The sequence below is a fragment of the Mus musculus genome, chromosome 13, assembly GCF_000001635.26.
Source record: "Mus musculus strain C57BL/6J chromosome 13, GRCm38.p6 C57BL/6J".
NCBI lineage: Eukaryota > Metazoa > Chordata > Mammalia > Rodentia > Muridae > Mus > Mus musculus.
Window position 1 is genome coordinate 111,576,443 of NC_000079.6, and position 144,179 is coordinate 111,720,621.

Below are 144,179 nucleotides of genomic sequence, written 5' to 3' on the forward strand. Positions count from 1 at the left end.
AGGCTCCACCTTTGCGGGGCCCGCGTGTGCATTTTAGTGTCCTTGTCTCTAACGTGGAGAATACAACCATTCTCTACCTTGTAAAATTGCTGTGAGAATTGAGCCAAGCAATATGAAAAATTCTTGGCTCAGTATTTGAGGTTCTGATATAACGGGGAGTGATCAACAAGGGAAATCTTTTGTTCCTCTCCATCTCTCCACAAAGAAATCTTCTGACCCAGAAACAATCCAACCAAGGAGGACTGGGAAAAGTCCAGCTGCAGTTTTTATCACCCCCAAGTGCTGTGTTTTGTTCTTTTGTTGAAATAAAGAATCTTTTTGTCTTTAGGAGAGACAAACTGATGACTTGGTTTTGTTTTTTCTGAAATCCTTGATCAGGCGATGTGGCAGAGAGCTTTTGAGGCAGTGTGAGGAGCTTTTGAACTTAGGAGTTTTGAGAGCAGCTGGAGAGACATAGGGAGACCCCATTCAGACCTCCTTGCCCCCCAACCATAACAAATCCTCAGGGGGTCAAACCAGCCACTTTCTGGTTCCATCAACCAGACACCAGCCCTAGCAGACCCCCTCATGCTCCTTCGGGACGATTTCCCGATGCAGAGTCTGTTTCTTGGGACCTGTTCCCCTTGTTCCCTATGGCCCACATTTGTCCAGGGAAGCCTCACCTCACATGTCACCGTGGCCTCTCACTTCCCTCTTTCCTGTGTCTCACTTTGTCCTCAATACCATTTTCTCCAGTGACTTTCAGAGCAAAGGCGTCCCAGACCTTCCACCTACCTTGCTTCTCAGGTCAGCTGACCTTTTGCCACAAAAAAACAGGTCATTTTAGCAGCTAATGAGGGCCCAAGTCAAACTGTAGTTTGGGAAGAAAACAGAAAGTATATCGAATGAATGTAGATAAGAGTTAGGAAGATCGGCTGGCAAGAGAGGACAGAGATAAAAGAAATTTTCCGTACTGACGAGCAATTACCGTTCCTTGAGATAAACACAAGGCCGGCTCAGGCACTCGGAAGGTAGAGAGCAGACAGGTGTGCAGGACTGCAGCGGTGAACGATTTAAGCTTTTAGGCATCATCATAAAATATTTGGGATCAATGGATGAATTATAGTCCGTATTGATAAACCAACATTATTTAGGTAATAGGTTATGTAACACTAGGGAAAATAAATAGTAATAATAAAAGTCAAAAATAATCCTGCTCCAGCCGCCTGAGTTCTGAGTTTATAGGCATGGGCTACCACATCTGGGTACAAAATGAGAATTAAAAGAATTCAGTGTGGTTAAGCATGGTGGCTCATGCCCATAATCCCAACACTGGAGAGGTGGAGGCAGGAGGATCAGGAGTCATCTTCATAGACAGAGAGACTCTGAGAGAAGTTGTGTTACGCGAGATCTTATCTTAAAAACAAAACAAAACAACTTCCCCCTTCAAACAAAACAAAACAACAAACAACAACCACAAAGAGAGCAGTACTAGAGAGATGGCTCAGTGGTTAAAAATCACTTGCTGCTCTTGCAGAGACTCAAGTTGGTTCCAGAACCCACTTTGGGCACTTACAACTCCCTGTATCTCCAGCGCTACAGGATCCAATGCCCTCTTCTGGCATCCTAGAGTACCAGTATATACTTGCATACACGCGTGCGCGCTCACACACACACACACACACACACACACACACACACACACACACGATTGTGCCCCATGAACAAGCAGTCACAGCTACTTTGGAAGCTGAAGCTGGAGGTCAAGGCCATCCCGGATAATACGGTAAAACCCTGTTCCTCAAAAATAAGACTATATAAAATAAAAATTACATTAGCAGTTCATTTTAGTTGACTTGCAACTTTCATGCCCCAAACGAACATTAAGGCGTTGTTTCCCTCTAACAGCAAGGCGGTGGTGTCACTCACTGACAGAATACAGTGGCAGCAGCCGACTTCAGGCTCCCACCTCGCACAGAGAAGAACAAACTCTCACTTAGAGCATTGGCTCTTCTGCTCCATGACCACAGAGCCCTTGTCTCCTTAACTTGTAACAGACGCAGAGCTGACCGCTGCCTCAAAAAGAGAAAGGCAGGCCAAGAGGGGAGGAATGCAGTTGGGTTTTGTTTCCTATTGGGTTCATCTAGGAACTCCTGAGACTGAGTCCTTTTTTTTTTTTTTTAATTAGATATGTCCTTTATTTACATTTCAAATATTATCCCCTTTCCTGGTTTCCCCTCCGAAAATCCCCTATTCCCTCCCACTTCCCCCTGCTACCCAACCCACCCACTCCCACTTCCTGTCCCTGGCATTCCCCTATACTGGGGCATAGAGCCTTCACAGGCCCAAGGGCCTCTCCTCCCATTGATGACCAACTAGGCCATCCTCTGCTACATATGCAGCTGGAGGCATGAGTCCCACCATGTGTACTATTTGGTTGGTGGTTTAGTCCCTTGGAGCTCTGGGGGTACCGGTTAGTTCATATTGTTGTCCTGAGCCCAAATTCTAGCTCAATGTTTCTCTCCTGGGGACACCACTGCACCGTGGATTTGGGTGTCTGTCGGTGCTAGGCTTGATTTGCCAACAGTCTTTGCTCTACCTAATTGTCCAGGTTTATCACACTTGCCATCAGCTGGTTAACTGGAGATTGTCCACCTGCATAATGACCTTGCCAGTAATTAAAAAAACAAAACAAATAATTGTATAATTATTATGAGAGAGGGGATTGGGCAGGGAGAGGTATTTGTGCACATGGAGTTTGTGAGGCTAGGTCTCCCCTTCCTACCTACCCGGGACTGGGGATGGGACTCAGGTCCTTAGGCCTGCATGGCAAGTGCCTTTATCCACTAAGCCACGTGGCCAGCCTCCTTCCAGGGGTTTAAAGATTTGCATTTCACGCCGGGCATGGTGGCACACGCCTTTAATCCCAGCACTCGGGAGGCAGAGGCAGGCGGATTTCTGAGTTCGAGGCCAGCCTGGTCTACAAAGTGAGTTCCAGGACAGCCAGGACTATAAAGAGAAACCCTGTCTGGAAAAACAAAACAAAACAAAGATTTGTATTTCACACAACTGTTTCCGACTGGATGTGGTGGTACAAGCCTCTAATACCAGCACTTGGGGACGGAGGCAGGAGGACCGTGAATCCAAAGCTATACTTAGCGACATACAAAGTTTGAGGCTGCTAAGTTCTAGCGGAGAAACTCTCTCAGAAGACCAACAACGAAAAAGATGTAGGACCTATGGCAAGGTAATTAAAGAGTGAGCTTTTATAAAAAGATCAGGCCGGGCGTGGTGGTGCACGCCTTTAATCCCAGCACTCGGGAGGCAGAGGCAGGCGGATTTCTGAGTTCGAGGCCAGCCTGGTCTACAAAGTGAGTTCCAGGACAGCCAGAGAAACTCTGTTTTGAAAAAAACCCAACCCCCCCCCCAAAAAAAAAAAAAAAACAAAACAAAAAAAGATCAGGCCTGGCCTTGAATTCATCTGGCTTCATGTCTAACCATTCGGTCATGGTCACTCCCTTTCTCAGATTCTGATGCAGCAAAGAGGCTGTCACCAGAAGCCTGTGGGATCCAAGATCTTGCATGTGGTACTTCTTCTTCCACAAAGCTACTGCTTGGCATGTTTTGTTTTGTTTTGTTTTGTTTTGTTTTGTTTTGTTTTTAGAGTTTCCCTGTATAGTCTCAAAATCACCAAGTAGCCTAAGATGTTGTGGTTGTTTGCCTATGCTTGGCCCAGGGAGTGGCAGGATTAGGAGGTGTGGCCTTCTTGAGGTGGGTGCGGCTTGTTGAAGGAAGTATGTCACTGTGGAGGCAGGGATTTCAGGCTCGTACGCTCAGGCTCCGCCCAGTGCAGAAAGCAATCCTGCTTTTGGCTGCTTTGGTATCGGGATGTAGTAGAACTTTCGGTATTTCCAACGCATGTCTGCCTGCACACTGCCATGCTCCCCGTCATGATGATAATGGACTGGACTTCTGAAACGGTAAGCCAACCCCAGTTAAATGTTTACTTTTATACGAGTTGCCTTGGTCATGGTGTGTTTCCACAGTAATAAAACCATCACTAAGACAGATGCTAAGATGGTCTTCAACTCACAATCCTCGTGCCCTGGCCTTCCTTGGGATGTACTTCAGGCCTGTACCGGAACATGGTTCATTTTTATATAAGATCACTATCAACACACTGACGTTCTCGCCCAAGTCCACCCAGATGGCCAGCTATAGGTGGCAGTTATCCTTGGTCATGTATGTCAACTGAAAAAGAAACCATTGGGAATTCCGAAGGCTTTTAACAAATGATTGACTAAAAAAAAGTATTTTTCGCTGGGCGGTGGTGGCGCATGCTTTTAATCCTAGCACTTGGGAGGCAGAGGCAGGCAGATTTCTGAGTTTGAGGCCAGCCTGGTCTACAAAGTGAGTTCCAGGACAGCCAGGGCTATACAGAGAAACCCTGTCTTGAAAAATAAAAAAGTATTTTTCTTTTTTCTTTCCCCTTCAGTACTGTGGAACTGTGGATTGAACCTAGAGCTTTGCACACGTTACCAAACTAACCACTCAGGTAAATGTAACCATTTTATTGCTTACACCCAGGTATGTGTTCCGGTGTATGTATGATTCTGTGAATGCAGGGCAAGAGGTAAATATAAGGTGTCTTCCTCAACCACCCTGTGCCTTAATTTTTTTTAAGAAATGGTTTCTCCTTAAACCTTAAACCTGGAGGCCCTTTGCCATTTTAAAAGATGATTTTATTGTGTGTGTGTGTGTGTGTATGAAGGTATCCAAAGAGTTCAGAAGAGGGCATCAGATCTGGGGCTGGAGTTACAGATGATTGTGGGCTGTTGTACTGGCTGGTTTTGTGTCAACTTGACACTGCTGGAGTTATCACAGAGAAAGGAGCTTCAGTTGAGGAAATGCCTCCTTGAGATCCAGCTGTGGGGCATTTTATCAATTAGTGATCAAGGGTGGAGAGCCCATTGTGGGTGGGACCATTCCTGGGCTGGTAGTCCTGGTTTCTATAAGAAAGCAAGCAGAGCAAGCCAGGAGAAGCAAGCCAGTAAAGAACATCCCTCCATGGCCTCTGCATCAGCTCCTGCTTCCTGACCTGCTTGAGTACAGTCCTGACTTCCTTTGGTGATGAACAGCAATGTGGAAGTGTAAGCTGAATAAACCCTTTCCTCCCCAACTTGCTTCTTGGTCATAATGTTTGTGCAGGAATAGAGACCCTGACTAAGACAGCTGTTCAAGGCTGGTACTAGGAACCCCACTCTGATTCTTTGCAAAAACAGTGTGCACTCTCAAGTCCACTACCATGCCTAATTTTTATTGCTTTTGTTTTTGTTTTGTTTTTGTTTTTGTATGCATGTAGAGGAGCGGGTCGGGTCCTCAAGCTTGCGTGTCCTCAGCTGACTTCTTCTGAGTCTCCCCATTTTAAATGTTTTGTCATTCTGAATAATATCTTGATGAGTTGCCCAGAATGGCTTTGAGCGTGTGCTGTAGTTCAGGCCAGCCTTGAACTTTTGCTCTTCCTGCCTTAGCCTTCAAGTTGCTCCGATTATAGACCTGTGTCACCAGGCCCAGCTTTCTAGTAAGCATTTTCTGCCCTCATTTTAGGTACATGTGTGGTTTATACACTGTGGGAATGGCAAGTTATCAAAACACAATCAATACTCTTTAGCCTTCCTCTTCTCTTTAAGTTTCTATTTCTAGTTCTTTTATGTGTTAGGAATATACGTCTTCTGATTTCAATAGAAGTTTTTCTTTCTTTAGGGAAAAAAAAGCTCTGTATCATTTGCTTGAAAGTCATTATTACAATGAAATTCAAACCCATTCAAATGGTAATTTCATCATTGAAATTTATGGTTGTAATCGAGAATTTTACATTATGTGATCTAAGGGTAATCAAAATGAATGGCGCTACGGATAGATCAAAGTGAGTTTTCAAAACACATAACACAGAAACTAAATGAGATAATTTAATACTGTCTAATATAGTGTTCAATATTCATGGAGTACTTCCTTCAGTTTCTTTAGACATAGTTATTATTCTCTGCAAAGGACACACCTGAATAAAGAACTTATCATGGATGTTATTGCAAACCAATTTTAACACCTGGAGATTCTTACTACGTGCACATTTTCAAAGACCTTCATTCATCTGCTCGTTCTATAATCAGTTATCAAGTGCCTATTAGGTACCTAGTTCAGCACTGAAAAGCAAAACAAATCAAAACAAAGAAGGAAATAAAGTGACTGGCTTCTTACTCTTTGGGTGACAAAGCATTCACTAAAAAGCCATAGAAAAGAAATGGGGGTGAGGTGGGGTGGGGTGGTGATGTACACCTGAAATCCCTGCACTAGGAGGGTGGAAACGGGGATCAGGAGTTCAAGACCAGCCTTAGCTATATAGCAAACCCTGTTTCAAAAAGAGAGCTAGGACAGTGAAAGGGGGGAGGGAGAGAGGGATAGAGAGAGGTACAGAGAGGGGCAGTGGTGGCGCATGCCTTTAATCCCAGCACTCGGGAGGCAGAGGCAGGCAGATTTCTGAGTTTGGGGCTAGCCTAGTCTACAAAGTGAGTTCTAGGACAGCCAGGGATACACTGAGAAACCCTGTCTCGAAAAACCAAAAGAGAGAGAGAGAAAGAGAGAGAGAGAGAGAGAGAGAGAGAGAGAGAGAGATTGAAGATTTGAAGTTAGTAGATGTAGGATCTATGTTGTGGTTGAGGTAAATCTAGGGTATAATGTCTGAGATGGAGAGATAAGATATGGCAATATGTGAGAAAGCCTCCTGGGCAGATGAATTTAAAACAGTGACAAGTTGTCAAAAAGAGACAGCAAGAGCATTTCAAACAGAGTAGGAGAGTAGGCCAGAAAAAACAAAGGTGCAGATGCAAGGAACAGCCTTTTACAGTAGCAGAATTGTTCATAGTTTATATATATATATATATGCATATATATTAATAATTGCAAGTTGCTAATAATTGTTACATATTATATGTATAAAATATAATGTATTATTATATACGTATATTAAATGTATATTATTGCATGTATATATGTGTCTTATGATTTTACTGCTGTGAACAGACACCATGACTAAGGCAACTCTTATATGGACAACATTTAATTGGGGCTGGCTTATAGGTTCAGAGGTTCAGTCCATTATCATCAAGGCGGGAGCATGGCAGCATCCAGGCAGGCATGGTGCAAGCAGAACTGAGGTTCTACATCTTCATCTGAAGGCTGCTAGCAGAATACTGGCTTCCAGGCAGCTAGGATGGTGGCCTTAAAGCCCACACCAACAATGGCACACCTACTCCAACAAGGCCACAAACCATCACAATATGTATTATATGTATGTATATATGTGTTATATGCATATATGTGTATATATGTATTATTATATATATATAATACTTACATATAATATATGTAATAAATGTATAGTGCATTAAATATTATAGACTATGTATAATATAATCATAATTGTTAATAACTCAAATGCTTGGATGAGATGTGAAGAGTAAGAAACAATGTCACTACAGAAGTGAATTGCTCTCATCCCAGAAAAAGTCTAATGGTCATTGTCATGAATAGTTGCCCCCTCACCGCCATAACTTATGTCCACTCTTGACATCAGCATATGACTTTTGGGGGGGTGTAGAGTTCTTAAAGATATAATTAGGAATCTCAAGTGAAACCACACTAAGCTGAGTAAGGTCTAAATCCAGGGACATTGGCCTTAAGACAACTTTTATACAGGACAACATTTAATTAGGGCTGGCTTACAGGTTCTGAAGTTCAGTCCATTATCATCATTTGCGAGAAGCATGGCAGTATCTAGGCAGGCATGGCGCTGGAGGAGCTGAAGAGTTCTATATATTGTTCCAAAGGCAACCAGACAACTGTCTCCAGGCAGCTAGGAGGAGGGTCTCAAAGCCCACCCACACAGTGACACACTTCCTCCAACAGGGCCACACCTCCTAACTGTGCCACTTCCTGGGCCAAGCATATTCAAATAAATGAATCTATGGGGGCCAATCCTATTCAAGCCACCACAGAGGGTATGATCTGTCAGGATAACTGAGTTTGACTCCCAGTACCAATGTGAGGCAGCTCTCAGCTGCCTGTAAGTTCAGTTCCATGGGGGTGCAATCCACGGCCTCCATGGGCACCTACCTTCACATTCACACACATACACAGATACATAGAGCTAATTTACAATTAAATAGCTTATTTTTTAATGAGAGAAAAGGAAGAGTAAAAGAGAGGAGAGAAATGGGGCCACTGTGGCGCACACCTTTAATCCTAGCACTTTGGAGGCAGAGGCAGGCAGATCTCTGTGTTCAAGGCCAGCCTGGTCTACAGAGTGAGTCAGGGCTGCACAGAGAAACCCCGTCTCGAAAAACAAACAAAAGACTAAACAAAAGAACAAAAACAGAGAGAGAGAGAGAGAGAGAGAGAGAGAGAGAGAGAGAGAGGAAGAGAAGAGAGAATAAAAGAGGGACAACCCAGACTTAAGAAAAAGGACGATTGGGTGCTTGCAACTCCAAGCCAAAGATCCCCCTCCCCTGAAAAAGAAAAGAATTCTTTAGAACCACAAGAACCTTGGAAATGGTCAAGACAGAAGCTTTTATTTCTTGTATTCAGAATTCTTATAAGTATACATTTCTGCTGTTTTAAGCCCCAAGTCAAGTTTATGGTAAGTTGTCATGGTAACCTAGAAAACCAATATACCCATATTTGGGGATATGAACTGCCCTGTAGATTTCTCCATGTCCCGTCATGGAGATGCCCTCTGACGGGTTGGATCAGAGTGACAACGTCTAATGAGTACCTTTAACATTTCCCTGGCTGTCCTGTTGGTGAAGAAAGGCTGTGTGCCGATGGTGACCTTGCTGGGACGGGAAGAAGAATAAAAGTGAGAAACGGGGTGAGCTCAAATGGTTGAAGCTCATTACTGGCTTTAAATGTGGGCATTTGTAGAGTAAAATGTCAAAGGTCAACATTGGCAGGCAGGCTCCTTACCCACAATCCTTTAAAGAGCTTCTAGTCTCATCCAAGCACCCAGCAGAAAAAAAGAGGATGTGGCCGGATGTGATTGTGTGAGCTGAGCTAGCAAAGTCAAATCAATCTAGTTTACATGTTTTAAACATTTTTAATTTCTGTTTAAATTGCTGTATAAAGTGTGTATCAGGTTGGGGTATCACGTGATGCTTTGACACGTGTGTGTGTGTGTGTGTGTGTGTGTGTGTGTGTGTGTGTGTGCTGTCCAATGCTTACACAATATCAAACCTGGGATTTGCTTCTAAGTGGAAGTGCAAAGCCTGACAAGATAAGAATGTAGATAGAATATGGATGCTAGGTAGAAGGTCCACTATGCTGGTCCACACTTTGTATATGTCTGAAAAATTTCACAATAAAATTGTTTTAAAAATGTGAATAAGCAACAGGTTCAGATTAGGCAATAAGAAAACTGAGTTATCTTGAATCTTCAAATGGCATGCTTCTGTTTTCTAGCTTAAACTATTTGAGAATATAGAACAATATACACAGACACACATGTGGTAAGAGACCTGCATATGGTGCACAGAGATGTGTTGGGGATTGGTTCTAATGCTTTGTCTTAATTCGGCTTCCAAAATCACATGAGAATCTACGTGTCCAGATGCTGAGGTCTCAGTCCCCAATTGTTTTTTGATTGATCAATAAAGAGTCAATGATCAATGGCTGGACAGGGTGAAAGAGGTGGGACTTTTAGAATCCCTAGGCAAGAAATGCAGAGGAGGGGGCTGGTGAGATGGCTCAGTGGGTAAGAGCACCCGACTGCTCTTCCGAAGGTCTGGAGTTCAAATCCCAGCAACCACATGGTGGCTCACAACCATCTGTAACAAGATCTGATGCCCTCTTCTGGTGTGTCTGAAGTCAGCTACAGTGTACTTACATATAATAAATTAAAAAAAAAAAAAGAAATGCAGAGGAGAGAAGGACCAGAATTATCATGATGGGGAAGCAGAAAGATCAGATTTAAAGGCCCCCTGACATGTATAAATCTGGGAAAGTGGCCCCAGGGGCCATTCCCCCATTGGCTCTGGGATAGCAGAGATAAAAACATAGATTTAGCAGGATTAATTTAAGAATACCAGAGGGGAGTGTGTGCTAGCCATGGAGAGGTTTGGAAGGGTCCAACCATTGAGCTACTTAGGGCATATCAAAATATAAGGTGTGTGTGTGTGTGTCTCTGTGTGTGTGTGTGTGTCTGTGTGTCTTTCATTAATCCAGAGCTTTTAGGTGGGTAGAGAGCTCACACAAGCTGCTGAGAGCTCAGAGTGGATTCACTGTTGGAGTAGTTGTGTCACTGTGGGTGTGGCTTTAAGACTCTCCTCCTAGCTGCCTGGAAGTCAGTATTCTTCTGTCTGCCTTCAGATGAAGATGTAGAACTCTCAGCTTTGCTTGCACCAAGCCTGCCTGGAAGCTGCCCTGCTCCCACCTTGATGATAATGGACTGAACCTGTAAGCCAGCCTCAATTAAGTGTTGTCCTTATAAAAACTGCCTTGGTCATGATGTCTCTTCACAGCAGTAGAACCCTAAGACAGAAGTTGGTACCAGGAGTGGAGTATTCTGTGATAGGCCTGCCCATACTTTTGTTCGGAAGAATGTGGATTTTGAAAGCAGTAGTGGGTCTTAATGGCCATCCTAGTAGGAATATGGAAGACTTGGTTGCTGGGGGGTGGTGTGAACTATGGAAACCTGGCTCTAGAGGTTTCAGAGGAAAAGAATTTAATATGCAACCAAGAGACTGTTCTTGTGGTCTTTTGGTGAAGAATGTGGCTGATTTTTTGTCCTTGTCTAAAGAGTCTAGCTGAGGCTAAGGTAAAGAGATTTATATTAATTGCACTAACAAAGGAAGGCTCAAAAAAGCCCAACAGAGACTTTGTTCTCTGGTTAAGTCTCATGAAGAGCATTTTAAACAAGCATAGCAAGTTTAGAAAGGAAAAATATAAAAATATGTGTTTCGAGTATTAAAGTGGCACTAAGAAGTGTAGTGGCGTTGAATCCTGAGTTCAAGGGTATTAAATTGAATTAAGGGAGTGGGGACCTTGGGGCATGATCCCACCCAGCTAAGTTTAGGTTCAGCCTAAAGACCAAATATTTATTCCCAGAACCCACATGGTGGAAGAGATTGGATGATCTCTGGCTTTCACACTTGTGCCAGATTAAAAAAAAAAAAAAGTACATAAATAAAAGACAAAACACTTGAGCCCAGCCACCCAGCTCCCTACCATACCTTCCTCTCTCAGATAGCTTCTACCCTGAGACTGTGAGCAAGTCCCTCCCTCTCTCACTGTGCTGGTTAGTTCCTGTCAACCTGACACATCGGAAGAGAGGGAACCTCAAACGAGAAATTGTCTCCTTGAGACTGGAGTGTGGGTATGACTGTGAGAACGTTTTCTTCATTAATGATTGATGTGGAAGGACCCAGCCCTCTGTAGGAAGTACCACCCTATGAGAAAGCCGGTAAGCAGCATCCTCTATGGCTTTTGCCTCCGAATCGACTTCCAGGTTCCTGCCTCCAGTTTCTGTTCTGATGTCCTTCCGTTTACATTTCTTTCCATGTGGTTAGTGTTAGATTAATAGAATATGCTGACACATATAACAAGGTCTTTTTTCTATTTAGCTGAAGCTCAATATTATGTTAGGTATTATATACAAGGTCTCTTTCCTATTTAACTGAAGCCTAATAATACTTTAGGTATACTTAGATAACTTCTTGGATTTTTTTTCTATTCTGGACTTTTCTTTTTGATTTTTGTTTTTTGTTTTTGTTTTGTTTTGTTTTGTTTTGTTTTGTTTTGTTTTGTTTTGTTTTTCAAGACAGGGTTTCTCAGTATAGCCCTGGCTGTCCTGGAACTCACTTTGTAGACCAGGCTGGCCTTGAACTCAGAAATCCGCCTGCCTCTGCCTCCCAGAGTGCTGGGATTAAAGGCGTGCGCCACCACGCCCGGCAACTTCTTGGATTTTTATTTTGGTTGTGGTGGTAAGTGCACCTGCTTGTGCATGGACCTATGGAGGCCAGAGGTTGACTTGAGGTGTCAAGTGATTCCCCCGTCCCTCCTCCCCCCACAAGAAAAGGTTTCTCTGTAGATCTGGCTGTCTTGGAATTCACCCTGTAGAGCAGGTTGGCCTTGAACTCAGAGACCCATCTGTCTCTGCGCCCCAACCCCCAACCCTCTACCCCCATAGTCCCCCACCCCACACCCAACTTGGGTGTGGCTTTGATCACTTGCTCCTTGATTTGAAAAACAGGGTCTTGTCACTGAGTGTAGTAACATGTTCAGTGAGGCTGGCTAGACAGTGAGTTCCCAGGAGCCTCCCCATCTGCCACCTACCCCCGAGCTGTGTGCAAGGCATGCTTTTTATATGGCTGACGGGGATCTGAACTCAACTTTAAGACTAACTGTCGCTCATTAGTGAGATTCTGTCACAAAGTGAACAAAGAAACAAACCATTTTCGCTTTAGCTAGGCACGGTCGCACACTCCTGTGATCCAAGGACTGGGAGGTAAAGACAGAACAAGTTTGAGGTCAGCCGGAGCGACGTGATGAGACCTTTCCTGGCCTTCGGTCTTGGCCAAGGTCATGGTGACAGCTATATTTTATCCTTCGATCCAGTGAACTGTTTGTTAGTTACTTTATTGTTTGGAACCATGTCTTTGACCTAATTCAAACTTATTTTTAACATTATAAGGTATAAGACTCAGAGGCTAGAAAGATTGCTGAATGGTTAAAAGCACTCATTCTTGTAGAGGACCCAGGTCTCCCAGCCAACCGTGATCCCAGCTCCTTCCAATCCAATACTCTCTTCTGACCTATACAGGAACCAAACCCACATGTGGTGTCCAGACTTTCACACAGCAAAACACCCTCACATAAATTACAATGAATAAATCTAATTAAATAAAAAGAAAGGTTTATGGATATATAAAATATAGGACTCAATTTCATTTTTCTGTAGTTGAATCAATACTATACAACAGCCTTTTCTCATCAAATTAAATGATGCATTTACCACATGGTGTTTTGCTCTGTAGTATGTGGTTGAGTAACCCCCCAAACACTCTCTCTTCACTCTCTCTCTCCTTCTCCCTCTCTTCTTCTTTCTCCCCCTCCCTCCCTCCCTCCCTCCCTCCCTCTTCTTCTCTCTCTCCCTCTCTCATTCTTTTATCTTCATTTATTTTACATAAGTTCTTCCTATGTTGCCTAAGCTGATATCAATCTCAGGGATGCAAGTAATCCTCCTGCCTCAGTCTCCCAAGTAGCTGTGGCCACGGGAGTCAAAGCTGTCCCAGGCTTCCTATGTTTTCCTTTATATCTTACTTATTCTCCCATACAAATTTAGGATATCATTAAAGGAAAATAAAGCATATGTTAGTAATATATTAAGTTTTAAGATTCTTTTTACTTAGGGTATCTTAGGGCTTTACTGCTGTGAACAGACACCATGGCCAAGGCAACTCTTTTTTTCTTTTTCTTTTCTTTTTGGCTTTTCGAGACAGGGCTTCTCTGTGCAGCCCCGGCTGTCCTGGAACTCACTCTGTAGACCAGGCTGGCCTCAAACTCAGAAATCTGACTGCCTCTGCCTCCCAAGTGCCAAGGCAACTCTTATAAAAACAATATTTAATTGGGGCTGGCTTACAAGTTCATAGGTTCAGTCCATTATCATCAAGGTGGGAGCATGGCAGCTTCCAGGCAGCCATGGGGCAGGAGGAGCTGAGAGTTCTACAGCTTCATCTGGAAGCAGACAGGAGAAACTAAAAGATTATGTGTAGATCCCGGACATTTGAACAAAAAGCTGTGAAGTTGAAGTTGACTTGGAGACCCCAAGATGTTAGGGATGCCAGAGCCATGGGATATCTGCCAAGGAAAGCTACTAACAGGGAGTGGAACCATGATGAGGATCTCAAAGCCCATGACCACAGTGACACACCTATTCCAACAAGGCCACACCCTCTCTAACAGGACCTCCTATTAGTGCCACTCTCTGGGCCAAGCATATAGAAACCATCACATCCCACTCCTTGGCCCCAATAGACTTGTTCAAACACAGGAGTCTATGGGGCCATACCTAGCCATAACATAATAAAAGAATACATTTAGTCCAACTTCCAAAGTCCCCATAGACCAGCAGCCTCAAAAATGTTTTTTAAAAAAGTCCAGAGTGTCTTCTGAGATTCATCCAATTATTTAACTGTAATCCCCCCAAAGCAAGACAGGAAACTCCAAACTCTGCTGGGCAAACTCCAAATTCTGCAATTCCATGTCTGGTGTCAAAGTGACATTCAGATCTCCAACTCCTTTTTCATCTTTGTTGACTGCAACAAACTACTTTCTCCTGGGCTGGTTCCACTCCCTGTTAGTATCTTTCCTTGGCAGATATCCCATGGCTCTGGCATCCCTAACATCTTGGGGTCCCCAAGTCAACTTCAACTTCACAGCTTTTTGTTCAAGTGTCTGGGATCTACACATAATCTTCTAGGCTCCTCCAAAGGACTTGGATCACTTCTCCAGCTCTGCCCTCTGTAGCACTCTAGGCTCTGGTTGGCTTCACTCCACTGCTGGCTGCTGTTCTTGGTGATCATTCCACGATACTGGCATCTCCAATATACAAGGGTCTTCTGATGCAACTAGGCTTCACCTCTAACCTCTCATAGGCTCTCTTCATGGTGCCAAGCCTTAGCTGCTTTGCATGATCCCTTCATTCCTGAGCCATCAACTGCAACTGAGGCTACACCTTCACCAATAGCCTTCCCTGACGTCTCACAGTGCTGAGCCTCAGCTGCTCTTCATGACCCCTTCATGCCTTCAAAACCAGTACCACCTGGGTTACTCTTACACATTACCAAGTGTAGCTGCAGCATGAGGTACAACCTTAGCGATCTCTGGAACACAGTTTCTTTGAGCTCTCAGAAAACACTTCCCAGAAGATTGCACCTCAGTGGTGCTGGTCTCTTTTTAATCTTTTTTTCCTAATTTCCTAGCTCCAGCTAACCAGCATCAATTGTTCTGGTAGTTCCTTCTGTTCTTGACTCTAAAGCCAGAGCCACATGGTGAAGCTGCCTTCTTATGCTACTTGCTGGGGCTGGAACACGGTCCCCCTTGTCCTATTACATTATCACCTTTCTGTTTTCCAACTCCTTCACGGCCTAAGCTTGGCTGTCCTGGAACTTGTTCTGTAGATTGACGTTGAACTCAGAGATCTGCATGGCTCCATCTCCTGAGTGCTGGGATTAAAGGCACGTACCACCACACCTGGACTTAAACTTTTCTTCACCTAGAACTTGTTCTGTCCCAGACTGGCTATGAACTCAAGGATCTACTTGCCTTTGTTTCTGGATATTAAAAGCTTGTATACAACTGTAATTCCAGCACTTAAGAGGCAAGACAGATGAATCTTTGTGAGTTCAAGGCCAGCCTGGTCTACATAGAGTTCCAGGCCCCAGCTATGGTAGAAAAATAAAAAATATTATATATATTTCTGAAAAGATATCCATGCAGATTGATGGGAATGAGTGATGTTATAGCATTTGTTGTAAATGCATGCATGTATACACAAGGAGAAGAAAAAAGTCCAACATGTGCATATATCTGTGTTGGTCACTTTCAGAGAAGAGAAATCTGTGACTTGAATAGAGACAATGGGGTATTTTTGAGACTTTCTGCTTTGCAGACCTGGGAGGAAGCGGGACACACAGATGGCTATGCTGAAACCCAGGACTTGGACAATCTGGGTCCGCGAAGGGAAAACTGTTCTGCTGGCTCACACACTGCGGGGCCAGGAGCTACAGCTGCAGGATGGGAGCGCTCCAGCGATCCTCGCGGGATCCGTTAGCCAACCGGAAGCCATCAAAGATCCCAACAGGAAGCTGGAGAGCAAAGGAGACATGGCCTGCCCAGTCACAGTCCAGACATTAAAACATGGCTAAGATTTGAGAGGAGAGACAAAGGCTTAGTAATAGACACAAAAGTTTGTATGGAATCGGGAGACATGCAGAAAAGCCTTTAGTGACTCAAACTGATCTGTTACTGTTGGTGCTCTTACCTGAAAACTTAGACATAGAGGTTTGTGCTGGTTTCTTTTTTTAGGATAAAAAAAATTGACTTAGTTATTACAAAGAGACAAGCAGACATATCATTAATTGAAGACTGGAGAATTTATGGAAAAAAAAAACTGGTCAGGTAGTGGTGGCTCATGCCTTCAATCCCAGCACTTGGGAGGCAGAGACAGGTGGATCTCTATGAGTTTGAGGCCAGCCTGGTCTACAGAGTGAGATCCAGGTCAGCCAGGGTTATACAGAGAAACCTTATCTCAAAAAAGAAAAAGAGGAGGAGGAGGAAAAGGAGGAGGAAAAAAGAGAGGAAAGAAGAAGAGAAGAGAGAGAAGAGGAGAGGAGAGGAGAGGAGAGGAGAGGAGAGGAGAGGAGAGGAGAGGAGAGGAGAGGAGAGAAGAGAAGAGAAGAGAAGAGAAGAGAAGAGAAGAGAAGAGAAGAGAAGAGAAGAGAAGAGAAGAGAAGGAAAGAAAACCTAGGCTGGGGGCACAGCTTATCTGGTAGACGCTTGCCTAGCTAGCACTTTTGAGGCCCTAGATTTGAACCCCAGCACCACATTAATAAAGATGCTGACATGGTAGCTCATGCTTGCAATTCCAACAGCTGGAAGGTGCAGGCTAGAGTCAGAAATTCTGGGTCATTCTCAATACATATTTCAGGAACAGCCTGGGCTACCTGAGACTCTGCCTCAAAAAATCAAACCAAACGCACACCTCCAAAACAAATCTAGGAACTCTTTTTTTTTTTCTTCAGCTGACTGCAAGAGGGTTTATTGTACACGAGCTACACTTGGCCACAAGAGAACAGAGCTAGTCCAGAGTGCCGGGGGTCCAGGGCAGAGGGACTGTTTGGTTGTAAGAAAGGCGGTCATTTCTCCAGGCGATCGCGGCGAGGTGACGTTCCAGGTCTACTAAGACTCATTACTGATGACAGCACACAGTCAGATAGCTTGTCCCGGCCCTCAGCATCCCTCACTTCTGCTCCTGCAGGCGTCGTAGGTGCACGGGCTGGCTTACTTGGACCTCTGCCTCATCTTTCTTCTCTTGCGCTTCAGCCTGCGCATTCTCTTCTTCCGCCACTTCGCTCTCATGGCGCAGGAGTCTCAAGGAAGATGGCGCTAAGACCAAGAGCTCTAGGAACTCTTTTATAGTGTTTGATGGATTGCATGTATGTATTCAAGTCATGTAAATAATTATCTGTTTGTTTGTTTGTTTGTTTCGAGACAAGGTTTCTCTGTGTAGCCCCTGGCTGTCCTCGAACTCAGAAATCCGCTTGCCTCTGCCTCCAAAGTGCTGGGATTAAAGGTGTGTGCCACCACTGCCTGGCTAATAATCATCTTTAAAGAGAGAAGCAAAGGAAAATCAAGGCAATAAAGTACTTACTCACTCTAAAGACTCAGTCAGGGGTTGAAACAGGTTATGCATAGTAAACTGCATAGCTGAGTGCTGGTACTGTTTTTAGAATGTTTCTGCAACACAACACATGGCAACTTCTCTGTAAAGCTGGAGGACAGCTACAGGAAACCCCACTATACCTTAATCTACTTTTACGTAAGAGTGTGTGTGTGTGTGTGTGTGTGTGTGTGTGAGAGAGAGAGAGAGAGAGAGAGAGAGAGAGAGAGAGAGAGGATCTTATGTAACCCAGGCTGGCTTCCAACTTAACTATATAGCTGAAATTACCCTTGAATTCGTGATCCTTCTGCCTCTTCCTTCCAAGTACTGATATTACAGATGTACACCACCACATCTGGCTCGTGTGTGTGTGTGTGTGTGTATGTGTGTGTGTGTGTGTGTGTGTGTGTATGTATCACAAAGAAGATTTTAACACAACCATCATTTGTTTATAATCACAACCCATAAAAGGAAAAAAATAATCCCAATCCCAAGAGAGCCCCACAACTACTGTGCACTTATTGAGTTAATTACAATAAGAGCAGTTACACTTTAAGAAAATTAAAGTTGAACCTCCAATAACAATGAAAAAATAAAGTTTCTCAAGACATCAAGAAAGCAAGATTTAACTACCATCTTAAGATAAGGAGTGATACAGTGATAGATCATTGTAGTTACAAGTCAACACACTGCAGGGAACTTTAAAAGCACACTAGCAAGGGTCCATCTCACCATGATAAGGCACACAAATCTGTCAGGAATGGACCTTCACCCCAGCCTGAAGGAATGGCTTCACTTCAGTGTGTTCAAGATAGCTGCATGATCAAGAGCATCCATCTTTAATCCAGAAGTCTATGGCAATACACAATGGCCAGCTTACTGTTCTGTAAACTTAAAATGTCATTCAGACACAGAAAACTCCCAGCATTCCTGCTGCTGAACACGTGACCCTTCAGACACAACTGCAATTGGATCTGAGGCTAGGTTTTCAAAGACACCTGAGGCGTGTATTCTTTTGTTGGTGTTTAGATATTAAGTTCTCTATAACTTTCCAAGCCCCCAAATAGGCTAAGCTTGGAGGAGACTGGGGACTGGGTGGCAGGGGGTTGGGGGGGGTGTTCTCTGTTTGAGACTAGGATAGCCCTGCAGCATCCTTGAAGGAGCTGGTGGGCCAGATGGGTAATCCCAGCATCAGTGAAGGAGACTCAAATGTTGTTGAATTATATAGATAACATACATGTCAGCCAGAAGTCACAGTAGTGAGCTCTCATGAGATGCCAGGGCTTGTCTACTTAGTTGAGAGGAAAAGTCTGGCCATTCTTTGGTCATGAAAACTGTTAAGGCTTTGGGGCCACTCATAAGCAATATAGTGCCTTCAAAAAGAAGATGCTGAAGTGTTAGCTGGTGTTAAGGTCAGAGTCTGCCCTGGTACCACAAGCTGCCATCAGCCACACCCATCCTCAAAAGGCCAATTAAAGAGACAAGAAACAGGAAAACAGAAAAAGAAGTTTGGGGCTGGTGAGATGGCTCAGAGGGTAAGAGCACCTGACTGCTCTTCCAAAGGTCCAGAGTTCAAATCCCAGCAACCACATGGTGGCTCACAACCATCCCTTACGAGATCTGACTCCCTCTTCTGGAGTGTCTGAAGACAGCTACAGTGTACTTACATATAATCAATAAATAAATCTTTAAAAAAAAAAAAAAGAAAAAGAAGTTTGTTTCATTGTAGCCACATCAGCAGAAGAACAGATGGAGGAGTCCAGCCAACCCCAAGAAGTTCAGGGAACCCCGTCTCATCTTCTTGAGTTTCAGTTTCAATAGAAGATGAGAGTTACACATCACTAAACAATTCTAGACAAGCTGTGGGCCCACCATGGTGGACCCCACATTGTCTCAGCTTCCAGTCTCTCTGATAAGTTATCAGAACTGTGGAAATCTTTTCCTGAGAACAGTTCCGCTTGGGACCAGCGCCAGGCTCCAGCCTTTACCTTCTCCTAGTATGAGATTCCTAGGGAAATCCCAGTTTCTTAGGCTTCAATTGTCTGGTAGCCAAAGGAAGAGACACAAGTGTCTTTCTTCAGGCCAATTATAGAATGTTCTGCTCCATGGGCATGCAAATCGAAGGCTTCCATTCCCTGATGTCTCAACACTGCAAGTGTTCCTTTCTGGCTGCTTATTTATTTAACTAATAACTAATTTCTGAGATAGTCTTTTTTTTTTTTTTTTTAATAGTTTTTGGGTTTTTGAGACAGGGTTTCTCTGTGTAGCCCTGGCTGTCCTGGAACTCACTTTGTTGACCAGGCTGGCCTCAAACTCAGAGAAACACCTGCCTGTGCTTCCCAAGTGTGCCACAATGCTTGGCCATGGTTGGCCACTGTTCTTTGGTGGTTTCTTTCTGCAGTTTCCTGTCTGCACTGCAGGGAATGGTGCATATGAAGCCAGCATTCCATAGTCCTGCCTGTCTACACCTGTGGTGCCACCAGCATCCTTTCCCGAGTTGGGAGGGGTCACCAGAGTAGGGCGTTGGCAATGGAAGCTTCCACGAGGAAGAAGGAACAATCCAGCAAGACATTTACCAAAAGACTATGGAACTTTGAGGAATAAAAATGGAAGGCAGAGACAGTGTGTGTGTGTGTTTGTGCATGAGTACAATCATGTATGTTTATGTGTGCATGTTTGTATGCAGGTACTTATGCACGTGTATGTTGGTGTGTATGTGTATGAGTACAATCATGTATGTTTATGTGTGTGCGTTTGTGTGCAGGTACTTGTACACATGTATGTTGTGCGTGTGTGTGTATACGTGTGAGTACAATCATGTATGTTTATGTGTGTGCGTTTGTGTGCAGGTACTTGTACACATGTATGTTGTGTGTGTGTATGTGTGAGTACAATCATGTATGTTTATATGTGTGCATTTGTGTGCAGGTACTTGTACACATGTATGTTGTGTGTGTGTGTGAGTACAATCATGTATGTTTATGTGTGTGTGTTTGTGTGCAGGTACTTGTACACATGTATGTTGTGTGTGTGTATGTGTGAGTACAATCATGTATGTTTATTTGTGTGCATTTGTGTGCAGGTACTTGTACACATGTATGTTGTGTGTGTGTATGTGTGAGTACAATCATGTATGTTTATGTGTGTGCGTTTGTGTGCAGGTACTTGTACACATGTATGTTGTGTGTGTGTATGTGTGAGTACAATCATGTATGTTTATGTGTGTGTGTTTGTGTGCAGGTACTTGTACACATGTATGTTGTGTGTGTATGTGTGAGTACAATCATGTATGTTTATATGTGTGCGTTTGTGTGCAGGTACTTGTACACATGTATGTTGTGTGTGTGTATGTGTGAGTACAATCATATATGTTTATGTGTGTGCGTTTGTGTGCAGGTACTTGTACACATGTATGTTGTGTGTGTGTATGTGTGAGTACAATCATGTATGTTTATGTGTGTGCGTTTGTGTGCAGGTACTTATACACATGTATGGTGTGTGTGTGTGTGTAGAGCAGAGCTGATGCTGAGTATCTTCCTTTCATTCTCTACCATCTTTTTGTGAGTCAGGTTCTTTCTTCCACTGAACGAGAACGTCCCTCTTCAGCCCGACTGACTGGTCAGCAAATCCTAGGAATCCCCTTGTTTCTGCTTCTCCAGTCCTGGCATTATAGGCACAACCCACTAGGCTTCCTTTCTAATATGGATGCTAGGAATCTGAACTCAGCTCCTCATGTTTGAGCAACAAACATGTTCCAACTGAACCATCTCCCCAGCACCCACTTTTATTTTTGGGACAGTATCTCATGTAGTCCAGGCTAGCCTATAACTCACTTTATAGCCAAGAATGACTTTGAATTTCTCATCTTTCTGTACCCACCTCTCAGGAGCTGGGCTTATAAGCAGATATCACAACTCACAGTCTATATGATACTCGGGGTTAAAACTGGGGCTTTGTACACGGTAGGTAAACGCCATCCCAACCAATCTACAGTTACATGATTTCTCAGTAATCTTCAAGCAGTGGGAGAGCAGGGACAGAAAATAAATGGAGGGATGGAGCTGGGGTGAGATGGGAGCCAGAGGGGCCAAGACTCAAGTCAGTGGCAAGACAGTCCGGGTTACAGCAGTAGGATCAGGAGCTATAGGCCATCGCAGGCTACATAAGAGCCTGCCAGAGCAAAAGCACAGGCAAACCTGTGGTGGCACTGAGACGGGTTCACAATAGAGACAGAAACGGGGTAGTTAGAGGAGACCTCGGGCAGTTGCCCAGTGGGTGGTGAACTCTGGTGGCTCAAAGGCCAAGTGGAGGACTCATGTTTGGGAGTTGTGGAAGGCTGTTGTCAGGGAGCAACTTTCTGGAATTCAGTATCAGAGGTGGAGTCTGGACGGAACAAAGGTCCCAGGTGTGCCGCGGGGAGGACAAAGTTGATCTGGAGTAAAGGTCACTGCCTATCAAGCCAACCCAGACCAAGGATGCTGGAGACTTAACCTATGCAGGCTCAAAGCACTTGGGCCACTGACAAATATCACAGAGAAAGAACCAGGGCGGATTGCCCTGGGTTCAAGGCCAGCCTGAGCCACTGAGTGAGACCCAAATACCAACAATTAAACAATAACAACATCAAAACAAGTATAGCAAAAGCTGGCCATGGTGGTGCATAACTGAATCACACATTGGAAGGCAGGGCAGAGGCAAGAGGGCTGTGCCAACTGGGGCTTCAGAGTGAGGAAGAGAGAAGGAGGAGGGAGGGAGGAAAGGAGGAAGGGGGAGGGAGGGAAAGAAGGGAGGGGAGGGAAGGAAGAAAGGAAGGAGGGACTGAGAGAGGGAAGGAAGGAGGAGAAAGAGGGAGGAAAGGATGGAGAAAAGAGAAGGGGAAGGAGGGAGGGAAGGCAAGGAGGGAGGGACCCTCCTACTGGGATCTATAAAATATTTTTTATTATTATTTAATCTTTGTTTATAGTCCAATTGTTATCCCTCCTCCTGATCTACCCTCTGACTGTTCCTTATTCCATTTCTTCCCCCAGACCTCCCTACTCCCTCGGCCCCAAGTCTCTTGAGGATTGATTATTTCTTCTCTCACTGAAGCCACTCAGACCCAGCAGCCTCTGCTGTATGTGTGTCTGCAGCCTTATATCAGCTGGTGTATGCTGCCTTGTTGGTGGCTCAGTGTCTGAGAGATCTCAGGGGTCCAGGTTAGTTGAGACTGCTGGTCTTCCCATGCGGGCACCCTCCTACTTAGATTCTTCCAGCTTTTCCCCAATTCAACCACAGGGGTCCCCTGTTTCTGTCCATTGTATGGATGTAAGTATCTGCATTTGACTCTTTCAGCTGCTTGTTGGGCCTCTCGGAGGGCAGCCATGCGAGGCTCCTGTCTAGATAGCATCAGTAATAGTGTCAGGCCTTGGAGCCTCCCCTCGAGATGGATCCCAATTTGGGCCGGTCACTGAACCTCCTTTCCCTCATCTTTTCTCCATTTTTTTTTGTCCCTGTAGGTCTTCAAAATCTTAAATTCACCAGGTCCTACAGTTGCCCTACCAGTGGTTTCTGCCAGCTGACTTAGGGAGCAAGAGTACCTCACATTACCCCTACTCCTCCTTAGTTTGCAGTCCCTTTTTTTGAAGCTAACTCAAAAAGATCTCCAAAATCTAACATTTTGATTTGAATGTTGAGGACAAGGACTAAGGGACAACTAGGAGTGATCACCCCAGCTCCCCTGAAATAGCACTTCTAGGGGCAGGAAGGCTGTCCACCTTGGGCCTCTCAAAAACACAGTCTCATTTTTAAACCAGGGCAGGTTTAAAGTCCAGGAAGCGTGATTTGGAAAATGACACAATAATCTGGATTTGATTCTTCGGCAATTTAACCACAGTAGTCAATAATCTCAGATTAATCAGTGTGTGCTGGCTTGAGGGGTTGTCTACTGGCCTCTGGGTAGCAGTTATTCCTTTCCCCAGTGAAAGGAGAATAGCTGATTCAAGTTCGCCAAAGGGTCTTTCTGCTTCTTTTTGTGTGAGATGATATTTCTGCCGTGTAGGCGAGGGTTGCCTCAAATGTTAGATCCTTCCTGCCTCTGCCTCTCTGCCTCTCTGCCTCTCTGCCTCTCTGCCTCTCTGCCTCTCTGCCTCTCTGCCTCTCTGCCTCTGCCTCAGTAGCATTGGGATTTCAGGAGCAGGATGATGTGTTCAGCTTCTAGACTGCTTTATCCAACCTGAGCCTTCCCCTTGCTTGTGGCTATAAATTGTCAGTATTTATTTATATTTACATTTTGCACATGCAGGTGTGGAGAGAGAGAGAGAGCCCAAAAGTGGAGATTAGAAGACAACTTTCAGGAATTGGTTCTCTCCTTTCACCATGGACCAGGGATTTGAACTCTGGTCTCTAGGCTTGTGCAGCAAGCAGTTTTAGCTGATGAGCCCTCTTGCCCTCCCAGTGGCCAGTTTTTTATTTTGATATTCATCGTTATTGTCTAGCTGAAGTATTTCTCTTGGGAGGTAAAAAAATAATATCAAAGCCTGGTAGCTGGGAATCATCTTGTGACAAATGCAGTTTCACTCGCAAAGTCCTCAGCAGGACAGCCAGGGTCTTGTTACATAGCCTACGTTGGCTTTGAACTCACTATGTAACCCTGGCTGACTTCAAGGTTGCAATCCTTGGCAAAGTTTTTGTTCTCTTTTTATGAGAAAAAGTTATCAAATATAATTAGTTTGTCTTCTATGTCCTTGCAAAAATCCCAGGTAGCAAGGACAGAACCCAGTGTATCCTGTGGGTTTTAGGAACTTATTAGAATTTAAATATTAAATTTGAAATTTCAATTAAAATAATCCTTTCAATGTACAAGCATGTGTTAACAGAATTATAAACTCCGTGTAAACAGAGAATTAGGAGCCAAGGAACAAAGATGAAATCCACTGGATATGTTTTTCAGACACTACTCTGACCCAAATGGAGCCTATACATTAACATTTTGAATTTTGAATTCTTTTTTGAAACAGGGTCTTACTTTGTGACCCTGGCTAGCCTAGAACTCACTACATAGGCCAATCTGGCCTCAAACTCATAGAGATCCTCCTGCCTCTGCATCCTGAGAGCTGGGATTAAAGGCATGTGCCTCCAGTACTAGCAAATAGTTTTAATTAAAAAAAACAAAACCCACAAAACAAATGGATTTAGACGTTGTCACCTAGTAGATGGCAGAGCCTAAACATAAGTGTGTATTGGATACAATCCTCCCAAGTAATTTCTGACAGAGAGAAATGAGCCAGCAGCAGCAGCAGCAGCAGCAGCAGCAGCAGCAGCAGCAGCAGCAACAGCAACAGCAACAGCAACAAACCAGCGTCCGTGGCAGAATAAGCTGGGTTTTGGGAACATACTTAGAAGTGAAAGTTGTACAAATGGAAACGGCAGTTTTCTGACATGATCCGGTGATTGGAGGGTGATTAGAAGGTGCACCTTGGGGTGCCCCTTCAGGTTACAGCACCCTCTTTATTGGCTGTGTGTAAGGGGAAACAAGTTGCCATTGAGGGAAGTCTAGGGGCTGAAAATGTTGCCTGGGTCCACTTTGCATGCTTGCTGTTAGGTTGTGGCAAGCAACAAAGAGGAGGAGCAGCCTCTCTCCTGCAAATGAGTCACCAGGTCGTTATATTTCCAGGAAGCTCACACCTTCCCTCCAGTGTGGGGAGAGCAGGAGGCACGCATCCCAGAAGCAGTAGACATTGCTAAACAAACCAGAATCCTTTTATTTGGCAGTAGGCGCCAGCTTGGGTTTGCTGGGAGGAAGGCACACCCAGGTGAACTCATATTCAAGTAAACAGGGGGTTTGGTTTTATTTTCTCAGTATCCTCGATTAGCCTGGAACTCTAGAGCTGAGGATGACCTTGAATGTCCAATCCTCCTGCCTCCACCTCCCAAATGATAGTTTGTGAACTACCAAGATTGATGTGTGTGTGTCTGTCTGTGTATGTGCGTGTGTGTCTCTGTGTGTGTGTGTATGTATGTATGTGTGTGTGTATGTGTGTGTCTGTGTGTGTCTGTGTGTGTGTGTATCTCTGTGTGTATGTGTGTATGTGTGTGTCTGTGTGTGTCTGTGTGTGTGTTTCTGTGTGTGTATCTCTGTGTGTGTGTATGTATGTATGTGTGTGTGTATGTGTGTGTATGTGTATATGTGTGTGTATGTGTATATGTGTGTGTATGTGTGTTTGTGTATATGTGTATGTATGTGTGTATGTGTGTGTGTATGTGTGTGTGTATGTGTGTGTATGTATATGTGTGTGTATGTGTGTGTGTATGTGTGTGTGTATGTGTGTGTGTATGTGTGTGTGTATGTGTGTGTATGTGTATGTGTGTGTGAAGGGGTTCAAGCTAGCCTTTAACTGCTGATATTCTGCCTCCACTTTTCTTTACTTTTTAAAAAATTATTTATTTATATTATGTATATGAATTTACTGTAACTGTCTTTAAACACACCAGAAGAGGGCATCAGATCTCATTATGGATAGTTGTGAGCCACCATGTGGTTGCTGGGACTTGAACTCAGAACCTCTGGAAGAGCAGTCAGTGCTCTTAACCACTGAGCCATCTCTCCAGCTCTTTTAGTGTGTTTTAAGTTAAATTATTTTTCATTCTTTACGAATCTCTCTAGATATAGGACCTTAGTGTATTTTAAGTAGTTTTTCTTTTAAAGATTTATTTATTATTATATGTAAGTACACTGTAGCTGTCTTCAGACACTCCAGAGGAGGGCATCAAATCTCATCATGGGTGATTGTGAGCCACCATGTGGTTGCTGGGATTAGAACTCAAGACCTTCGGAAGAGCAGTCAGTGCTCTTAACCACTGAGCCATCTCTCCCTGCCTCCACTTTTCACGAACCAGATATAGAGACATGCATTACTGTATCTTGTCCAGGATTGCTACAGATTGTTCTTTTGGGGAGGGGTATTGAAACTACTGATAAAAATGATCATGATATTCCTGTGAATGGGTCAAGAAAAATCATACCATTGCCTGGATTAGCTTAACAGTCACTTTAGTTCAGTGGTCACAAGTCTCTACTTAATCAACTTGTTTTGGCCTATGTGGATATTGTAGTTTTGTATAGGAAATAGAGTGTTGACTTTTTAAAACAATTTATTATTTATTATTTACTATTTGCAAGTGTAAGTGTGTGTGTGTATGTGTGTGTGTGCATGCCTTGGTATATGGTTAGGGAACAACTTTGTACAATTGATTTTTTGCTTCCATCTTCACATGAGTCACAAGGATTGAACATATTCAAGTTTTGAGGGCAAGTGCTTTTATCCATTGAGCTATCTTGCCAGCTCCACATTTTATTTTATTTGGTTTTTTTGAGACAGGGTTTCTCTGTATAGCCCTGGCTGTCCTGGAACTCACTTTGTAGACCAGGCTGGCCTCGAACTCAGAAATTCGCCTGCCTCTGTCTCCCGAGTGTTGGGATTGAAGGCATGCGCCACCACACCCAGCCTTGATAGTTTTGTTTGTTTGTTTTTTGTTTTGTTTTGTTTTGTTTTTTGGTGTCAGCTGCACATTTTAATAGATGCTGTAATAAAGACATAGAAGAGATGCTTTTCAAACAGACAGATAGCTGCATGCCAGAAGGACATACTATATAGGTTGGATGATTGTGGGAAGCAACTTTCCAGTACCATAGAGAAATGCCCAAGACAATCAACTTATAAATAATAAAGGATTCCGAGATCATCAATTGATCCTATTGTCTTGAGTCTTTGGTGAGGTAGCATCATGATGGTAGGATATAACAGAGTAAACCTGCCTATGTCACAAGCCAATGACTGAAGAGGAAGGATTTGGAGGTCCTACAGTAACCTATGGAGCATGCTTCCAGTGACTTAAGGGCCAGCCACTAGACTCACCTCCAAAGTCCCACCATCTCCCAATACTGCCATCCTGAGAACCAAGATCATTTCCCATGAAGTCATGGGAACATACACACACACACACACACACTTACACTTGCAAATAGTAAATAATAAATAAGAAATTGTTTTAAAAAATCAACACTCTATTTCCTATACAAAACTACAATATCCATATGTCTTTGGGACACATGAACACCATAGTTTGGGAGAGTTAAGGCCTCAGGAGACTGAGTCTACATAGTAATTTCTTAGAAGATAAAATACGGCATGAATTTGTAGGTCTGTCTACATTTAAGTTGCAAAAAGGAAAAAATGCAATTTGAAGCAGATCCAGAATACAAAGACTGCCCTAAAAAGCAACGATCAAGCTGGGTGTGGTGCTATGAACCTGTAATCCTCACACTTGAGGGACTGGGGGAGAAGGGTCGGTCAGAAAGTCAAGACTGGATTGTGTATAGTGACAAGGCTAGCTGGAGCTCTCCAACAAGATTGTGAAAACAATACAAAATTAAAGCAAGCAGCCAAAAAGTGATTGGCTCCTGTTGCTGCTCCAGAAGTTCTAGGAGTCCAAAGCTGAGACAGCTTGAGCTGGACGAGGAAACCCTTGCGTGTCATGCAGCCTAGGTTGTTCCCTAACTCGTTAGGAGGACCTTGACCTCCTAAACCTCCTGTCTGTCCTTCCCAAGTGCTGGGATTACAGGAGCACCCCACTTTGAGATAATTCTGTACTGGGGTAACCAAAGCAGGGGTTGTGCTCTGATCGACATATATCCATCATGGCACACACACACACACACACACACACACACACACACACCATGTACACGTGCATACAATAACGATAAAAATAATAACTATTATTACTTGTATAAAGTACTCAGTCAATCTCATGTTGTGTGTGGATCAAGTAGCGTACCAATGTTTATGGCTAGCAGGTATTTGGTATAAAGGACCATCTTAAGTGCCAGAGGCAATGTGTACAGAACTGGAAATCTCAAGTTCAGAAATTATATGGGAAATGGTTACACTTGAGTGAGTTTGTCAATGGAAATAGTTTGGAATAAGATGGGAAAGACAGATTGGAGCAGAAAAAAACCAACCTGCTTTATTAGAATCATTGGGAAGTGACTTCCTCAGACCCCACCCTTTACCCTCTGTCATTACTCTCCAGCTCACTCCACTGCAGGCTTGTTATCTGCAGATGCACACACCAACAACAGAGCCTGATATTGTTCACGTCTGCCCTTACACATCATCTATGCCCCCCCCAGCCCGATCCCCATCCATTTCTCGACACGGTGTAACAGCTCTACCTTGCATGCTAACTGGAGCTGTTTGCGGTTTCTGAAATACTGTATGCATAGAATTAGGATAATTATGGGAGTTACTCAAATATTTACCACCATGAGTGATAGCTAGGGTTGGGACAGGGAAGAACAGAGGACAGTGTTCTGGGGCTTTCAAAATCCAAATGTTCTCATAGGTTGCTAGCCAGTGCTTTTTGACATGTTTAAGATTGGGCAGAGTAGGGGATCCCACAGTAGAGAATTTGCATTCTCCCTTCCTCTTGGGGATTGTCATAGCCTGTGCTCCGTTGCTGGGGAGAGACATCATGACTGTGGCACACCTGGTAAACAGTTCAGAGGTTTAGTCTATTATCATCAAGGCAGGAAGCATGGCAGCATCCAGGCAGACATGGTGCTGGCAGAGGAGCTGAGGGCTCTACATCCAGATGTAAAGAAAGGGAGAGACACTGCGACTAGCTTGGGTTTTGACACCCCAAAGCCCACCCTCTGTGACGAACTTCCTCCAACAAGACCACACCTCCTGACCCCTGTCAAGTAGTGCCACTCCTTGCTGACCACTTATGCAAATCTATGAGCCTCTGGGGGCCATTCTCATCAGACCACGTTGTGTCCAACCTTAACAGACTGCCTGCGTGTAAGCAACTGACCTCAACCATTGGACATCCAAGTTCAAAAAATTTGATTTATTACTTGAGATGCTAAGGTATGACGAGACTACAGAAGCTAATGACTCCTCCAGAGACCAAGAGTGTAACAGGCTGTGGTGCCAGCCATTTCGCACACAAAGAGATCAGGCTGCGGAACCCCAACTCTTTCTGGCAGCCTAGAATCTATGTGATGGTGTAGATTTTCACTGTGTTGTTTAAGCCAGTCTTCTCCCATGAACCACACATACGAAGGTGCACTGGAAGCCTTAATGAGCTTTGACTTTCCACAGAGGCTGCTCATTCACTTCTTTTCCTAATTGAGCAACTTCACTTCAGGAATTTTAGTGCCCCATGCACTGTGTGGGTAATGTACCTTGTCTACAGAGTCGATCCCCTAGGAAGTCATGGTATTTTCCCTCTTCATTAAGAATTGAGAACCTGAGAACATTTCTTTTGTACGACTGTAGAGCGTGTCATTCGTAAAGTCACACTCTGCTCGTCTCTGAATTTCTGTAAGACACAACCCAGAGAGATGTAATGAGGGCCAGAGTTAGGATTGTACCTACAGGTGTATCAAAGAGGAAACAGTTCTTAAAAATAGGCATGGCCACTTCAAAAGTCACCTTAGCTACTGGGGAAATATGAGAGCCCACATCAGGAAGGAGGCAAGAGTCGTTGCTGCACCTATAGCTTAGCCGTCTAGCCGATTAATCCTGCACAATTGCTCAGTGGAAGACAGAAAGGTAAATGGGAGAGGGGGGAGGGGGATCAAGACATCTCAATAGGCAAAGGAAGTTGCCCCATAATCATGGCTTTTATAGCAGGATTGGTGAGAAGAAAGCATACAAATTCATTAAGTTCTTAGAGGGGTGTGTGTGTGTGTGTGTGTGTGTGTGTGTGTGTGTGTGTGTATAAGCCAGAGGTCAACATCAGGTGCCTTCCACTATCACTCTCCCTAATATTTTATTTACTTGGTGTTTGAGACTACTCTATATAGTCTTGGAACTTGTTATGTACATACAAGGCTGGTCCTAAACTCACAGAGATCCTCCTGCCTCTGTCTCTTTGGTTCTGGAATTAACGGCATGTGCCACCATACCTGGCCATTTGTTGTTTTTTTTTTTTAATTGTATTTAATTTATTATTATTGTGCATGGGTATGGTGTGTGGAAGTGCATCTGTAATATGACACACATGTAGAGGACGAATTTGTAGTGCTGGTTCTCCTCTTGTGAGGTTTGTAGAACAAGTACTTTTACTTGCTGAGCTTGGAAAACCCTGACCCTCAGTCAGTGGTACTTACTTCAAAATGCAACCCCCCGACCCCCCAGTGAGACACCGAGATGCAGATCGATACAAAAGCAAGAGGTTTATTTTCTGGCGCATCAGAGTCGACCTTCAGTTAGTCCCAATTCGTCTAAGAAGGCGACCCTGAATGGCTTTTTTTTTTTCTTCTTTTGTTTTTTTGAGACAGGGTTTCTCTGTATAGCCCTGGCTGTCCTGGAACTCACTCTGTAGACCATGCTGGCCTCGAACTCAGAAATCTGCCTGCCTCTGCCTCCCAAGTGCTGGGGTTAAAGGCATGCGCCACCACTGCCCAGCTTGAATGACTATTACAAGCAGTTTTTATACTTTTTAGGGGCACATTGACTAAGCATGTTGGCCTTTAAATCTATCAGCTGGCATGACATGCATTTGAATTCTACCTGGGACTTTCCAGAGGGTAAGGTGACTATTAGTACATTCTGAGAAGTTTTTACTCAAGAATGTTCCTAAAACCGGGGGGGGGGGGGGGGGGAGGCAAACAAACAACGAAAACAAAACAAAACAAAACAAAACAAAAAAGAATGTTCCTGTGGATGGAGAATGGAACTTGGCCTAGTCTTAACCCAAGGTGGAGGGTGTGGGACTGGAAAACCCCTTAGGGTCCCTCAAGCTATCTTGCTGGCCTTCTATTTTATAGTTTAGGACTTGGTCTCTTGCTGAACCTGGTACTCACTGATTGGACTAGACTGATTATCCATGGGGCCCCAGGAATACTCCTGTCTTCATCTCCCGAGCACTAAGACTTTAGGTGTATAAAACCTCTGATTTTTTGTGGGTCCTAGGTATCTTTAACTTATTAGAGTCAATCTTGATCCTATTAGATTATTATGCTTGATCAGAAAATGCTTTATCAAGTGAGCTATTCCTATTTGATATAAACTTCATATTGGAGAAATGGTTTTTCTCCAATACTCCAATACTCACTGCACAATTCCAAGTTACAACTTGACCCAGCCAGCTCTGTCAGTCAACCGATTCTCCAGGGCAGGAGCGAGGATCAAAAAGAAAAAAGACAATTTGACATCACTGCAGCATGGCCCAAGCCAGTTCTGAGGTGGTGGCAGGGTTATCTTTTCCCAGTCTGCCTTTATATTGCTTTTATAATTTTAATTACATGCAAGTAATAAGGTCAGTTCTAGGAACAAGCAAGACAATAAACACAAAAGTCCTGTGATCAATGTTTCTAAGGCTTTATCAGGATGACCAAGATATCTGAGCCTACTCCCTTACCCTAGTTTAAGGTCAAACTCTTGCCTAAAGCCTACTTCCTTGTCAAATTCCTGTCCATGGGCCCCAATGGCTCTCCATGACAGCCCTTTATGTTGTTGACTTCATAGACTCAGAAGCTCAAGATAATGGGTCACAGCACATTCACTGTTAAGAGCAGAAAGCAATGGATTCATGAATGCGTGCTAGTGCTCAACTGACATTCTCCACTCCTATGCAATCCAGGATCTCCTGCCTAGGGACTGGAACCACCCACAGTGGGCAGGTCTCACCACAATTAATGTAATCAAGATATTCCTAATAGCAATTCCCACAGGCCACATAATCTAGACCATCTCTTTTGAGACTTTCATCCCTGTTAGTCTCAGATTATGACAAGGTGACCACAGGCCTGTTGTAGAGTGAACAGTTAGGCAGAAGTATTGGACAAAATTATGATATCCTAGAGGAAATTAGTGGTGGGAATCAGTCAGACCAGTGTCTTCCCTGTGACTCTCTGTCTTCAGAAATGGGGCATCTAAGAAATGAAGGCCTAATGAAAGTCTGATGTGTAGAGGAAGAGTAGTGAGGCTTGATTTTTTTTCCCCTCAAGGCAGTAATAAGTGACCTCAGATTCTAAGATGTGCTGAACCTCATCAGTACATCTACAGAGCAATACCAAGTACAATTTTACTGGTAAACCATATTTCTGTATTTCTTCCTAAAGTTGGAAACAGAACAAGAAAATCTTTTGTATGTTTGTTTTGAAGCAGGGCCTCTTGCAGCTCAGGCTGACTTCAGACACCTCCTGAGCGCTAAGACTACAAGAGTGCACCACCGCACCTGGTTAGGAAAGTCTGGGTTTGCCAGTTCTCTTCAACCTTGTACTGGAGTTTCTAGGGCAACAAAGCAAAACAGCCAATCAAAGACTCACAGATGGAAAGGAAGAAGTAAAATTCTCCCTGATCCTCAGATGTGAGAATATACTTGTAAAATCCAAAGTATATACAGTGTCCAGAATCAACAGAAAAAAAATTAATTGAATTATTCTGTATTAGCAATAGTCAATTAGAAAATAAAATAAAAATCCCAGCACTCGGGAGGCAGAGGCAGGTGGATTTCTGAGTTTGAGGCCAGCCTGGTCTACAAAGTGAGTTCCAGGACAGCCAGGGCTATACAGAGAAACCCTGTCTCGAAAAACCAAAAAAAAAAAAAAATAAAAAAAAATAAAAAAATAAAATAAAATAAAAACAGCTTAAAAGTGCTGTGTGTAACAGCACACTACAGTAAAACCTGCCTATCTAGGAATGAGCTTCCTGGTAGACCTTGAAGATGTATATAATAAAAACTATAGAATCCTGTAGGCTTAGATTTAAAAAAAAAAACTACTTTAATAATGGTTCTTAAATGCTTTAACCTCCCTTCTAGCCCACCACCCACCAGAGGTAGTGGATGGGAAAGGTTAGTCAAGCAAAGGAGAAATAGTTCTTTGGGGCAATTTCAATCTTCCTTGTCAAGATATCAGCAGTTCTGTTCACACGAATCAGCGGCTGTAGCTCTGCCTGTTTGCAAACGCCATTCAGGAATCAACCAAGGCAATTTGATCCAGAAAAAAAACTTTGAGGCTCTGACAATCGGCCTGAGTCAGCCCAGAAGCCGCAAGATGCTAGAATATCGCAAGAAGTTCTTTGGTGCATTTTTCTCTATGAAGTCACATCTGATGATCAGCGAAGAAGGCAAGGCGAACCAATGCCACAGCTCTGCCAGTGAAGACCAGTGTCAGCAGAGAGCGGCCAGGCAACGCCACCGTGTCATCTGCTGTCTGTTTGGCTAAACTTATATCAGGCTTTCCAAACATCACATGTCCCCTCCAGCATCTGCTCCTAGTGAAATATCACATGACCTTTTCCCAGGCAGCTTCCAGAAAACACCACATGTCTGCTTCAGCGAAACATCTTCTCATAAGACAGTATCCAGAAAAAAAAATCACATGACACAATTGAGTCTCCAAAGAAACCAGAAATTTCCACTTCAGAATCCTGCCAAGAGACACACTGAAGAAGACCCAAGTACAGAAATCCATTATTTTGGATATTCAAAGACAACATTATTATTGTACCAGTTTTCTTCAAATTGATATACAGATTTGATACAATTTTTAAAATTATTTTTCTTTTTAAAAACAGAACTATTTATTTATTTTATGTATGTGAGTACACTGAAGCTGTCTTCATACACTCCAAAAGAGGGCATTTGGACTCCATTACAGATGGTTGTGAGCCACCATATGGTTACTGGGAATTGAACTCAGGACTTCTGGAAGGGCAGTCAGTACTTTCCATGAGCTATCTCTCCAGCCCTTGATATGATTGCATAAAAATTTTATCAAGCTTTTTTTTTTTAGTAGAAATTTCTTAGGTTAATTATAGATGTCTTTGTTAAAAGCAAAAGATTCATAATAAATAGTTATACAGCCTGGGAGAATTGATTTTGCAACACTAGCCTACCAGATGTCAAGAATTAATATAGCCAGACATGTGGTGCAGGACCATCATTCTAGCACTTGGGTGTCTGAGGCTGGCTCAGGCTACACAGGGTTGGAGATGAGTTAGTTCCAATGCTTTGAATTAATCTATATCCAGACACTGAAGGTCCTTGTCCCCATTTGGTTTTTGATCGATCAATAAAGAGCCAGAGGCCAATGGTTGGGCAAGTAGACTAAGGCGGGACCTTAGGATTTGTGCAGGCTAAAAATTGGAAGGAAGGAGAGGAGAATTGCCATGACTGGAGGGAGACGGATCAGATTTAGAGTTGCAGAAAAAAAAAAAATTACTTGAAATGTAAGTGAAAAGGAATGCCAGCCCTCAGAAGGGCTGCCCAGAAGCAACTTAGGCAGGGAAGACTAGGGAGCCAGGGCAACAAAGATAAAATATAGAATTACAGGGTGTTAAGCCAGGATTACAGGAGGGAAATGTGTGCTAGCTGCGGGGAGGATTAGAACTACCTAGCTTTTGAGATAGTCAAGGCGTTTAAAATTAACTGGTGTGTGTGTGTGTGTGTCCTTCATTTTCAAATCCAGAGGGGCTGGGAGTGTGACTGGCCAGGAACATAAAGCATACATTAGTATAGCGAATTCACCACTATAACAAGGTGACTTCTAGACTAGCCTGTACCATATAGTAAAACCTTATTAAACCAAAATACATAAGAGTGCATATGCATCAAAGCATATTTCCACATTTACATGTATACTTGTCATGTTTTTATGTGTTATTTAAGTTTTTAATAAAAAAATAAGAATATATTTATGGGATTGAAATAAGCAAAATTATGTGTAACTAGGACACAAACTAATCAACTATAAAAAGTTACATTGACAAATCAGTTTAATAAAGTTTAAACCCTCTGTCCTTCAAGGGGAATATTGAGAACATGAAATAAAATCATGAGCAGAGAGATTTAAACCAAAACGTTCAGAGCAGTACCAAGGTGGAAATGACCCTGCTTCCATCAAAAGGATGCACACACACACACACACACACACACACACACACACACACACACACACACACACGGAGCAAGCATCCCCAGTCACCCTGAACCTTGGTTGGTTTTTGTTGTTTGAGATTTTTTTTCTATAAGTTTTGGTGGGTAAGGGGGCTGGAGAGATGGCTTAGCAGCTAAGAGTCCTTGTTGCTCTCTCTAGAGGATCCAGTTTGGTTCCTAAGCAATTACGTTTGTGGCTTACAACCATTTGTAACTCCAGTTCAAGGAGATCCAACATGACCTCTGGAGGTACAGAGCACATACGTGCTGCACATACATACATGCAGCAAACACTCATACACATAAAATAATAAATAAATAAATAAATAAATAAATAAAAATAACTCGACTTGGAGGTTAAAAATACAGGAAAAAAGACATACAAAGGTTCACTAAGTATGTTTCTTAGTTATCTATGGGTACACAGTGGACATAGGAGCTGGCAAGCTTGCATATAACATATGTAAAGTAACTTCTATTTTACATCTCATATAGCATATGTGGATATTTTAGCATTTATTAGACATATGCATATTTTAAAAGGTTATAAATTTTACTTTGTCACGTGCCATGGCACTGTGAAAGAAGCAACATGTATATAGTGGTGATGTGGGATATGGAAGTCCTAGTTTTCATGATTACTCCTTAAGTGTATTGCCAAATAAGTTACATTTGTTTGTTTGTTTGTTGGTTTGTTTAGTTTGTCCGTTTATATTTTGAGGCAGCCCAGGCTGGCCTAGAACTCACTATGCAGTTCTGGCTCTCCTTACATTCACAGCAATCCTGTCTCCTTATATTGACTGCAGTCAAGCTCCTGAGTATTGGGTTTGAAGAGCTGTGAGTCACAATTTTCACTGAGTTCCTTTAAAGACATGAAAAAGGGAGGGAGGGAGGGAGGGAGGGAGGGAGGGAGGGAGGGAGGGAGGGAGGGAGGGAGGGGGGGGGGAGCTGGAAAGCTGGCTCAGCCAGCAGGAAGAGCACTGGATGCTGGATGCTTGGGCAGAGAACCCGATGGGTTTCCAGAACCCAGCTGCCTGCAACTGCAGCTCCAGAGGATCCCATGCCCTCTGGCCTCTTTTAGCACCTGCACTCACACACAGAGATACACACATAAAAATGAAAATAATCCTCTTTTAAAAGTGTGAAAGATGCAGAAATAACTGAAGTGCCGTTGAGGGTTTTTTTTGTTTTTTTTTTTTTTTTTTTTTTTTTTTGAGACGAGATCTCTCGGCGTGGCTGGGATTATGTACCATCATGGCTAGCTTACTTCTGGGAAAATGTTATCCACACTGCAAGTGGTGGATCTGCAGAAGTAAATGTACAGTGATTGGAAAGACAACAAAGGAAGCTAATGTACGGCTTTCCATCACAAAGTGTATGTAGTGAAATGTTTTATTTAGGGCAAGGTCTCATGTAGCCCAGGCTGGCCTTGAACGCCTCAATTTTTCTGCTTTCTCCCTGAGAGTGCTGGGATTCTAGCACACACCACCAGGTCCAGTTGCAGATAGAACTGTTTATTTATTAATTTATTTTGAGACAGGGTCTCACTGTGTAGCTCTGGCTGTCCTGGAACTTAGTATGTAAACCAGGTTGGTCTTGAACTCAAAGAGATCCACCTGACTCTGCCTTCACAAGCTGGGATCAAAGGCATGTGCCACCATGCCCAGCTGCAGACAGAAATTTAAAGTAGAATTACAGCGGGCACAGTCCTCCGTAGCATCATGCTTCATGCCCTTGTGTAAGCCTGGATACAGCATGGGCTCCAGGCTTCTGTGAAAGACTCCTTTCCAGGCATCTCCCAGGGCAGAGCAAGATCAGCTGCTCTTCTTTCTAGTGGTTGATCAGATTCGAGGAGTTAAGAGTCTAGCTATTCTCTTCTACATTTGGTGGTTCGTGCCTCGGGGACTGTAGTGATGTTCTGGGGCAATGAGATTCTCGAGGAGAGTTTGGGAATCTTTCAAGAGACAGTAGAGTAGTGGATGAATTTGAGTAGTAGAGGTAGACCAATATGCAGGTGATACGAGGTAGGTAGAAGCCTTTTGTCAGCTGTAGCTGTCTCTGGACAGAAGTCTGGAGCACAAGGAAAGGAGAGCAGAAGTAGCTGGTTAGCAGGGGCAGGAAGAAGGGAAACCCATATGAGCTACACTGACCAGGCTCCCCCAGTGCTGGCTGCTGCCCTCCAGATATCCTGAGTATTTATGCACAGGGCTTATTTGATCTTTAAGACAAGTGTGGTGGTTTGAATATGCTAGGCCTAGGGAGTGGCACTATTTGGAAGTGTGCTCTTGTTGGAGGAAGTGTGTCACTGTGGGCGTAAGCTAGCTGCCTTTAGAAAAAGAGATGAAAATTTCAACTCCTCCAGCCCCATGTCTGCCTGGACACTGCCATGATCCCACCTTGATGATAATGGACTGAACCTCTGAACCTATAAGCTAGCCCCAATTAAATGTTGTTTTTTTTTTTTTTTTATAAGACTTGCCTTAGTCATGGTGTCTGTTCACAGCAGTAAAACCCTAACTGTGACAGCAAGCAAGTCCCTTAATTGAGATGAAGCGACACTAAGCATCTTGGCTGACTAGTTTGAACGTTCACCCACTCTCCTGCTCCACCATGGTCACAATGTCACAGCCAGGTCAGGTCCTCTGCACAGCTGTTCCCATTTCCCCACAGATTCTATTCATCTGAATGGCCCTGGATTTTTGTCAACAAGTCTGGCTCTCTGCCTGATAACTTTAGCTTCTAGTACACAAGGACAGAGAAGACAGAATGGCCACCAGAATGGAAAGAATCATGGCGAGGGTTGGGAATAGAAAAGTAAGTGGAAAGCCTTGTGGGCTGTGCTTTGAGAAGGTGTTTCAACTTTACCTACAAGTGCCTGGGTGGAAATGCGCTATACTCAGAGCAAGGGGGTCCTGGAGAGGGAAGGACTATGTGATTGGCATTTAGACTCCATCCCCTGTCTTTCCAGGGAGCCATATGGAAGGTAGAGGGGTGGGTGTCCACACAATCTTCTGAGTGATAAGTGATGACAGCTTATGCTAGGGAGACTGACAAAGATATGGGGTTGCAGACAAGTTGGAGAGCATGGAGTAGAGAGTCTGGGAAGCATTTGGGGTGAGCGTCAAGGGAGAAGAAAAGAATGTGAACCAGACAAGCTGGGTGCCTGCTCCCTTGAATCCTTAGCCAAACCAAGGCTGGAGAGATTACACTGGGGAAACCCGGTTCTATGGGCTTCTGGCCTGTGCTTGCAGGACCCAGAGCTGGCTTCACACTCAACGTTCCTGCCTTGGGATTCTTAATATATAGAAACAGGAATACCATAGGACATTCAAATTATGTGGCTCACCCTGTAACCCAGACATGGATATTCAGGATGGAAGAGAAATAGAGGAAGTGTCTTTTCAGGGTGGAGTTTGTATATCTAGGAGGAGGTAAGAACCATAAAATGGGGTTCCTGGGTCATGTGAAGGAGAAGTTAACTAGGGTAAGCAAAGTAAGCCAGGTTTAAAAAACAATAGCTCAGGGGCTGGTGAAATGGCTCACCAGCTAAGAGCACTGACTGCTCTTCTGAAGGTCCTGAGTTCAAATCCCAGCAACCATATGGTGGCTCACAACCACCTGTAATGAGATCTGATGCCCTCTTCTGGTGTGTCTGAAGACAGCTACATTGTACTTAGGTATAAATAAATAAATAAATCTTTAAAAAATTAGCTCAGAATATTAATATGATGATGAGCTATAGAATAAGAAGGAACATGATTTTGGTGCTCATTTCTGTCATAGAATTTCAAAAACCTTTGGAGTTTCCTGAGGTATAGGAATAAATGTCTTGGTTGTGTTGATGAAGTGACCCCTATCTTTGGAGAGGAACATCATGATTCCTCCCTAAATTATTAGCTGAGGCGGGAGGTGGGAGGTGGGAGTTCTGGTAGGGAGAGAAGAACTCTGGAATAGAGTCAGGTGCAGAGGAGATCCACTCCAAACTCCGAAGAGACAGACACATGGAACTGAGGAGAGAGGCAACCAGCCACGTGGCACTCAGAATAGAATAAATGGGTTAAGTTATAAGCTAGTCAGGGAGCAAGACCTAGCTTATGGCCTAGGCAGTTTTTCATAAATAATAGGTCTCGGAGTAATTATTTCAGGAACGAAGGCATGGGGGGAAAAGCCCACAATTACACCACAGTGAACCCAAAGTGTCTCTCAAAGTGCTTCCCTGTGTGACGCCACACCCACCGTCTCGCCCCTGGGCAGGTTATTCAGTCTGCCAGCTGAAGGATGGACATTTGGTTCTGCGACAGTTCATTAAAACTCTCCCCGTGTCTGAAGGCTGCCCTGGCAGGATGGAGTGGAACTGCCCACGCTTCCTCCTCTCTCTCTTGGCTCAGTGCAGGGCCACGCTGAAGGTCTATTCCAGCTCCAGAGCCTTTTGCGGGATCAGCTGGAGACTTGTTGGCAAGAGTGTTGACCTCCAGGTTCTCCTGCTCGGCACTGCTCCCCAGCTTAAAGTACAGCTCCCACAGTGCTTCTCCCATCAACACTTCTCAGAGGTGTGTCAAAGGGTGCGGCCCAGCATCCCAGCTGCACATACGCCTCCATCCCAGGCTGTTTCCTAGGAAATGGACCCAAGTCAGAGGCATAGTGAACCTCCAAGAAGGCGATAAAATAGCAACTACTTCCTGAACTTATTTGACAATGGAGTCTGTCCTCTTTAACCTTGTATGGAAGGAGTGTTTTCCCAAGCGGCTGGATTTCAGAAGTGAGGAGCTGGCTCTGACTGGTTTGCAGAAGTGTGTTCTCTGAGGCAAGCCTTCCTTGGTGGATTAAGTGAGTTGAAATATGATAATGGTGACTCTTTCTTTCCATGACTTCAGACCAATCCATTTATCTCTAGGATGTGAGAATATATTCTTCTTTTTATGTAACTCTAACTATGTATTCTTTATATCATTGTTGAACAGAATAAGAAAACTGAAATTGAGAAAATTAAGTATCTCCAAGATTAAACGTGGCAGATACACAGCTTGGATGTGGTAATACATCCCATGGGAGCCAGAGGCAATAGAAGCGTGAGTTGAAAGTCAGCCAGGGCTACAGAGCAACACCAGGCCTCAGAATAATGTGAGCAGACACAGGGCTGGAATTTATAGATATTAAAACTTACTACGAAGCTGTAAGTAACCAGTACCGAACAGGACTGGCTCCATGACTGACATGTAGATAAATGGGACGAAATGACTAAAATCCCCAAAATATGTTAAGCTTGTAGCCAACTGAATTTCAAAGGAGGCCAAGACAACTCAATGTAAAAGAAACATTTAAACAAATAGCGAAGCAACTGTGTAACCATGTTTTTAAAAATAGAGATACTTTTGCACTGTACATAAAATTTATTCACAATGGGCCATAGACCCAAATGTAGGAGCTAAGCCTCTTGTGATGGCTTAGAGAAATGGCTCAGTGTTTATAAGCCCTGACTGCTCTTCGGGGGACCTTACTTTAGTTCCCACCCCCCACCCCCCCACCCCCGCGGCAGCGTATAACCATCTGCACCTCCAGTTCCAGGGCCTTCTCTGGCCTCTGCAGGTATCACATGCACACGGTTCCTTACACACATACAGGCAGAACACCTATCTCATGAAATAAAAATAATAGTAAAAATAAACTTATGAGAAGACACAGAAATGGTTCTTCAGGACAATTGACTTGACAACTGCCTAGAAGTGACACAAAGGACACACACACAACAAGAGACAAGAAACAGGATGAATTGCAATAAACTGCATTTCATCCAAATAAAAAACCCTTGTGCTGCACCTATCACCAGTAAAATGTAAAGAATATCCCACAATCATATGTGTGATAAGGAATATATCAATCATGTGTGTGATAAGGAATATATGAAGAATTATTTTTTAAAGATTTATTTACTTATTTTATATATGTGAGTACATTGTAGCTGTACAGATGGTTGTGAGTCTTCGTGTGGTTGTTGGGAATTGAATTTTTAGGACCTCTGCTCGCTCCGGTCAACTCCACTCCCTCAGTCCCTGCTTGCTCCAGCCCAAAGATTTATTTATTATTATACATAGCTTCAGATGCGCCAGAAGAGAACATCAGATCTCATTATGGGTGGTTGTGAGCCACCCGGTGGTTGCTGGGTTTTGAACTCAGGACTTTCATAACAGCAGTCAGTGCTCTTACCCACCAAGCCATCTCGAGAGCCCTGAAGAATTCTTAAAGTTACAGCTCTCTCAGGTAACAGTGGGCACAATGGGGCTGGAGGGAAGGCCCAGTTGTTAAGAACACTAACTGCTCTTGCAGAAGACCTGGGTTCAGTTCCCAGCACCCACATGGTAATTCAAAAATGATCTGCAGCTGCAGCTCCAGGGGTCTGGTTCTCTCTTCTGACCTTGAGAGCTGCAGGCGTGCACATAGCGCACATGCATGCACACAGGCAAAATACTCACACGCATAATTGTTTTCCGGAATGGCTGAAGAGCTGGAAGAGTTATCCTTTCAAAGAATATCTCCAAGTGTTCAGTAAACACTCCGAAGGCTGGTCAGCGTGGTCAGCTGTCAGGAGGGATCCAGCGGAAGGAGACACAGGAGCCCAGAGAGAGGCCGTGGTAAATGGGCTTTGTTCATGGAGAAAGAGGGCAAAGAGGGGCCACAGTGGGAAACTTCATGTTTTCACATCTCAAGGTATTTCATTAGGACAATGAGAATGGACAATCCAACATGGAATCTGGAGATGATAACAGAAAACGCGATGGAGCTTAATTCAGACAGCCTCAGCCTCCGTGCTAAATACAAAATAAAGACATCCAAAGAGAGAAGTCCAACATTTCAGTTAGTTCTAAACAATACAGAATTTATTGTGAACTCCAAAGTCTCCCAGGAATATAGAATTCTACAAAACAAAACAAAACAAAACAAACAAAACCTCTCATTCCAATGAAAACATTACACAATGCTTTTATGGGCAAATTTATTGGGTAATTAAAGAGAAAAATACCCAGGATCCCGTGAGTCGACTACCGCCACTGTCAAAGGGCAACAATGCAACAATTCGAAGATTTTAATTGGCTTTGTTTTCTATTCTGGAAGCAGGAAACTCTTTATCCTATAAAACAGAGTAGATGTTTGCAATTCAGGAATGGAAAATAAAGCCCATGTTGGTCTTTAAGCGTTTGTCCTTTGACATTACAGGACACTCAGAGGCCGTTCCTTCCACCCTTCCTTGTGCGTTCTTTTCAATTGCTAATGTGTTTAAAGTGCATTAATTAATATCCTGACTTTTAGTTTTTCTACTTAGCAGCTCCGCTGCTCTGCTCCTTTCTCCTATATTGCCTCATTGCGTATATCTTTAGGGTTTATAAACAAGTTCATTATAATTAAGTCTTCAAAAAGAAACACTATGATTTTTCTAAATAATTAATCACTTTAGAAAAATATTTTTTTAAACCTACAATGATCCATTCCCCTAGAATGAAAAGAAATAGAATCACTTGATCAGGAATTAAAGGTAAGCATATTCCTAGTGGTTGATTTTATTAATTCAAGTATGCACTTAGGAGATGTTCCATTTACCAATAATTAATGCTAAACCATTGTATCATCTTGGCTGACCGTCAATGTGGCCTAGGAAAGCTAATCAAAAATTATTGACCCTTCGTATGTTGTTATGAATTCTTATAAAGTAATTTGACAGAATATGTCAAAGGCCATAAACATTTTTATGCCCTGAGTGCAATATACTTAAATGGCATTGCTAAATTAGATTATGACCAGCAAAGAGATAGCCCTGCTTAAAACTTCCAAACCTCCAGCATGGTTGGCAGGAAGCTACAGTGGGTAAAGGAGCTTGCTACATGAGTCTCACCACCCAACTTTATGTCAAGGAGGAAGGAGAGAGCCAACTCCACAAAGTTGCCTTCTGAACACTACAGTCATGCTGTGGAACGTCCACGCCCCCACAAACAGTAGTTAGAAACATTTTTAATTGAACAACCTGCAAACAACAAAAGTAAGCAACCAGTAAAGTGACCGGGTAGCTTTTAACAAATATTTTATGTATGTGAGTTGGTTGGTTTTATGCATCCGTTTGGTTGGGTATCACTATCCAGTTACTCTGTCAAACCCTCTGTCTGTGGCTGTCTGGTGTCTGCAGATGCAGTTGATATAGACAGCAAGTTGACCTTAACCAGGTTCCTTTCTCTTATTGATGTGTTAGGGCGAATGAGCCTTGTCTGATATGGCCAAAGGCAATCAGAGCAAAAACTGAGGACTTGCATACAAAGAAGAATGTCCTCGAGACTGGGGCTGTATTCCTACAGACTCGGGCCTGCTAGTCCCGACAGTTTGCTTGAAATATGTCTCTGTGTCTCTGTAAAACCATTATCCAAGTCTTTGTTTCTTCCTTTTTTCCCCCACCTTACAAGAATCTCTTATGTCTCGGGCTAGCCTCTAACTTGCCGTGTAGTGGACAGTCTTGGCAAGCAGGAGCTGTGGTGATTCCTGCCCTCCAGGACAACACACAACAGATGGGCAATCCTTCCCAATGCTCAGAATGGAGCATCATTTTAAATGGATGAATTGTTTATTTCTGGGATTTTCCATTTATTACTTCTTGACCTTGGTTGGTTAAACACACACACACACCTCACCTGGAAAAGTGGGAAGTGACACGAGGGGGAGGGGCGGGCTTACTATGCCTGAATAGGCATGGTACCTGGGAGCAGAGTCCTCTCCAGTCATTGTAGGTTTTTCAAGGTGGAAGTCATGACACTGCTCTGGCAATGTGACACAAAGGTGGGACTCTGGCAAACAATAGGAGTGGCAAATCCCTGTTCCACAGCCTACCAATGTCCCTCTAGATTCTCCCCCGCCCCACTGGTAGAGAATGGAATGACCTTCTGAGTTCTGCTTTGCTTCTGTTTGTCAGTGTTGTGAAGGCAACTGAGTTCTCCCAGATCCACGATCTATCTCTCTCTCTCCCTCCTTCTCTCTCTCTCTCTCTCTCTCTCTCTCTCTCTCTCTCTCTCACACACACACACACACACACACACAGAGAGAGAGAGAGAGAGAGAGAGAGAGAGAGAGAGGAATGACACTTGGTTAGGAAATGCTTCTTTATGGAAGAATCTATTCCCTAAAGGCTCCCTGAGGAAGACGTGATGAGTTATCAAATCTGTCTCCGTCTCTTTTCTTACCTTGGTATTTTAACTGCTCAAATCTACCCAGGAATCCAAAAAAGTCTTTGCTTTCAATGAGAGAGGAGCAATCCACACATATTTTCTGGACTTTCACCATTGTTTAAAGGCTGGAGGCCTACCATTTGGGAAGTATTCCTCTGGGTTTGACCCACAGTGTGTTACTTGCTGGGGCAGATGATATAAAGATTAGAGATTGAACTGTGAGCATGTGGATGGTGTGATCCCACAGATAAACGTGTGTGTGTGTGTGTGTGTGTGCTTGTCTGTCTGTCTGTCTCTGTGTATCTGAATGGGTGTGTGTGTCTGTATAGGTGTGTGTGTGTGTCTGTCTCTATGTGTGTGTGTCTGTGTGTGTCTATGTTTGTGTGTATTTATCTGTCTCTGTGTGTGTCTGTGTATGTTTGTGTGTATCTGTGTGTGTGTGTGTGTGTGTGTGTGTGTGTGTGTGTGTGTGTTGAAATGTACAGGACAAGTCTAAAACATGACTCCAAGGTCAGGTCTATGAGTTCAGCCACAGCATAATGCGACAGTATGGGAAGTTCATGGATCAGACGGAGAAACTTTGTTCAGTGAACGATGGAAGCCAATAGCTAAATCCTCACTTCTTTCCTCATCCTTCCCCAAGATGCTGAGGTACCAGCTTTGTGATTTTCCATGACACAGTCTATGGTTTGGGAAATTCACTGTATTTGGTGGTGGCCAATTCCATAGGTCACATGGCATTGGTCACCTCTCCCCTGAGCTTTGCTGTCCTGGAGCTGTAGTTGGTCCTTGGGATTGAATTTTCTAGTGAGACACCCACACATAAACCTTTTGAATCAAACTTAGCCTATGGTCCTGGAGAGTGTTTTTATTTTAAGAAGGGTAAAACTTGGTCTCTAAGACAGGATTGGGACTAAGGTAAGGCAGGGCGGCCCTAGGACAGGATTAAGGGAAACTTTCAGTCCTGGAATTATGCAAGTGTAAGACTGGCTTTCTAAAGGAGCAACCCTAGGCAGACAGTCCTGCTACCCGCCAGAATCCTTCAAGTCTTTTGATCTTATCTGCTCCCCCTACCTTCTTCCAAATTCCTCCAGAGACCTCCTACCCAAACCCCTCCCAACTGCATGCCCTATTTGTTGTTATTATTATTATTAATATCCTTGAGTCCATTTAGTGCTGACCATATATGAATAGATGTAAGGCCACCCACTAGGGTGTAGACAGCCTCCCAGTAGCTGGGATCCCCACAGAAAAGTGATTTTCTCTCCTTGAGTGGTCATCAACTTCTAACAGTGCCTCAGCTAGGGCCGGGCCCTCCAGAGCCCCTCTTCCTGTTTTCTGTTTTGTTTGTTTTTTTAGGTCCCTCACCCCTGATTATTGGAGAAAATCTGGTCAGAAGCCTTGAATGAGTCTGATATTATATCCCATATTGTTGGACTGTCCCCACGGCCTTCTTATTATTATTTGCCTGGCCTGTGTTGACTGTTTGTCCACTGAGTCTGGTTAGATATGCTTGGTCTTTAGAGTTCCTGTCTTTCCTGCTGGGTTCAGGGAGGGCCCATGAGTCAGAGCTACAGTGAATGGCCACTACGCACGCACCACTCCAAGGTCCCACTCAGGTGGACTTTAACCAGATGCCTGATGGAATCTTCTACACCTATTTGCTTCTCTACCTATATGCTTCATAAATGCAGTTCATGATAAATCACAGGCCCCAGCTTACTCTTGTCAAGGGCTCTTTGTCCCTTTGTATTACCCCAGGACTCCACTTAAGGGACAGCCACATCTCAATACAATTGAGTGCTTTGTGTCTAATAATGGTCTATTAACAAGAGCAACCTGTCATATGCCTGAAATAATAAAACACAAGAACGGCATAGTTTTAGCCTCCTGCAAAAGGGCCTCAGGTTCAGGTGCCCCCTGGGACTTGGTATCTCCTTTATATTTACTCTCTAGCATCTTTCAGTGCCAAACTACCTGAAAGAGTTATCTGTGTACAGCTTCACTGACAAGAGTTAAATGCTCTTGTCCCTAAATGTCCCAGGCACAAGTCACAAGGTGAGTGCCCAGTCGGTGGGCCCTTGTCAGTTCCTTACTTCCTGTCCCATGCTTCTCTCCCTGTGAAGCCATGCCACCAGTCTGCCTGTGCCCTAAGGAGAGTTGGGCTGGGGTAGAGGAAGACTTGGATGAGTGACTCAGACCTTGGAATGGAGTGTTGCTGCATCTCAGGGAGTGCCTTTAACTCGGCTGCTTGAGTGTTTGAGGTGTGGTGCTGAGTGAAACCGAGTGCCACGCACCCTGTCCTGAAAGCCCTGGGTCACGTGTTTACTGCTCACACTACGGACAGAGTCTTAATCCACTACACCCTCAAAACCAGCTTAGCCAGCATGAAGTGCTTCTAACAGCAGCAGCAGCAGATGGGCATAACACCTGCCATCCTGCGGGTGCCTTAGAGGGGCTATGTTGTTGGGTCTGTCTGGCTGTGCATTTTGCCACACATCTGGAACCAGATGCTCATGGTGAGGAAGATGGAGATGTTTGGCTGTCAGCAAGTCATGAGGCCATACCTGAGGAGTTTGTTAGGCAGCATGAGTAGGTCCCGCTCATGCGCATCTCCAGGGGAATGGTCCTAGCATTTTCTAAGTCTCAAGAGTCTCTTGCTTTCTGTGGACTGTGGGACTATGATGGTACAGCGGGTGTGGAGGAGAAGCAGCTGTGGGTAGGTTAAGAGGTCAGGGAGCCTCAGGGCTCATAATAGAAACTTAAAGCATGGATATTTGTTGGACTTAAAGAAATGAAGGAAGGAGAAACTGAGAAAGTGGGAATATTATTCTAAACACATACAGCACACCGACACCCATGACCACTCTGGGAAAGAGAACCCTGGTTCTCCTGTATCGTTCAAGGGCTGAATCCACCTTGTCTTTGAATTTGATAAGTAAAATTTCATCCTGGAATGTAGTCTATTTGGAAACCTTCCCCTTCCTTTTATGACGCCGTGGTCTTGAGGACTCTGAGGAAGGTGTTCTCTGCAGAAATCCCTCATTTAGATGTGCACACCGGCAATGCAGTTGACACTTAGCCATAGAAAGAGGGAGTCATTCACAGCCACGGGCTTAGAGAGAGGTAGGGATCTATAGAAGCTATTGTTAACTGTTAGTTGCCATAGTGCCTTTGGAGGGGAGATCTCCTCGTCAGGATCCTCCTCATCAGAATCGTGTGAGGGGGGCAGGTGCAGGTTTCAGTACCTCCTTCAGCCATGATTTTCGAGGACCGACTGTTGTACTGAGCAGTTAATACAGGAACCACACAATACGATGAGTCATGCTCTCTCTCTCTCTCTCTCTCTCTCTCTCTGCCTTGGAGATGTTTTCAGGGGTTTCCAGGGTGACTGGAAAGATCCCTGTGGATTTGAAATGCCTAAAGTCTCTCTCTCTCTCTCTCTCTCTCTCCCCCCCTTCCCCACTCTACTCTCCAGGATCTCATCTCATTGTTTAGCCCTGGCTGACTTGGAATTTAATATGTAGATCAGGATAGCCTCTGCCTGCCATTGCCTCCCAGTTTTAGGCTTAAAGGTGGGAACCATCACACTCAACTTCTTCTTCATTCAAAAAAAAAAAAATGTGTGTGTGCGCGCGCACGCACTATACTTTGTAGCCAATGTTTGCCTTGGACCTCCTGATCTTCCTGCCTCCTCTTCCCACGTGCTGGATCACAAGCATGACCACCCTGCCCATCTCTCTCTACTTCATCAATCCTGGGGACCAATCCCAGGTCTCCCAAATGAAGCAAGCAACCCTGTCCTTCTTCAGGTGCCACTCCAATTGTTACGGACATTTCCAAACATCCAAAACAGTTGAAGGACGGTCAAGTGAGTACCCACAGAAATTCTTAGCACCAGCAATGATTTATCCTGTTGGTTTTCCTTCTCTCCAGAAATTATTTTTATTTAAGTCAATTGTAAATATCAACTATGTACTTCATCAAGCTTGACAGTCAAGGTATGGCAGTGTGGGGTCAGGCCTTAAGGAAAGTGAAGTCCTCTTAGAGACATGGTAGGCAGGGTGAACTATCGCCGTGGCTCCTGGAGATGGAGGTTCCCAGCACTTAGCTGATTCTCAAGTAAGTGGCGCCACTTGCGGCACATGTGCACAGCACTCTTGTTTTAGCAACTTGTGCTTTAATGGTTTAAAGGAGACAGAGCTAATTCGCCTTAACTCCCCCCACTCTTGTGCACGCCCATTGCCTTCTGTTAATCTCAAGAGCAAATCTTCACTGTAGTGTCCCACAGCAAATGCATATTCAAAGTAGAACTGGTATTTTGCCTCCCAGCATATTAAGTACTGTCATTATTTTATAATGTGTATTGGGGAATAATAAGGAAGTGGTTACAATATTTCAATATGTTGCTTGTGACTTGAAGCATAATAAAATGCTCCCTTTCCAAGGTGAAGGCTGTTAACTATCACAGTGATACTTGCTAGTGATTGTAAGGTATCACACACATACACATTATAATAATTGTTATTTGCTCCAGAAAAAAAAAATAATTATATTCCTTTAAGGTTCTTATAAAATCTACTCAATTTTCATGCTGTGGTGCTCCGATCCTATCTCATACACAAATGCAGAATTCACGCCACTTAATCAGCGGCTAGATGATAGAAGAGAGAAACCATTCATTAGGAAGCTACAGGTGTCTTATCTTTGTTTCAGAACACACTAGAGAATTTAATTCAAAGTTCTAGAAAAAATATTGACAGACAGATGGGATACGAACTTAATGAACCAGCAATGAACCAGCACTCTCTAATCTATCAAGGCCCTCTCTGGCACTTTCCTTTTTTTTTTTTATAACTAACTCTCCGTTGTACAGTCAACACATGACAAATCCTCAACAATAATGTCTGATGTTGGACAAAAGCCACTGTAACCAAACAATGAAGCCCAAAACAGTAAGAGCCAGCTGTTTTAGGTAAAAGTAGCTTGGCTGTACCATAAAACCCTGCAGTGGCCTTGTTCTTTAAAAAAAAAAAAAAAAAAAGATTTATTTTTTATTTATGTGTGGCATGTGGGTGCCCACCGAGCCCAGATGAGGTCATCAGAACCCTTGAGCTGCCTGTTGTGTGAGCTAGGACCCATCAGGATCATGTCCTCTGGAAAAGCAGTTAGCACTTAGAACCATTGAGCCCTATCCCCACCTCGCTTGCTCTGATTGCATGACCTGTGTTTTTGCTGTATTTCAGGTGGGCTGGCGTTCACTGGTTTCACTGAGTCTCTAATCCCTTGCCTCTATCCTCCATGTTCTGATTTGCTAGGGGTTGCTGGGGATTGGGCTCAAGGCTCTTCACTCTGTTCAGTTGCCCAGATCCTTGTGTGGACTGTGGACTGTGATGGAACATGCTCCAACTGATACCATTTTCAGCACCTGAGATGGTTAAGCCATGTCCATCATGTGAGTTGGTCTAATGTTAGTATTTCCTATCTGATCAATACCAATCCCATCATTGTGTCCTAGTGAGTCAGGAGGAACAAGGGACCCATATCCTACAACTAAGGACAGCTATTGTGGGGCTGTTCTTAAAAGGGCTTTCTCCCCCCTCCCCTCCCCCTCCTCTCCCCCTCCCCCTCCCCCTCCCCCTCATCATATGGAAGATTGTAGCTTCTGATTTAATGGGAAAGAAGTCATAGGATATCAGGAAAAAAGATTTGGTGGTGTAGCTGTTTTTTCTTTTTTCTGAAACAGAGACTCACTCAGTAGTCCATTCTGTCCCCCCAAACATGGCAATTCTCCTGTCTCAGCCTTCCAAGTGTTAGAATTACAGGTGTGAGCTACCATGCCTGGCTTTGAGTACTACTTTTATAACACACAGGGTGAACTGAGAGAGTAGGTAGTTGTTTGTGAGTGGTGTGTGTGTGTGTGTGTGTGTGTGTGTACATTTTGCATATACCAAATAGTTTTGTTGAACTGAGGGAAATTTCACCAAGTGGTCCTGGCCCCTGAGATCTCACCCAAGCAAAAGACAATTTGTCTTAGACTCATATATATATATATATTTTTTTTTTGTTTACTAAGATACCAACCATATTTGGAATAAACGCACTTCCCAGAGCAACGTCAGCAGAACTGACAGTGAGCTTCACGTCACACAGCAGGCTGAGGACTTCCTGAACTCTCAGGGCAGGAAGGCGATGCTGCTAAGAGCTAACACCCTGTGTAAGAGGGCTTGGGGGACTGAAATCTGAAGGTGGAGTGATGGGCCCCTCCACTTTCTGGGTCACTTACATGTCCATGACAGAATTCAGTGTCCCATGGCAATGGTCATAATTTGTTTTTGTCTGCAGATGTGATGAGCAGTTATTAGGGATGTATTGTCGTTTCAGGTACAAACTAAGACAGAGTCAGAACAGGTCTTAGAGGCCCCATATTTTCCCTCCACTCCATTAACTGTCACTTCATCTCTGTTTCCTTCCATTCCTTGTCTGCAAAACAAACTTGATCATATCCTGCCTTTTAACTCCCTCCTGTTTCCAATATTCTGGGACTTCGGGGCTTCCCATGTTGATTAAGCGCTGAGCAAATTTTTAATATCTTCAAACCCCTCCATCCTGCTTAGCGACATTTGTTTCGTCCCATCGCATACCGCGCCTCCCTTGGATGCTTCCCAAAGTGAAAATTCCAAACCGTTATGGTCCTTAATCTTTGTCTCCACCAACAGATGGAACCCGCTGAGGCAGATCGAGCCTGAGTTCGCAGAGCTCCCTTATTTATTTTGTTAATAGCTTTATTGAAGTAGAATTGACATACAGTAAGACACACAATTTAGTGTGTATAATTTGTTAGATTCTGGCATATGGATACAACCGTGAGACTATCGTCACAGTCAAGTGGTGTCCAAGGGAAGTGTCCAACCCCCCCACACACACACACACACATGCACATTTCTTCCTGTCCTAGTGTAGTCTGTCTTGCCCTCCCTTGTTCCAACCCCAGCATGTAACTCTGTGAACCCTGAATGCGCATCCCGCCACCACTGACTCCGAGTTTTCTATTGTTCTCTTTTGCTTGCTTGCTTGCTTTTTCTTTTTCTTTCTTTTTTTTTTTTTGTTTTTGTTTTTGTTGTTGTTTCTTCTTCTTCTTTTTTGATGGTTTGAGACAATCTCTGTGTAACCCTGGCTGTCCTGGAACTCACTCTGTAGATCAGGCCTGCCTCAAGCTCAGAGATCTGCCTGCCTCTGTCTCCCAAGTGCTGAGCTGCCTGGCTGAGTCCACATTTTCTGGAACTTAATATAAACTAAATTATAAGTATGTAGTACTGCTCTGTCCGATTGTTTTCATTCACCGGAATAGTTTTGTGATGTATTCATTTCTTTCTTTCTTAATGGAAAGTGATAATACAAAAGATCTGGATAGCTGTCTATCAGATAGCTAGCCTACAGTTATCCATTTGTCTGTTGATGGAATGAAACTGCTACTAGACTATGGTACTTTTTTTTTTTTTCTTGATTGGTGATTAATGTGGGAGAGCTTACTGTTGGTGCTGCCACCCCTGGGCTGGCTGATCATGTACAAAGCAGGCTGTGTCCTTTTCTGCAGAGAAATGGAGGAGGAGGGATGGAGGGGAGATGGGTCTGGGAGCGGAGAAGGATGGGGAACTGAGGTTGGAGTGTAACATCCAAGAGAAGATACAAATTTAAAAGATAAAAAAGAAGAAAGAAGGCAGACTGAGGGAGGCATGAGGAGAGAGCAGGTGAGCAGCACCCCTCCATGGTCTCTACTGCAGTTCCTGCCTCCAGGTTCCTGCCTCAAGTCTTTCTTAGCCCTCCCTTCATAATGGAGGTGAACTGCACAGTAAGAAAAATGCTTTTCTCCCCAGTTGCCTTTGGTCAAGGTTTTCAGCACAGTAACAGAAAGCAAACCAGGGAATCTTATTTTTCAATTTTTAAAAAAACAGAATATTTTTATTTATTCTTTGACAGAGATCCTCCTGCCTCTATCTCTGCTTCCTAAGTCTAGAATTAAAGGAGTGTGTTTCCATGTTTTGTGCATGTGTGCATATGTCTGTGTGGGTGTGTTGTTATTATTAATAAACCACTAAATCCAATTGCTGTTGAAGATTGGAAAGGTTGACTGATTTTATGGAGTTGATTGGTCATGGGCAGGTAACCATAGCTAGGGGAATTCATGGTTCAAAGGTCATATCATGTCCCAAAGACAGCATCACGGCACGCCTCTCTGGACTTCAGCTCTTACGTTCTTTCTGCTCCCCTTCCTCGATGCTCAGAAGGGGGACATCAATGTCCCATTTGAGGTTGGATGCTCGACAGACACTCTCAGCACCTTAACCAGTTAGGGGTCTGTGCTTTGACGGCTGACCGCGGCTGCATAAGCATCCCTGGCTGAGGGCAACACTGATTAATCAAATTATGTACATTCACATGCGCGTGTGTGTGTGTGTGTGTGTGTGTGTGAGAGAGAGAGGGAGAGAGAGAGAGAGAATGTGACAACTCACACGTGGAGGTCAGAGGTCACTTTTCAGGAGTCAGTTCCCTCCTTCCTCCATGTGACTTCTTGGCACCAAGCTCAGGTTGTCCAGCTGGGCAACAAGCGCCTTCACCCCCTAAGCTATCTCACCAGCCTCATCTGTTTATCGTCCTCACAGATTATCTGTCCAAATATTTTGCCCAAGTTGTATAATTGGGTATTTGTTTTCCCAATACTGAGCCTTTATTTTATTAGTGTGTGTTAATTATACAAAACAATGGGCTTCGTTATGACTTCCCCATTTATGTATATTACTGAGTCGTTTCGAATGGTGGTAAAATATGCGTGACTTACAACTTTCCACATCAGCTTTTTCTAACGTGTGTAGTGTTATTGAGAGCGCTCACATTGTACTTCTAAAACTTCTCCCTACACACTGAAACCTAATTATGCAGTGACTTCCACTCCTCCGCTGCTCCAGCCTCTGGTGAGAGCAGTCTCCCATGTGTCTCAGCGAACTTCACTGCTCTTAAGGCTCATGTGAGTAGGATTACATAGACTATGTGGCGCTTAAATACTTATTTTAGGATATATGGTCTCAGTATGGTGCCCAGTTTGGCCTAGAACTTCTGTGCTCAAGGCATCCTCTTGCCCCCGCCTCTGGAATTGCTGGTGCTATAGAGGATGTGTGCCCTGCACTTGGCTGGCTCTTGCCTTTTTTAGTTTAGTTAGTTTGTTTGTTGTTTTGTTTTGTTTTGTTTGTTAATACAAAGCCTCGTGGAGTCCAGGGTTCCAAGGCTGGCCTGCTTTTGATCCTCCTACCTCTACCAGAAGAGTTCTGGCATTGTGTGCTACCATGCCCAGCTGACATCCATCTTCTCCTGTACCTGCCTTATTTCATATAGCTTGCAGGCCGTATAGATCATTTGTGCAGCACTATGTATCATGAGATCTTTCCTTTTTAATCCTGAAGAGTATTGTGGTTTATCTATTCATTTCCTGATGTGCACTTATTTCTAAATTTTGATTGTTTTGTCTGTTGCTCCTAGAAGCACAGGTGCACACGCATCAATTTGAGCCAGACGTAGTGATCCCAACACTGGAGAAGCCAAAGGAGAAGGGTTGCCATGAGTTTAAAGCCAGCCTAGGGTACATAGTGAATTTCAGGCCGGCCTGAGCTATAGTACAAAACCCTGTCCCAAAAAACAACCTAAAAATCCAAATAACACTTTAGGTCTTTGCCTGTATTTTGTTTTGTTTCATTTCAAGGCAGGGACTCATTATGTAGTTCTGGCTGTCCCAGAACTCACTATTTAGACCAGGCTAGCCTCAAACACACAGAGCTCAGCCTGTCTTTGTCTCCTGAGTGGTGTGGTTAACGAGGTATGCCATTATACCTGACTTTTGCCTGCATTTTTTTCTAAGATGAAAGTTTTTATTCACACATTTTTATTTTGTGTGTACATGCATGTGTATGTGCATATAGGCATGTGGCAACATAACTGGCTTGCATGTCGGTGCTGGTGACCAAGCTCAGCTCCTCCTGGCTGAGTGACAAGCACTTTACTGACTGAGCCATCTCCCAGCTTGCAATTCTTATTGTTGAGTTTAGTTAAGCACTCTGCGTATTAAACTTTTACCATAATCACGATTCACATTTCCCTTCCAGCAGCCTGTGGCTTTTCATTTTCTTAACATCTCTGAAAGAACAGACATTTAGGTTCAGTGCAGTTGATGTTAATTTCTTTGTTTCCTATCTAAGTCACAATTGCTTTACATGAGGTGGGAATGGGGTCCTCTTGTTTTCCTGTAGATGTTTTGGTATTTGGGCTTTGCAGTGATGACTACGCTGCTGTGTGAAATCTGGCCACAATTCATCCGTGCTTGTGATCCCTCAAGTGCTCCAGCAAGGATGGTGGGGAAGCCATTGTTTCTCCACTGTGGTCTTTTTGCCCCTCAGTCTAGAGAGTGTGCCGTCTGTCTGCGTCAGTTTCAGTCAGCTGTCTCTCTTGATAACTTACCACCCTGGATCCCCAGCAAATCTTGGGACAAGGTAATGTCTGAGTTCTCCAGTTTCATTTTGTGACATGACTCATTTAAGATTTGTCAAGGCTTGGGCTGATGAGATGGCCCAGTATGGTAAAGGCACGTGCTGCCCAGCCCAGCAATCTAAGCTTGGGCTTCAGAATCTACATGGTAGACGACGGACAGAACTGACTTCCATAAGCTGTTCTCAGACTTCCACTCGTGAGATATGGCACCCACGTGTATCTGCATGCACACAACCATGCACACACCCATGCACACACAGACCAACGAGTCCAATACAAATTTTCATAAAATAAAATTTGCAAAGATTAGTATTTTGTGTACAAGATAGTGTCTCTTGCTAATTACTATGTATGTATTGAAATCTCCTGCTTGGGATTTGAGTGGTCTGTAAACATAAATTTGGTTATGTTGGTTAGTAAGTGTTTTAGTCTTGTGTTCTTACTGACTTTTTCTTCACTTTTATTAACTGCTGAAATTGGATTAATAAAATCTCTGACTATAATTGTGGATTTGGCTATTGTTCCTTGTAGTTCTATCTGTTATATTGTTGTTGTTGTTTCTTGAGTCATGTCTCACTGTGTAACACTGGCTGGCCTCCAACTTCCTATTCTTTTGACTCAGACCCCTGCTTACAGGTGTTACAGGTGTGTGCCATCATGCCCACTCTCTTCGCGTCTACTTAAAGCTTTGTTATTGAGCACATAGACGTTTAAGATTAATGTACTTATGATGGACTGGACTCTTGTTAGGAATTCACACCTTTATTTCCAGTGGTATTCCTTAACTTTACATTCTCTTTATTTTGTTTTTGGTTTTGGGACAGTATCTTGTCATATGTCTTTAGCTGGTTTGGACCTTGCTGTGAAGAGGAGAGAAGAGAATTTCTTTTAAGGTCACAGTTGCATCGAGTTAGGAATTCACCCTCAGAGCCACACTAACTACAAGACTCTCTCCCAACCTAAAGATCATATCGCCTGGGGCTGGAGAGATGGCTCAGTGGTTAAGAGCATTGACTGCTCTTCCAGAGGTCCTGAGTTCAATTCCCAGAAACCACGTGGTCGCTTACAACTATCTGCAATGGGGTCTGATGCCCTTTTCTGGTATGTCTGAAGAGAGCAATGGTGAATACATTTTATATATTTATATATTATAATGTGTGTGTGTGTGTGTGTGTGTGTGTGTGTGTGTGTGTGTGTGTACATCATATATCATATCTCTGCTGTTCCCAGACACAGCTACTCTGGGAAGTCAGGGGTTTAAATGAATTTTAAAGAGCACGAGACTCGGTCCACAGCACAGCTTATAAGCCAATATTGATAGGTTAGATTCTCTGTATTTTAATTAGGGTGTCTAAACATTTACGGCTTCCAGTTGTTGATGCAGTTCGATTTGAATTTGCCATGTTGATATTTGTTTTCCATTTCCCCATATGGCTCTCATTTGCCTTGCTCCATCTCCATCTGCACAAAGCTGTGAGAACCTGGAAGAATCCATACTTTTTGCCCTGTTTTCAGTGACTGTCCTTGGGGCTGGAGTTTTGCTCTCCACTCCACTGCTCAGCCTGGCTGCCTTGTCCACTCCCAAATCTTGGGACAGCTCACTACTACACAGGAGAGAATTCAGACTAGAATAATTCTAAAACACCCTGGAAGGCCAACTGAGGCACTTTAAGAACTTGTTTTACCCAGTTATCCAACTTTACTTCCAAAACCTTTCTTCATCTATTCTTTTTATTTTCTCCTCAATAAGTGTTTATTTACTCCTTCTTGTCTTTTTAAATTTTCTTCCATATGTAAGTATGTATGTATGTATGTATGTGTGTATGCTGTATGTGTGTATGCTGTATACACATGTATGAGTATAGGTACTCATACCATGATATGGAGATCAGGGGACGATGTGCAAGAGTTGGCTCTCTTTGTCCACCTTTACATGGGTTTCAGGATGGAACCCAAGTAATTGGGCTCACAAGGCCAGTGCCTTCCCCACTGAGCCATCTTGCAGGCCTCTCTTTAATCTTAGGTCTAATTTTGTTCACACTTAAAAGATCTTATTCTCAGCTCAGGCTCAATCTCAGCATGTATTTTTTTTCACACTTTTCTATTTACACACAAGTCTCTCTCTCTCTCTCTCTCTCTCTCTCTCTCTTATAAAATTTTGATGGTCTCATAACGCTTCACCCTCTGCTACTTCTATGTAAGGCCTGATCTGACTCCCTTCCCTTACCCCATGAGAAAAAGGGGTTCCCCCCTCCACTGAGTTCTCTGACTATTTTGTGAGAGAGTCTTTCAACATTTAACACACACACACACACACACACACAATATATATATATATATTCTGTTTGTCCCACTTGAGGCTAGAGAAACCATTCATTATTGAAAAGTCTTTTTCACATTGTTCAAAAAGAAAAACAAAACAAAAGGTTCTTTTTTTTTTCAATTTCTTTTTTCCTTTTTTTTTTTTTTTTTTTTATTATTTGAGAATTTCATATACAAGCTCCCTGACCTCTGAAACCAGAGACTGAACCTCCGACTTCATGCATGCTTGGCCACTAAGGTCCATGGCCTGGTGGTAAGCAGAGGTTCTTGCTTGCAAACAGCAGCAATAGATTTCAAGTAACTTTAATCGGAGAAGCAAGTATTGGAAGAATACTACATAGTTAATAGAGCTGATAAGAAGGCTGTAGAGATAAACTCAGCCATGGCCCAGGGTGCAAGGGCAGTCGGGAGGAGCCGCCACCACCCTGTCCTGCTTGTTTCTCTCTGAGTGTGTCCCGTTTGCAGTACAGGGGCACTGGGAAGTCTTGACAAACTGATTAAACTGGGCATCTGTACACCCCGAGTCTCTAAAGGACAGGGAGAGGGAACACACACCCCTTCATTTCCTATTGTGGTAGGTATTGGGATGACTTTGAAAGTAACAGTTTAACAGCGCCTCCCGTCTCTGGGACAGTGCCCAGGTGAAGATACAAATGTGGCTTCAACTCTAGTTTCCCACAATCCTCCTGGGCCTCGTTTTCCTTATGTCAGCTTTATTTGCAGCATAGATGGCAGCCAATTAGAAATAGAAGTTCAGAACATCTTATTTCTACCCACTAAGGTTCACCAGGAGGGTGTCACTGACTGACCTGAAAATGGTCCCTTAACCACTTCCTGCCAAGAAACAGCAGGGAAGGGGAGAAGGAAGTTTGTAGCATACTCTCCCCCCCCCCCCCGGCCGCCCGGGGACTGAGGGGGACGTTGGGGGAAGCCGGTGGTTCCTGTTTCAAGACTCTGGCTCGCTGCACCTGTGCGTATCAGGCAGCCCTGCACCTATAACATGGGGCAAGAAGAGGAGAAACTTTCTCTCCTGCCCCTTTGGGGATCCTCCAGTATCTTTGTATACAACTATCAGTTATCTACTAGCTAGGTGATTCCCCAAGGGACGAGGTTGTTTCTATATGAGAACAGATGGTGACCACAAAGACAAAATGGCAACAGCATTAATTTCCATCCCATCATTAGCAGTTCTTGGGGTATTAAAATTCACACTTGCTCAAGTTACTGATTCCATCTCATGGAGGTCCATGTTCTCATGTAAAGATACATAAATGTCGTACTTGTGAAGTAAATACAAAACATTATACTCTAAAACGAAATATAATACAAAGAATGATATGTTTGATGAACTTTATTATGGAAACTTGCTAGTAAATAACCACATCACACACACAAAAAAAAAAGATTTATTTACAAATAAACTCAACTTTACTGAAAAATAATAAGGTTAGACCTTTTTTGGGTTTTTTGTTGTTGTTTTCTTTGAGACAGGGTTTCTCTGTATAGTCCTGGCTGTCCTGGAACTCACTCTGTAGACCAGGCTGGCCTCGAACTCAGAAATCCGCCTGCCTCTGCCTCCCGAGTGCTGGGATTAAAGGTGTGTGCCACCACGCCCAGCTGCAACAGACCATTTTCTATACATCCTCCCTCCTTATGAACATGCTCTCCAAAGTCGATAAATTGTATGTCATAATTGATTTTAATTAATGCACCTAATTTCCCCAAGTTTTTATCTGGTGTCTTTTTTTCTGTCCTGGGCCACATTCAGGAAAGTTGTCTGTTGTCTTCTCTTCAGGCTCTTCTTGCCTGTGAGTTTTCCAAACCGTAACTTTTATGTTTTTTTTTTTAAAGATTTATTTATTTATTTATTTATTATATGTAAGTACATTGTAGCTGTCCTCAGACACTCCAGAAGAGGGCGTCAGATCTCGTCACAGATGGTTGTGAGCCACCATGTGGTTGCTGGGAGCCGAACTCTGGACCTTCGGAAGAGCAGTCGGGTGCTCTTACCCACTGAGCCATCTCACCAGCCCAACTTTTATGTTTTTGACTATTTGAGGTGAATTGATCGGCTATTCTGAGGAAAGTTCCTTTGGCTGGCACTGCTGTGGTATCTTTCCTGTGACTGGACTAGAGGGATGTTTTTGGGGGAGAAAAGCCAGAGGGGTAATGTCCTGTCACACCGTATAGTAGGAGTATGCTGCCCTGCATCCTGTAGTGATAGAGTTTATCGGGTGACAGAGGTAAAATCTGTGTCTTTGAAGGAGAGATCAAGACGTTATACAGAGCTGGTGTGTGACAGGTAGAGAGGCTTCCTTAATGACAAAGTAGTTTCAATTCCAAACTCATCTTCCCCAAGGGGATGTGCAAAAAAAGATGAATGTGGTGGGCCAGGAATTGTGGATCTCAGAAAGGAATGCCTGCAAAGTGGGGCAGTGGCTGGTGTCTGGAAAGTTAGACTTCAGGAAGGCAGAACACTTTGAACCAACGAGAGCTATGTTTAAATTGTGAAATGACACAGGTGCTATGGATAGAGCTCAGCTTTAGAGTGTCGCATAGCATGTCCAAGGCCTAGGATTGATCTCCAACACTGCAAGCAAACAAAGAACACACATTGTAGTGGTGGCAGTGGCAGTGGCAGCGCGGTGGCAGTGGTGGTGGTGAAGGTAAATGTAGTGGTTTAAATGAAAATGACCCCCCATAGTATCAGGGAGTACTTCTATTGGGAGGTGTGGCCTTGTTGGAGTGGGTGTGGCCTTGTTGGACGGGGTGTGGCCTTGTTGGAGTAGGTGTGGCCATGTTGGAGAAAGTATCTGGGGAAGGGCTTGAGGTTTCAGATGCTCAAACCAGGACCAATAGCTCTCTCTCCCTGCTGCCTGCCAAGATGTGGAACTCTCATCTACCTCTCTGGGACCATGTCTACCTGTGTGCTGCCATGTTTCCTCCCATAGTGATAATGGACTAAACCTCTGTATTATAAGCCAGCCCCAATGAAATATTTCCCTTTATAAGGGATTCCATGGTCATGTTGTCTCAGCACAGCAATACAAGCCTTAACCCTATGGGGTTCTTCCATAACAATTGTTAATGGAGAGTTTAGGAGATTTACAAAAGTGGAGTAGTCTCACAAGCCCCAATGCTCATACCTCACTCGGCACTCAAAATTACCAGAATTCAGCTAACCCTGCCTGGTAAAACCCCAGCTAGGTTTTTCCTGTTATTCCATGCTCCTCCAGATTTACTTATTTTGTGTGCGTGACTGTTTTGCCTGCATCTATGTACTATTTGCATGTCTTGTGCATATAGAGTTCAGAAATGGGGATCAGATCTTCTTGGACTGGAGTTTCAAATAGTTGTGAGCTACCAGCTGGGTGCTGGAAATCAAAGCCAGTTGCTCTGAAAGACTAACAAGTGCCCTAAACTGCTGATCCAATTCTCCAGCCCACTTTCTATATTATTTTGAGGCAAATACCCTATAATGCATTAGTGTGTGTATGAGTGTGTGTGTGTGTGTGTGTGTTTTGGTTAAGTACAGACAATAAGCTAGCTGGGTGGGACCCTGACCTGAAATTGTCTGTACTTAACAAATGCAGGCAGATATCTGAATTATTTTGTAATGTTTTTTTTTTCCTTTTAAAATGTGCTTGCAGTCTCCTGTTAAGAATCAAGGGTGTGGGGTCATGGGATGTAATTCATGGGATAATAGAAAGGGAACCTGGGGTAATGACTGAATTGATTTATAGTTAAAAGACTGGGCTTTTGAGCTATAAGAAATGAGCTATCTGGAGAGTTTTTTCGAATTGCACGAGAATGTGTGTCAAGCAGAGAGAAGTCTGGAAATCTGTCTTGAGTAGACCATAGACCATCAGCTCATAACCCACGATTTGACTTGGAGTCATTTCTCTCAAGGCTCCCAGACGCCCCTTCCCCAGAACCCTGTCCAGGATGAGGCTGGTTCTGATGTTTAGTCTCTGATGTTTGAACACTTGGTCCACAGTTGGTGTCACTGCTTGAGCAGTTTAGGAAGTGCAGCCTTGGTGGAGGAAGTATGTCACCAAAGGTAGGCTTTGTGGAGTTAAAGCCCCAGGCTGGTCCCAGCTTGCACTCTCTCTGCTTCCTCTGTTTCTAGATTCTGCCATGGGGGAAGCTTGGCTTTGGCCTGCTGTCCTTGCAGATGAATGTGTTTTCATGCAGCTCTTTTGCTTTCTACATCTTGATTTCTTCTCCGTATCTTCTTCAAAGTCCTCTGGCCTGTTCAGGTCCATCTATCTGCTCTTTCTGGTTCTCTGCTGCCCGGTTGGAGTTGTTGGGGTTCCCTTTCAGGTATAGCTATTTTTCATCCCCACCCTCCTTCTCATCGGTGTCTGGATTTCTTGTCCTCTGTAGGCTTATCCATAGCCCCATCCTCACCTTCTTCTTCTCCTTCTTCTTGTGGCAGACATCATAGCCCTGGGATGGAGCTGGTCATCAGTGCCATCAGAGCTTATAGACTATTTTTCCCTGTCTGTGTGACATCTCTCTGTCCTTCTTCCAGGCATGTGTCCCCCTGATTTGTAAGAGGGGCCACCTCCCCTTGATAAAAGGTCCGCTGATATCTCTGGACAGTTGTTAATATTCCGGCCCATTATCCTGGGCAGAAACAGCCTCATTGTCGTTGGCTTTTGCAAGCAGCCCAGGGCCTGTGAGGAGATGAATACCCCTAACAGTCCAGTCCTTGAGCGCTGCGCTGAGACTCATTTATCAATATTCTTTCAAGAAGTGTGGCTTCAACTCCTACCCTGTGTCTGACCCATGAGAGTTTCTCTTATTTGACATCAGCTTCCCATGTATTAAATTTTTATTGGACTTTTCCTTCTCAGTCATATCAGCCTTTGATCTTTTTATATCAGCTCAATCCAGCATATTGTCCAGAAATTGTTATTACTTTTTTTTTCATCTTTAGTCCTCTTGAGTATGGGACCCAGCCAATGTCTGTAGAAGTCCCGAACAAACGTTGCAAAGTCTAAATAAATGGGTCCTACACGGCTTTGTTGACAAGGCTTACTCTCAGTTCTGTTTCCCCATAAGTTGATGCCCACAGTCATAAACGCTAGGATCTTAGGAGGTATCTTTGCTCATAAACGAAGCTGAAAGAAAAAAAAACGAGAAGGTGAAAATCAAGGCCAGATTGTAGGCACCATCTCCGCTTGTCGGGACTGTAGATACTCGGCCATGTGTGTTTGAGGAAAAGTTGATGCTTTCAAAATGAGGAGACTGTAGCAGATCCAAAGCCTGACAATTAGCATTTCTTCTGAGGGATTGCCACAGTGTGCATACAGTTTGAGAGTGTCTCCTAAAGGCCCATGTGTTGGGCAGGTGAAGATTCTACACTACCTTAGCGTGAGGGTATGATACACAGCCTCTAATGTAAGGAAGGTCCCGTGGGAAGCAAATGGGGACATGTCCCTCAGAAAAGACCAATGTGCTTCTCAGGAAAACCTGGCTCATTCTTTTAAAAAAATATTTATTTATTATTTGTATTGACGTTTGGCCTGCAGCTATGTCTATAGGCCACATGTGTACCTTGCCAGTAGAGGCCAGAAAAGAGTGTCAGATCCCCTGGGATTGGAGCTACAGACAGTTATGAGGAGTCATGAACATATTGGGGAACTGAGACCAGGTCCTGTACAAGGGGAGCCAGTGCTCTTTTTTTTTAATTTACTTATTTATTTATTATATGTAAAGTACACTGTAGCTGTCTTCAGACACTCCAGAAGAGGGCATCAGATCTCATTACGGGTAGTTGTGAGCCACCATGTGGTTGCTGGGATTTGAACTTCGGACCTTTGGAAGAGCAATCGGGTGCTCTTACCCACTGAGCCATCTCACCAGCCCAGCCAGTGCTCTTAACCTATGATCAATCTCACTAGCCTTCCCTGGTTAATCCTTTTGAGAGATATGTTATAGATAAACATGCCATGCAATGTTGCCCACACCCCATACAATTGGATGCTATCCACCACTAGAGCTCAGCTGATGCCAGCATTGTGCCATTGAACTCCCAGGACTGGGTAACAGATAAAATTCTTTATTTTATAAATGACCGACTTCTGGCATTTTGTTATAGATACAGAAAATGAACCAATATAGGCACCGTCTCAGTGGGGCTATGAAAATTCCTGCACTGCCCATGACAGGAATAGAGAATGTTCTGGACAGGAGTGGACCATGAATCACTGATTTAACGGAGGTCTCTCTTATTGCATCATAGAGAAAATGCAGATCCACTTTGGAAGTGAAGGGAATCAGGAGAATATTCTCTGGATTATCCAGAGTCATAACTCTCGTAACCAGCTCTGCCCAGGGCAAGATGCAGCATAGCAAGGTAGTTTTGAACATTGTAAACTCTGGATTCATGGCAGTAACACAAGCCTGGTCATTCACCAGAACCTAGGAGAAGAGGGTGGACTGAACAGATAAAGCTAGCGCAGTAGGTAAGGGGCAAGCTTAACAAAGTACAGATTAATACTATATGCAAATACCGAAGGCCTGAGACAAAGAAAACGAGCTGGCGGTAGGTGCCGCTTGTGCAATCTCAGACCCCACTGTACACACTTCCTTTGTGGTAATTACTGTCACCACAGCCAAACAGTCACTTCTCCAATCGTTTGTAATTATTTATCTCCTTAACTTCACAGTACATTTCATGAGGAGGTAGGTAGTGTCTGTCTTATCACCCCAAATCCTATACTGACAGACACACAGTAAATATTTATTGAGTAAATGAAGGGTCACAAACCAATCATGTACTGGGCTCTTTTGCATAATGTGCTCCTCATTCAGGCTTAAACTCTATTTTGTGCCTTCAGATTCACCAGCTGCCTCCTGTGTGCATAAATTAAACCCCACTGACAGTCATCTCACCTGTGGCTTTATGTACATGGCTTGGATCAGAGGGTCATGGACAGAGCCAAAAAAATAAGTCCTTTGGTTTTTGTTCTTGTTTTCTGTTTTCATCTTGGTTTAGTTTGATTTGGTAACTTTCAAATAAAAAGTAGATCCAAGCTACGGGAAAGTTGAAAGCAGAGAGAACTGCAGTTTTATATTAGTAATTCTCATGTTTGTTTGTTTTTCCATGATGGTTTTTCTGTGCAGCCCTGGCTGTTCCGGAACTTGCTCTGTAGATCAGGCTGACCTTGAATTCACAGAGATCCACCTGCCTCTGCCTCCTGAGCCCTGAGATTAAAGCTATGCGCCACCATTGCTAAGCAACCAACATCAGTAACTCTCAAAGTGCCACAGAAAGGAAATCTAGAATGTACCCTTTCATCTTCCTCTCTCTCTCTCTCTCTCTCTCTCTCTCTCTCTCTCTCTCTCTCTCTCTCTCTCCTTCTTTCTTTCTAAAACTGGGTCTCATTATGTAGCTCTGGCTGGCCTAGAACTCAATCTGTATAGCAGGCTGACCTCAAACCCACAGTGATCTATCTACCTGCTTCCTCTGCCTCTGCCTCTGCCTCTGCCTCTGCCTCTGCCTCTGCCTCTGCCTCTGCCTCTGCCTCTGCCTCGTTCCCAACCAGGTTGACATGACCTTGGCTGGGGACCCAGAGACTCCACCTTTCTTTTTGGGCTGAGTTTTTTTCAGATATTGTGATAATAAATTCCAGTTTAATGACTCCAAATCTTTTCCCATCATTTGCAATCAAGTCCTTTGGCCAGTACAAAATCTAAGTGGGACTTTCAGGAATAGTCACAGTCCCTGCTCCAGAGAGAAGACACACAGAGTATCCTTCTGTTCTCTGGGAGAAAGGCAAATTTCAAATATCCCTCCCTGTTGCTCTTTCCTTGGTATGTCAAAAGGCCCAAGAGAAGGGCTTAGGGGTTAGAGAAATGGTTCATTGTTTAAGAGCATTGGTTGCTCTACCAGAAGACCCAGGTTTGGTTCTTAGCAAACATACAATGGTTTATATCTGTAATTCCAATTCCAGAGGATCTGACACCAACTTCTGTACTTCGTTGGCACTAGGAATGCATGTGGTGCATATACACACATGCAGCCAACGCACTCATACACATAAAATAAAAATATTTAAAATAGAGAGGGAGGGAGGGAGGGAGGGTGGGAGAGAGAGAGAAAGAGAAGAAGAAGAAGAGAAGGAGGAGGAAGAGGAAGAGGGGGAGGAGGAGAAGATTTATTTTGGATTATGGTTTCAATGAATGTAGTCCATCCTGGTTGGTAAAGCATGACAGTGGGAACATGGAGTGATTGGTTACATGGTGTCTGCAGTCAGTAAACACAGACAGACCAATGTTGACATTCTATTCGCTCTCTCCTTTTTATTCAGTTCCAGACTCCGGACCGTGAGATGGTGCTACCCAGATCCAGGGTGTATCTCTGTGGGGATGCTCTCGCATGCACATACCTCCTCATTGATTGAAACCTCAGTCCAGGTGGCCTTGAAGATTAATCATCACAGTAGCAGCCAACCCACTGCCCTGAGCTTTACAGGATCTTCCACGTCCTCAGATGCCAGCCTGAAAATTATACCCAACATATCCACACCTCCCTCACTACCTCATTCTCCTACTTTGGTGTAGATTTATTTCAAAGGTTATTGTCTAATCAACTAAAATGCGTCTAAATACATTTTCCCCCTATAGTTCTAATTTCAGAGTCACCAACGTGCTCTCTTGAATTTAATTGTTTAAAAAGGCTGCAGCTGTGGGGTGACAGACATTTTTAAGAATTAAGTGGCTGTCCAGTTCAGGTTTTAACTTTTTCTACTTAGTGTTAGAAGCAATTCCTGTGTCTTTTGAAAATCCTGCTCGTTTGAAGTAGGTTTTACAAGCAATCGATGCCCCTTGGTCTAGCTGTGGGTCCGGAGGCTTTGTTGGAATTGTTATGGTGGCCTTATGTCCTTTGCCATATGCAGGACCAGGACATGGAGGAGTGTGTGTTGACTAGTTTTGGGTCAACTTGATACAAGCTACAGACATATGGGAGGAAGGCACCTCAATTGAGAAAACACTGCACTAGATTGACCTGTGAGAGAGCTGTATGCACTTTCTTGGTTGGTGATTGACTTGGGGTGTCCAACTCACTGCGAGCAGTGCCAACCCTAGGGAGGCAGTCCGGAGTTGTGTAAGGAAGCAGGCTGAAAAAAGCCACAGAACACAAGTCAGTAAAGAGCATTCCTCTATGACTTCTGCTCCAGTCCTTGCCTTCAGGTTCCTGCCCTGAGTTCTCATCTCACCCCCGCTTCCTCAGTGATAGATAGACTTATCAGCTACTGCTTATAGTAGCTTAAAGTCGGAAACAACACAGTAACAACAACAATAGCAACAACAACAACAACAACAACAACAACAAACCCTTTCTTCCTCAAGTTGTTTTGGCCACGGTGTCTCATTACAAGAATAGAAAACTTAACTGAGACAAAGTGTATGAGTTTTTCTTTTTAAAATCTGCTCATTCGCACTTTTCCAAAGGTCCTCCTTCTGGCCCAGACTGTGGCTTTAGTGAATCCCCTGCCCCTCTGGACCATCTGGTGTAGCCTGGAATAGTGAGGAAGCTGAAGGTATTTTCCATACAGGAAGGAGAAGGTTTTGCTCTTATCCCTTAATAAAAATGTTCTGTGAACCAGAGCAGGATCCAGACTTCCTCAAAAGATGCTTGAACATCCAGGACACCGTATGACACCGACGACACCCTTCAGATGACAGGAAGATGTCAAACCACTAAAGCAGTGGCTTACATCACTAGTACTGTCTGGATATTTCTAGAAATAGATACTTCTTTGTACTTCACCAAACCTGTAGAATATGAGTGTCTAAACTCTAAATGTGGGGTTGGGTCCTGAAAGGAGAACAGTTTAGTGTTCATGGTTTGGCTTTGTTCTACATGGGCTTTTATGTGGCTCAGCTTGGCCTCAAACAATCTCTATAGCCAAGGATAACCTTGAACTCCCACTGACCCGACCTCCACCTTGCAAGGACTAGCATTGCAGGTTCATTCTTATTTGTTTATTTATTTATTTATGCTATTCTTTGCATAAATGCATATATACATGTATATAATGTATTTTAGTAATTTCAGCCCCCATATAGCTCTCTTTCTCTTCCTCTCCCTCCCCACAAGCCCCTTCTTCCCGTAAATCCCTTTTGTCATTCCACTGAGTTTAATCGTGGCTGTTTGCATGACCAAAACAGTGAGTTAGGCAGAGAGTTCTTGGAGCACGGGCAACTTACTAGTGGCTACACCACTGAAGAAAATGACTCTCTTTGTCCTAGCAACCCTTAACTGTCAGTAGCTCCGTGAGGGGGCAAGGAGCCTCATGAGACCCTTCCCCACTCATGATGAACTATTGACAGGCCCCATCCTTCATAGGTCTTGCGCAGGTAGCCACAGCTGTTCTGAGTTCATGATGTATTAGTCATGTCATGTCCAGAAGACAGCACTTCACAGCACTTTCCCCCATTGTAGAGCTCTCTAAATTAGCAAACAAGTTTATTGAAGATGAAATAGCTAAATCTAAAACTAACTCATGGGCAACATTGATAAAATCATGCTAATACTGAACAACTCTCTCATAGTACTGCAAACATTTCTATTATCAAGCTTTCTGATTTGGAAATAAGTATGGATTCCATTGTGGCTGTAATAAATAATGCAGAGGAAGAGTTCATACCCCTTTACCCAATTCTTTTTACTTGTTTAAAGTAAGTAAAAATTTTAAAAATGTGTTATATAAATGAAATATTATACTTTATAACATTTGGGTTGCATTTTTTCCTCTTAGAGCAGTTATTTGAAGCTTCAATCAAATTATACACCAGGAGTTCCTGCCATTTTTGTTGCTGAGTGATGTCCTATGCTATTGATGTGCCATTTATTGACAAACTATTTATCCTGTGGCGTACAACTGGTTATTTTCAGATTTGGATTATTATGAATAAAGCTACCGAAAACACTTGTGTACAGATTTGGGGTGAACACAATTTTCCATTCCCCTGGAGTAAGGAAATGTCTCGGAGCACAGCTGTGGGGTGATATGACACTAGCAAACCAATCCCCAGGGTGGTTGTAGTAGTTCACATTTCTACCCACAGTGTGCTAGACTGTGGGTTTATTTGCTTTCCTGATGGCATCTTCACTTATATCTCTGTGTATATTCTCCAGTCAGGTTCCCTCTTAAGGTTCTTGCCAGTTTTCTAATTGGATCATTTTATCCCTTTAAGTTTGTAGGGCTTTGCCCACACCCCAGGCTGGAGATTAATCCTTGGGTCTCGGGTTTGCTGGGCAAGCACTGTATGAGGCTGTTTGAGTTACAGCCTCAACACCAGGTTTCCAGGGATCCTCGTATGTTTCAGCTTTTGTCTGTTGTCAGGTTTACAGATACTTCCTCCCTGTTTGTAGCTCTATCTTTTCGTCCTCTTAATAAGATGTTCTGCAGTGCAATTTTTCTCCTTATGACAAAGTTTAATCTATCGATTTCTCGTCTGATGAATCATGCTTTTAAAATGGAGTCTAAGAAGCCTTTGTCTTATCCTGGATCCTTAAATTTTTTTTCTCCTTTGGTTGATTCTCAAAGCTTTTCAAGACAGAAATCTCTGTGCCTAAAAGACTGGGAGATTTTTGTAAAAGAATGATTGATAAACTTTATCAAGACATTTTCTGTATCAATTAATGGGATCGTATATCTTTTTTTGTGATGTGGTAGGTTATACTGATTGATTTTAAATATTAGATCTACTTCACATATTTTCAACAAACTCCATTTGGTCTTTTAATACACCGTTGGATTTGATTAGCTAAAATCTCACGTTTAATAGCTAGGGGAGTGAGAGTGTTTGTGCACAAACGTGAGTGCTGGCGTGAGATACGTGGAAGTGACACTGATGTCTTTGGTCCTCAGGTCACATGTTAGAAGAGCCAGTTCTAACAACCAGTGCTTTCAGTCAGGTAACACCCATAGAATTAGAAGAACTAGATCACGGGGAAGGATAGGATTTTCAGTGTCTGGAAGGCTCCACAGTGTCTGGATGCAGTAAGGAGAACAAGGTAGGCCACTCGGGGTCCACAGCTGCCATACACCATGCTTATAGTGCTTCTGAAAGCCAGAGGACAAAGAGGCCCCTACAGATCAAGAATTAGAGGGATCCAGAGGAACTGTAGAAACCAGCCTATCCTGCCATAGCACTTGCTTTTGTTTTTCTGTTTTTCAAGCTAGAGAAGATTTTTTTAATCTAAGTTCCTGCTTTGTTCCAATCCAGTCCTCATACAAGACTGAGTTTTAATAAGAAAGACGTGTTTAACAACTTTTGTCAGACCAGAATGTATCACCCTGGCTGCTATTGGGAGTTCAAGGGCCCACGTGGTAAAGGATCTAACGGCACCATTTCTGCAAAGACCATTAATGGCGTCCACTCCAGCAGTTGTATTTATCATTTCCCACCTGGGCGTTTAAGCCTATGCTCTGCGCACAGGGATGTGCAGTCACGCACGGATCTGGTGCAGCCTCTGAAGCCACAACTTCTGCAAAAACCATTAGTGATATCTGCTTCAGCAGCTGGGCACAGGTGTCAGCTCTTGGAAGAAATCAAAGAAAAGCAGAAAGTGGCTATGTAGATGGGTTGTGGGAAAATGGTCTCACGAGTAGGAAGGAAACAACTCTGGGTCGGGTGAGAGGAAGAAGGCATATTGAATTCCAGAACATGAAAAGTTAAACTGAGATGTAAAAGAAGCTAAAATATTAGAGTAAACATTTCATGTCCCAGCTACAATACTACAAATAGTGCCTTAATCATTGTAAAGACAGGGTGGGTATTTTTTAGTTAATAGTTGGAAAAACTAGAGGTCAAAGAAGTTATGGATCATGGGTTAACCCAGAGAATGGCCTGTATTCTTTCTGTTCACAGTTTTCATGGTGCATCACTTAGACTTCATGTCTAGTGTAGGAGACAGAATAGCACTTATCTGTCCACTCAAGTCTACACGATTGTGTACTGAGTACATACAGCAGGGATGACACAGTGAAGTGTTTCACTCACAGTTTCAAGGTTCACACTAGTCATTGTGGACCATGCATGATAGGATACTACAGGAATAGACGGGCACCTAACCCAGACTTGATAGAGATGAGGAGAGGCATAGGCCTCCAGGAGGACTTGCAAAGGAAGGGCATTTTAATGCAGTCTCCAGAAACTAGAGAATAGAAGGAAAGTGAAGCTGTATGCTGGGCAAGGAGGTACGAATAGTATGAAGGCCTAAGCTCTCCCAGAATTCCCAAGAGCTCAGGTGGAGGAAGAGGGTAGCAAGAGACAAAATAGTATAGGCAAATGGAAGTCTAGATGTGTAGAGCCTTGAGAATAAAGAGGAGCCAAAGGGGTGATATTATCAGACCTGCATTGTAGAGGCATCATGTGGTTATGGTGTAAAGAATGGACCGAAGGAGGCAAGAAAGGATAACTCAAAATAGAGCATCATTGGGAAAGGGGAGAGATACACAGAAAATGTTAACAAGGCAGAATCGGCATAATAGGATGGGTGGACACAGGAAAAGGGGAAGAGTCAGCTGGTGTCATGGCTTCTGATTTCTACCACAGAATATAGGAAGTATCGACTATTTGCTAAAGTAGGAAAATGCACATGGAGAATCAGGCTTGGGGAAGGTTGTGGTGACTTGACTTGTGTCAAATATTCAAATAGAAGCAGCAGGTGGTTTTGTATGGGTCTGGACTTCAAGATGGAGATCCAAACGGAAAGAAAATAAATGACTGCCATAAAGATAAGTGGTCCCATATCTTTCTTAAGATCAGAGTTGCTGGTGTCTTAGCAAATGAAACTGGCTGACTTCATCCTTAATCAAATGACTCGAAACGTCAGGGAGGGGCAGAATCTAAATATTATGTTTTTAACGGGCTCCAACGAGATCCTTTGGCCTTGCTAATATTAATATATGTAAGCATGTGCAGTCACCATGAGTATGCATTGCTCAGACCTCCCTCGGGAGAATTCCATATGAGAAACAGTCGACTGACAGACATAGGTCCCAGTTTGGATCCAGCACCATGCTGAGACCAAGATCCTACTTCCTGGGCAGTATGGAATTACATATAAGCAACTTTGGATCCAGAGTTCCCCATGGGCCTTGCTAAGACTGTCTTAGGGCTGCTTGATAACCTGAGACTCTTCGTACCCAATTGCCCTTCCTTTCTCCTCTTTCACAGGCATCAGAGTAACATCATGATCAGAATAGTCTGAACCTATACTTCTTCTCACCCCTTTATTGCTCACACATACCAGCAAACCTCTTGCACCTCTGCCATACTTTCCATCTTGACTGATATAGGAAGCAGATGGCTAGGTTATTTAGGTTGGTGGTTCTCTGGCAGATATGAAGGAAGGCTCACAGAAAGAGGACTAGAGGAAAGTGGCAGGTAGTGGTAGAGTCGTGGTCAATAGCATCTACATCAGGTTGAAAAGGAAACGTAGAGAATGAAGATACAGGAGAACAAAGAACAAGCAGGATAGGAAGCACGATGAGATTAGTGGATGTCGGGAGAGTTAGAATGGGATCGTATTGGGTGGTGGTCCCATCCGATCTCACATAGAGCAACTTGTAAGCAAATGTGTTAGCGTATGAGGCTGGATAGTAAAATTTAAAAAAACTAAACAGAAAACAAAAACAAACAAACAAAGACACTGGAACACTAGGTGAATTTTCTTAAAATATAGACATTGAAACAATCTTCAGTGGTGACAGACTTGGGAAGAATGAGATGATTCATGAGAAACCAGGATCAACAGGAAGGGATGAGACATAATAAGGAAGTCAACAAGAGGGTGGCAGCGGGGAGAAGGCAGAGGAGAGCCAAATCATGGGGCCTTAAGGAAAGGAAGATGTACTCGGGGGTGGAAGAACAGTGGCTGAATTCAATGGTGTTGAAGGAAGATGCTGTCTAGCTAATCTACCCCAAGGATACACGAATAGGAGAGGAGTGGGAAGAGAATATTCAGAAGGATACAAAGGGTGAGTCATTCTTTTCAGGCCTCCCTTGGTTCTAGATCAGGCAAGAGAGCCTACAGACATTTTATGGTGTTAAAAATCCAGAGAAATTTATGTACAGAAAATGGAATTTCCCAAGGGCACAATGGGAGGAATTTGAAAGAAGAAAGGTGGGTGGTTGATGCAAAGCAAAGAAGGGACAAAATAGTGTGGGAAAAGGAGTCTGAGTGAAAAGAGTTGATGGAGAAGTCTCACCCTGAATGGCAGTAAACGCTGACATGGGAAGCCACGGAACAACTGGGATTTTGGGAGACTTAGTCTCGGCCATAGCTGTGGCCAGTGAGTGAGAATGGCCCCATAGGCTTACATGTTTAGTGGAACTGTTTGGGAAGGACTAGGAAGTATGGTTGTGCTCGAGGAGGTGTGTCACTAGGATCGGGCTTTGAGCTTTCAAAAATCCACACCCTGCCTCGTGGTTGTTGTCTCAACAAGTAGGCAGTCAGCTACTGCTCCGGTACCATGCCTGCCTGCCTGCTACCTGCCTGCTGCCATGCTTACTATCATAAGCATGGGCATGACTAAGCCTCTGAATAAAACTCTGTTTTAGGTTGCTTTGGTCATGGTGTCTCTTCAGAGCAGTAGTAACTAAGAGATCAGAGCAGTGACCTCATTTGGGTAAAAAGCCTGACATCCTTCTGTGGGAACTCCAAGTTGGATGAGCCATGAGCAATGACTGTACCATAATTCCTCTAGTCTAAGACAACATGAATCTTGAAGCCATCCACTGAATAACAGCATAGAAGGGAGAACAAGAAATGGTACGTTTATCATGCATCAGGACTTCAGACTAACCTCAATAGTAAACATTTAAGACCTAGGGGAGAAAATCCAAGAGCTGCTTCGATATAACCTCATCATGCCTCTGGTTGATGGAGAAGGAAAAGCACAGGCCTCGTGGGAAGATACCACATTCCTTAACTAACAAATGAGGAAGGTGTTGAGAGATAGCCGTTCAGGCAGGATTATGGGAATTGAGATGGAGTGCAGCCTGGACAGTTTTAGTGACAATTTCCTGACAATGATTATTCTACTTTGGGCTAATCTTTACCAGTCACAAATCTGGATTTACACAAAGATGTGGTAATTTACTCCCATGGGATCTAAAATATTTTGCATTTTCAGTGTTTTGAAATGTGTAATAACCACACATTTTGGTGATAAGCCAAAATATAGATAATGTGTTCTAAGTGACTATGTTGTCATTTTCTTGTGTCTTTTAAAAATATTTATTTTATTTTATTTTATTTTATTTTTTTATTTGTGTGTGTGTGTGTGTGTGTGTGTGTGTGTGTGTGTGTGTGTGTGTGTGTGTGTAAGTGGTGTGGGCACACATACTACACACACATACACTACACACACACACTACACACACACACCACACTACACACACACAACACATACTACACACACACTCACACACACACACACACACACACACACATACACACACACACACACACTTAAAAACACATGAAAGAGTATCATGCCATAGCACTCATTTAAAAGTCAGGAGTTGTTACAGAAATTAGTTTTCTCTTTCTACTCTGTGGGTCCCAGGGATCAAACTCAGTCATCAGGCTTGGCACCCAGTGCCTGCATACATTGAGCCGTCTCCATGACCATCACTTGTGTGTCTAACCACCTAATTTAAATCTTTCTTCTATCTACGCCTTGATTTTGTGTCAATGTGTCTTCATGTAGTCTTTTTCTGAGACTTGTTTCTTTAAATCCAAAAATAAATAAATAACAGAACGATTTCCAATGTGTTCTTCTACTGTATTTATACTAAAAAGCGCATGATGCTGGAGTTTTTTGTATGCTCCAAGAGGCAAAGTCAAACCCCTACTTGGAGTAATTGACTTAAATGTCAGATTCTCCTGGGGGAAGCTGGGTTGTCTTTATAACTTTATTCAAATAACTACTCTGATTCTCTATAGCTTTTTATGAAATTACCATGTAGGACCTAAATTGGAGCAGCTGAATTAAATAACTATCGGAGCTTAACATTCTTAATCGCAAACCTTCAATTTAACCAACCATTTATTATAATCAAAAAGCAATCAATATGTTGATTGTGGTGATATGCAAAATGGAGATAGAATTATTAGTAATTACCTTATATTTGTGGTTCAGTGTGATGGAAAAATAACTTGGAAAGGAAACATGAAGCACGCTGTCCTCAGAGGCGCGGTTGTTCCGTTTTGGATCAGCATGCTATATTGATTGTAGTCTTTAAATAAATTGAATAACATAGGTTGCTGTCAAACATATGAATTATTCATGAAGCACAGTTTGGGAGCACTGAAGCAGCCTCTCTTGATGAATATTCAGATGTGTTAATCGACAAATGACTGACCCAGCATTAACCAATTCCTGCTGGCAGAAAGGGGCTCAGCAAGGAAATGGAAACCTATGAGGTAAAATGACTTGAGTCACTAGATTGCGACTCAGTTCATTTGGAAACTAGGGAAAGAAGGCCACACTCAAGTCAGAAGGCGTTAGGTCAGGGAAGGAGACACGGGGGTCCCTCAGTGTCTGGGAGTGCTTAGTGATGGCAAATGCTTTCCTGTACACCCCAGAACCTGGGATTTTTAGGATCATGTTTTTGGTGTGATCCTTGGGACTCTTCCTAGCAATATGGAACAAGTTGTTGCATAAAAGCCAGTTGGTTCTCAGGTTCTGCTATCAAAGTCTAACTCCGCACACTGAAAACTTCAGCAGGTCACTATGGCCCCTGACACTGCCAATTTCTCAGTTTCTTTATCTGTTGAAATGACTTTTTTTTTTGTTGTTGTTGTTTTTGTCATTGAGCTATTTCATAGCTTTGGTCTGGAACTAAATGAGAGGAAGCCACGGTGTTCAGTGAAGATTAAGTTAAAACTGTGGTCTGATGTCAAATCTAAAAAGTGGTGAAAGAACTTCCAAATGCCTCCTTTTACTTCTTCCTTTTATTAAACTTTCTGAAGAGACTCTTCAATCAATCAATCAATGGATCAATCGATCAGTTAATCTTTCTTCAGTAAGTGTCCTTCACTGTATTGTACCAGGTTTATAGCTTTGGCTACATAGATGTTTGGCTGTGCTGTATTTCTGACCTGTAGATATAGTCATGCTTCTTTCTTTCTTGGGGGGGGGGAGGGTCAAGACAGGGTTTCTCTGGGTAGCCCTGGCTGTCCTAGAACTTCCTCTGGAGACCAGGCTGGCCTCGAACTTAGAGACTTACCTGCCTGTGCCTCCCCAGTGCAGGGATTAAAGGTGTGCATCATGACCATCTGACAAGTCAAGTTTCTGATAAGACCAAAGCCACCCAGTCCAGCCTGGATGCTGTCAGACTCCCTCTCCATCTACATCTAGCCAGACTGGAGTTGTGATAGATAGTGGGGTAACGTCATTCAGGCAAGGAGAAAATGAGTTGGATACTTGAAAAAAAAAATTCAAGGTCTGAAAATACAGAGGACCCCTGAGGATGTTGTCTGCCCTCTCCTCTTCCTCTTCCCTCTCCTTTTTACAACTTATTTTTATTTGTATGTGTGTAGACACCCTCAGAGGTTAGACAAGGTTGTCAGGTCCCCCAGAACTGGAGTTATATATAGGTGGATATGAACTACCTGATATAAGTGCTGATGTCTGACCTGGATCCTACAGATGAGCACCAGGTGGTCTTAACCACTGAGCCATCCTTGCAGCCTTGTCTCCTTTTGCAACATTTATTTAATTCTCTCCTTATAGACTATTCAAGTAACTAAGAATTGCATGTACTTCATATCAATTTGGGTTGATTTTAGCTAGATTAAGTTTCCTCTTATTTTTGTTGAGCTTAGGTTTCATATCTGCATTTTCTACTTCTCAGCAAGCAGGGCTCCCTTCCCACCCCTATAACTATGTCTGAATTTGCCCCTTAGCAGCAATATTACCCTGGCTGCAACTCTCCGGCAGTTTCAAATGACTTTCTTTATCCTTCAAATTCCATCACTAAACATTTTAGTCTTTGCTGCTGGTAGATGGGGTCATTGACTGATTTCTGAGCAATGGAACCAGCCTGGGGTGCTTAGAGTTAGTTTCAGGCGTGTTGAAGAAAACCTCCAACAAAATCTTCTAATTGTCTGGTTCATGACACTAAGTTCAATGGAGTTACTAAGCCAAAGGGACATTTGTGCCTGGGTCACTGTTCAGAGAAGATCAGCTTCAGAGTCTGACCATGCTTCGTCCTAGCAGTCACAAAACCCAAACTCTTGTAGGCCTTGGTTATCAAGATATCAGCTTTTTGTTACGGTTGTTTGTTTCATCAAATTAGCCTTCCCGCCTTTGAAATAAAAAGGGGGAATGGCAGTTATTCACAGCAAATTCCTGTCTAGTACAAGTTTTGGTCTCATGTTTCAAAGAACAATGCTGATTTTTTTTTCTTATAATAAAAACTTTTACTTTCTGATGTCGAATCTCAGAGCGGGAGAATTTAAATGTACTTTTAAAGATTATCAGTCCCAAGAAGTAATGAAAAAGTACACATGATGGAAAGAAGGAGTTTATATTACAATAAATTTTGCAGTAATAAGTATTCTGGAGACAGTGTTCAGTGGTGAACATTTAGTATAGGCAAATTCAAAACAGTCTCCTATAGAGTGAAAAACATTACCGTATGGACGCAGCTTATGAAATATTTTTTTTCTTTTGTTTTTTTGAGACAGGGTTTCTCTGTATAGCCCTGGCTGTCCTGGAACTCGCTCTGTAGACCAGGCTGGCCTCTGCCTCCCAAGTGCTGGGATTAAAGGCATGCGCCACCACTGCCCAGCTAATGAACTATTTTTAAAAAATAAGTTATACAAGTCTTTATACATTTCTTGAAAAGCTAAAAATAAAAAAGTAAAGAAGTATATTATTTTATGCTCTGTAGATATACAGATATATTTTCCCTATAGGAATAACCTTTTGCTAGTATTAATTAGTTCCATTCTTGTTGCAAAGACCAGACACCTGGAGGAAAGAGCTTATAGCAAAAGGATTTGGTTTTGGCTCATAGTTCAGTGGAGCCCAGCCTGTCATGGTAAGAAAGGCAGGATAGGAAGACTGTGTGTGACGTGTCTGATCACCTCTCGTCCCTGGTTGAAAAGCAAAGAGAGAGGGGCATCAGATTCCCTAGATCTGGAGTTATAAGAGGTAGAGACCCACCCACATGGCCTCTAGGAATGGAACTCAGGTCCTCTGAAAGAGTAGCAAGTGTTCTTGATTCTGAGCAGTCTCTCCAGCTCTGCTTTCTCCTTTGTATTCAGTCTGGGATCCCAGACCATGGAATGGTGCTGCCTACCCTCAAGGTGAGACTTCCTACTTTAGCTGACACTTCTCTCACAAACATGCCCATGTTCTGTCTTCCAAGTGATTCCAAATCCAGTCAAGTTGATCAGCCATCACGTGCCGGACGTGGTGGCACATGCCTTTAGTCCTAGCACTCAGGAGGCAGAAGCAGGCAGATTTCTGAGTTCAAGGCCAGTCTGGTCTACAAGGTGAGTTGCAGGACAGCCAGGGCTATACAGAGAAACCCTGAAAAAAAAAATCAACCATCACACCCTTGTTTATTATTTTATAACTTTTCCCATTGTTTGACATTCGATGTAGACATTTTTGCATATTTCAGCATTTTTGATGATGGTGCTATCACCTAACTCCCTGTGATGACTATCCATACGCATTCATCTTTGCCACTATCTTTATCTTGCTAAGGTAACTTGTTGAGGAAAGAGTGCTAATTTAACATTTTGCTCTTACAGCTTCTACAGCATTAGTTGGTTTCATTAGTTTGGCCAAAGCCCCAGTCTTATTTTAATTTGTAAGTCATAGGTGGGACTATAGGAGAGCTTGCCAATTTTTTTTTAATTTGTTTTTTAACTCTTTGACAATTTCCTACATGTAATCATGTATTTGATCATCTCATCCCGTATCATTTTTCCTTTCATCCTCTTTTAACTCCCATTGAACCCCTTCCAAAAAAATCCCCTCCTACTTTCATGTCTTTTTTTAAGTGTATAATTGGGGTTCCTTGCATGAGTATGGTTAGGGCTTGTATACTGGAATACATGCAACTTATTGGTGGCTACAGCGCAAAACAAAACAACTCCTCCTCCCCCAGCAACATGAAATGTTGAAAACCTCCATTATGCAAGATTTAGTAGGCAAACACAGCTGTTGGGAGTCCATGTGTGCAGCCATGTCCCATCCAGAAGACAATACAGTGCTCTTTCTTATCATCTGGCTTTTACTCTCTGCCCCTTCTTGTTTGATGTTTCTTGAGTCTTGGCATGGTGGTGGCAATACAGATGTACCCTTAAGAGCTGGGCACTGTATGGTAACTTTTTCCTAGCATTTGAACCAGTTTTGAGTCTAAATTAGCCATGCAACCAGAAACTCCTTCGAACAAAGCTAAGTTCTGCACTAATCTATGAGTGAAACCATTTATAGGGAAGTTTGACACCATGTCAGAAACAATAGTTATAGGTTGCCAAATTTTTATCACTATATCATGGGAAATTGAAACTGAAACTTTGGGGCTGGTGGCATAGAAGTACAATCTGTCACCGTCATAGTTAGGGCTTCTGTCGCTAGGATGAAACATCATGACAAAAGCAAGTTGGGGAGGAAAAAATGTATTTAGCTCTGCTTCCACATCCATAGTCCATCGCTGAAGAAAGGCAGGACAGGAATTCAAACAGGATGGGAACCTGGCTGCAGGAGCTAATGCAGAGACCATAGAGAGAGACTCCTGATTGGCTTGCTCCACATGGCTTGCTCATCCGTTTTCTTATAGAATCCAGGACCACCAGCTCAGGGATGGCCCCACTCACATCAGACTGGGTCCTTCCCCCATCAATCACTACTTTAAAAAAATTTAGAGGCTTGCCTAGAGCCCCATCTTATGGAGGCATTTTCTCAGTTAAAGCTCCCTCTCAGATGACTCTAGAATGTGTCACGTTGACATAAAATTAGCCAGCACATTTACCATAAGATGTTTCTTGGAAGCACTTATTATAGATAAAGTTCTTAGACAGTTCTTTGGGGGTAGACAGGCTCACTCTCATTCATTCACACTTTCCTGGGTCTGAGGTCTGCCGGGCAGGATGTGGTTAAATACTGTGATGGAGATTAAGCTTGAGTATTGCCTTCAACACTCTGAATCATTGTAGAAGAGAGGCTCCTCCATCACCTAACCCACATTTGCATGGCTAATTATTTGCTTTACAGAGAACCTCCCTCAGCTCTTTCAAGTCAATGAGCCAGTACCTGAGTTAGACAAATATGTAAGGAGCCTGTTTAGAATAAACTTATAGAATGCTATATATCTTGCAAGTTGCCCTTTGAAGGTCTCAACGTCGTAGCTAACTGGTAGGTTTCATTCATCAATCATCACGGAAAACAAGGCAAAGTCCACATTTTAAATTTCAGAAGCTGCCCACCTGCTGTGCTGGTGACAGACACTTCTCTGGTCTCACTGACATTATGCAATCCTGCAGGGCACGCATGGCTTATCTTCCTCCTGCAATGTAGGTTGTATTTAATCGATTAACTAGACCTAACCCGAGAACGAATGCGTGGTGCTGTCAGATGCTCCTCTCGGGATGATGAGTGATCTTTCGATTCATGCCCTCAGCAACTGGTTTCCAAGACGGAGAACGTTCTGAGCAGTTGAGGGCACAGAGAGCAGGTTCTGTGCTCAGTTGCTGGCATATGCAGGAGATATTTTCAGACATACAGAGGCTAACTAAGAACATGCTTCCATAAACATTTTCAAGAATCAGGATCATACGCAAATGTTATCAAAATATTTTGGTTGGCAGCACTTGACTTTGGTTTAAGCTATTTGGATGGATAAATAGAATCCAAAGACAGTCAGTTTAAGTGTTTCATGGGGCCCAATTTCATAAGCTGTCCTCACTATCAAGAGTGGCACAAGAGACAGAGAGAGAGAGAGAGAGAGAGAGAGAGAGAGAGAGAGAGAGAGAGAATTTGAATGATAAAGCCACGCCCTTCTACCCCAGTGCAGGGAGACGATTAGGCTTCAGCTATATCTTCTCAAAGGAGTGTTTTGGTGGCTCTGCGGCAAGTGTGATACTTCCTAGAAAGATAAGAAAGATAAATCATTTGTTGGTTTGAAATAGCAACCTAGTCCCTAACAGACAAAAGCCAAGTAGATTCATCATACAGCTTTAGTATGAAGTATTGGAATGGATTTAGCCAGCAAGCAGAAGCTATGTGTGGCCTTTATTTGGGGCTTTACCTAAGGAATAGGATGTAGCTACTTCAAGGCTGGATTAGCTTGAGTCTTGACAACGGGATAGGTAGCTTCTCTCCTACAGTTGGTGGAGAGATGCATGTCCTTCACTGTGACTTCATGAAAAGATGTTCTAATGGTCTCAGGGGTCTCCATCTGTCTGGGACTGGAAGCTTACCGCCGTTCCTTCAAAGCACTGGCATGCAACGCTGACTTCTGAGGAGAGGACACATCCCTGAGGAACCCTTCATGTATCCTGCTGTGTGAGCCCAATGATGCACCAGTCACTCTCACTGTTGCATAATATCAGACAAAAGCAGTTTAAGGCAGGCCTTATTATGGCTCACAGGTGGAAGGTCCTGTCCATCACGGTGAGGAAGTCACAGCAGGGCAGCAGGAGCTTGGGGCAACTGATCACGTTTGCAACAGCAGTTAAGAAACAGAGAGATGAAGGTCCATACTCAGTTTGTTTCCTCCAGCCTATAATAGTCCTGCTCAATGCTAAAGTGTGTCTCCCTACCTCAACCAACTTAATTTAGACATTCCCTCATAGACAGGTACAGAGGTTCACCTCCTAGGTGATTCTGGATTCTGTCACGTAGACAATCAAGGTGACAATCAAGGTGAAGTATCACAGGTATAAGCTGAAATGTGGTTGGCAAACGGGGCTATCCAGAATAGAGGTAGTAGCTGCCTAGTGTCGCAAATCGGTGCTCTATGCTCTTTGCTCTTTACAGGGAAACCCTAGGATGTGTCTATCTTCTTTTATTTTTGACTAAAACACACAACCAGTTCCCTAAAATGGTGGCTCTGTTCTTTGAATGTTCTTAGCTGATTAATTTTGTACTAATGGTTCTGAGCTCTTCAGTGATTTTCATAGTCAGTGGAGCCATTTTGAATTGAAAAAAAAAATCACTTCATCACTCTGGGCCTAGGTTGTACCATCAAATAATATAAGTGATTGGTTAAGTCTTTTAGGTCCTTCAAGTTCCAATGTCTACAATTATGATAATCCTAAGTGAGTTTGTTTACAAGGTACTGAGTACTGTAATATTGAGTACTGAGTACTGTAATATTGAGTACTGAGTTCTGTAATCTACTATGTCTGTAATATCGCCAACAACCTCAGCCAGACTTAGATGCTCAGGGAAAGGCCCATGTGGCTTGGTGAGACGTCCTCCAAGATCAGCTTCAGAAAGTACTACAGATACTTCAGCTCTTAGTCCAGGGAATTTCTCACACTCCCTTTCTCTCTCTTACCACAGCTCTGCAGTCCATCTGTGAGGCTGCTCCAGGGGCAGCCAGGCTCCCAGGAACTGTGGAGCCCACAGACTCTAGTGTGCCTGCTGCTGTCCTCAAACTGAGGGACAGGGACAATCAAGGTCCCTACAGTCTCACAGTCTACTTCTCGGCCCAGCCTGGAACCTGCTGCTTCCTTTTTTTATGACACTTGCTCAGCCACAGCCAAGCTGCAGAGAAGGCCCTAATCAGCACCTACCTTTCCCCTGAACTCTCTTCTTTCACACGCCCTATGTCTTACAGCTGGGATTCCGTCTCTGTGTCTGTTGCCAACCAACAGCATGGCCGGTGTTTCCATCTCTTCTCAGAACAAAGAGCCTCCTTCTCTTTCTAAGGAGTAGGCTTGTGAGTTTGGTACCTGGACTTGAGTGACAAACCTGTAATGTGGCACACTTGTGCTTCACACTCCCACTGAGAGAGACCCCTTCCCTCAGACCTCCCAGGTCACTGCTGCCCCGCACCAAGCACTCACCAGAACTCACAAACCAGAATTAACTGCAGCTGCAGCGGTTGCTTGCGTTCTCTCTCCTTCCCTCCCACTTTGCCCCTGGGGACAGGGATATTTCCAAGTCTCCTTGCCTCCTCCCCTTCCTCCCATCTGCAAGTGTTGCTAGGCCTGGCCAACACAGGCAACAGTCATGCGTGAGTGAAAAGTTATGGCCACGAAGAGAGGAGCCAACATTTTATCGAGCAGGGAAATTTCAGGGCCCCATGCAAATTCTCTCCAAGTATAAAATGTCTGAAATCAAGGCGAAGACAAAATGCTCTCGTTTCCCTATTGCTTTCTTTTACATTCTGGAACATTCTTATAAAGGTATCCTCAGGGTAGAGCTTGCACAGCGTTCTTGTATGCTAACCCCGCTTATACGTGAGTATGTTATTTTATATAAATTGTCATGATGCGTCCTCAGAGGGTATGTGTCATAGCAGGCAGTGACGGTAGAAAGGGGATGGGGTTTTCTCCTGATCTGGTCTCTCTGGGATAAACTAGGTGTCTGAACTGTGCAAGGCACTGACCTTCAAGGCCGTGCCTTTCCCATCAGTGAAAAGGAACATTTCTCTGCCCCCCACCCCCCATCCTCCTTGTCTTGTAAGGTTGTAAGGATCAAACAAAGCCCTTTATACGGATGCCACAGATATGGCTGTGAGAACGCCGCTCCTTTGGCATCGTTACCAAGGACGTGTGTCTTGGGCTCTTTGTAAACCTTTCAAAAAAAATCACCTTTTCCTTATCTTTTATTACAAACTGCTCTGTGGGACAGGTTGAAAGGCATCATTGTTTCACTTTATGGATGAGAAAATAGAGGGTACAGAAAGATAAGCGTGGGGTTTACCCAAGATATTAGTGATATGCACGTGAGCCAGGGAAGGGAGTACTGGGTACGCATCTCCTGTCCGGTTCACTTGGGCCCGTTTCTACCCCACACAGATACCCTCTCCTCCTGCTGTTTAGTGTTTTGTGAGCCAGGAAACTCTCCTCGCCAGGATTGAGGACAGGAGCTGAACACTTAAAGTTAGGCAGAGGGGCCCGGCTCATCGGACAGTGAACCAAAATTGAATTGTAGGGAGGGAGCAGAGTTCAGGATGTCTATCCCAAGATCAACTACCTAAAAATTCCGAGTGGATAAATAGGACAGCGAGAGCTGTACACACACAAGCTCACGATCACACCACCTGTGTGGCCAGCTGTAAAGCGTCAGGTTCAGGCTCAGGGTGGTCTGGATTCCTTCCTGGGTAGGGGTCGCTTGGCATGCCTTTGAAGTCTCACACTTGACTTGGAATATATACACTTCCTCACCCCACGCCTCCTACCCAGTTAGCCATTTTGCACGCATGAGTCGGAACTGATTTATTGAGATGCTCCGGGGCTGCTGCAGGGTTCCCACTCTCCGGAGCTACGCGATTTAGTGTAGGGCTTCCACTGGGGCACTGATGACATTTTACGTAGGGGACTTCTTGGGCATTGGAGAATATTTAGGACATCTGGTATCTAGGACCCCCACCCCCTAGAGACTATTGCTACCTCTCTAATCATGACAATCCAAAAGGTCCCCATTGTCAAATGTTCCCTGGGGCTAGGTACCCACAGGTGACCCAAGGCTGAGAACCAATGGCTTAGTATTAATAATCAACAATTACCAGTCACTTGCTAAGCACCAGGCACTGCACTGAGAAAAGCAGCCAAAATGGAGATAACAGAAAGACCAGAGCCGGCCCTCCCCTAAACAATTAATCAGATCTCCAAGGCTCCCCGTGTTCTTCCAGCCCACAAGCACCCTTTCCAAGGACATGCAGACCCTTTGCAGCCAAGCACCGTGGTTTGCCTGTGTGCTTCTGCTCCACAGGGTGCACACAAGTTCATAAGCTTACTTAAAAAATAGTAAATAAATAAATAAATAAATAAATAAATAAAATACTCTTTCCCTAGACCTCAAGTAACTGAAGCCTCATTGTATTTATTTTGATGGCACCATTTAGTTACGGAGTATAGAAAGTGAGTAGATCTGCGTGTAAAGGATTATTCATTAAAAAATTACTTTAAATATTTTGGGAAAATAAGCAATTATTTGATGAATTAAATATGACTAAGAGCACCTGAAAAGAGACATAGAAAAACCCCACAGAACTCTAAGAGGGTGTAAATGCTTTATTTATTTATTTATTTATTTATTTATTTATTTATTTTGAGACAAGGTTTCTCTTTGTAGCCCTGGCTGTCCTGGAACTCACTTTGTAGACCAGGCTGGCCTCAAACTCAGAAATCTGCTTGCCTCTGCCTCCCGAGTGCTGGGATTAAAGGCGTGCACCACCACCGTCCGGCTTGCTTTTCTTTTTTAAAAGAAATACTTTCTTTAAAAGGTTTATTTATTTATATGAGTACACTGTAGCTGTCTTCAGATGCACCAGAAGAGGGCATCAGATCCCATTACAGATGGTTGTGTGCCACCATGTGGTTGCTGGGAATTGAACTCAGGACCTCTGAAAGAGCAGTCAGTGCTCTTAACCACTGAGCCATCTCTTCAGCCCGAGAGTGTAAATTCTTGATCTACTTGAAAGGATTCCAAGCTGGAGATTGCTGCCAATGAGTTAATGGAGCTGGATTAGATAATAGGAAGATGTGAAGCTCGGGGAACTGGTCTCTCTCACGGATGAGACCGGTGCCCTACAGAAAGATGAATAGACATGTGTAACGCATACATTTAGGTTAGGAGACGATGCCTTGCCTCTTATTTTTATTTAGTGAGCCTTTTTATTTACCAAGCAGCTACCTTTCTCAGTTGCTTCAGAAAGCTCAAATCTCTCAGATTATCCCCACTTTTGCTATGAGAGGTTAAAACCATGGGACCTTGCTGGGCTCTTCCTAACGTTCACTTGTTTGGACAAGTGAACAAAAAGCACGGATATCAGGTGAAATACTACTATTCATGTAATGAATGTTCACCAGACAGGGTCTCGTGGTGTAGCTGAGATTGGAGTTGAATTTTCTAGGGTAGCCCAGGCTGGCCTTGAAACAATCCTCCCATCTCAGCCTCTAAACGTTGGGATTATAGGCAGGCACCGCCACATGCATGAAATCACACGATTTCTATCAACAGCACAAACAGCAAAATCAAACAGGGAGACTCGAAGAGATCCTTGAATGCAGTTTTCTGTTTAGCTTTGTGGCAGATGCTGTGGCTTTAAGGACCGAGGAGAGGAGAGGGCAGGCATTTGCTGCATTTAAGGTACTGCCCGTTCCTGAATAACCAGAAATCGTGACAATAATTTCCATGTTGTGGAAAACGAATGCAAATTCCTGTGTGAAAAGACAGAGTCTGATATAATGTCTCCTCCGATTGGGAGTGCTTAGGGAACCGCCTACCTGGGAATGAAAAGACAACAGACACACACAGAGAAAAGCTGATATCAGACAGGTCATGAGCTAGGATGGTGGAGACAAGAGCAGCCTGGAGACTCAGAGCTGAAGCTGGAGATCTCTGTAGGAGGCCTCTGTTGGGGAGCAGTCTCAGGTTGAGGTCATCATGGCAGAAGAAACTGCTGTGAGGATCCTTGCATATACTGGTTTTAGCTAAAGGTCAGTCATTATCCCAAGCAAAGCAAGACTTTGGTATTCCAATGAGCCTGACCTAGCTTTGTCATTCCTATGGGTCTGAGGCACAGGGGTCCATGACATGACAACGTTCATGTCAATAATACACATTCAACTCAGGGCTCTATCTACTCCCTACAAATATCATAAATGTCTTACCTTGGTCCGGCATGGTAGCTCATGCCTATAACTATAGCACTCAGAAAAATGAGGCAGGACTGTGAGTGTTGGCCTCTGGCCTCCACATAGACGCACATGCATGGGCACCCATTTGTCCACATGTGTTAGTTCATAAACTCAAAACTACAAGAGTAGCTTAACTAGGTAATAGAGTAATTCAGACATGGTAAGTCTTAAATCAGCCCTGGGTGAGCCTAGCCATGGCACTGTCTAGTCCTAGATGATGTTAAAATTAAGAATCTTAGTTCAACCCAAGGCATCACAGATAAAATTACTAGATGGTAAATTGGAAGGTATTTGCAATGTCTATTCAACGCAAAGTTGAATAAGGGTTCAACTTTTAGAATCTTCAAGGAGTTTTAAAACATAGGTTCTTTCATAATTTAAATAGAAAAATAGAAAAAGTAAAGGCCAGCCCTGGTGGTGCACGCCTTTAATCCCAGCACTCAGGAGGCAGAGGCAGGAGGCTCTCTGTGATTTCAAGGCCAGCCTGGTCTACATTATGAATTCCAGGACAGCCAGGACTACAGTGGAGACCCTGCCTGTCTCAACAAAACAAAACAAAAACAAAAACAAAAACAAAAACAAAACACCTACCTACCAAACAAACAAACAAAAAACCAACAAAAAAGGACATTGTATATAACAAGAAACTGACAGGAAAAGAACAGATACAAGCAAACAAGTATTGAAGAAAAGTTAATAACTTTAATAATCAGAGAAAGAAAGCAACAGATATCATTCTATGTCTCCTAGATGTGAAATCACACCTAATTCCACCCCAGGGCATCTCCCCTTCCTCCACTCACCCATTCCACAAGTTCCCTTCCTACATATTCCTCAATCTTCAAGAAAGCTTTATAGAATTTTTATTAGGCTATGATATACACACACACACATATCACATACATACCATGTATACCATATATATGCTATAGCATTATAGGTGAGCATTGGTCTGCTAAGAAGCAAATGTCAAGGCAGTTATACCACGTTATTCTTCGCTATTATTAGAGGAAACCCCAGTGAGTATAACTTAGGAGGGATGGAGACCTCATTCCACAGTGGAAGAGAGATGGAAAGAAGATGGGTGTGCGCGTCCCGAGGTAGGTCGTTAGAATCTACCAGGAAGACCTCAGATAAAGCTGGCTGTGAGATAACCCCACTCGCCTGAGATGAAGCCTTTCTCAGTTTCACCGTTACGATCATCCATTTTCATTGTCAGCTTGACGGGGCCAAGACAGATAAAAGCCGGAAGAAAGCCAATGGAGTATAGGAGTTCTGATTTGCTGTTTCCTCTCCATCATGAAAGACCTTCTCTGTAGGGCTGCCTCAGTGGTTAAGTGTGTATATCGCTCTTACAGAGGACCTGAGTTCAAGTCCTAGCAATTAAATGATACACCTCACCACTGCCTGTAACTCTAGATCCAGGGAGACCCACCACTGCTGGCCTCCATGTGTGCTTGCATTCACATGTATACGTACACACACACATACACACACACTTAAAATAGGTCTTAAAAAATATAAGAGTTCCCCTGCCATACTTTTCTGCCTCTGTAATATCCTGCCTCACAGCTGAGTGAACATGTACTGCAACCTCTGGAGTCCTGAGCCCGGATAAATCCTCCCCAACTTAAGCAGTTGTAATCGTGTGTATTTCAAGCACAACCCTACAGTTTTTAATACAGTGGCAACACTGTGGGATGATCACACTGATCAGCTCTGGAACATAATGTTGGGTTTGGTCTGGTGCTGCTATCCTTTCAAATACTGAATTCTGTACTTCAAGATCCGGTTGCCCCGAGAGGAGTGGATTCTCACGTACACCAGCTTTTGCCGTGCAAGCCTTGCTCCGCAGCTTAATTGGTCAATAAAAGTCTAAAGCCTGTGATTGGGCAGGACCTGAGAATCCATTGAGGGGGTCTCAGGAGAGAGCAGAGAAGGAGAAGAGAGGAGATGAAGCGAGGAGATAGCTGCCCTGAGAGGAGATGGACCTTGAGCCTGTGGCCGTGAGAAACTTCGAAAAGGATGTAAGTTAGAACAGTTCAAAACCTGCCCAATCTAGGCTTACAGCCTGTAAACAAAACACCAGGATTGTCTTTTGTATGAGCTAGCTAGCATATAAAAATAAACTACTTATAGATTATATTCACAGTATTTTCTTCATCCCCAAAGGAAACTTACTGCTCTCACTATCCACCATTCCTGCATCTATGTCACCTTCTTCACCTGGGCCCGTGGAAACCATCGATCTATGGTCTGTCTTCTGTCTTGATAGATGTACTTCTGGATCATCCAGATGTGTCGGATCCTATAACCAGTGGTCCTTTATGATTGGCTTCTTTCATGTAGCGTGAGGGCTGCAGGAGCCATCAATGTGGTAGCATGAATTAGCACTTCACTCTTCCTGAACGCTAATTCAAGCAGTCATTTCTGTGGACGTCCCATTGTTTGTCCCTCAGTTCAGCTGGTTGGCATCCCTGTTTTCATGTCTGATGACTATGACTAATGCTGTATGGCATTGTATACACGTTTGTCTATAGTGATAGACTTTGATTCGGCACAGCAGTGAAATGCTGGGTTGTAGGCTAACTCTACCTTCAGCCTCTGAAAGAACCGACGGACTATTTTCTAACACAATCCACACCGTTTCACATTCCCACTAGCACATGGAAGAGCTCCAATCTTTCCACATCTTTGTCAACATTTGTTATTGTTGATCATGGTTCCCTCTCTGGCTGCTCTTGGAAGAATTTCTACATCCCAGAAGAAAACACCGAACTTCCTATCCATTATTCCAGGACCTGCATCACCTCCCTCACTTGGGCCTCTAGCTGGCTCCCAGATGCTCCTGGGCTCCCAGGCTCTGAACTGTCCCACATTCATCTACCATGCTTCCTTTTGACGGAGTTCTTCAGGTTTCCTGTGCAAGGCATCACGTATGACACTAACAGAGCTAGCCCTGGACTGTGTCCACCAGGAAGGCATTGAGCTTTAGCCTATTGCTATGTACCGTAATGCTAAATTCTATACGCAAAGGTCTAGGCCTATGGCTGAGTTCTCATGCTTATGAGTGTTTGTTGTACAATCCTTGTTCCTTGGTTTAAAACTGATGGTTAAATAAAATTGACTACAGCCAATTACTGGAGGGATTAGAGGTAGGTGGGTTAGGAGTGATGTGGTTGGAGAGGGAGAGACCAGGGGGAGAAGGAAGGAAGGAAAAGAGGAGAAGGAGGAAAGAAGGAGGAAGGAAGAAGAGGAAGAGGAAGCTGCCATGAGTAGATGGACCATGAGCATGTGGCCAGGAGAAACAGCAAGTATCTGGGGTACACTGCTAGGGAGGTAGCCAGGTCAGCAGTTAGAAGAGTAGATTAGAGGTGACCTTCCAGTAATTGTTAAAGCCAAATGAAATAACCATAGTCTGACTCTCATTTGTAAGCTAGTCAGGGATAAGCTTAAATTGGTTGTACTACAGGAAGGGACTGTAGATAGCTGGGTGCTCAGAGTCGCACTCTCAAAAAGGGAAAGGGAAACGCGACTGCGTCACTTTTGAATTTGTGATGGTTAATTCCATATGGTAACTTGACTGCCCTAGCAGGAAGCTAGAGAACATTACTTCTGGTGTGTTGGAGAAGACGCTTTGGGGAGAGCTCAGCGCCTGAATCAGCAAACTGAGGAAAGGTGGTCACACTTACCAGAAGGCAGAGGAAGCAGGAACTGCTGTTTTCTTAAGCTGGGATGTCTGTTTCTTCTGCCCTCAGATGCTGGTATGCCTGGTCCTTATGTGGAGCAGTTCACATTCGTAGCTCTACTGGGATTCCACCATCATCCAAATGTCAAAGTTTAAGACACTTTGGCCTATTCCAGAGCATAAATCTATTTCTATAGTAAGTCACTTTATCTATCTATCTATCTATCTATCTATCTATCTATCTATCTATCTATCTATCTTTATCTACCTATTATCTCTTCTATTTTTCAAGAGAATATAATCCTTTTCATTTTCTTCCATCCAGTTGCTGGGGAGACAAGCTGTGAGTCCAGATGGGGGTGACCTGGGGACAGAATGCCATCTTGGAATTCTAACCTGAAAGTGGCATGGATGACAGCAAGACTTGGCAATTAACCCTTTACAGGAAGATTCAGGTTTCTTGTTTCTTTTCTTTTCTTTTCTTTTTTTTTTTTTTTTTGAGACAGGGTTTCTCTGTATAGTCCTGGCTATCCTGGAGCTCACTCTGTAAACCAGGCTGGTCTCGAACTCAGAAATCCGCCTGCCTCTGCCTCCCAAGTGCTGGGATTAAAGGCATGTGTCACCACTGCCCGGCAGACTCAGGTTTCTTCAAGTCCTTTTATTCCACAGCTGCAAAGTGGGAGAGAAACACCAGTGAGCGTGGGGATCATAAGTCATGGTGTTTACCCACAGTGCCGGCCTCCCTTTGATAATGTTAATTGTTTTCTCATCAGTGACTTCTCTTCTATGGCTCGCTTACTTAGAAACTATTGGCCAATTTGTGTGATGTCAGCACACAAAGAAAAGTCAGAAAGCCGTGGATTGTGTTTCTATTTAACCTTCTGTTCTGTGTCTCGGGGCATGTGCCTGAAGGTTTTGGCCTTAACTAATTGACTTGCTCTTGCATTTCTCAAATGCATTTAAATCTCAAGTAAGCAGGCTGGACCCCATGTCCCCATTTCCTGAGCCAGGGTTAGCAATGTCTTTCAAAAACACTCATGGGGCAAGGTGTGGCAGCATATGCTTTTAGTCTCAGCACTTGGGAGGCAGAGGCAGGCAGAGCTCTGTGAGCTCAAGGCCAGTTTAGTCTACATAGCGAATAAATTCTAGGCCAGCTGGGGCTACATAGTAAGATCTGGTGACAAGACAAACATACAAATGAATAAAACAGAACACTCTTGGGGCTCAGGAGATGGTGGGTAAAGCATTTTCTACACATGCATGAGCACCAAGCACTTACAGTTAGAGAAGTTGGTCATAGAAGCCTCCATAGTAATCCCAGGCTGCAAGGTGGAGACAGGAGGACCCTGAAGTCTTAGCTGGCCCAACCAATCTAGCCAGTCAAGGAGGTCCAGGTTTAATGAGAGATGCTGTTTCCAGTTCTGTTTCCAAAGAGTAATAGAGAAAGACACTGAACTTCCACAATGCCTCCACATATCCATGAAGAAATAATTGTGTGCTTCAGCATACACACATACACAACACACACACACACACACACACACACACACACACACACACACACACACTCGTGCGCGTGCACTTATAAGCACACACTGTTACAGCCATACTCAGAAATCATGCTCTTCAATTATGTGGTAGCCCTTAGTTAGGAAAGTTGGTATCTCAAGTCTACCATCACAAAAATCAAAGCACAAAGGTTGGCTTCCTTCCAGAAGATACCGCTCTCCAGAGAACGGGCTTATCTTGTGAGACCAAGGCTCATCTCTTCTCAGTATGAAGCCCAGTGACGCAGTTATATTCCATAGCCTTGTCCTAGTTTGCTTCTCTGTTGCTGGGATGAAAGCACTGACCAAAGGCTACTGGAGAGGAAATGGTTTATTTGGCTTCTACATCATGACTATGAGGGAAATCGGGGCAGGATCTCAAGCAGGAACAGAGGCAACAACAGCTCTGCCTTGCTCTTCATGGGTTACTCAGCTTGTTTGCCTTTTTTTTTTTTTAAAAGAGATTTTATTTATTTATTTTATGTACGTATATTTATTATTATAAATAAGTACACTGTAGCTGTCTTCAAATGCACCAGAAGAGGACATCAGATTTCATTATGGGTGGTTGTGAGCCACCATGTGGTTGCTGGGATTTGAACTCAGGACCTTCAGAAGAGCAGTTAGTGCTCTTACCCCTTACCCGCTGAGCCATCTTGCCAGCCCTTGTTTGCCTTTTTAAAAATAGTAATAGTTTGAGTTATTCTTTGAGAGTTTCAAACAGTCAATTTTGCTTGTCCCATCTCCAAACTCTTCCCAGATCATCCACAACCTCCCTTCTAACCCAAATTAAAAACAAAGTAAAGCAACAAACAAACAAACAAACAAACAAGCCAAACAGAGTCTAGGTTTTGCTGGATAACTACCCCTGGGTAGCCTGCCTTCACATGTGGCTGATATGTGGAGTGTCACTCTATTGCAGGAAACTAACCTTTCCCCACCCATTAGCAATCAAATTCCAATAGTTCCTTGGGTAGAGGTGGGACTTCATGCCTTATTTAATGTAGGGATCTTTGCCTACCTTGAGTTTCAAAAGGCCTGTGTATGCTGTCCTAGTCTCTGTAAGTTCATGTGTGAATCTGCTTAATTATGTCTGGAAAGCAATGTTTCTTCACAGTCACTGTTGTGGTTTTATTAAAAATGCCCCCCATAGGCCCATAGGGAGTGGCAGTACTAGTAGGTGTTGCTTTGTTGAAGAAGATGTGTTACTAGGCTTTGAGTTCTCAAAAGCTCAAGCTATACCCAGTGTGGCAGTCTCTCTTCTGCTGCCTGTGGATCAAGGTGTAGAAGTCTCAGCTCCTCTTCCAGCACCAGGACAAGAATGGACCCAACTCTGGAACTGGAAGCAAGCTCCAATTAAAAGTTCTCCTTGTTCTTGGCCTCATTGGCATCACCAGATGTAGGTTCCATCTCATGGAGCAGGCCTTAAATCCAATCAAAAAGCGGTTGGTAACTGTGGCAGTTTGAATAGGTGTCCCCCCCCCCCATAGAATCATGGGTGTGAATGTTTGACCTGTAGGGAGAACACTATCAGGAGGTGTGGCCTTGTTAGAGGAAGTTTGTCAAGGTGGAGGTCTCAAACTGCTCAAGCTATGCCAGTGTGAAACATATCCAGTCTCCTTCTTTTTTTTTTTTTAAGATTTATTTATTATTATATGTAAGTACACTGTAGCTGTCTTCAGACACACCAGAAGAGGGAGTCAGATCTTGTTATGGATGGTTGTGAGCCACCATGTGGTTGCTGGGATTTGAACTCCGGACCTTCAGAAGAGCAGTCGGGTGCTCTTACCCACTGAGCCATCTCACCAGCCCCTCCAGTCTCCTTCTTGCTGCTTTTGTATCAAGATGTAGAACTCTCAGCTCCTTCTCCAGCACCATGTCTGCCTAGGCACTGCCATGTTTCTCACTATGATAATGGACTAAACCTTTGAAACTGTAAGCCAGTCCCAATTAAATATTTTCCTTGTAAGACTTGCCTTGGTCATGGTGGCTCTTCACAGAAATGGAACCCTAAGTTAGTTACTATCATAACATTTATGCCATTATTGTACTAAGGTTATACCTTATCAAATAGGTCATTGTTGTTTTTTTAAGATTTATTTATTTATTTTATATATATGAGCAAACCATTGCTCTCTTCAGACACACCAGAAGAGGGCATCAGACCCCATTACAGATGGTTGTGAGCCACCATGTGGTTGCTGGGAATTGAACTCAGGACGTCTAGAAGAGCAGTCGATGCTCTTAACCTCTGAGCTATCTCTCCAGCCCCAGATAGGTCATTGCTTCAGCTCATGGGATTCAAAGCTAGGGGAGATTGCTGACTGCTTTTCTCTTCCAGTGGTGTACATAATACTTTACAACACTATGCATGTTAGCCAAAGAGGTAAAGCTTCCAGTTGAGTACTAGCTGTATTTCTTTATGTTCTATGACATAAGTATGTCATATTGTCTAGTTCTGGAGGATAACCTATAGCATTTCTAATAGCCTGTCAGGTTTAGTGACGGGTATCTATTGGACCCATTGGCATTAAAAAGAGGTAACCTATTCCTGGTACACAACTTAGCTCTTTAATTTACAAGCTGAATTAGAGAATTAATTTCTCTAATTTTATTTATCCATAACATGGAGAAAATAACACCCATCTTGCAAAGGAGTTGGTAAGAAAGTACTGTGCATTTAATGTGCAAGTGAATATGTGCTTACAAAATGAAATGTTGTATTTGCATTCAGCTATTTGTTTAAATTAAATGAAAGAAAAAAAAGCATATGTCGTCTGATATTGCAGAAATATTTCACAATAATAATTTGAAAGGGAGTTAAACTTTAAAAAGTGACCTTAGCAAAACAACAAGAGAGAGGGTACATGTGTGGTCTCCCCAAAAGCCCAGTGCAGGCAGCTCCTCCTAAGAACTGGGTGGTTGAATAGTTGGATGCCAGGTGAAGGAGTTGGCTGGAATTTATAGGCCATGTGGTACCAAAACAAAACAAAACAAACAACCTAGTGTTTCTTTAAGCACCAGTTCTATTCTCAAGACATTCTCACAGTGAGAAGCCAAGCACCACCTGAAGGTCCCCCTTCTCCATCCAATGCTAACCCTGGTGTGGGTGAGAGCGAGCCACTGGCCTCTTTCTTCACGCTAATTTCTCCAGCTGTTCTGCGCTCCCTCAGGGAGGGTGAGTAGTAACCCTTCATAAAGAAAGGCCCCACTTTCTGCTTCACCCACACAGGCCCAGTTCCCTGAGATGTGAGGGTTCAATTCCTTTGTGCTTTTGTCTGTCTTTCTTCTTCAGTTTTCTTTCTTTCCCCTTCCCTCCCTCCCCTTTCTGTTTCTACCCCTCTCTATCTTTAGATAACATTTTGCAGGTGGCATAGTCGAGCCTAGAACTTGCTAAGTGTAGCCCAGGCTGGCCTTTGAGTTGCAATCCTCCTGCCTCGGCATATCAGGTGCTGGGATTATATGAGCTACCATGCTCAACTAGTTCTAAAATTGTTTTTTAGTGTTATCATCTCAGTTTGGGTTTTATTGTGGACAGACACCATGACCAAGGCAACTCTTATAAAGGGCAACATTGAATTGGGGCTGGCTTACAGGTTCACTTTCAGTCCATTATCATCATGGCAGGAATCACACACAGCAGCATCCAGGCTGGCATGGTGCTGGAGGAGCTGAGAGTTCTACATCTTCTTCAAAAGGGAAGCCAGGAGCAGAGTGTCCTCAGGCAGCTAGAAGGGTCTCAAAGCCCACCCCCACAGTGGCACAATTCCTCCAACAAGGCCACACCCATTCCAACAAGACCACATCTCCTAATAGTGCCACTCCCTAGGCCAAACCATTACATTTCACTCCCTTACGCCCATAGGCTTGTTCAAACATGAGTCTATGGGGACCATACCTAGCCATATAATAATGCAAAATACATTTAGTTCAACTTCAAAAGGTCCCATTGCCTATAACAGTCTCAACACTGTTAAAAGTCCAAAGTTCAAAGTCTCTTTTGAGATTCATGCAATCTATTAACTATAATTCCCTAAGAAATCAAAATCAAAAAGCAGATCATATACTTCCAATACATGCAGAATATACATTATCATTCCAAAATGTCATTGTAGGGAATACTGGACCAAAGCAAGTCAGGAAACCAGCTGGGCAAACTCCAAAATCCATGCCTGATGTCAAAGTGCTCTTCAGATCTCCACCTTCTTTCATCCTTATTGACTGCAATAAACTTCTTTCTCCTGGGCTGGGTCAGCTTTCTTCAGCAGGTGTCCCATAGTTCTGGCATCTCGAACATCTTGGGGTCACCAAGGCAACTTTAATGTTATAATTTCTTGTTCAGGTATAGGGGATCTACACATGATCTTCTGAGCTCCTCCAAAGCGCTTGGGTCACATCTTCAGCTTTGCCTACTGTATCATTCTAGGGTCTGGTTGCTATTCTTGGTGATCATCCCATGGTACTGGTGTCTCTAATTTGCTGGAGTCTTCTGCTGCAAGTAGGCTTCACCAACAGCCTCTCATAGGCTCTCTTCATAGTGCCAAGCCTTAGCTTCTTTGCATGACCCCTTCAGTCCTGGGACATCAACTGCAACTTAGAGTACATCTTCACCTATAGCCTTCCCTGACCTCTCACAATGCCAAGCCTCAGCTGTTCTCCATAACCATTTCATGCCTTCAAAACCAGTACCACCTGTGCAAGTTTTACACATTACCAAGTCCAGCTGCAACACAAGGTACAACCTTGGCTATCTCTGGATTGCGGCTTCTTTATGATCTCAGAAAACACTTCCCAGAAGATTTCACCTCAGTGAAATCACTAATTTCTTAGCTCCAGCTAACCAGCATTAATTGCCCCAGTAGTCCTTTCTATTCTTGTCTCTAAAGCCAGAGCCACATGGCCAAAATTGCAGAGTTTAGCAGTTTGTTGGAGCTAAAACATGCCCCCTTTGTTCTATGACATCATCACCAGCTTTCTGTTTTTCAACTCCCTCACTGCCTAAACCTGGCTGTTCTGGAACTTGCTCTATAGATTGACCTTGAACTCAGAGATCTGCATGGCTCAGTCTCTCCTGACTGCTGGAATTAAAGGCATGTACCACCACACCTGGACCTAAGCTTCTTTTCACTCAGAACTTCTCTGTCCCAGGCTGGCCTTGAATTCAAGATCTGCTTGCTTTTCTAAAGAATAAACCTAGTAGGGTGGGATCTGTCTTGAGGTCACCACTCCCTTAATCTGTTTATCTCCTTGAACATAAGAGTTAGCTCCTTTCTACTTCTTGGTACCCCTTTAACCGTACATTTTGTCTTTTTTCTTTTTAAGTTTGCTATGCTTGATCAGAACGCTCTTCAGGAGACTGAGAGAACAAAGTCTCTGCTGGGTTTTTTTGAGACTCCCTTTGTCAGTGCAGCTAATACAAATCTCTTTACCTCAGCCTCAGGTGGATCCTTCAGACAAGGGCAAAAACAGCCACGTTCTTCACCGAAATACCATAAAACATCTCTAGGTCACATACTAAAAAATTCCTCTCCACTGAAACTTCTTGGGCCAGGTCTACACAGTTCAAATCACTCTCAGAAACAATGTCTTCCACAGATGGCTAGTTGCCATTACTATTTATTAATAATCTATTGCTAATAGAACCGTCCCATCCACTCCCCTTCACTACACAGTGTCTTGTGTTTGATACCAGAAAATCCCAATGAGAACTAAAGCTCTTCAATCCCCAGTCAGGCCCAACTTTAAAATATATATGCACAAGCCAGGAAGATTGAACATGTATTAAACATAGCTTAAAAGTTAACTATGTCTGGCTGGTAGTGTTGCACACCTTTAATCCCAGCACTTGGGAGGCAGAGGCAGGCAGATTTCTGAGTTGGAGGTCAGCCTGGTCTACAGAGTGAATTCCAGGACAGCCAGGGCTACACAGACAAACCCTGTCTTGAAACAAAACAAAACAAAAGTTAACTGTGTACGCTCTTTTCCTTCCTTCCTTCCTTCCTTCCTTCCTTCCTTCCTTCCTCTCTGTTTGTTCTTTCAGACAGGGTTTCTCTGTGTAGCTGTCCTGGAATTCATTCTATAGACCGGGTTAGCCTCGAACTCACAGAGATCTACCAGCCTCTGCCTTCCAAACACCAGAACTAAAGGATCTACCATGGCCACCCAGCTTCTTTCCTTGGTTTTAATATGTGTTTTACAAGATGTGATATGAAGATTTGTACTTACATCTTAATTAACCAATTATATAAAGATATCACTTCTCTAAGCTTAACCAAAATCCCAACACAAAACACTGCACTGCTTTTCTAGATTTATGCTGTACTATACAGGAGTGGAAGCCAGACAGAACTTGGAAATGAAATCTCAAGGTGCAGTTTAAGAATTTTCACAAAGGAGAGGATGATGCTGTGGATGAAGCATTTACTATGCAAGTGTGAAGACTTCAGTTAGACCCCCAGCACCTATGTGAGACCAGAACCTGCAATCCACTCCCACAGCAGGGTGGGAGGCAGAGACAGGAGAACCTCTCAGAAGCTTCTGGAGCCCATGGCCAGCTAGGCTTGTGTATGCTACAGGGAAATCACAACTGACTGGACATCACAACAAAAGAGGAAGGTAATGGCTGACTCTGGAGATTGTCCTCTGACCTTCTCATGTATTCTGTAAGGCATGTACATGTGCATGGCAAATACACACACACACACACAAATACAAACTAAAAGTTTAAAATAACTGGTGGTTTGAATATTCTTGGCACAGGGGATGGCACTATTGGGAGGTGTGGTCTTGCAGGAGTAGGTGTGGTCTTGTTGGAGAAAGTGTGTCTCTGTGGGGGTGGGCTTTGAGACCCTTCTAACTGCCTGAGGACATTCTGCTCCTGGTTTCCCTTTTGATGAAGATGTAGAACTCTCAGCTCCTCCAGCACCATGCCAGCCTGGATGCTGCTGTGATTCCTGCCATGATGATAATGGACTGAAAGTGAACCTGTAAGCCAGCCCCAATTTAATGTTGTCCTTTATAAGAGTTGCCTTGGTCATGGTGTCTGTCCAAATTAAGACAGAGTTGGTACCAGGGACTGGGGTATTGCTGTATTGCTGTGGTAGGTCTGACTGACCATGCTTTTGTTTGGAGGAATGTGGATTTGGGAACTCTGGAAAGCAGTGGAATGCTTTAAGTGGGGCTTAATAGATGTGGTGTGTGTGTGTGTGTGTGTGTGTGTGTGTGTGTGTGATTGCAGTGCCAATGGAGATTTAAAAAAAAAAAAAGGGTTGGTCCCCTGTTGTGCGCCACCAGATGCAGACCCTGGGAACTGAACTGGTCCTCTGCAAGTTCAGTTCGTGCTCATAACCACCAGGCTAGAAATGTGTCAGTAGATGGGTTTGTTAGTGTGTACAAACGTCATAGTGTGTTATGCAAATCACACAAATCTACAGATAATAACCTAGTGTACACCTAGGCTCGCTACTGTTTATGTCACTGTAGGTACCTTATGTTATGTGACACATGGATGTACATCCACAACAGGGAATTAGGGCTTTGCTATATGAGTTTGGAGACAGCTTAACATTTGCTCTCTGACACCTATTTTTTTCTTCATTCATGTATTACATCCTAACGGAAGTTTCCCCTCCCTCCCCTCACCCCACATTCCTCTCCTCTCCTCCAAATCCACCCCCTTTCTTCTCTCCTCAGAGAAGAGCAGGCCTCCCAGGGACAGCAACCAAACACTGGATAATAAGCTGCAATAAGACTGGGCATCCATCATCGCATCTAGACTGGACAAAGCAATACAGCAGGAGGACAAGGATCCCACAAGTAGGAAAATAGTCATGGAAAACCCAAACCAAACAGCCACTCCCTCTATTAAGGTTTCCACAAGAACACCAAGCCACTCAGCCATAGCATAGATTAAATACACTTTTTCTAAAACAAAAATATTATGCTTTTTACCAAATCATTGCACTACAAGAAGAATACACCATCTTAGTTATATGTTATTATGATATAGTATAGTATATTGTAGCCTATTGTATTACTATATGAACTAGTTGTTGGCATACTCAAGCCTTTTTATTTTACCTTCAGTTTCCTCATGTTTTTATAACTCATTATAAAACAAAAAAAATCCTTTTAGATTTTGCATCTTTTTAATCCTGACCATCCACTTTCAGTAATCTTTCTAGTAATACATTTTATAATTTAGTTCTTGGTGATATCTCTCAGCCCTCATCAGAGATGTTTCTTTTTCAGTAGATGGTAAGTAACAGAAATTCTCAACTGGTCACTGTGCAGAGAATAAGACTGTTGGGTGAGCTGGGCAGTGGTGGCACATGCCTTTAATCCCAGCACTTGGGAAGCAGAGGCAGGCAGATTTCTGATTTCAAGGCCAGCCTGGTCTACAGAGTGTGTTCCAGGACAGCCAGGGCTACACAGAGAAACCCTGTCTTGAAAAACAAAACAAAACAAACAAACAAACAACAAGACTGTTGTGTGACAGAGCTTATCCTGGGGACATGCAACATACATGTCCCAGACAGGGATTCCCCTAGCAGACCAAAGTCAGGATACCACCTAAGTTCAACTTGGTGAACCAATGAGTTTTATTGGGGTTCCTTACATGAATGTGGGTGAAGGGTAAAGGAAGCAGAAAAGACAGCTGCATTACCAAAGCTCACCCCAGCATGGGTGACAGCTCACGATGCTGGGGACCTGAAGCCCACTACACAGCCTACAGGCAACTCAACAGGTTGGAGGGTGTCTTTCCAGGTGCCTCAGTTGGTCTAAACCCTTTCTGGGCAGCTCCATTGGTTCTTGCTTCTTCCTGGCACCTGGTCTGGTCTTAAGAATCGCCCGAGAGGGATGCCCAGCTCTTGCTGCTTCCTCTAGCAGGGAGGGGCATAGTGAATTTGGTCAGTTTCAGGGACTCTCTGGAGCTATTTACTATTTACCTTCCAGTTTAAAGAGGCTGGCTATAGGGCAGAATGTTCCAGTCTTGGATGTAACTGTTGCACAACAAAGACATTGTAAAGTGCTCAGCCCTAAATGGGAGTTTCATGCCACACCCCTTCCCACAAGGCTCAGGAACTTCAAGAAGGCAGTGGGTGACTTTGAGGAATCAGTGTTTTCTAGACACAACAGGACAGCTGAGCATATGAACTCATGGCAATTGTGACAACCTGCACAAGGCCTACACATGCTCAAAGTGGATGAAATCCTAGCATAGGCGAGGGAAGGTGGGCAGGAAATCCCTCCCTTAGCATAGTCTGAAGAGCTGTGGGCATGATAGGTTCTAGGAGAAGAGAAGCCAGTTTCCTGTAATGATAAGACAAACTCACTATGACTGGTTAGGGAGAGACACCCCCCCCCCACAACCAACTCACACACAGACCGAAACATGAGAGATAGAGAGACAGAGAGAGGGACAAAGGGTGCTTCAAGGTTGAGAGCGAAGGAATGGGGAGGTGGAGAGTTCGTTTATGGGAGGAATTAGGAGAGGGGTTTGGATATATGAATATATGAAGGGCAGAACATTTCCCACAAGCCAAAAAGGTTGACTCTGCAGCACAGAGAATTTGATAGAAATGTATCTTAAACATGTGAGGAGGTAGAAGCATTTTACTTACAAATACTGCAAGAGAGTATGAAATTCATAACACTTCCATCTTGCCCCATTTTGGAGACTGTTGAGGTTAACAGAAGTCTGGAAGGGAGGGGGAGGGGAAGTGGGGTGGTTAATATATGTAATCTATGTGGTCTTTTGTTGGTAATATTGACTTGGATACAATTAGAAAAGACTGAAGAGCTGAATAATCATTTTGCTAGTCAGATAATATTTAATTCTTTATCTTCGATAACAAACTCCAGTTAATACATCATTAAAAAATATGGGGCTTTGTCAGGCTGTGGTGGCGCCTGCCTTTAGTCCTGGCAGTGGGAGGCGGAGGTGAATCTCGGAGTTCAAGGTCAGCCTTGCCCACAGAGCGAGTTCCAGGATTACCAGGACTACACAGAGAAACTGTCTTAAACAAACAAGCCAACAAACAAAAAAAAAAAAAAGTTTTTTTAGTATTATGGGTTGCATGTACCAGGGCGTGTGGCTAAGCATGGCCACGTGCATGGGTATGGAAGTCGGAGGAGTTGGGTGTGCCTCTATCGCTTTCCACCCTTTTCCCTTAAGGCAGGGTCTCACTGCTCCAGAAGCGCACTGTTTTGCTAGGCTGGCTAGTTGATGAGCTCCCAGGATTCACCTATCTCTACCCTTCATTCTTGGGGCCACTGGCATGTGTAGTCCTGCTTGGCTTTTACGAGGGTGCTGGGGATTTTTAAATCATATCCTCAGGTCTGCATGATAAGGACTCTTAAGATCGGAGCTTTCTCCCAGCCTCCAAGTAAAATTTGAGAGAGAATGCCAGGAAGGCAGACAGAAGGCAGATTAGGAAGAATTCTAATGAATGCTAATTTAAATGATTTCAAAGAGGTTGGGCAGTAGTGGCACACGCCTTTAATCCCAAACCTTCAGGAGGCAGAGCCAGGTGGATCTCTGAGTTTGAGCCCACCCTGGTCTACAAACTGAGTTTCAGGATAGCTCAGGCTACACAGAGAAGCCTTGTCTTGAAAAACAAAACAAGAGCCTGGCAGTGGTGGCGCACGCCTTTAATTCCAGCACTTGAGAGGCAGAGGCAGGCAGATTTCTGAGTTTGAAGCCAGCCTGGTCTACAGAGTGAGTTCCAGGACAGCCAGGGCTATACAGGGAAACCTTGTCTCAAAAAACCAAAACTAAAACCAACCAACCAAACAAAACAAAACAACAACAAACACAAAGAAACAAACAAACCCAGGAAGCAAATAAAAGATTTCAGAATTCAAGTGATGATTTACTGATAGCACCCTCTTCAAGCTCTGCATTTTTATAAATATCCTTTTCCAAAGGTTATACTGTATAAAGGCTAAGAATACAGTTGACACTAAATTTTTATTCTAGAGTTAAGCATCATTCAGTAACAAAGACATGCATTAGTGTTCAAAGATGCTGTTCGCCCAATTGAGAGATTGACTTCAGTGTAATTTTGTTCAATAAGCTTTAATGAAAATATAACACACATATATTGTTTTGATAAATGGCAAATTGATAATAATTAGACTGATAACACAATCTGGAGAAAATTAATCTTGACGGTCAACTCAGGGATTTTCTGCTGCAAAGAAAGTAATATATCAGAAAAAGATTTCTGCAACATAAATCATAGTGTGCTTGTTTAGAATGGATTGGGAATGGATGTTCAAAGAGAAGAGAATTGGGTAAAGTTTCCTAATGTCAAAGAAGAAACAGTGTTTCAGGTCAGCCTGTAAATGTGTTCTGTTATTCCATAGTTTGTAGATTTGTGTCATTGCACTTAGTTCTCACTCATGCATACCCCCACAGCTGTCACCCGTGTCCCTATGCCCACTGGTCCCCTTCCTTCTCCAAAGCAGTCCCTCCATATGCCTTTTATCAGATAGAATCCCTAACCCTTTCTCTCTACTACCCAAGATGTTTTCCTTTGTAATGACTCAGTTTCCATGTCCACGACACACACACCACCACCCCACCCCATGCACACAGGTGAGCCCACGCTGTGTGCTTTTCTTTGAAAGTTAGAGAATTTGCTACTCTTGCAGAGGACCTGGGTTCAGTTCCAAGTAACCACATAGAACATATGAAAATGGACTATGGCTCTGGTTCCTGGGGATTCAACATCCTTTTCTGGTCTGTATGGGTACCTGCACATACATGGTACACAGACAGACAAGCAAGGATACACATGTGTGCATGCACAGAAACACACAAACACAAATTAAAAGGGATATCAACTTGAATTTGTGAGGGGAAGCACAGTTATTGAAATATTTTCACCTGGGCAGTGATGGTGCATGACTTTAATCCCAGGACTTGGAAGGCAGAGGCAGGTGGATTTCTGAGTTCGAGGTCAGCCTGGTCTACAGAGTGAGTTCCAGGACAACCAGGGCTACACAGAGAAACCCTGTCTCAAAACACACACGTGCGCACACACACACATATTTGAGGGCTGGAGAGATGGCTCAGCTGTTAGGAATAGTCATTGTTATTGCAGGAGTCTTCATCTCAGCTTCCAGCACCCACTTTGTGGCTTACAACCCTCCCTAACTCCAGATCAGAGACAGAGACAGGCATGAAAGAGTTATTCAAAATACATGCAGGTAAAACACTCATACAAGCACAATCAGATAAAGTTAAAAACATCTATGTTGAGGATGTCACTTAAATAAAGGGAAAATTATGGAGGTGGAAGATGGAATTGGAGCCACTAATAAGGATATGTCAGCTCAATGAATCTTGTTTTTTGTTTGTTTGGTTGGTTGGTTTTTCAAGACAGAGTTTCCCTGTGCAGTCCTGGCTGTCCTGGAACGCACTGTAGACCAGGCTGGCCTCGAACTCAGAAATCTGGATTACAGGCGTGCACCACCACTGCCTGGCCATGAATCTTGTTTTGATGGCCTTGATTCTTGGAGAAATGCTCATGTCTGTGGACCATACTCCTTTACCTCATCCGAGAAGACTTTAAAAAAAAAATCTGTGTACAGTCCTCTTTTACTTACCATATTAAATTGCAATGAGGATTCCTGGTTGTCAACTTGACTACATCTGGAATGAACTACAATCCAGAAATGGAGGGCTCACCTGTGATCCAGATCTTGAGGCTAGAAGAAACAGGTTTCTGACCTGGATCTTGATATGGAGATCTTGAGGCATGGTGGCCTTGAAAAGTTTAGGCCCAGGTAAGGTAGTACACACATTTAATCCCAGGAGACTAGGGCAAGGAGGTCTCTGAGTACAAGGTCAGCCTTGAACAAATCAAGTCCCAGATCCAGGCGTGGTGATACACACCTTTCATCTGAGCCACACCTGCTGGAGACCTATGTAAGGACGAAGATTTGCTCTTCCTGAGCTGCTTGCACTTACCTGCCAGCACGTCTGTTGGAAACTGCTACTTCAGGATTCCAGTTATACAGAAACCAGCTACAACACCGAACCTGGTGGGACTGAGCAATTCCTAGATTCTCGAAATTGCCATTCACAGCTGCCCGTCATTGGGTTAGTGAGACTGCAAAAGGTAAGTCATTCCAATAGTTTTCCTCAATACAGAGAGGCATTCCGTAAGTCCGGTGACTCTTTTTTGTAGGTAATTCTTATTAGGCAAAGCTTTATCATGGTCAGTTCACCTCCTTAGATGGAACCACTCTTCCCAGAAGAAGTGTTCAGGCTAATTCTAGAGAAGTAGATACAGTTAGAAAACAAAGAAAGGAGCATGGCTTGGTGCTGGCCTGAGTTACTATCATTATAATCTATTCAAAGTCTTACAGAGAGGTGATTTGGTGTTGGGGATTGTCCTGGGGTAGAATTCAGGGCTTTGCATATGGTATGTAGCCCCTCTACCACTGAGATAAGCCCCTAGCAAGAGGTAACTTTTAGTGGATTTCCTACGTCAGACTTTTATGGGTTTTTTTTGTTTTGTTTTGTTTTTTGTTTTTTATGTGCGTTGGTGTTTTGCCTGCATGTAGGTCTGTAAGAATCAGATCCCCAGCACTGGAGTGCAGTTGTGAGTTGTCACGTGGATATTGGGAATTAAACCTGGGTCCTCTGGAAGAGCAGCCAGTGCTCTTATCTGTTGAGCCATCTCTCCAGCCCCCAGGCCAGAATTTATGGATTTATGTTGGAAGGTCATGGGATGACCATGATATACTTATCCGTGCCTTTTATTTGTTTTTTGTTTTTTTTTTAAGTATAGAATAGAGTTTATTAAGGGCATGGGGGGAGTTAAGAGGGTAATAGAGGCAGAGAGAGAGCGTGAGAGTGAGAGAGAGAGAAAGAGAGAGAGAAAGAGAGAGAGAGCAGTAGAGGCCGGCCATGAACACATGGAGAGAGGGGCACTGAGGGACAAGAAGACAGAGCAAGAGAGCAAGAAGCTTCGGGTGTTTGGGTTGGGTTGGTTTGGTTTGGTTTGGTTTGGTTTTTTTTTCAAGGCACAGTTTGTCTGTGTAGCCCTGGCTGTCCTGGAACTCTCTGTAGACCAGGCTGGCCTCGAACTCAGAAATTCACCTGCTTCTGTCTCCCAAGTGCTGGAATTAAAGGCGTGGGCCACCACTGCCTGGCACTTTGGTTGTTTTTGTTTTTTTCTTTTTTTGGTTTTTCGAGATAGGGTTTCTCTGTGTAGCCTTGGCTGTCCTGGAACTCACTTTGTAGACCAGGCTGGCCTCACACTCAGAAATCTGCCTGCCTCTGCCTCCTGAGTGCTGGGATTAAAGGAGTGTGCCACCATGCCAGGCTGGTTGGTTTTTTTGAGACTGAGTTTTGCCACATTACTTGGGCTTTGGACTCCTGGGGTCAAGATCGTTTTTGCTGAGACAAGTATATACACAGCACCTAGTCTTTTTTGTTTTCTTAGTTGACAAACTTAAAAAACCAAACAAGAAACGTCACATAAATTTGCTTCTTAGCTGCTCCTGGGATTTACTTAACTTCTGGCTCCACCTTTTCACGGGTCAAGAGCCAGTTGGTTGAGGCTTTGCTGCCATTCTGCCGGGCAGCATAGACCACGTCTGCATTTGCTGTCTCTGGCTTTTGTCTACACCAGTCAGCCTCACTCCTTTGTTGGTTATGCTTGACTGATAGGCACTTTTAATTGGAGGCATAAAGTTTGGGCAGCTCATTATTTTCCCTTGGGTCAGAGGGTGTCTCTAGACAGCTAAATATTGATATTGCATTATTGTAACGCTACCACAAACCATTTTCAGAGTAGTTTCGTGATGAAAACTCCACAAAACAGGTCACAAAACTGGCTAGTGCTTTTGAAGCCCTGGCAAAGGAAGAGGGTATTTCCCGAAATTACTATTTGGGGGTGGGGGTGGGGTGGGGTTGAGACAGGGTTTCTCTGTATAGCCCTGGCTGTCCTGGAACTCACTCTGTAGACCAGGCTGGCCTTGAACTCAGAAATCTGCCTGCCTCTGTCTCCCGAGTGCTGGGATTAAAGGCGTGCGCCACCACGCCCGGCTCCCGAAATTACTATTAATGTATGGCCCGGGCAAGACATTTAAAGTATGCTGACAATCTGTTCTGCTGAAGAATTTCCATGTATCTTCTCAAAGATGACAAGGATCAAATAACCAGTTTTACTTACTGTTGGTGTTGAAATGTGTGGAGCCGCAGCATTTCCAGTGCACCTGTCATGCTCTATGCTCTCCTGCAGCATCTGTATTCCCCATCTTCTCTATGGTGTCAGCCTCCTGGTCCAGTTAATTTCATTGGTTCGCCCTTTCTCTGTTTTTACATTTATGTTTTTCTAAAGATGACTGGAAGTCTTCGTACATTGTGATTCATACAGGGTACTGTTATTTAGTTTATTTAGTTTTAAGTTCCCTTGTTCTCACTCCATCTGTCACCTATACGAATTACTTTACCCATAGTCGTTGGGGAACATGGACTTTCATGGTGGTCCTATATATAGTGTCTGACCTGCAGGCACGTCTGTGTCATAGACACCCGTGTAGGACCGTCTATATAATGGCACCTGTTGTTCAGTGACAAAGTACTGTAAAGCAGCAATGACACAAACACTTATTTCAAGTCAGGGGAAGGAAAGGACATTTTATCCCAACCAACACTTGGAAGTCTTGTTAAAAAGAATGAAAGATCCATCTATGTAGCTTTATTGAATAGGGGTGGTGAAGGTGGGGTAGCAAACGTCTTTCTCTAGTGATGAACAGTGGGAAAGCTGTTTGCTTTATCTGCTAATTTGAGCTGCTGGCTCGTGTCCTGGCTTGTGTGTGCTTTGTCTCAGCTGGTCTACCTGAGAACCCCCCTCCCCCAAATGAACCCCTAGTCCCCAGTGTGACTCCATTTCTACTCCAACAAGATGAAAGGAAAGATCGTGAACCAGAAAAAAACTGTAGGTCCAATTGTGCATTGGTGGGAAAGGAGCCACTGACAGATGATTTAAAAAAAAAAAAATGCAGTTCTCCTTAAAGAAGTTAGGGGTGAACAGTTTCTCTGGTATTGAAGAGGTGAACGTGTTTATAAAGAGGGCTCCATTTTAACAACCCTAAAGTTCAGGCATCCCTGGCAGCAAAGGCCTCCACCGTTCTAGGCCATGCTGAGACAAAGCAGCTGCAGCCTACACCAGCTTGGTGCAGGCTGTGATAAAGGAGACCGGCTGGAGCTCTGCCCAAACTGTGGATGGAAAAGCACCTCTTGCTACTGGAGAGTATGATAATGACTTTCCAGACTCGTGGAGAGTTTGATGAGGTTTCTAAGAACCAGGCAAACAGACACTTGCAGAAGTTGCAGCTGCTGCTATTTCTATCATGACTGCTTTCTGAAATTTTGTTATTTTGCTCATGGATTTGATAAAATTGAGACCTCTAATATTTAAGCCCAGGCTCCCTGGTTACCTTTTCAAGTTTTGCTTATATACAATACAATTCGTCAAAGCTGTCAAAATGTCAAGAGAACCTGAAGAAACCTTACTACTCTGTTCATGGAGAACTGCAAGGCCATATATTTCTCAGAATTGGCCAGGAGAATCTAAGGCCACACTTGTGAGGATGTGATAAATTTGTAGGATGAAACTTTTTTTTTTTTATGATGTAAATAAGGGGCAGGCTGTTGGCTACCTGGCTGGAGCCGAGCTGCTGAGCAGTGCTTTCTGGCTTTATCAGAGGGTGTGGGTGCGCACTGCCCCTCACTAACCCTGGTCACTCTGCTCCATTTCAAGCCACAGGGTTTTTTGTTTTGTTTTGTTTTTTAACTTTTACAACTTTGAACGCCTCGTTGAAGATGGTAGGGACAACATGTGCCAAGCCTGTTTTTGAGTTATTTGATTGGACAAAAGTTTGTGATATCATTCACAGTAGGGGAAGTGTAATTTTCCATGTCTTTTGGATGTTTTGAAGTTGAGTGACTTTTTTCTTCTGTAAAATTTCCACGAATAAATAACTTTTACCCGTGTTTTTAGGTTGATTTTTTTTTTTTTTTTGCCTTGGTAATCCTCTTTAAAAGTAACCGTTGCTTCTTCCCATAACCCATCTCCATCCTCATCCAGTGAGGGAATTGGAGACCCTAGGCTCAAACCTGAACAGTGTAATTAAGGTTTAAAGTTATGAAAAGTTTTAGCATCTTAAAAATGCTTAAATTTATGAAGCTACAGTGCAAACCTCATTTTGCCATTAATATTTATTACAAGCTCCTGGCAGGCATCTGGGAGGAGAGCTCTGGTCTTCACGGACACTCTAAGCCCCTGTAAGGTCTTAGCACACCTTCCTGTTTGTATATTATCTTCTCATGGATCTGTTTTCATACACAGGATTATTTCTTGAAGCCTATGCAGAAACAGATACATCTGCTAAGTCTCTCTCTCTCTTCCATGTATCCACTTATCCAGGAGACCACATTTATTGTATGTATAATCTCAAACAATGTTGTTTTTATTTACCCCCGAGGTAGGTGTGAGAGGCAGTTTTTGCAATTTGGTTCAGGGTCTTTGACACTCTGCTTTTTAAAAGGTTTATCAAGTGTATATCTTCGGGTCATCTTCTAGACTATTTGTGATTAATAACTCCTAGAACTGGTCTTTAAAAAAAAAAAAGTGTACAGGCTATGAATGTCGCGCAAGCACGCTCATCATGTCTGGCTCCGTCTGTCAGTCTTTCTGCCTTCTGAATTGCCATCATCTTCCAGAGCCTGTCTGGCAAATGTCTACTTCCACAGTTCACTCCAAGCCACTGAACGCCGATGCGCATTCCATTCCTGCAGGTGCCTAGCCGTCCTGCTTCCTGTCCGGGTCTCTCTCCTCTTTTGCCCATCAGCGGCTCGCTCACTTGCCATCGCGTACTCTTCTCACTTCGGGAAAGTCCGTCGAGTCCTCCTCCGAGTCTCCCGCCACCCTCCTTCCTCCCCCGCCCCGGGCTCGCCCTCCCTCCCTCCCTCCCTCCCTCCGGCCCCCCCACCGCACCCACCGGCCGGTCCCCGCGCTCGCCCGCAGTTCAGCTGGAACTTTACTCCAGCCGGGGCAGAGCGCCGTGGGCGCGCGGGGCGGGCGCGTGCAGGAGCGGCGGCCGCGGGAGCGCCGGACGGCGTGGGTGTGCGAGCGGGCCGGGGGCGTCGCGGGCCGGCCTGCCCTATAAGGGGCCGAGCCGCCTCTGCCTCCGGGCGGGTGCCTGGCGGGCCGCGGCGGCGGCAGCGGCGGCGGCGGCTGCGATTGGCTCAGGCGCCCCATCCGGGGACTGGGCTCGGCGCTGCTCGTTCGCCCTAAAGGTACCAATATGGCGGAGGTGAGCGGAGAAACCGGGCAGCGGCGGCCGTGCTGGAGCGGGAGCCGGGCGGCCCTCCGAAGCCCCGCAGCCGGCCCGAGAGCCACGGCTCCTCCCGCGGGTCCTCGGAAGGCGGCGCGGCGGCGACGGGGGATGGGGGGCGCGGGGCGGCGGCGAGGCGCGGCGAGGCTGCCGGAGGGGCGGGAGCGGGCGCGGGAGCGGTCTCCCTTCGGGACTAGGCCGCGGCGGCTCCGACCCCGGCCGGGCCGGGCGGCGGGGCCGGGCGGCGGAGGGCGGCGGCGGCGAGCCTCGGGCCGGGGTAGCCTCCGGGCCGTGGCCGGGGCGGCTGACGCGGGCCGCCGTTCGCTCGGCGCCTCCTCCCGGGATCGGGGTGGGTGGAGAGCGGCCGATCCTCGGTCGGCGGCTGGAATGCAGCGCGGAGAGCGGGCTGCGCCACTGCCCCGCCGGAGTGAGCCGACCCGGCCCTCGGCAATCCGGCCGCCCGCCGCCTCTCCTGACCGGGGGCTCCGAGGCCAGCGGGAGCGGAGCGGGACTCTCTACCCCGAAGCCTGCGAGGTGCGGCGTCCCCGGGCGCAGAGACCGACCCACACCTCGACGCCCTCGCCCGCCGAGCGGCCCGAGAGTCTCTTTACCCCGGGCCGGACTTGGGGGGGGGGGCACCGGGCGACCCGGGCTGCCGGGCACCGGGCTCCCCTGGGACGGGCAAGCTGGGGGAGGGGGCGGCGTGATGGGAGCACCGGGGCTGGGCAGGAGCGAGCTGTGTGTGCTAGGGCCGAGCTGGCGGGCCGGGGACCGACCGCTCCCCCGGGGGAGGACCCGGCTGGTCCCAGACTCAGTGGTCGCGGCTCCTCCGACCTCAGCGGCTGGTGGGTGGGGGTGGGGAGGTGGGGGCGGGAGGGTGCTCCCGCGTTGGGTTGGGGACCAGTGTCAGGGTCGAGCTGGCCTACGCTTGGGGCAGTCGACAAACCCTGGAGTTGGGGCGCCCGCGCACTCCAAGGGCAGGCTGTGTGTGTGTGTCTCAGAGGGTGAGACCCTCCTAGGGGACGGGGTTGCGTTTCGAGGAGTTGCTCTAGGGCCAGCGGAGAGCTGGGTGAGCTGCTGTAGTCGGGGGACTCGTGAGATGCCCGGGATGAAGGATTGATGCTGCGAGCCGGGTAAGCTCTGGCTTCGGCTTCCCGGCTTTGTAACTTGCCGAGCTCTAAACGGTGTCTCGGAGTTGCCCGTTTCAACTCCAGCCCTCGTCCGGAGTCTGCGAGTTTGTACACTGGGGACTTGGGGAGGAAGGCGAGGCAGCCAAGAGGGGGCCCGAAAGGGGCCGGGAGCGATTGGAGCGAAGCTACGTCTTGCACTTTTTGGCAGCTGCCTGGGAGCGCTCGGCTCCGCCCCCTCTGCGCCCTGTTGCCTGCGCTGCCTCCTTTTCCTTGCTACAGGATTCAACCTCACAGTTTTCTTTTCTCTCTCTCACTCTCCCAGGCTTCCTTTGGAAGTTCGAGCCCAGGTTTGTTCAATTTTCTTACCTCTTCCGGGGGTCGGGGGTCGGGGGGGTTGTCCCAGAGGGAGATAGGATTGGCTGGTAAAAGGATTCTCTGTACAACCACAGAAATGTACCCTGCTATATTTTTTCATCATTTGGATCTTAAAGAATTCCAATGTAGTTTTACGTTGTTAGAGAGGAGGGAATAGTTGTGCTCAGTGCACGGTGGAAAAAGTACCCCAGAAACCTTATTACAAAGTCTTTTATTCTCACATAACTTTTTTTATTGTTTGACTCTAAGCTGGAAATAATGAATCCCAAATCAACCTTCTACAAATTAACAGCTTGTTTTATTTTTATTTATTAAAAATAAATTGTCCTTTTAACTTGTCAGAACTTGGGGCAACTTGGATTATTAGCTTTTAACTCCATTTTTCTTTACTATGGCTCTCAAGTGTCTGTTATATTTAAACTGAAAATTGGGTTAGGTAAAGCTACCTTAATAATAAAGGAAAAAAGCAATGTGTGTCTTCCTGGTTTTGCACAGAGACGTATTAATATGGTTAGCTTACCTAGTACAGAAGCCAGAAAATATATTGAGGATCCAATAAAAGGAGTCCACGGAATCTGCGCGGGTGTGCCTACATGGGAGGGAGGTTGTAGTCTTTCTCTCTCTCTCCTTATCTGCTAAACTGTTTTAGGTTCTCAAACTTTCTCTAGCTGCCTTGTCCCACTTGTTCCAGAAAAGTGCCTCTGGAATTCTCCAACCCCTTTATTGTACTTGGAGGCAATTAGAATTGTTTTGCAAAGAGTCACCCAGCATAATGGAGTCTATGCTTAATTTTCCCCCTTTTTTGTATAGGGACTACCAAGGGCTAAGCAAGTTCTCTGCCATTATCCCCGGGCTCACTCCAGATGACCCCCGCCACACACACACACACACACACACACACACACACACACACACACACACACACACACACAGGGTTTCTCTGGTTTAGCTGTCCTGGAACTCACTCTGTAGACCAGGCTGCCCTCAAACTCAGAAATCCGCCTGCCTCCCGAGTGCTGGGATTAAAGGCGTGCGCCACCACGCCCGGCCTGCAGAATTTCTTTACATGCTGCTTTAGAGAGACCAAGCCACTTACTTACCTTGCAGTCTTACTTTTTGTATTTAGCTAACTTTCAAAGACCTATTTAGGTATCTTTTAAGGAGGTAAAATAATAGAATGATTATGTGATTGTAAAATCATTGTGGACATCTGTACAAGTGTTTTTAAATTTTTCCTAACTTTGAGACAAGCAGCTCTTATGACACAAGTTCAGGGAAAGAATATTTATATACATGATTTGAACATGATAATATAATTTTCCATTTTGCATCATTATCTGTAAGAAGTTGCAATTTCAATAAAAATCCAAAAGGCAGTGTGGCTTTAGTATCTAAGCAGACACTTAGTTTTTAATGACTTAGTCAATAGAGAGAATTTTAGATCTGGAAGGGACTCACAGATCATTGCCTTTAGCCCTGTGTATTTTACAAATGAAAACCCAAGCTAGACCTAGGAATTTTGAATGGCCTGCTTCAAGTCTCAAGTCACAAAGCCAGGAGTTCAGGGCCTTCTGTTTTATCCTCGACACTGGCATACCACAGATGTTTCTCAGGAAAGAAAACTTATAAAGGTGGTGTTCTGGTTTTGAGCTAATGAGTAAATATTTCATTCTCTAAAAGCAATATCTATTTCAACAAAAATGAGCATATACTATTTTTTTTTAGCTTTAAAGAAATAACAAAACCTTGCAAGTCTTATGGAAGTGGAAATTTGTATTTGTGGGAATAGGAGTGGGCTAATGCATATAATTCTCTGAACTCAGAAACATGGAACTGTAGTTGGAACCTCTCCACCATGAGAACATTTGGGCCTAGTTCACTGTTTTGGTAATGATCTCGCATGGCCCTTAAATGTTAGAAATTTTAAACGAGTAATAGCTTTCTTAAAAACAGAGCAAACTGTTGAATATTCTTCCGTATACCTGGCCACACCCTTGGGTCTCAGGATCCCTCTTCCCAAGCTCTGAGCTTCACTGGTCCCATTGCATTCAGTCCTAGCGTAAAACCAATGGAGGCAGGCAGGGAGGGAGGCCTGTGTTCCCCTGAGCTTGTCTCATTCTCTGGGAGCAGAAGATCCGATTTATTTACTTATTTTTGAACTAGTTGATTACATTCTTAAAACTATGGTATTAAACAAGTTTGTACTGACAGTAGCAACTTGGCCGTGGGATGTCTTCCAAAACCTACAGATAGAATTTTTTGTGTTACCTTCCCATAAATCTAAGACGTTTGTTTGTTTGGTTTGTTTTTCGAGACAGGGTTTCTCTGTGCAGCCCTGGCTGTCCTGGAACTCACTCTGTAGACCAGGCTGTCCTTGAACTCAGAAATCCATCTGCCTCTGCCTCCCAAGTTCTGGGATTAAAGGTGTGCGCCACCATAGAATCACTTTATTCAGATCTTAAAATTCCTCAGAATCAGACAAGCATTAAAAGTGCAAATCCATGTTCTAGATTGCTTTTAAAAATCTTAGAATTGCTGGGCAATGGTGGCGCACGCCTTTAATCCCAGAACTTGGGAGGCAGAGGCAGGCAGATTTCTGAGTTCGAGGCCAGCCTGGTTACAAAGTGAGTTCCAGGACAGCCAGGGCTATACAGAGAGAGAAACCCTGTCTCACAAACAAACAAACAAACAAACAAATAAACAAACTTAATTGTTATATATAGCTGCTTCATAGAAGTATTTGTCTTAAAAGCCAATTTTCTATTGAATTTGTGTCTGTTTAGGGTTATAATTAATGTAAAATATATAATCTCTTCTGAAATGTTAATGTTAGTTTGTTGACTCTTTTCTGGAAGTCTCCCATTCCTGGAACTTCTGATGTTTGGTCATTTGGCTTGTCTTTTGGCTGTACTAGGACTTGAACCCAGGAGCCCATGTAATCCAGACAGGCATTGTGCCACATTGCTGTGTGCCCAGCTAGCTCTTGCTATTTTAAGGAAATTATAACTAGTAAGAATTTTGATTTTTCCGCTTCAGAACATGCCATTGAAGTAATTTTGTTAGGATTACATGTTTCCTTTTCCATGGTATGGATGCCTATAAAGTGTAAATACTATACCTTGTTCTTTTCATGGTCTGGACGCCCGTAAAAGTGTTTGTGAATACTCTACCTTGTTCTTTTGCTGGTTTAGATATCTTTTTCAAGACCATATATAGTTTTACTTTACAACCCATAAAGTGGATAGCAAATTCATTTAATAAAATTCACATATAAATATCAAAAGCATCTGGAAGAGCAGCAGACGTTTTTCTTTGTTCGTAACTGGCCTTGCGGCGGGTGTATGTTTCCTTGCAGTTGGGTCTTTGTCTTCTGAGGACCATGACTTTGACCCCACTGCTGAGATGCTAGTTCATGACTATGATGATGAAAGAACTCTAGAGGAAGAAGAGTTGATGGACGACGGGAAGAACTTCAGCTCTGAAATTGAAGACTTAGAGAAGGTAAAGGCTTCCTGTAGCATTAGAACACCCACACTTTGGTAAAGACTTAGACATTTTATCGTAACTTCTTCTGGAACCTTTCTGAACTATTTTATGCACCTTTTTATTTTTTCGAACCTAATATTACAGATTTCCTCATTATTTTGAGAATAGTATAGTCAGAACATGTTCATTATTTATCTGTTAGCGTCATTTTTTACCTTATCCAAGAACAGTGAGGGTCAGCCTTGAGCTTAACTTAGTCCTGTAGCAGAGTAGGGAAATCTTTTCCTTCCTAAGAAACTTAGATGCTATTAAGACACTGAACAGATTTTACTGTACTTTCAAATGTAAATTGGCAATATTCCGTTTGCACCCTCCAGTCATCTTTTCCAAACATTCTGGATTGAGTGCCGTTCACAACTTCTTAAGTCCAAAGTCAATATAAATTCAAATGAACTGCATTTTAAGCCTTCCCTTGCACTAGGCCTATAGCAGAAGTCTTCTTGCAAAGGGTCACCTTGGAAAGCTGGAGGATTCCACTGTCTGTAAGTTAACCCCATTTGAAAATTTCTGATGAGCTCACAGGAACAAAAGCCTTCAGGAATAATAGCCAAGAGTATCAATTGTTGGAGTTCCCACCACTCTTGTGCTTTTGGGTTTTTTTAAAGAGTGCAAACATAAACAGTACAGTAGTCATTTCTTCCTAGTAGCGTACAGGGAAACCGTCTTCACGGCCTGCTCTCTCAGGCTGCTCCACTACACCTGAAGTTTTGGAAGCACCTTCATTCACATGATTAATTAATCCATGGTAATTATGATTAGGTTTATTCATTTAAAAAGTATCTCCAAAGACAGAAGTGGTGGCTCATGCCTCTTTATTCCTAGCATTCCTAGCATTTCAGCGCGATCATGAGTTCAAGGCCAGCCTGAGCTATATAATGGGCTCTAGGCCAGCCTAAAAATATGTAGTTTTTCTTTCTATGTATCTGCTGATAATTGCATTGTATCACCCACCTCTGAATTTCTACATTTAGAAAAGTTATGTATCGGTGTCTCTAGATGGTTCTGCTTCTTGGCAGAATATAATGATCTTTAAATTTTTCTGAAAACTGAGATGGCTAGTTTTTTTCTAGTGTGCATTTGACAGGAGACCAAATGTTCCTGCTACATCCTGAGTAGTGGTTCTTTCTTCAGTAAAGTGTAGCTGTCTCTATTTATTGCTATTTAATAAAACACAAAAACGAATAAAAGAAAGGGTAAAGCTTGCAGAAAGTTTATATTTTGATGTTTCTATGTAATTTAATATATTGATCTTTATTGAAACTACAATTTAGGCATTGCTGTATTTCAACAGTTGCAGGGATAGGATATTAATGTTCATTTTCAAAAATTAGAAGTTTTTATTTTTATACTAATTAGAGTGTTGTCTATGAATGTAATTTAGTGCTTACAAATTTTTGGCCGTCATGCTTATGTGGTGTGGAAAAGAAGAATAGAGATGCAAAATTAGCTTTTCTTCTGTGACTTTTAGATTGTGTGGCCGGAATTTACTTATTATTTTAGTTCTAGCAAAGTAAGGCTTTATCATAAGCTTTATAAATTTTGTTTTTTTCACATAACTGCTTTTTGAGATTTTAATTTAGTAGTTCTAGATTTAGATGTAGCTCTTAAAAAGGTTGTTATTAAATTGTCTAAAAACTTAGAAGTTTAAATAAGAAACTTTAAATCATCCTTTCCACTAGGTTTTGTGGAAGATTAAAGATTATAGATGTAAAGATTGCGTATTCGTTGTTTTGGAGAGTCTCAGGAATACTGTATTAGGTACTGAATGTGATCTGCATCACAGTCCTTGTTTGTTTCCAGACAAGGTTTCTCTGTGTAGCCCTGGCTGTCCTGGAACTCACTTTGTAGACCAGGCTGGCCTCGAACTCAGAAATCCACCTGCCTCTGCCACCCAAGTGCTGGGATTAAAGGCGTGCGCCACCACGCCTGGCTTGCATCACAGTCTTGATTCACCTACCCAGCAGTGCATCATGCATGCCAGGAGAGTGTTAACTCATTTCCCCGTTACTGACAGTAAAATGTCCCATTGGATAAGAAATAACCCAGATGAACATGTGGTTGGTAGTAGTGTGTATCCTAATTTCTAACATGAGCATCAGATTAAAATAATGGTATTTTCCTTTCTTACAGACAGAGGTGGAGGTGTAATGGGCTGGGTAGTTTACCAAGGTGATCTGCAGTCAGCGTGCCCTGTGACTAAATTATATATGCACTCTGCTTTCCTCATGCGCACTCTCCCACCATAAAGCAGCTCATTGATAAATACAGCTGTGCCTTAAAGTTAAATACATCCAACGAGAGGGGAGAAAAATCTGTCCCTAGCATGATTGGTGGAATTTGTCAGCTGAACTGGCCATTGCAGGTGACCTTGGGCCTTGGTAACTCAGTTTTGAGGGGGAAAGTATGAAAACACTACTATTACTAGGTTTTAATCAAGTTCATTTTGGAAAATGAAGTCCAGTGCCTTCCCAGCAGTGATCTCCATCAACCCCAAAAGGAAGACTGTCTGCCATCTTTTCTACTTTGTTTAATAATGGTGTTTTTAATGAAGAACCAAGAACCTCTTGCCTCTTCCCCACCTCTGATTTTTTTCTATTCTTTTCAGCCTTCCTATCCTAGAAGTATATGCCTCATCTCTCAGGAATCCATATATCCCCCTTTTGCCCTCAGTTTATTCTACTTACCGACGATTTGAGCTAGGATCTTACTGTAGAGCCCAGGCCCGTCTCACATCTGGGATCCATCTCCCAAGCGCTGAGTTATATCCTATTCTTTTTTATAAAGTTGTCAAGTATGTCTCCCATTTGGTGTTATTAGACGCGTTCTCACGACCGGCCAGGAAGAACACCACAGACCAGAATCTTCTGCGGCAAAGCTTTATTTCTTACATCTTCAGGAGCCAGGGTGCAGGAAGCAAGAGAGCAAGAAGCAAGAGAGAGAGAAGCAAGAGAGAGAGAAAACGAAACCCCGTCCCTCTTAAGGAGCATTCTCCTTCGCCTCGGACGTGTCACTCCCTGATTGGCTGCAGCCCATCGGCCGAGTTGACGTCACGGGGAAGGCAGAGCACAAGTAGTCATAAGATACCCTTGGCACATGCGCAGATTATTTGTTTACCACTTAGAACACAGCTGTCAGCGCCATCTTGTAACGGCGAATGTGGGGGCGGCTCCCAACATCTCCCCCTTTTTCTTTTAATAAGAGCAAATAGGCCACCCATATTAATGAGAGTGGAGATAGAGGTCAAATCCCCAGTGTGTAGGTAAAGGAGCCATGTACAGGATTAGCTCTTAGGCTTACAGGCTTTTACCCAGAGCAACCCTGACCTGCTCCCGTGTCGTTTTGCCTGGGGGAAGGGAACTAGGACACTGAACCTTCATGAAAGATGACATGTCTCCCTAGAATAGGCTCATATATGCCGCAGAGCCTTTCCATTGCAGTGCTTAGCCTTGCAACTCTCTCGGGCTGCTGAAGCACACTCACTCTATCCCGTGCAATGAGTCTAGCCTCATGGGATATAAGAGCTGAGTGGCCAGCGACCTATTGCCTAAGCATAGATAACCATATATCAGGGGGAGCTCCATGTTCTAGTCCTGCAAGCGCCTGGGCAATAACCACCTTGTCTCTCCTAATTTGGGCCTTAAGCTTACAGACCAATCAAAGAAGCAACACTAATCCACAGCAAAGTGTATCTCCAAATAATATTAATCCCACCCAATTTTTTTAAAGAAGGAAAATGCTGAGGAGATCCAATTGGGTAATCCTTTGGTCAGGGACAGGTCCAAGCGCGTGGAGTTGACCTGAAGTCTCAATTCCCGAAGGATCTGTTCAAATTCAGCCATCCAATTCTGTAACATATACTGAAAAAGACTTTTTGACAAATTAGCTGCCCTAGTAAATTTAACATACTGAATGGAAATAACACACAATCCCAGAAACTTTTGTTCACATCCCTGCTGAGTTATTTGTCATACATCTAGTTGTATCTGGACAAGATCTATGAGTTGATTAACCAGCATGAGACCTCTCTGTATCTTGACATTAGCTGAGGCCTGTTCATCTATGACTGTAGTCACTGAGGCTGACAAAGTGTTAATGGTGTCAGTTGTCTGGACCTGTCCAGACAGAGCCAAGGCTGTCTGAATTAAGGCCAAACCCAGTTCCTAGTTAGTGGTAAAAAAGCAGGAGAATACTTGAGCATTATACATCACCGTCATTGGGAGTGGAAATGTCGACATTATCCCCCAACGCTGCTCTCTCTTTATTATTGACGCCCTGGACATCACCAAGACGAGGGACATTAGTATTCCCTTGGTCAGTCTGGATTTTTCGGGTGAGTCTTTCTGGTACCCAAAATGGGTTGTCTTCATTCTGTGGGAAAACACAGATAGCTCCCCTGGATCTTATCAAGATAGGATCCGGGCCATACCATTTATTATCAAGGACATTTTTCCATTTAACCATCTCATTGGGCCTATCTGGCTCTGAACAATGACGTTCAGCCGCAGTATGGCCATGAGCATCAATATTTAAAAAATTGAGTGTAAAGAGTGCCAAAGACACCGACACTCTTGGTGCTCGGGGTACAGTCTCCTCAAAAGTTCCCCTCTTCTGTTTTATAAGATAGGCTTTGAGGGTGCGATGCGCACGCTCAACAATACCCTGTCCTTGAGGGTTGTATGGAAGTCCAGTCAGGTGGGTTACGTCCATCTGACGGCAGAACTGCTGGAATTTTTGAGACGTATAAGCTGGTCCATTATCAGTCTTAAGGAGTCTGGGTTTCCCCCAAGCACTCCATGCCTCAAGACAATGTTGAATCACATGTGAGGCTTTTTCTCCAGTTAACGGAGAGGCAAACATGATGCCAGAACATGTGTCAATGGACACATGGAGATATTGAAGTTTTCCAAAGGAAGAAACATGTGTAACATCCATTTGCCAGACCTGTAGAGGTCGAATACCGCGTGGGTTAATTCCCACATGAGGAACTGGCAAGAACTCACAGCAGCTTTGACATTGAGTAACAATGTCACGGGCTTCTTTTCTTGTCAAGGAGAAACGACTGCGTAATGTTTCAGCCGTCACATGAAAATTGTTATGAAAATTTCTTGCAGCCTCTACCGGGGATGATAGGGCAGCAGCCACCACTTTAGTGGCCTTATCTGCCAAATCATTTCCCAGAGCCATGGGGCCAGGTAGGCCTGAATGGGCTCTAACATGAGTAATATAAACAGGAGATCTTCTAGATAACAAAACTAATTGTATCTGCTGAAAAATATTGGCAACTCTACTGGAAGGCTTAATCACTCCAGCCACTTCTAAAAGATTTACTGCATTTACCACATAACAGGAATCTGACACAATATTAAGGGGTTCTAAAAAGGTTTTTAAAACTTCTAAGACCACTAAACATTCTACCACTTGCGGTGAATTTTCATTATATTGTTTGGATACCACTTTACCATTAGCCACATAGGCACCTATGCCAGTTTTTGATCCATCAGTATATACCACAATCCCATTTTTAAGTGGGTTTCTTACTGTTATTTGTGGAAACACAACAGATTGATTTTGGGCAAACTGTAAGATTGGATGCTTTGGATAATGGTTATCTATTTTTCCTGAAAAGGAGGTAACTAAAACTGCCCAATCATTAGATGTGGCTGCCAAGGTTTGAACCTGTGCAGCGGTATAAGGTACAATTAAAAGATATGGACTTTGCCCAAAGTGGGTGATTGCTGCTTTTAGGCCTTTAAGGGCAAGCTGTGCAATTGCATCAGGATACCAATCTATTATTTTAGCTGGGGATACGTTTGGATGGATCCACAACAATGGCCCATTCTGCCACAAAACTGCAGTTGGCAATTGTGCTGTCTTAAAGACACACAAACTGAAAGGCTGCGAATCCTCAATACGTTGTAATTGTGCATTCTGTAAGGCCTTTTCCACTTTTTGTAAGGCCTGGTTAGCAGCTAGAGTAAGAGTCCTAGGGGAGGAGATATGAGGATCTCCTTCTAAAATACTAAACAAAGGCCTTAACTCAGCGGAAGGAATCTTTAAAAAAGGTCTAAGCCAATTAATATCTCCCAACAGCTTTTGAAAATCATTTAAGGTATGGAGGTGATCTCTTCTTATCTCTACCTTTTGGGGCACAATCTTATCTGGGGACACCACAGAGCCCAAGAATTGTCCTGTATCAGAAATTTGGACCTTTTCTGTGGCTATCTGTAAACCCCACTGACTTAAAGTTTTAAGTAGAAAAGGATATGCCTTTTGTAGCATGGTAAGGTCTTTATGGCACAGGAGGATGTCATCCATGTAAAGGAGCAAAATTAAAGAGGGGAATTGTTCCCTCACTGGCAAAAGAGCTTCTTGCACATAAAGTTGGCACATAGTAGGACTATTGGACATTCCCTGTGGTAAGACCTTCCATTGATACCTCTTATCAGGTTCCATGTGATTAATAGAGGGGATGGTAAAGGCAAATCTGGGCCTATCCCTTGGACACAAAGGTATAGAAAAGAAACAATCTTTAATATCTATAATAATTAAATTCCAGCCACGTGGTAAGGCGGAAAGTACAGGGAGACCCCTCTGTACTGGGCCAAATAAGTTCATTTGCTCATTAATGGCTCTGAGGTCATGGAGCAGTCTCCACTTTCCTGACTTTTTCTTAATTACAAAAATTGGAGTATTCCAAGGTGAGGTAGAGGGTTCAATATGGCCTAATTTTAATTGTTCCTCTACCAGTTGAATCACAGCTTCTAGTTTTTCAGAGGATAGGTGCCATTGAGGAACCCACACTGGGTCCCCTGTTTTCCATGGTATGGGTCGTGCTGCCCCAATGGCCGCTAAGGAAAACCCAGACCCTGTCTGTCTTGGTTTCCATTAGGTGAGATGGGCTCTATCCTTCCCTGTTCTTGATGTCCTAACCCTTTTCCTTCTTTATAACCCATCTTTGCCATGATATTTTTTGCTTTAGCTGAATACCCTCCTGATGGGGCGTTTTCATTGGACAAAATAAGGCCCAAATGCTGCATAATATCCCTTCCCCAGAGGTTAACCGGGAGTGGGAGCACATAAGGTATGAATTTCCCTTGCTGCCCTTCAGAGGATTCCCACGTCAAGGCAACGGAGCTTATAGTGGGACATGATTGATAACCTAGGCCCTGTAATGAATGAGATGACTCTGTGGTGGGCCATGCTTTGGGCCACCAATGTGTAGAAATTATACTTTTATCTGCTCCGGTATCAAGGATGCCTTCAAACTCTTTTCCATTAATCTTAAGGCGGAGCTTAGGTCTATCATTTAAAGATACAACCAAATAGGCAGAATCATTTCCTGAGGAGCCCATTTTCTTTATCTCAGGTCCTGCAAATTTCTCCCTGGTATTATCAGGGAGGAGCAGCAGCTGAGCTATCCTATCTCCTTTACTAATAGAAAAAACGCCTTTAGGGCTTGAGCACAGGACCTGTATTTCAGGGGAATGTTGACAATCCATAACTCCAGGGTGGACTACTAAGCCCTGCAAGGTGAGTGAACCTCGGCCGAGAATAAGGCCCATGGTTCCCGGGGGCAAGGATGGTATAGGCTCCACCGGCACCGGCTGAATACTCATTTGAGGCATTAATAGGAAGTCGGAGGCGGCACGCAGGTCCACCCTTGTGGGTCTTCCTGGGTCGCCTCTCTGACTGCTTCCTGGGTCCTGACAAACCGGTTCCCATATCTTTGAGGGCCCTGGGACCGAGGGCCCGATGACCCGTTTTTTGGCACATCAGTTGATTGACTATCAGGTGGGGGAAGAATTCTGCCCTTTATATCCCTCACAGAGCGACACTGGTCAGCTCTATGATAACCCTTGCCACACTTAGAGCAAAGAGTGAGAGTCCCTCCCTGTTTATCTGGAGCTCTGCAATCTTTCTTAAAATGCCCAGGCTTTCCGCAATTAAAACATGTCCTCTGATCATTTCCGCTCATGGAGCGGTTCTGAGATTGGAGGATGGCGGCCGCTAAGCCTGCATTGGTGAGAGGTCCCCCAAGCTCTCGACAGACCCTGAGCCAGTCTTGTAAGCCTTTGTTCTTTCTTGGGGCTATGGCCGCTCGGCACTCCTTTGTGGCTTGCTCGTAGATTAGCTGTTCTATGAGAGGCGCAGCTTGCTCTGACTCTCCAAAAATACGCTCTGCTGCCTCTGTCATTCTGGCCACAAAATCTGAGAAGGATTCCTGAGGTCCCTGGATTATCTTTGTTAACTGCCCAGTGGTTTCACCTGCTCGAGAGAGCGCCTTCCAGGCCCTAATAGCCTTTTCATTTGATTCAGAACTACTAAAAACTGGCTCCTTGAGCTCATCTAGTGATGAGTATAGGCTCCTTCTCTTAGAAGCCTCCGCTGATTGATCTTTTTTCTTTTCTTTTTCCTTCTCCTTCCTTCTAATCTCTCCCCAGGTATTCTTACCTGACCTAAACTTTTCCTCAGGTTCAAGACCCTTGGAAAGGCCTGTATACTTATTTTGTGAACCATATTTTCTCTTTGCTCCTACTCTCTCTCCCCGCTTTACTTCTGATAGATTGTCCTGAATTTCATCTAGAATTTTTAGCCCTGCCTTAATCACTTGATAACATGTGAAAAGGAACAAAAGGGCTTCTAACACTAGAGAAAGTTTAAGGCCAAGCATACCTCGTAAAGCCATTTTCCACTTTACTTCTGATAGACTGTCCTGAATTTCGTTAGAAAGTTCAAGGCCAGGTGTACCTTGTAAAGCTATTCCCCACTTTACTTCTGATAGACTGTCTTGAATTTCGTTAGAAAGTTCAAGGCCAGGCGTACCTCGTAAAGCTATACTTACTGGTATCCACCGTTCCCCAGCTGAAAAGTTCTGAATTCATGTAGTTGAATCCTTCTCAACAGTCTGTTTTATGGGAACCTTTATTACCGTGACCCGCAGTTCTGGTTCTGGAATGAGGGATCTTCCTTGCGCCAGTCCCGAGTTTTTTCTCGTCCCGGATTTTCTCGTCCCGGAATTCGGCACCAATTGTTATTAGACGCGTTCTCACGACCGGCCAGGAAGAACACCACAGACCAGAATCTTCTGCGGCAAAGCTTTATTTCTTACATCTTCAGGAGCCAGGGTGCAGGAAGCAAGAGAGCAAGAAGCAAGAGAGAGAGAAGCAAGAGAGAGAGAAAACGAAACCCCGTCCCTCTTAAGGAGCATTCTCCTTCGCCTCGGACGTGTCACTCCCTGATTGGCTGCAGCCCATCGGCCGAGTTGACGTCACGGGGAAGGCAGAGCACAAGTAGTCATAAGATACCCTTGGCACATGCGCAGATTATTTGTTTACCACTTAGAACACAGCTGTCAGCGCCATCTTGTAACGGCGAATGTGGGGGCGGCTCCCAACAATTTGGATGAACTTAACCTCTTGACCTGGTATTGCTCTTGGTCTCTCTCCTTTTTAGTCAAGTGTCCGACATCTCTGCTTCTCCCTCCAGTTAACCCTTAGCTTGGCCTCTTCCAGCTCATTGTAAGGGCAGAGGGATCCTGGTTGCCAGATGGTAAGAATTCTTGCCTGCTCTTTTCTCATTTGGTTTCTCCTTGCTGTTTGACTGCAGGGAACACCCTTGGCCTCTCAGCATCCTGCTTTCCTGGGTCCATTCCTCTCAGCTGTAGGCAGATTCTGCCCTTGTCTTCTGATTTTACCCATCCATGGGCGCTCCCTCAAGCGCAGTCCACCTGTCGTCCATGTTTGTCCTAAGCCCTTGCCTTGGTTTTGTGGCTCTGGAGTTAGCTGGCTCCTCAGGCTGGAAGTCCTTCCTGTTAAGACTTAGATCTCTTTCATTCCTGCTATCAAATAACTTAACTGTATTTTCCTCTCACATGTTATATATGAAATTCTCTTCCTTCAGGTTCTTATTCTCCTTGGTCTAGAATAAAGATCCCACTTGAGGATTTATAACTGTCCTGTTTGCTATAAGCTCCTGTATCCTATCTGAAGTTGTTGGAATAAAGCACAGACCCTTTCTCTGTGTGCCCTGTTGTCTGTTAGGAGCTCCTCAGCTCCTGGCTTTACTTTACATACCACGTAGAATGAGTGCCCGGCCGGAGTCTCTGAGCTCCAGGCTCCCGGCCAACTTGACTTTTCTTCTTGGATGCCTTATAGTTCTCAAACTTGTGTCCTATAAAATCTTGAATATAATTCCGTTTTTAAAAAAAAAAAAATCTCCCCCCACCCTGGTCTTTCTGTCACTCTAAAAGTTGCCCTCACTTATGCCCAAGGAGAGATCTTTATCACTCACTTCATGTCTCTCCATAACCCCACAGCTCTTATGTATGTAGCGTTCCAGTGTTTCAAGAAGAAATATGTCAGTCAGTTCCTCCTTTTGAAAGTCTTGTTTTCTATGTCTCTGTGTGTTTGTAGTCACAATCATGCCTGTGGGCATGTTGCACTCAGAGGACAGTGTGCGGGAGTCTGTTCTTTCCTTCTGTCCTGTGGGCTTCAGATTTAACTCAGGCCTGGCAGGAGTGCCTCTGCATGCTAGCCCTCCTGGTTCAATTCTCCAGTGGCTTCCTGGTTCTTTGGGATATAGTCCTGGCTCCCTTCCTTGTCATGAAGCCCCTTTGATCTGTCCTTGCGACTCTGGCCATCTCTGTCTGAGTCACTTCTCATTCATCCCACTTAGCCATGGCTACCAGCTTCTTAAACAACCATCAGCTTTCAGTACATCTTTTCCTTTGACTGGAATGCTAGACATAGGACTATGCTTTGAGACTCAGCCACATGCTTGGGTGTCTTTGCTATCCAGTGAAAATGGACCCCAGCCTTACTCTTTATCTTAGGGTTCTTTGTCTTTTATTTGCACTGCATAGCTTGCATGCAACTCCCTATATTTGGGCTTTGTTGGTTCCCCTAATTAAGGCTAAGCCTGTTTTATATCAGCAGCTAACCAGTGCAGTAGTCTGAGCCCATGGTCATTGGTACTGATGGCGGAACACATCCTGAGACAGCTTTATCTCTTCATCCCCACTCGGTCCTGTCGTCCTGGGTCAGCACCCTTGTCTGGGTGCACAGGGTTAGGTTAGGGTATCAGTTTCAGAGTCGGGCATCACAGCCATTGTTGTATGGCAGTTAACCTGTCTGATTCTCTCAGCGCTGAATTCTCTCAGAGAAAGGATTTTCTGTAATTTTCTATATCCCTGTCTAATAACTCTCAACAAAATACTAGAGTCAGTGAACGATATGATAGACCATCAGGACAGGAGGAACAACAGCGGTCTTCACACTATGGGAGGATCACTGAGGTCCTAGAGAAGGGATGCTACAGACAGGGGGCTGACAGCCTGGTCCCCTCCTGCAGGGAAGCAGGGTAAGAGGCAAAGGGAATGCTTAGCTCGTTCCCTCCCAGGTTCTCTAGGCCCCTGGTGGTTCCTCCTTGCATGAGTAATGTCTGGGGCCTTCAGCCTAAGTTCCTTGTGGGCCTGGTAGATAGCCAGCATCCTGTAGGCAGCGGCAGTGCTTAGCACACTGTGGCCACTCATGGACGCTAGTCACATGCTTCATGTTAGTCCTGTATGACAGAGGTGTTTGTCTTAATTGGCATAGGTAAAGATCTTATGAGTTTGAGTTACAAGCTTATTTTTGCAGTTATGTGTGAGTAGTAGCTGTAAGTGGTTCTGTGCATAGTGTTGAAGCAAATCTGCATTAGATTGCATGACAATGAGCTTGGGGAACAGTTGGGGTCACTGTTCATCATAGCCTGTACCCAGGATATAATGCTGAGGCCAAAGCATGCAGGTTATCAGCAGTGTTGTTAGGGGGACCGTATTCAAACTCGGAATTAAGAACAGAGAATGTAAACTGGAGGTTGGGGTTTAGACATTATTACATAAATATATAAACATAAAGTAAATATACCAATACTTATACAGAACTCCAAGGTTATTTGAGTAAACAAGCTAAAAATGATGTGAAGTTGTCTGTTGGTCACTTGATTGGCCTAGTGGAACTGCTTGCTTTTGCTAATACAGCAGTTACTCACTGGGCTTAGTACTATTTTCTACAGCAGTATACAAAAAGGAATGCACTTTTTTAAAGCTTGGCTGTGTTGACTGCCCTGTTGATACTTTGCTGTATAAACTTGAGCATTGCAGTTCTGAACCCACGGTTCAGATTACGGCACCACTTAGTCCATGTCTACCCTGCTCGCCCAGGAAGGGAACATGCCGCTAGAAGACCTGTTGGCGTTCTACGGCTATGAATCTACAATTCCAGCGGTTGCGAATTCCAGTGCAAACAGCTCCCCAAGTGAACTTGCAGACGAACTACCAGACATGACTCTAGACAAAGTGAGTATGGGCCCTTACGGAAGTTTCAGGGTCACTGTCATTGCCTGGTTTCTAAGGTTCTTAATGCTTAAAGCATGTTCTAATTCTGAAATAAATATATAAACTTCCTCTTACTCATCTAAACATCCATTTGGATTTGATCCTGTTGCTTTAAGAGTAATAGTAGCTGTTCAACTCTTTTTTAAAAAAAGATTTATTTATTTATTATATGTAAGTACACTGTAGCTGTCTTCAGATACCCCAGAAGAGGGAGTCATATCTTTTTACGGATGGTTGTGAGCCACCATGTGGTTGCTGGGATTTGAACTCAGGACCTTCGGTAGAGCAGTCAATGCTCTTAACCACTGAGCCATCTCACCAGCCCAGCTGTTCAACTCTTGCTCAGTATTTCTGTTTAGACATTGTAGCTAGGGGATTTCCCTTTAACTGCAGTTGGTCTGAAGACCTCTGTTAACGAATCTCCCAGAGCCTGCACATCAAACTGGCTTAGGCAGAGTTGTGCTTCTGGGTGACAGTGGTCACAGCAGGCAAGGCCATGATGACACGTCTCTCACAGACTGCTTGTAGGGAGGCACACTCCTTGCTGAGGAGAATCCTGAGGCCATGCCTCTCTGGGTGGGGTTCTGAGCGGCTTTGCCAGTTAGGCTTTAGGCAGGACGAGAGAGTCCACATCTTGGGACCGCTTCCTGTGTGCTTTCCTCAGTGTCATTCAGCCTTGGGTACCTGCTGTGCGACAGTGACTTTCATACAAATCCGTACCTGCTGCTTTTTAAGCAGTATCACCAGTCACTTAATTTGGACATTTTAACCCATCAGAGGAGTGGAGTTTGGAGAGAATTCTACATTTTTAAGAATTGTTGGAGATGGGAATGGGTGGGGTGGGGGTTCTGGAGGACTTTTGGGATAGCATTTGAAATGTAAATGAAGAAAATACATAATTAAATTGTTGGAGAAAGAGTATAATTGCTGGCCACGGAGAAGTTCTATTTTTATTGTGGTTTTATTGTTTTTGAATTCCTGTCTCACTGTTGTGCTCCGACTTGGCATGAACTCCTGAGCTCAGGAAATTCCCCTGCCTCAGCCTCCTAACCTGCTCCAGAGACACAAGCTGTTGTGCTGTGCTAGAATATACTGTTTTTTACTACAAATCCACTGAAAATTGATCTGGAACTTCCAGTAAATTCTTTGCATGGCAAGTTGTTTAAGTGTGCAAATGCATTTTTTATTCCTATTTGACAAAACATTAAAAATTTAAAATAATATGTTAAGTATATAATTAAGTATTAAATGTTATTAGTATTTATACACAAAGTAAATTACAGAATTTCAAACTTTTCAGAACCAGGGTGCAAATTGGTTCTTAATTATTGAGCGTTATAAAAACAAAAAGGCATCCCCAGCAGCTGCTGAGGTTGCAAGCAGCGCTTCCTGACCTGCACTGCTTTCTAACTCTTGCAGGAAGAGATCGCGAAAGACCTGCTGTCCGGCGATGACGAGGAAACTCAGTCTTCCGCTGATGATCTGACACCGTCCGTGACTTCTCATGAGACTTCGGAGTTCTTCCCCCGGCCTTTACGATGTAAGAATGCTAGTGTCTGCAGCGGCGCTCGTGTTGTGCACCCCTTAAAGAAATAAGAGTGTGATAGTCTGGATAGGATTCCACCTTTGTCACTGGGATGGAGTGAACCCATACACTCAGGTAGTTTTGCAAGGCTGCCTGTTTTCATCTGTTGCTGTGGCAACCCATCTTACTTAGTTAGTTCAGCCAGAAAATAGTTCTTGGGCTTGTTGAAAGGTTCAGCTTAGAATTGACCAGTGCTGAAAGTATTTTCATTTTTTAGTCATTTACTATATTTTTTCCCTTTAGTTTTTGGTTGTTATTGTTTTTAGTATATTAAGGGCTTTAGGCTGAAACAAATGCTTAATTGCAGCCGGTTTATCTTTTTCCTAATGTCTCCCCGTGTACATGACTGGATATGTTCAGGGGCAGCTTTGGGCTCAGCTGTCTGTGCAGTCCTGGGTCAGTCCCGTGAGGACAAACCCCTGTGCTGCACCTGACATTTCAGATGATGGCGTGGTGACAAGGGGAGTGTTGGTGCTCTCAGTGTTTGTCCTTGTGACAGATGCTAGCTGTGAAGACTGTACAAGCGGGCTTAATGGATCTTCTTTATTCAACAAGTTTTTACAATATAAATGGCATTTTCTTAGGTGCTTAAACATGCATTTTCTTCTTTTAAGCAAACACTACATGTGATGGAGACAAGGAGTCCGAGATTGAGGACGTTGAAACGGACAGTGGTAACTCACCTGAAGATTTGAGAAGGGTAAGCCACCTGTCACTGTAATCTAAGAGCATTCGGACTAATGCTTCTAAAAACTGTCTAGCTGCGGGCTGGAGAGAGATGGCTGGGGTTAGGAGCGTGCGCTAATCCTGGAGACAATGTGGTACAGTGCCTGTCACCAGGTTTAGTGGCTCACAACTGCCTGCAACCCCAGCGTGAGGGGATTTGACTCTGGCCTCTGGGCTCCTGAACTCATTCATGCCTATGTGCATGTGCACACACAAATATGCGTAATTAAAGATAAATCATTAAAGTGGCCTAACTAGATGACGCTCAGGTGCCAGCACTGTTGGATGGTTCACACCTATGACTCCTGCTCGAAGAAATCACCGTCTTCTGGCCTTTCACCTGGACTCTGTGCACGCATTACCAGCCCCCAACACACACATGTAAATAAAAAAACCTAAGGCCCTTTCTTGAGCAACTCGTGATAGTTTTAGTGTTGCATGATATGGTCTGCTTTGCTAGGTAGGAACAGATTGGGGATTATTTGTTTTTATAATGTTGCTTTTACTTCTCAATTTGCCTGTAGGAAATAATGATTGGTCTAGAGTATCAGGCAGAAATTCCCCCTTATCTTGGCGAGTACAATGGTGACGACGAGAAAGGTAAGGTCAAATTATCTTCCCACCCAAGCTTGTGATTATGTACCCACCTAGACGGTAGAGAGACAGGTTGATCCAGAGGAGCTTCCTTAGTCCAGACAGTTAGTTCTGTCTGGGAAAAAATATATCAAAAGTAATCTTGAAGCTGGGCCTGGTGGGCCTGCTTCTGATCTTAGTTTTGGGAGCCAGTGGCAGGGGGATCACGGGTTTCAGGGCTGCCTGAAGGGAGGGAAGGCCCTGGGGCTTCATTCAGGAGCTATGAGCAGAACCTCTTCTCTGGTTCTGAGATGTGGTGAGAGTGAACAGAAACTCTGGGAGCAAAAAGAAACCAGATGGAATGCTGTGTCCTGCTGCTGGCAGAGCAGGAAGTTGCTGAGGCCAGTCTGTTGCCTCCTGACATGTACCTCAGCTGTCTTGAGTTCTGAGAGCATGGGGTGTTGGGTTTATAAATGCAGGCATGTGTGCTTTCTTCTGTGATCTTGAGACTCCAGGATTTCCATGAGTGCTGGCTGCGGTTTTGCCCCATCTCTGGACAGCCACCAGGCCCACCTTCTCTTTTCCTCCATGTTACATTACTCTCCATTTTTTTGCCCAAGGACTGTTTACCTGGGGCCATCAGCTTTGGCAGGTACTAGCAGCACTGTTTTCCTAAATTGTCCCAACCTAACGGAATAGCTGTGCCAGGGGAAGCAGGGAGAGCTCATGCTCTCCAGGGCCCCAGAGGTCCTTCCTCATCACATGCCTCACACCATCCAGGCTTGACATACATATGCCTTAGGTCCTTTGGCCTTCCGCTATTTTTTCCAGCCTGTAAATTCAGGATGGAGGTAGCCTGAGCTATGTACTGATCCTGTGTATGTAAAAAATCAATCCTTGTGTCAATGACAAGAGCTTAAGAGCATTAAGAGTTCATCATTTTCAGAGATTGTGCAAAATTTATTTTGCTCTGCTTCATAAGCCCACGTAGGGGTCTTGATAAATCTGCTTCTTTAAATAAAAATCACTTTGGATGAAAATAGCCTGTAGAAGAATAGTAGACCTTTCTTAGGGATTGGGTTATTATTTAATATTTTGACTTTTATTTTTGTTTTATTTTTATTTTATTTGTAATTTTAACCATTAGAAAGTTCACAGGGTCATTTATGGAATTCAGGAGAATTCCAAAGAGGTTGTTAGAGAATTCAACGGTTTAGTTTTTTGTTGGTTTGGTTTAGTTTGATTTTTACAGCTATATTGCAAAACTAAAGATTCTAACATGCACTTTTAGGATTCTAGTTCACTAGCCTTAGATGGTCAGTAAAGCCAACATCAACAGCTTTGTGCTGTTGGCTCCATGTAGTCTTTCTGTCCAGCAAACACTGTTCTTGTCCAGCATTCATTCACACTGCTGCTCAGTTACTTACCCCAGTCAGAAGCTCTGTCCAGTGCGAGAGGCACAGGCCGGACATTCTTTATTTAATGCCTTCATCATTTGTGATATGTTAATGGGGTTTTCTTTCTTAGCTTATGAAAATGAGGACCAGTTACTGTGGCATCCTGGTGTGCTTTTGGAGAGCAAAGTCAAGGAGTACCTTGTTGAGACCTCATTGAGAACTGGAAATGAAAAAGTCCTAGACAGGATTTCTTCAGGCACACACACCAGGGATAATGAACAGGTAAGCTTCCTCTTATATAGTATTTCTAGATAACTTGGTTGATTTAAATAGTTTAAATGTAAATAGGACATCTTTTTCTCAGAGGGGTTTTTGTTGTGTTGAGATTATGAAGGGTGTGGGCGGAGGCCAGAGGTTGACCCTGGTGTCTTGATCACTCTGTTTTGGTTTTCGAGACAGGGTTTCTCTGTAGCCCTGGCTGTCCTGGAACTCACTTACAAAGTGACAAGACCAGGCTGGCCTCAAACTCAGAAATCAGCCTGCCTCTGCCTCCCGAGTGCTGGGATTAAAGCCACCACGCCCGGCTGATCACTCTGTTTTTTGAGACAAGATCTCATCAAGAATAATGTTGGCACTTGGTTTAATATGTGCTGTCTTTCTTGCTGCAGGACAGTGTTTATCTGTTTACAACTAATATTATCTCATTAGAAATTTATTCTGCTTTGTCAAGTCCTCTTACAAGAGCAGCAAGAGGGGCTGGAGAGATGGCTCAGTGGTTAAGAGCACTGACTGCTCTTCCGAGGGTCCTGAGTTCAAATCCCAGCAACCACATGGTGGCTCACAACCATCCGTAATGAGATCTTTTCTGGTGCATCTGAAGACAGCTACAGTGTACTTAGATATAATAATAAATAAACCTTTAAAAAAAAAAAAACAAGAGCAGCAAGAGACAGACCCCACACTAATATCCCCTCTACCAAAAGTATCTAAAAGTGGAGGGTTTGGCCAGCCATGGTAGTGAATGCCTGTAACCTCACTCAGCATTTGAAGCCAGGCAAAAGAATTTGTTATGGTCAGCCTTGTCTAAAATGCAAGGTTATCCTGGGTTCTATCAGACTCTTTCAGTAATTCTTAAGAAAAGATTAAAGAACCTTCCTAGGTGAAAAGACCTAGAAAGATGTAAAGTCAGTGTGGTGAGAGTGGATGACTTCTGGGTCAGAAGGAACAGATTGCTCTGCCAGGTGGCTTGGTGAGGAGCCCCCCAGTGCCTACGTAAACAAAGAGGGGCGTGGTGTTGGAGAGCAATTCAAGAAGACACCTGAAATCAATGTCTGGCCCACACAGGTTCTTGTGTGTACACTTGTACACACACATAATACACAGGCACTCGCATGTACTGGGATGAACAAATGTCATGACAGTCTTTAACCCTGGTTGTCTTAGGCCTGGAACTCATTGAGATCCACCTGCTGGCGTTAAAGGCGTATGCCACCATACCTGGCTTGTCATGAGATTTGAAAGCATTTTAGTATTGTTTGTCAAGACTCTCTTAAAAGATACCTGTTTCTTAAAATGTTCTTAGACCATGTCTGTTAGCAGCACTTTTTATTGGTTGTTTTTCCTCTCCCTCTTGTTTTCTTAGGCATTATACGAACTTCTCAAGTGTAACCACAATATAAAAGAAGCAATTGAAAGGTACTGCTGTAATGGAAAGGCATCTCAAGGTGAGAAACAACTGAAAACCGGAGAAATAATGAGGGGTGTTCATCTGAGGTTCAGGATAGGTGGTGTGGTGGGCAGGACCGAGCAGGCTGTGCTATGACAAAAGTTCGTTGTCATAGCACTTACTTCCTTTGTCCTGTTACTGGTAGTAGTTACAGGACAAAGCAGACCTCACAAGTGACAGTAGAGCGAAAGTAATTTAAGAAGAATGATTTTATAATTTGACTGAAAAATGTTGGGAATATTTTGGTTTTATGTAAGTCAGAAAATAAAAGGGAGATTTAGGCTTAATGGGGAAGAAAGGAGGGCTGGCAAGATGGCTCAGCAGGTAAAGGCACTTGGCTGCCAGGCCTGAGGACCCGAGTTTACATTAATGAAAGGAGAGGAGCCAGCTCCAGCAACGTTGCTGTCTGACCTCTACACACGGACACACAAGCACAGAGATAGGTGATGAGAAAAGGAGAAGGGGTGCAGTGTGTTCCATGAGGTTTATTGGAGGAAGTGTAGGCTTGGTGGTCATGTATGTAATAATCGTTTTTTATAGAGCTTATCGTCTGTTGGTCATCAGCGTTAAGGAACGTGGCTTTATATAAATGGATATCATGTACTCTCGCCACAATTAAGTGTATGTAGAATGAAAATAGTACTTAGTGACGTTGGAAAATGTAAAAGCTGGAATAGTGTATTTACATTTGTAGGTTGAGACACTTGCCTTGTAGAAGACACTTCCTTGGAAGGATTATTTTAAACTGTCAACTTCCAGTCTCTAGACCAGATTTTCCTGAATTCAAAATGTTTCATTTTCTCTTGTCTACTGCTTGTAATGGCTTTGAGGATCTGGTCCCCAGTATCAGTGAGTGAGGTAACTCAGAGATGACCAATCTCTGAGCCTTGGATGTAGCCTTGTGAAGGTTTTCTTGCCCTAACTAGAGTTCATTTCTCAACGTCAGTGGCTGCTGGAAAATTGATGGGATTTAGTTTTGTCATAGCACAGCCTGCTCGGTCCTGTCTCAGCACTCACATACCGACTTTAAATAAATATGGATGGATTATTCTTATAGTCTGGAATTAAAGAACTTACTTTTTACGTTAAACCAAAATAGAACCTTTCCTTTTATTCCAGTCATTTTTTCTAATCTTCTTGTGACTAGAGCAACAGTTTAATTGGTAAGGAGCCAGTGCAGATCTCCAGAACACATGGGCAAAGCTGTGCTGGTGTGCACCAGTGACTGTGTAAGCCAGCCGGGAGGCAGGCACACGCCTTGGCTCTCACTTACCATCGAGCCTTGCCTAGTCAGCTAACCCCAGGTTAGGGTAGGGAGAAAACCCGGCTCAATAAAACAGGGTAGCTATGTCCTGAGGACACAGTCATGATCTGAGTCTTCATGCATTTGTGTACGTGTAACTGTTCACATTCACACACAGACACACACAAGAAGAAAACAAAAAAATTTAATACATTAAATCCTTGTTACACAGTGTAGAGAACAAAAAGTATGTTTTTTGTTTTCTTGTGTTTTAAGATTTACTATTTCAATTGTGTAGGTGTCTGTGTTTATGTACACGTAAGCAGTGGTGCGAACAGGCTAGAAGAGAGGGGAGCCAGAGTGACAGGTTGTGGTGAAATGCTTGATGTGGGTAGGAGGAGTGGAGCTCAGGTCCTCTAGAACAGTACACAGTCAACTACTGAGCCCTCTCTTCATCCAGGAAAGTGTGAGTGTGTGCGTGTATGTGTGTGTGGTGTGTGTGAGTGCGTGCGTGCGTGTGTGTGTGTGATGTATCTAAAGCACCCTGCAGTCTGAGTGTGTGTGTGGAGTGAGTCTGAAGGGAAATCCAGGATGCACATGGCAGAGTCCCGAGCTCTTTTCTTCTCTCTGTAGAAGGAATGACAGCATGGACGGAAGAGGAGTGCCGAAGCTTTGAACATGCACTGATGCTTCATGGAAAAGATTTTCATCTCATTCAGAAAGATAAGGTGAGCTGGTGGAGAGATTGCTCACTACAGTAATTACAACCGTTACAATCAGTGCCTTATAATAGCATAAATGAATGAGGAATAGCCTGAATGTTTAATGCTAACTGAAAGGTAATCCGAGAATGTCCACCCCAGACAGTGAGAAAGTCAAAACTGTTATTAAAACTGAGTGACTGCAGAGACTGCGTAGGAAGATGGGAGAGGGCTTTACACTATAAAGGAGTCAGCCGTGAGTCGGATAGAAAGTCTAGACTGAGGATAACAATGACATACATAGCAAGCAGACTGCCCACATTCAGCAAGGATCCCGTTCCAGCCTGGGACACCGACAGGGAGGCTGTGCACACGTGTGTGTGTGTGAGCAAGTGTGCGGGAAGTCCATGCCCTAGCTCAGTGTCGGCAGGAACTTACAGACTTACGATACAAGGGCTAGATGTGTGTGTCTGGTTTGAGTTTGTTTGTTCTCACTCTTCTTCCTCCACTGAACTGCCTGACTCCTTGGTCAAGATCAGTGCTCACATTTCTGGGCTCCATTCTTTCTTTAGTAATGTGCTGGCCTTCTCTACCCAAACAGCCCTGTATCAGACTGTCTTTGCTCTCCCTGCCCCTGCCCCTGTCCCTATTCCTCTCCCTTTTCTTTGAGACAGGGTCTCACTATATAGCCCTGGTTAGCCTGGAATTCACTATGTGGACCAAGCTGACTTCAAACTCTCCTGAGTGCTGGAATTAAAGCCCATACCCTACTCACACTGTTGGCAGTACAGTGTTAAATAGTCTTGTTCTTTTTAAAAGCTTTTGTGTTCCATATAGAATTAACTATCAGTGTCCACAGAGTAGCCTGCTGGAGTTTTATTGGGAATATACTGAATGAATCATTAGTCTTCTTATCCAGGAACATAGATTATACATTTATTTAATGTCTTCATTAAGTGTTTCATATAGTTTTACTCAGATCTAGTTGAAGGTACTGATGTAAGTATTTTCAGTTTTAAATTTCAGGTCATTATTTGTACATAGGGAAGTAATAGGTGTTTCTGAGTTGTTACTGTTTTTTTCTATGTATATGCATATATATTTACTTATTTAAAGCTAATGCCTCACTTGTGTAGTCTAGGCTGGCCAGGCAGGCCTACTGTAACCCAGGCAGGCCTCACAGGTCCTGCCTCAGCCTTCCCTGCTCAGATTATAGGTGTAACTACTATGCCTGGGGGTAGTTGGTTAATCTTCATGGTTAAGCCTCAATCCTGAGACCTTGTTAAAATTACCTTTTTACCTTTTTCAGGCCTCACATGCCACTCATCCCAGCTCTCTGCATTTTGAAACAGGGTCACACTAAGTTTCCTGGACTAATCCTGAATTTTGAAGCCAGGCAGGCCTTGAGTGTAGGATCCTGTTTCTGGGGCTCACCCCTTTCCGTTTCTATTCTGTTGATTCTCTGGAGTGTTTGTACAGCTTCTGTGACTTCTGAGGCATGATAGTTCTTCTCTTCCTCTCCATTCTCTGTGCCTTTTCTTGTCTCTGCATTACATACTCCTTCATTACTGTTGGAAATTTCATGCTTTTTGTATGTTAAACCAATAGTCTACTGTTTTCTAAACGGTAAGCTAAAGCTTTCAGTGCGAATAGGTTAAATATGTTCAAAGATGTCTGACTTATGAAATTTACTCTTAATCTACTTGCTCCATAAACAGTCCCCCCACTTACCATGCACTATTTAAGGCACCTGGGATACACAGCAGTGGATAAGACAGAAGAGGTCTGTGGCTGCAGGAAGCCTATATTCTTTATGAAGACTTAGAGTTAATGGTGTTTATTGAAAGTTATACTGCATTTCATGGTTTCAAAAGTGTCTCCATTAGTGTCTTTAGGTCACAGCTTACTGTGGAATCAGGATAGAGACTGAAATGTCTGTATTGGGGCACTGATAAGTCAGAAGAATGGGTTAATTGAATAAAGCTAAAGAAGTCTGTATAGTCAGACACTGACTTATGGCTGTTAAGTGTTTTGGAGGACTGTAGTTTGGGTATAGAGCCAACTATTTGATTTACAAAAGTTAGTTGCTAAGCCCATTGGAGATAAGAGCCAAACACAAGGAGCAGAAAAGCCCTGCATCTGTTAATGAATGGTCTTTCCCTGCGGAGCTGGAGGGTGCTGGGTCTCGGGACTCCCCGAGCCCTTAGATACTGTGGTGAGGCTGTTTTTGTCTCCTCAGTTTACCTGCTCATCATTGGACAAATAGTTGGTCCCAAGGAAAACCATTCAGAGACCTGTCTTTGGACGTTGGTTAGTTCCAACAGCTGTCAGTCACAATGAGAATTCCGTCACGATTGTTTGAGGAGTTTTTAAGTAAACATGCAACATTGCGGATATGCATTTGGAAATCTGCTCATTAGAGACCTGTCACTAATACTTGCTAAAGACGGTGTTGGGAGCATCAGTTTGTCTGCCTGTCTTTACTAGGTGAGGTCTAGAACGGTTGCCGAGTGCGTAGCCTTCTACTACATGTGGAAGAAATCAGAACGCTATGATTACTTTGCTCAACAGACAAAATTTGGAAAGAAACGCTATAACCATCACCCTGGTGTTACGTAAGTATAGTCTTTGACTTGAGTGACTGCCATGTTTACCTGTGATGCCCAGTTAAGATTATGGTGCTTTCTTCAGGGACTACATGGATCGTCTCGTAGATGAGACAGAGTCTCTGGGTGGTACCGTCAGTTCTTCAGCCTTAACTTGTAACCGGCCTGAGCCCGTTCCTGATCAGCCGCTGAACATTCTCAGCTCCTTCACTGCCAGTGACCTGACAGGTAAGACGAGGCTGCGTGCACAGCCTGCTGCAGGCTGCATTCTGTTGTTGCAGAGCAGTGACCTCTCACTTAAACTCCTTTCCGTTCTTTTTCTAGCTTTAACCAACAGTGTAGCAACTGTCTGCAACCCCACCGCTGTGAATTGTCTGGATGACAGCTTTCCTCCGCTGGCCAACACGCCTCGTGGACACGTCAATCATGTGCCTGTCGTAACGGAAGAGTTACTCACCCTGCCCAGCAATGGTGAAAGTGATTGTTTTAATTTATTTGAGACTGGATTTTATCACTCAGAGTTAAACCCCATGTGCAGCGAAGAATCCGAAAGACCAGCAAAGAGATTGAAGATGGGCATTGCTGTCCCCGAATCCTTTATGAATGAGGTTTCTGTAAACAACCTGGGTGTAGACTTTGAAAACCATACACATCACATCACCAGTGCCAAAATGGCTGTCTCTGTAGCTGACTTTGGCAGTTTGTCTGCCAACGAGACAAACGGATTCATCAATGCCCATAGTCTGCATCAGCACCAGCACGCCGCCCTTCATTCAGAGTGATGGGAACGGGAAGCCCAGAGACAATGGGTATGCAGTACCAGTAAACTGAAGGGGAGCTATCAGGTTTGCATAGTCTTTCACTGGAAGTTTGAACCTTTTTCACTATGACATCAGTGATGTCAGTATGTATAGAACTATATCTTGATTTATCAAGAGTATTTTCATTTTTCAATCCATAAATGTGGAAATGAACTATGATCCGCAGAGTTGGGAACTAAGATGGAGCTCTGTGGTGCAGCTTTAAGCTCTGCTTCTCCTCATCCCTTAGTACCTCTTCCACGGCCTCCTTTTTTTCTGTTCCCGCCGCCCTCATCCCAGATTTAAAACCTGTAGACAGAGGCCACCAGCTCAAACCAGCACAGATGTTCAGAACTGATGTGGCCTCTTTTCATGTCAGCTCCTTTTGCCGTAACGGATGCAGTGGGATCAATGTTTACAGGTACCAACCCCGATCCCTGTTCAATGTAGCATTATTATTATTTTTTTTTGTTTTCTTTATTAATAAAAGCAGGGGTAGGTTTCTTTAAACTGCACAAACATGCAAGGATTTTTTTTAAAAACAGAAACTTCTCTCATGTTATTCAACTAGAGCACTTCAGTTTACAAAACAGCAAGACCATCTGTCTGGAAGCCGGCGCGAGGAGCTGTGTGCAAATGAAGGAGACACTTGCTTGGATCCTGTTTCAAAATTCCAGACCAGGGCTACCTTACACAGAATTGGTCATTGTACTGCCGGGGGACTTCTGTGTAAACTTTTTTTTTTCTTTCTTTCTTTTTTTTTTTTTTTTTTTACAAAAAAATTGGCATTTGAAGATGTGGTATTCATATGGGGTTTTGTCCACCATTGTCAAGATTGTAATATTAAAAATCATACTGGTCACTGGTAATTTAGTTTGTTCCGAGGCAATTGACTTGCAAGGCACAGTCTACAAAGCCCAGGAAGTTGCCACAGTGGTTTACATTTTGGGACACCTTGTTTGGAGCACTGCAGTTCAAAGTGTTAATATACTTAGACTTCTAGATGGTATACATAACGCAGACCCTTGAAGCTACTTTGTTTAGCTCAAATAGTTGGAAAGAAAACTGTGAGTTTCTGTCTGAAGTAGAATGGTACGTTACCACTTTTAAGTTTTAAAACGTGACAGATGTTCACGTGCATCTCAGACGTGATTTCACTTTTATTCCAAACATGAGTAAGAAGCCATTGTCATAGCTTTGACCATTTTTGCTTTATTAGACATGCTCCTTTTAAGTTTTCAGGTGAGTCAAACTCTACAACACAGTGTTAGGATATAAGCTTTACTTTTACAGTTAAAACAATTACTTTTTGCACCGTCTTAATTAAATATTTTGATTTTTTTTTTTATTTTCCTAGTTGTGTTGCTGTTTATAAGTGTGAGTCGCTTCAAGGTCGTGCTGAAGAGTAGGTAGGAGGTAGTGGTCCTAGTGACTGGACGGGAGGGTATTTATTGCACAAACTGTGAACTGCAATGACATCCTTGCTTTTGGATGGTGTGTATTGTTTTCCTTTGCAGCATTTTAATGAAGATTGCTTTGAAGTGTTTACGCAGTAGCACATTAAGTATAAAATTTAGTTTAGCACAGAGGACAAAGGGTAGTTAAATTAATAACTTAAAATCAGTCTTTAACTTATACATCTAAAATTGAGTATTCCTGTATGCACACAGTAAACAATGGGTAGCCTGGGCTCCATGTTGCTTTCTAATACTCTCCAAGTGGTTAGCTAGCTTTTTATTGCTGTGCTGTGCTAAACTTTGAACCTTGGTTTTTTCGTTCCCTTCAGTAGACTTTCTTTAATGTAGGAGGATACCGGGCATGTTCTTGCATTGTTAAAACTATATTTTTCACTCTGGGTTTACCGTGGCTGGTCTGTATAAATGATTTATACAAAGATAACTGAATGCTAATACCAGTTGCACTTACATGAAAATGCCCATTCTCTTTGGCTGGCACAGTTTATCTATGCATCGCTGGGGTCTTGATGTAAGATGGAAACAGTGTTTCTCATCTAGAGTTTTGATTATCAGCAAGTTGAATGGACACTTTAGTTATTTAAATAGAGTTTTGACCAAAATCCAGAAAAATGATATGAGAGAAATAAATTCCAGCTAGTTTAACAGATTTTTAAATGCTAACTGGATTTTAGCCTCTTAGAGAGTGCTACCTAGCTGGTAACGTTTACTTTTAATTCCTTGTTAAAATGAGGCAATAATTTGCAAGATTTTTGTATATATGTGTACAGTAAATTCTTCATATCTTTTTAGACCTAATTCAATATTTTCTGACTGCTCCTGTCATGTATGATACATTTTTGTGCATGCCTGATGTGACATTCATAAATTGTACCACTATGACTTTATCCATGTAAAATAGCTATTTATTGAATTTCTTCCAACAGCTGGACTTATTTTTTTGTCTCCATTTGAACATCTTAACAGAGAATTTGTTACTGTTTATTAAAAGAATTGAGTTTGAAAGCATAAAAAATCTGCTTTGCAATCGTATGAAGAAAAACAATGCCTTTATTATCACGTGTTAATAAGCACAATTCTTATAGCAAACGGTGATGAATTCTTTGTTTCTTTCATTTGCCGCAATATTTTCATATGAACAAACCAAAAATCCATGGTGAGCAGTGGCGGTGTCGGCTGGCCCATCCTGTGTGTCCAGGGCACTCGGAGGATGTGGACGTTGACGAGTGTGACCTGGTGCTGTGACTGGAGCAATACTTTACTTTCGTCACGTGTGCTTCGCCGTGCTATGCCGGCCTTTTAATGTTTAGTTTTCCTCTTGTCATGGTCAACTGCTGAATTTACTTGAAGGATGTAGAATACTATTTAAAAAAAAAAAAACACAAAAAACCTAAAGTCTGTACAATTAGGTCAAAGAATTGTGCAATCGCTTCCTTTTTAATTTTTAAAATTGAAGGTCACAAATATTTGCGATCAGACCTAATAGAGTAGTAGCGCTATTTAATTTAACCAAAGTCTAGTAAATACTTCAACGTTGAATGTAAGCTAACAACCCGACCACCAAGGAGATTGTCTGCCCAGAGTTTCAAAGCACATTGTCTACGAATGGAAATTGAAATAATTTATAAAATATTGACATTACTATGTTTTTTAAAAAGTTCCTAATTTTTTCACTAAAAGGAGGGAAACTATTAGTTTTATTGTTAAATATGGTAGATATTAATATTCCTCTTAGATGACCAGTGATTGCAATTGTCCCAGTTTGAACTAAGTACCCTGTGAGTATGAGGAACTAGTGACAATCAGAACAAGTTTTAGTATCCAGTGTTCAAGAGGAAGTTGCTATTGTTGCATTGATTTTAATATTTGTACATAAACACTGATTTTTTGAGCATTATTTTGTATTTGTTGTACTTTAATACCTGGTGTACAGTTCCAGAAATAAAAATCTGGGAATCTGTTTTCCTGGGTCGTGTGACTATTTACCAAAAAGTTTAAAACCAGTCTTTTTTTTTTTTTTTTTTGTCTTTCAAGATAGGGTTTCTCTGTGTAGTCCTGGCTGCCCTGGAACTCACTCTGTAGACCAGGCTGCCTCTGCCTCCCAAGTGCTGGGATTAAAGGTGTGCACCATCATGCCCGGCTTAAAACCAGTCTTAAACTCTGATATGTAGCTATTCAGCTTGAGAGACTTACATAATTCGTCTTAAATCCCCTCTACCAGGTTTTGATCTATAATCATTCTAACAATTCCCAAAGTTCCTCACTCAGCTCAGCAGGCAGTTACTGAATTATGTGTCCAAGCAATCCTCAGCAACTGTCTCGGGAATACGAGTAGACATCAGGACTGGGCAGGCTGGTGTCTGTGATCGATTACTCTTTTATTTATAATTTTCATAATCCCATTGCCTCTAGTCATTCCTTTCCCAAGCCTTGATTTTATTTTATCTTTTCCTAACTGGAGATCTTCGTTTAAATCCCAGCATTCTGGCTTCCCATTTTAATGCACACGATAATTTTTAAACTGCACACGATAGTCAGTTTTTAAAAAGCAAGATAAGAGTAAAAATGTTCATCCTTTGGCTCCCCTTGCTTGTCTAGAACCACATCCCTCCATTCCCAAACATGCCTTCCCGTGACATGTCTGTGTGGGCACAAACACAGGAGCCCGACTCCACAGCCTGGTGTGAGAGCCTTGTTACACTCCAGGCTTTGAGGGAGGGAGAAGTGGGGAACAGAAATGTCTCTGACAGCTAGGACATTACATTCCTGGAGGACTTCCTCATGTCTGTTCCTAGCTGCACTATAACATGAGTCTTGAGGTCTTTGGTGCTGTAGAGAAAATGGGGTGTGAACCAGGACTCTCAGGTGGGAACGGCGCCTAGGGCTGCATCAGTCAAGCCTCAGCAAGAGGACAGGCTGAGAAGAGAGGATCTGAAGTGTGAAGGAATTCTAAGGATGTGTCAAGACATTACTTTTAAAAAGTACCCTTGGTCAGAGTTGGTGGCACACACCTTTAAGCCCAGCACCTGGAAGGCAGAGGCCGAAGGATCTCTTGAGACTCAGTTTGAGACCAGACGTAGTTCCAGGAGAGCCAGGACACCCTCACCACAGAAACAGGAGAGGAACAGGTGTTCCTGCCGCCAACTTTGTCCTTCAGGATCCCCACACTAAAATAACCTCTTTCACTCATCTTTACCCTCCCCCGTTTCCCATGTTCAAGTGGGTAGGGTGAAGAGGATAACCTCTATCCGGTTGGAACAAGGAAAAACCTGCCGTGAAGAAAGCCAATCCACTTGGCGATATAGTCTGTAAAGGGCAGAAGTGGGAAGAGAGCCAGTTTAAATCACAATAGAGGAGGCAAACAAAGCTAGTGAGGTCGCTGTGACAGTGGTCAAAATCTGATCCTGCAGTTCCCCTAAGGATGGGAGGAGGGCTAAGTAAACGTCACCCTACCCGAGCATGAGTCGGGTGGATGGATCAAAGGAACCATAACAGTAAAACTCTGGGACCGAGGGCAGCTGGGCTGGTTTCATAGTTCACCACTTAAGTATAATCATTTTGTCAGCCCTAGGCTGGCATCTCTGCAGAAAGCTGAGCCCGCAGAAGATGGGTGGTGTGAGCTACGGGTGTTCCCAGTCCAGTGGGTGGAGAAAGGTTAGGAGCGTTGTCAACAGACGTTTCTGCCACCAGGCCTGTCCTTTAGTACTATCCCCTCGCTAAAGCAATCCCTACAGCCCTCTCAACGCTCTGGTCCCCAAGTGAACAGAGGAAGGGGGACGATGAATCCATGAACACTTCTAAATGACAACGATGCCAATTTACTCGTGGCAACACCAAAGACAATTGCTGGGGCTGGAGAGAGAGCTCAGAGCATTTTGTGGCTCGTCAAGGCTCAGTTTCTCGCACCCATGCCAGGCACACTGGGTGACACACCTGCTCCAAAGTCAGCAGACCCTCTTCTGGTCTCCAGCAGGAACTTGCACACAC

The 144,179-nt window shown here is 43.8% G+C and overlaps 1 protein-coding gene and 1 long non-coding RNA gene across 10 annotated transcripts; both read left to right on the top strand.

The window, feature by feature from the left end:
- The first annotated feature begins 3,759 nt into the window (after nucleotides 1-3,759).
- On the top strand, nucleotides 3,760-68,399 carry Gm15286. 3 transcript variants are annotated; one of them, XR_873959.1, is made up of 5 exons: nucleotides 3,760-3,959; nucleotides 4,475-4,534; nucleotides 61,457-61,519; nucleotides 65,781-66,046; nucleotides 68,235-68,399. It is a non-coding gene; the product is annotated as a predicted gene 15286 (long non-coding RNA). The 3 variants fall into 3 exon arrangements; XR_873957.1 differs by lacking the exon at nucleotides 61,457-61,519; XR_873958.1 differs by lacking the exon at nucleotides 61,457-61,519 and having other exon boundaries at nucleotides 65,781-65,886.
- A 41,231-nt stretch (nucleotides 68,400-109,630) lies between these two features.
- Nucleotides 109,631-142,154, top strand: Mier3 (MIER family member 3). 7 transcript variants are annotated; one of them, XR_382733.2, is made up of 14 exons: nucleotides 110,213-110,467; nucleotides 111,386-111,410; nucleotides 114,794-114,939; nucleotides 127,187-127,321; nucleotides 128,780-128,900; nucleotides 129,560-129,645; nucleotides 130,196-130,271; nucleotides 131,772-131,923; nucleotides 133,284-133,365; nucleotides 135,244-135,338; nucleotides 137,799-137,926; nucleotides 138,003-138,145; nucleotides 138,242-139,138; nucleotides 139,289-142,154. XR_382733.2 is itself a non-coding variant. In XM_006517618.3 (13 exons), exons 3-13 carry the CDS (start codon nucleotides 114,841-114,843, stop codon nucleotides 138,697-138,699), a joined length of 1,575 nt encoding a protein of 524 aa, XP_006517681.1. In that variant the 5' UTR covers nucleotides 109,631-109,895; nucleotides 111,386-111,410; nucleotides 114,794-114,840; the 3' UTR covers nucleotides 138,700-142,154. The 7 variants fall into 7 exon arrangements, 6 of the variants coding, with proteins under 6 accessions (XP_006517681.1, XP_030103098.1, NP_766181.2 ...); XM_006517618.3 differs by lacking the exon at nucleotides 110,213-110,467 and adding an exon at nucleotides 109,631-109,895 and having other exon boundaries at nucleotides 138,242-142,154; XM_030247238.1 differs by lacking the exon at nucleotides 110,213-110,467 and adding an exon at nucleotides 109,714-109,912 and having other exon boundaries at nucleotides 135,247-135,338; nucleotides 138,242-142,154.
- Nucleotides 142,155-144,179: the final 2,025 nt, after the last annotated feature.

What these genes read in the sequence shown, in the direction of transcription:
- Mier3 (XM_006517615.2), top strand. Translation starts at nt 110,321, where the DNA reads ATGCAGCGCGGAGAGCGGGCTGCGCCACTGCCCCGCCGGAGTGAGCCG. An exon ending in CTTTGGAAGTTCGAGCCCAG is followed by an intron (nt 111,411 to 114,793) that starts GTTTGTTCAATT and finishes GTTTCCTTGCAG; the next exon opens with TTGGGTCTTTGTCTTCTGAG. An exon ending in ACACCAGGGATAATGAACAG is followed by an intron (nt 131,924 to 133,283) that starts GTAAGCTTCCTC and finishes TTGTTTTCTTAG; the next exon opens with GCATTATACGAACTTCTCAA.